The sequence below is a fragment of the Anas acuta genome, chromosome 5 (assembly GCF_963932015.1).
Source record: "Anas acuta chromosome 5, bAnaAcu1.1, whole genome shotgun sequence".
NCBI lineage: Eukaryota > Metazoa > Chordata > Aves > Anseriformes > Anatidae > Anas > Anas acuta.
The window spans coordinates 14387894-14532072 of NC_088983.1; the positions used below are offsets into that span (position 1 = coordinate 14387894).

The following is a 144179-nucleotide window of genomic DNA, read 5'->3' on the forward strand; positions in this document are numbered from 1 at the left end:
AAATGATTTATAAATGATTTTATTTCATCTTTGATTCTATACCAAGATTTTTCAGCATGTTTATTAGCACTAAAGCTGAACTGTAACTGCAGAACTGGAACACTGCAGAATTAGCCAATGATACTGCAACTAATAAAAATTCTAGAAGAAAATAACTTGAAAATAAATGTAGCTTTTAAAGTTTAGTGACCATTCTTAATCAAATACTTATTTGAAAAAATATTACCCAGAGTTGTCTTTAGACAGCAAAAATAAAGAGCAGTTGTGAAGGCACGCCATAATGAAAATAGATTACCCAGAATGATCATTTATAGTATTTTCTATATGTCAGTGTGGTGATATCTGAGACAGTTTGGGCAATGGTACATAATGTTATACCATAGAACCCTATAGAGACTACCTATGAAGATTGATTTACACCACCAACACCCCGTTTTGTTTTAGCAGGACTTAGCCTAGGCAAAGCACTGTGCTGTCCCAGTTTGCTCCTGCCTAGCTCCAGTGTGGATGTATCCTTAATATCAGATTTGTGATTGCTTCTAAATGTCACTACATATCGATAAAACAGAAATATACTTTACATGCACAATTTTTATCCTTTTCTCACCTGAATAGAGTGTTTCACCCTTACTTTCCTGATTCTATGCACCTTGTGGTTTCCTCTTTGGAACAATTTCATATAACATATATGTCAGTGAACAGATGGTTTGCTTGTGTAGTTGTGGTGGTTTTACCCAGCTGGGCAGCTGAGCTCCACCAGAGCTGCTCCCTGTCACTCCCCATCCTCAAAGGGAAAGAGAAAGAAAATATGATGGAAAAGGTTCGAGGGTTGACATACAGGCAGGAGATCACTCAACAATTATCATCACAGGCAAAACAGACTCAACATAGGGAGATTAATAGAATTTATTACCTATCACTAGTGGACTAGAATGTTGAGAAACTAAGAGCAAACTAGAAACACCTTACTGTCCTCCCCCTGAGTGGCACAGAGGAACAGAGAATGAGGGCTGTGGTCAGTCCCCAACACTTCACCTCTGCCACTCCTTCAGGGTCCCTCTCTGCCCCTGCTCCACGTAGGGTACCTCCCACTGGATGCCGTCCTTCCCAAACTGATCCTGTGTGGGCTGCCCACAAGCTGCAGCTTGATCCCACACAGCTCTGTAATACAGGGTCCATCCCTCAGGAGCAAACAGCTCCAGCACAGGTCCCCCACCGGCGGCGGCTCCTCCCAGACCCCCTGCTTCTGTGTGGGCTTCTCTCCACGGGTTGCAGCTCCAGCCTGGGGCCTGCTCCTGCGGGGACTCTCCATGGGCCACAGCCTCCTCCAGGTCACATCCACCTGCTCCACCAGGGGCTCCTCCATGGGCTGTAGTGTGGAGATCTGCTCCATGTGGGACCCATGGGCTGCAGGGGGACAACCTGCTCCACCAGGGGCCTCTCCACAGTCCACAGCGGAACTGCTGCTGCCTGCCTGGAGCACCCCCTGCCCTCCTGCTGCTCTGACCTTGGGGTCTGTAGGGCTGGTTCTCACACCTCACTCTCACAGCTGCTGTTGCACAGCAGGGTTTTTTTTTCTTTCTTACATCTACTCTAACAGAGGTCCAAACAATGCTGCTTATTGGCTTGGCTCTGGCCAGCGGTGGGTCCCTTTTGGAACCTGCTGGAGCTGGCTGTCATCTGACATGGGGCAGCTTCTGGGCTTTTGTTACAGAGGCCATCCCTGCAGCCCCCCTGCTATGAAAACCTTGCCATGTAAACCCAAAAGTAGTGAGGAAAACATACCTGTGTAGAAATGTCACTAACAATAATGGGAGTTTTACATGCAGACAAGGAGATCAGCAGGTCCCCTGACAGGGTCCTGGAACATCTGCCCATTTTAGAAATCTGAATTTCTTATTCAGAAATATTTCAGCAAATACCATATAGTTTAAATGCCTTTGAGCATATCTCTCTGCAGAATTCCACCGTTCTCTAAGAAAGTTATGCAAAGAAAAAATCTAGCACATTTTGTGCTTTCTTGGCAAATGAATGGGGAAAGTCCTGTCAGCAGTATGGTCTATGCATTGTGGAAAAGCTCAGTAGACATGCTGAGAGTACAGCAGTGGTTTGGGTTAAAATATATATTACTGCCTTGGATTACACACTTTTCTGTGTTTGTTTCCATTTGTCAACGTATCTACACTGAATTCTTTGTGGTTTTGGCACATTCCAAGGGAGCAGTTCTTCATCCCACTAATCTACAGAACTACTTCAGTTCTTTGACAATGAGAATTACAGAGCCTTTTACTCAAGTAAATCAGGCACATGAGCATTCATGTAGATGTAGTGCTTCTTAAAGAAGCTGGACTCTATAGGCTCAACCTCTTGCCACACGATTTTGATGCCCTTTAGTAGAGCCTCTCTTGGCTAATATCATGTAAAACAGTCTTTCATTCTGTTTGTCCCTAGAATCCCCGGTTTTCCACTTCACTCCCAAAATTTAGCTCAATGTGCAAGGTTACAAACTTGGTACCTTTTCTCCTCACTTGTCAGTGAGCACGAGGGCTCTTTTTGTTCTTGCTTTACCTTTCAATATGGCTGAAAAGAAGCTTCAGCAACACGCCCCTTTGCTCACAATAAGCAATTTACCAGCAAATGTAGATCCTCCCCTTGCTGAATATCCCAACTTCCACTGACTGTGCAGTCTACAGACACAGCAGTCCTGCCAGGAACGGAGAGGGCTTTTGTCTGTTTAGTCTGTGAGGCCTGATACCAGCTCTGGACTCCATGAGTGCCCAGATCTCCCTCTACTTTGCCTTTTATCCAGCAACTCTTTAGTCCTTTAAATAACAAAGCTCAGTCTGATTTTCACCTAATTCTGCTTTGTGCCTTTTTTAGACTTACATTTTAAAAAGTCTCTCCACCCCCATCTCTTGTAATCAATAGAATGGAATCAATATTTAAGGGTCAAGCCCTTTTCTTTTTCCTGTGGTTAAGCTTTTTCTAGCCTCGCATCTTAAATAAAACCTGTATTCCCAACCATCTGTAAAAAGGATAGGAGGAAGAAAGGCAGCTGATTAGTGTCTCTCTTCTAGGTCTTAGGGTAATGGCTGCTTTTACCTTTCTAGTTTAATTCAGCACATTTACAAAGCATTAAATCTGTCAGTATGGCATTAACTTCTATCATGTGCATATTAATAGGAATAATAATCAAAACATCAAGTGAGTTTGGGTGTTAAAACTGGTAATATTTTCTTTAAGTGCTGGTACACATTTGGCTTGGAAGGTGCTCAATATTGCAAAGAATTTTAAAACTAAGATTTATCTGCTATCTATATAGAAGTGTTTTGTGGTAAACCTGATCATTTGTACACCAGAGGGCATGACTTTGTCATTATGCTGATGTTTTCATGGAACACATTTGTAAAACACAATTTCTAACTTTTGTCACTTCCATTAAGAAGCATGTTGATTAAGTGGAATCAGCATGTAAGAAAATATTTAGCAGCTGTTCTCTTATTGCAAAATCATAAATATATTGAAAAATAATCACACAGATATTTTATGCCAATTAGCAAATACTTTTAATTAAAGCATGTTAAACATTACAGCATCATCTTAATATTACTGAAATTCAAATAGAATGTAAGGATGGTAGAATTAGAGGGGAAATTTTTCACTGATATATTAGAAAGGTTTTGTTAACAAACCAGCTGAATTGGTTCAGAAAGATTCCTATTTTGTATGATTTTTAACATTTTCCATCCATACATTTTATACTATTACAGTGCTATATATATATATAAAGCTGCTTTCCCTTTAAACAGCACAGGCGATGGGAAAACTACTGCATTACTAGAAATTATTTTCAGCTTTGGTGTTGCCAACATAGAACAGTTGTAAATCAAGAATATATTTTGAAATATCCTAAATCAGTTTTTACAAATCAGCTCTTGTAGTAACAGCTTTCAAAGAATAAAAGAATGCAGCCATGGGAATTCATATTTATGGCTGAGGGTAAGTAGGAATTAATGTATCTATTTCACTTATGTTGCAAAGTACTATTATTCAATGGCCCAAAATATTATCAATTTATTTGTATTCACTTTTTATTAGGAAAGACGTGCATAACCATGTAGGTTTCAATGATGTAGATAATAATAATCAGGAAAAGAAATACTCCCCGGTGAGGATGAAAGGAATGCATGCTACCTTCTCAGAGACTCAATACTATATCTTCAGGAAAAGTAGTGTACATACAAGAACACTGTCCTGGAACATACTAAAGGAGTTGACTGGCTTTGTCAACTTCAAAGTAAAAGCCTTTGCTATACCCTCTGCTCATATCTAGTCATTTTTGCCTTGCGCACACTACCTACACACCTAACACTTCACTGACAATGCTTGCCTTTCCCCACTACCCCCCAAACACAATGGAAAGTTAATTGAATGTTTTATGCTTTAGCAATATCAAAGAAATGAAAAGAACGTAGGTTTCAACTGTATTTCAATAATAAGTGCATTAATTTTTACCTTTTAACTGACACTTGTACTAATTTCCTTAAATGCTCTTTTTTACTCTTTTTTGATCTGTCTGGCTTTGTCGGGTCTGATGATGAGGGCTTACTTCAAATGCAAAAAGATTAGCTCTCTTTCCTTTAATAGCACAATTATAGCTTGTGTGATGTCTAAATCATGAAAGATATCAGGGACAGACTTCTAAAGTCGCATCAGTTTATTGCAAAAGTGGTAGTAATCATTTTAATATCAAAATTACTCTAATTTCCTAGTGGCATTTAGGAACTGTTGGGCACACATACACATACACACAAAGATTAGTAGCCATTTACTTCTAGTTTGACTTAGATAATTGTTATAAATAACACAATGAAATTAAAAGGCTCTGTGTTATATTTTCACCTCTACCCAGGTTCAGGCACTAGAAGAATATTGCCACATCAAAGCAAGAACCAAGAGATCCAGCTCAACATTTTTAGATATGCCAGAATCTACATTCCTTTTTCAGATTTAGTTAAATGTGGGACTTAGTACTAAACTCTAAAGAATGAATGTGCCTTCCCTAAAGACATGTAGTGTGTTTAATCCCATCAATGCTTAGTGCACTTTTTAAATCCTGGATTTAATATACTTTACCACAAGAGGGCAAGATGAAGTTACCCTTCCTCATACTGGATCACACCTAACTCCTCAATTATTACTATTAGTTATATTATGACATCAAGAAGAGTCCCTGTTCAAGATGAGGTTCTGCAAATGGTGAAGTGGAATACAAATCTAAGAGAGAAGGAAGAATTAGTTTATATTCCAAACTTACTTTTATTCACAGCATTCATGGAATGGTTATGGCTGGCCAAAATAAAGAGGAATGTCAGAGCTCAGACAAGGAAGCAGCTACCTTTTTCAAGAATATCCAAGAATACACCACTTCTGCATTAGAGATAAAGTTTTACAAACAATAACAACACCCCAAAACACCTACATAACATGTTGTATGCAAGAGGTGAAAATGGAAGACTAGCAGTCATCTTTTTCAAATATTTTAGGATATTATGTCTGCTAAACAGTAGTTTCAAAGGAAAATTTGATAGTTAAATCCAGGAGCAAAAATACAAATTGCTCTGGGAAGAGTGAGTACTAGCTTTGATAAAAATTTAAGTTCATAACAGATAAAGTGGAACAGTTTGACCCATTGTCAGTCTATTTTAAGATGAACATTTGTTAAATTCTAATGAAAAAATGTAGCACTTAAACTTTGGCAGAAGGACAATTAGTTTCTTTTTTTTTTTTCTTTTTTTTTCTTTTTTTTTTTTCTCCTGAATTGAATAAAATTGCATGGCACTGATTTTTACTTTAACTACAAGCAATAAATAAGAGCTGCAACAGAAGCTAACAGCTATTGGCCATATCTACATGGATATGTCATACAAGCAAAGTTCACTTCAATTTCAAGCACATAAAATTTATGTCTACACCATATAGCTTATCATGCATTAAGCCTGCTCACACAAGAGCCGATTTTCTAGTGTTAAGATCAACTTGCACCTTTTTGACGTGTAGGGCTATAATCAGCTCAGCCAATCAATGCTGTCTGCACCAAGAAGCAAGAAAAAATGCCTGAGCAGCTATTATACACCATCAGCTAACTCCTAACCACTTCAGGCAATTCAGACTGAGAACTTTTAAGTCAATTTACATTAAAACATATCCTTCCTGCCTGTAACGTGCTACGCACATTAGGATTATTTGTTTGTTTTGCATTCTCAGAAATTGCTGGTGAAGCACGGTGATTGGGGAAACACACTGTGCCTCCAGCAGGCACTTGAGAAAGTTTATAGGGCAAACAAGCTCCCAGTTTCCCTAGTCACAGTCAGTAGATTTACATGTTACTATAATGAGAAAGAACAATAAGCTGTCATTCATCAGCAGATACTATACAAGTCTGTCCATGAAGAGAAGATACTGGAAGTGGATAATCTTCGCATTCTTAGGCTCTGCTTTGAGTATGTTGACTTAGAGAAAAATAGCAGACAAAGACAGGAAGACCAAAAAGAAACAGCAGAGGTCTGGAAAACCTCTGGAAGCAAAGCTGATAGTTGGTATCATTTATGAGATTGAGCAAAGTAAATGAGGAAGGGGTTGTCTGCACAAGTTTCACTTCTGGGACTGACTTTTGCACAAACCCAGAATAATTAGAGGACGCACCAACTCAGGACTTTTTGCTCTGACACATCACATTGTGGAATGCATAATGTGGATCCATGTCTTGAACACTGGCCCATTATCCTATAAACACAAGCAATGAGATACTCAAGTTTTAAGCAAGCTGGACATCCAAAACAAAAATGGCATTTTGTTTTAAACTCTTCCTGTGATTAGCATCAATATTCCCATCCCAGCACAACAGGACAAAGGTAGGCAAAGGATGGTTACAAAAATATTAATAAAAAATTTTAAACTACTGAGATGTGCATGCTTGAGAAAAACATTTGAGATGAATGTTGTGTGCTGTTGTTTATTTGAATTTCGTTTTATCTTCTAAATACATTAAGTTCTATGTTTCTTACCATTTAAATATGATGAATGGGGGGAAAGTTTTGCTTTTATCATCTTAGTATAAAATAATAAAATTTAACAGAATATTTTCCTTTCATTTCATGAATTCATTATTATAGATGGAAAATAAAATTTTATTCTATCCAGCAATAAGATCGTCAAACTTATTGTCTTATTTAATGAAGTTAAGAGGAAATGAAGATAAACTTTGTTACAGAATTTCCAGAAAAATAAATTTTAAGGAAGAGACCAGAGCATAAATAAGACCCGAGATGAGAACTTTTTACTACAGCACACTCAGCTCTTTCTAGAATCTCCTGCACTGATTTATGGTAATTACAATGATGTATACGGTGAGAAGTCTCTTTTACCTTTAGCATGTCTATGTTTCGTCCTATATACCTCTGCCATTATGATCCAGTCTTCCTCTCCCTCTCTTGCCAAGCGTATTGAATTTCTATCTGTCTACATCATCTACAATTTCCTGCTGAATTAATTTCTTGTAGCCTACTCCTTGAACCTATTCAATCAGATTTTTAGTCTTTACTGCACTGAAACTTCACTTAAAGGGTTTTCTATTTTTCTCCTAGTCAAATTTCAGGGTCTGAATCTTCTTACATCTCCCTGGGACATCTCAACAGCTTTTCATATAACCAGCCATCTTTTCTCTATGAAATCTTTTCCTCAACACTTTATGTTAGTCTAACTTCTTGTGTTCTTCTTGCTCTCTAAATAACACCTTTTGATGTCTCACTGAGTGAGACATTCCTAATCTCTATTCACTACTGTCTGAGGTGACCTCCCACCCCCATCTAAAGCTGCCTTTTCTTACTAGCATGTCTTTTCCACAATGTGATATGTGTGAATAAGTAAGTATTTATTGTGTAGTAGCTATGAAGATAAGAAGAAATCAAAGCTATAGTAGATAAAGATGTTACAGCTGCCTTTAAAAAAATAAAATAAAATAAAATAATGAATGACCAAGTGAAAAAAGGTATGCATAAGGCTAAATTTGCCTCCTTCTAAGCTTCATAAATTCACATATGCTCCAGGGAGGAAGATAATGCAACCCTAATAGAGTCTTGTTGAACTTGGCCATTTAGATGGCTAACCCTTTTCTAACATGGTCTTTTTCTATATTAATAACTGTTCCAACTGATGTCTTTTCCTATTACAGTGATATTCTGTCAGCAGTTTGGGCCTCATGAAAAAGACCATGAGGCAGTGAGGCAAAGCAGTCTTGGCAAAATGGACAGCATGATATTTGGCAGGATTTAATGTTAATTCCTTACAAACATCTTCAAAGAGTGTTCTTAATTTAAGTCAAAGGCTAGAAGTAAACTCTTTTTCTCAGGCCTTATTTGGTAAAGGAGAAGAAGAAGAAGAAGAAGAAGAAGAAGAAGAAGAAGAAGAAGAAGAAGAAGAAGAAGAAGAAGAAGAAGAAGAAGAAGAAGAAGAAGAGTTGTCTACTGTAAAATGTCACTGTTTTTCCAAAAGAGAGGCTTTTTAAAAAAAAAAACAAAACAAAACAAAACAAAACAAAAAAAAAAAAAAAAAAAAAAAAAACAGCATACAGTGTGTGGAATTAATGTAGTTCACACAACAGGTCAAGTCTTGGTCTTATCATCTATATACATGATTTACCTTTTCTTTTTTTCTCATGTTTCTAAGATGGTTTTGCCCCCTTTGGATCAAAGAGCTCCTGCAGCAGATAAAAATAGATGAGATCCAATCACACAGCGATGGCACTGACTTTAGTCAGATTAAATACACGAAGAGTAGGTCTTTTTTTTTTTTAATTGCAAGTGGCTAATTCACTGATTGCTAAAAACTATTCATGAATAATTTATATCTTAAATATTAAACTACGTATGGGATGAGTTACTAGGGAGAGTAAGGAACCATAAGCCTACAACTCTTCTCTATAAAGTCTATGCTGAGCTTTAACCTGTGTATCATCTACTTCTTAGTTGTTTAAATGATTGATCTTAATGTGTGTAAATAGCTTAGTGACTTATAAAAAGTTATTAAGTTATTTATCAATTTTAAGAAGAAATGGCGATGTACAGAATAAATACAAAGAAAATAAAAACCTTTTAGGCCAAAATTGGAGCCTGTCATTTGTCATTGCTTCACTTATAGATTGTGATGACTTTGTTTCTCCATTCCAGCCCACTTAGGGCATTTTTAATGACCATAATATACTATATGTACTATGCATGTGTAAGTGTCTAGGAGGTAGTCTTCCTAATGAGCTTCTTCATCATAAAAACAAGTATAAACACAATGCTCAATTCAATTTATTTTATTTTTTATCAAGCACATCACAACCATTTACATGTTGGGGCTTAGAAGCATGTAGTAAGACATGAAAACCTTCGCCATTCCATTTTACAGGCAAAACATTAAGGCACAGAGAAATGAAAACTAGCAATTCATAAACAAGGGTGCCCAGTTTGAGACATTTGGAACCTGGCTGCTGAAGCTCTGAGAACTACAAAATTACAAAATTACTTTAAATGAAACTGCAAATTGTCACCTTCTGAAGGCCTAGCAAACAAGCTCCTCTCAAATTTACCAAGCAAGATCAGTAAGTTTTTTTTGAAAGCATCAGCCTAAAAAAACATGCTGGAGATCAGAGTTGTGTCTTACTCACTTCTTGGCTTTGTTTCCATACCCCTATATCTTTATTTTCTTTCTTTGGGTGGAACTGTAGCCTGAAGGTCAGTATTGCCCTGATGAAGTGGACAGTCCACATTCCTGACCTCTGCATGAGGCAGGTATGAAGTATCCTGCTATGGCAGCAAAGGATGCTACACAAACCACACAAACTGCATCCAGTGGAGGACACAATCCAATCTGGGTGATGGCGAATGTTAATCCCTGACACCCCAGCAGTGTGAGTTGTGGGTCTGTAGTCTAGCTTCCTGCAGGCCTACTGCTTTGTGTACCGTGTAACACCTGGGACACCGACTGGGACTGATCTAAGGGGAAGAGTGCCACCTACTGAACCACCAACACGAGCTATCAGTGCCTGCAATTCAGGAGAACGCTATTCCATTGAGAGCCTGGACACAGTCTGAAGCAAATTGTTTGCCACAAATTTGAGCAGGAAAACAAACATACACAATCAGATTGGAATGAAGTGAAAAAAAAATGTGCTGGATCATAGAGCAGATGTTGCTAAGTGTTACTAGGCAGTGCCGGAACACGCCTGTGACTGTCATGCGTATGTCAGCGTGCAAGAAAATAAAGTGTGTACTAAAGATAATGAATTATGATATTCACTCAACTAGAGAAAGACTAGACTGAGCTCTTCTCTCAACCATTTACCAGTAGGGTTGCTGAAGCCCACCAGAGAAGAGGATGCAGGGCTGGATCACATAAAAGCAAAGTGTAGAGCTTAAACAACTCCTGCTTTAAAAATATTTTATTTCCAGTATCCTTATGGGTGCTTTTATTTTAATCTTGAGATCCATCAGTCTGTCTACACAATTTCATAACTATTATGCACCTGCTTAGCCTGCACTGCTGAAATACTTCCACAGCTCATTCAGTAAGTCCTGTTTTATTTACAGCTACCATCAAAATCACCTGAAACTGACATTTTTCATGTAGAATCCATTATGTGGCAAAGTTCCATATTTATATCAACATCTAAAAATACATGACTTACTTGGAAAACATAGCTAGCTTACTTTTCAGTCATGCTCATCTTCTGAAGTAACGTGGAATTTAGATCTTCAGCAATATTCCAACCTCAAACACACACACACAAAAAAAAAAAAAAAAAAAAAAAAAAAAACAGAAGTGAAATAGTTAAACATTTTATTATTCATGTTGCATTCATAGTAAATTGTGTAATAGTTTTCATGTCTTAATTACTTAAATTTTATATTGAGCTATAGTGATATTATCTCTCTTTTTGTCTCCACACAATTGTATTTTATAATAGCTTTTATTAGGGCCTACATGAATGGAATTTAAAATGAACACATCATTTCTGTTACTTCTACAGTTGAGAAAAGAGAGCACTTTTCTGATATTTGGCGTGAAAAGTGCTTTCCTTTGTGTTTTATGACATATAGCAAATTGTATTAGTTAGGGACATATTTTGAGCAGGAAGGTAACCAAGAGGAGTACAGAACAGATCTGCCACTTTTGGTAACTACATCTCAGTCTGAAAGGGGCTGCAATGCCCAGCAAACAGTGGAGGAATATTTCCCTCCCCCCCCCCCCCCCCCCCCCCCCTCCAAAGGTTTGCTCTTGTTCTTACTGAAATAAAAGGCAAAATTTCCACTGACTTCCACGAAAGAAACACTGGAGTAGCAGATACACAGGCTAGTGCATGTTTATACAATCTGTCTACCTACCTCTGAAACTGAGGTCAGCTCCCCTGCCTCACAAACTCCACCTGCTCTGCCAGCAGCGCCTACCTCGATACCATCACAAATGCCTCCGCGGCCTCATGTTGCTCCTTGCATTTGGGGAGTCTCCTTGAAACCTGGCTGCTAAGCCATTTCCTTCACCTTTATGAAATCCTTCCTAAAGTCTCACTTCTGCCAACACACCTACACTCAATCTGTGTGTGGGATGTGTAAATAAATTTAAATAAACATTTGTTTTCAATTGTTAACAGAACTAGCAAGGCATGCACATCCGTGGCTTAGACACACAAACAAGATACCACAAGATATCAAGTTTCTGCTGAGCTGCAGGAGCTGCCTGCATGCTCAATATCCCCCCACAGCAATCGCAAGGTGAGGCAATCTCGCCTCACCCACCTGTGCTGGGGGCCGAGCCCACTCCAAGTGCCGGCTGCTTGTTGGAGGCTGAGGATGCACACGGGCAGCTACCACGCGTCAGCTGCTACATGGTAACTTTTTCCTGCACAACTTGCTCAATCAAACATATTGATACCCTGCCATTTCTCACAAGTACTTTTGGAACTGTAGAATAATCAATTGAAACATGTGAATAAATACATATTATGAAATCAAGGAATTTTATTTATTTATTTATTTATTTGGAAGTGGGTAGGGTAGGTCTAACTTGAATCTATAAGTCCTATTAAAAAGCAAATCAGCACATTGACTTTTGCTCATTCGTTTGTTATAATTCAACAAATGATATTTAAAAGCCTTTTTGCAAAAAATCTGGCAACACCAAAGTACAATAACAAACTGTACAGTTCTTAGGCCAATCGATGTCAGTGAGAAAAGGCATCATTCCAAAACACTGATGGATTTATTTTTTTAAATCTGAATTTCACTCGGCCCTTTGGAAATCTCTCCTAGTGAGCATCAGTCTTCCTATTCAAACTATGGGCCAGATTCTGCCTTCAGCTATCATGCCAGTAACAAAAGGAACAATTTAGCTTTTAATTTCTTCCCCTTCCTCCCCTCAAGACTTGTGAAATGTCACCCTATTCTTTCCATATCACACACCTCAACTCTTTGTAGAAATACCAGAATTTGCCTAACAGTCCCATTCAGTCTTGCTGTTTGCCGCCTTCCTTGCTGATATCTAAGAACATTTCCTCATCTTGAGCGTGTTTTTTTTTATTCTGAAGATTGGTTCCCTTGCTTTTTTTTTTTTCCTCTCTCTCTTTTTTTTTTTTTTTTTTTTTTTTTATTAACATGTCCACACTGTTACTAAACATAAAGGGTTTCTCAAGGAACCAATTTTACCACATTTGTTTGGGTGTTATATGGATGTTCGGAATAGAAATCAAGAGTACAAAAATAGATTTTCCTGATTTATGAGACATTCCTGTTTTCAATTCACCATCAGTATGTGCAGACACGATGCAGTCAAGAAATGAAGCATCTGGTTCTCCCACGTTTCATTTATGAACTTTAGCACCAGATGTAAATCATTCATAAAATCCCAAAGTGTTGGAAGAATCTCTTTCTTCATTTCAACAAACATATACTCCAAGTACTGTACCTAACACTTCACATCATTTGTTACAAATGATGGGATCTGAATTTTAATGACTTCCAGAAATAAATTTCAAGTAGGAAGAAAAGATGAAGGAAAACAGGTGAGTGTGGCATCTCTTGTTTCTGACCGTGAATTCTCTTTGAAACCAAAAGATGTCACTTTAAGTTATTACAAACAAAGTCTATACATGTTATTACCTGCATGCAGAATGTTTTGAAGAGAACAAATCTATTAGCTTATAACTGTTCTTCTCCCAAATCCTTTCCATTAGTGTCACATTCATGTCAGCAAATGCTGATTCAACATCAGATCTGAATTGCCTTCCTATTCTTATCCGCCAATCGCCCTTCCTCTCCTCCTTCAATCCCTCTTTCAGTCCCATTTGTTCAGAAAGCTCCTCTTGCCTTTCTCTCAACATCTGTAATCCCTTCCTCCTCCCTTCCCACTCCTTTGTCTCACTGTGTGCATTGAATTTCATAGGATAACTCACACTTTGGGAATTAAGCACCTGCCAAAATAATTACGGGATCGAGGCCTATTCTTTATGTCAAGGAAACCTGTCTTCTTCTCTGTGTAGAAGAGTCTTTTCAATGATTATGCATTAAACAACACTTTCAACAACAAATCAGTCTTTTCTGGCCCTTTTTTAATACTACATTTCTTACATATTAATTTAAGTGCAGAATTGTCAGGCGTGCATTTCATGCACCAAGATTACCTTATACCACAGAGAGCCGAGGATTGCAAAGTGCAAGGAAAAATATAACAAGAAGGCTCCCCTAAGGATCTCTTGCTGGAAAAAAAAAAAAAAAAAACTGTTCACGAGGGACCAGAGAGGTTAAAAGTATTCACGGAGTCGCAAACCCTCCTCAGCTCTGTGCTCCTTCCTACATACACGGCAGCCAACTGCTTTGCAGGCTGCCTTTCAGGGCAGCTCTCCTTGCTGTCCTCTCTCCCAGCCTGGAAAGGAATGGGTGTAATTGGCCCCAGAGTACAGATATCAGCAATAGAAATCTTATGGTACAATTCATATGCACCCAGTACTGGGAACGTAGTGGTTTGCTTTAAGCAGGCTGGGAACACAGCAGGGGCAGACCCATTGGCTGCAAATATCATGCAGAAATCACAGCTGCAACTACAGCCCACAGTTTATAGTACAAGCTGTGGATCCATTCCTTGGGTGCCCTAAGACCTTGGATGGAGAAGGATTCACAGAATCACAGAATTGTCTAGGTTGGAAGAGACCTCAAGATCATCAAGTCCAACCTCTGACCTAACACTAACAAGTCCTCCACTAAACCGTATCACTAAGTTCAACATCTAAACGTCTTTTAAAGACCTCCAGGGATGGTGACTCCACCACTATCCTGGGCAGCCCATCCCAATGCCTCACAACCCTCTCAGTAAAGAAGTTCTTCCTAACATCCAACCTAAAACACCCCTGGTGCAACTTAAGCCCATTCCCCCTCATCCTGTCACCAGACATGTAGGAGAATAGACCAACTCCCACCTCTCTACAGCTTCCTTTAATGTACTTATAAAGAGCGATAAGGTCACCCCTGAGCCTCCTTTTCTCCAGGCTGAACAAGCCCAGCTCCCTCAGCCGCTCCTCATAGGACTTGTTCTCCAGACCCCTTACCAGCTTTGTCACCCTTCTCTGGACTCTTTCAAGCACCTCCATGTCCTTCCTGTAGCAAGGGGCCCAAAACTGAACACAGTACTTGAGGTGTGGCCTCATCAGAGCCGAGGGGGACAATCACTTCCCTAGTCCTGCTGGCCACACTGCTTCTTATGCAAGCCAGGATGCTGTTGGCCTTCTTGGCCACCTGAGCACACTGCTCAGTCCTCCCAGTCTCTTGCAGCCTTGCCCTCCAGCAAAAGCACCAATTGTTCTGCACCTGCCCAGGGAGAGTTACAGCTCCAATTGAGTCCTTACCACTGTGAAAAAAATAAATAAATAAATAAATAAAAATAAAAGTAAAAAATCTCTTGTCTCACAAACCAAACTCGGTGACTTTTGAGGTGAAGCAGAGCAGGTTTTCAGCAGTGCAGACAGCAGCACTGCACAGTACAGTTTAAGGCACCAAATGGACAGCACTGTATCAAATCAAAACTTCAGGGGAGATTTATGTAGGCACAGGATAAATGCTGAAACTGAAACCTGGCCTGAATATGGGGAGTTAACATCTCCATTGCTGAGAAACGTGATATAGGTGCTTTAATGATGGCATGTGCTCAACATCCCAGCCTCCCACGTCACCCCAAAGACCATCACCAGGAACATAGCCAACACCCTGCTGAGACATGGGTTATGGAAGGCAGAGCATCTACAAAACACCAGCATCACCCCTCTGTGGTCACAGGTCCCCCAACTGGTGTTAAAAGGTGAGCTTGTCACATGGAATGGTTTCCTCTTTCCATAAGTAGTTCCCACTGATTTCAATGGACAATTTGTGATTCAAGATTCTGCTCAATGTCAATCGGACCATCAAATTTTGACTTCTCAGAGTCACTAGTGGCAAACAGTGAAAAAAAATGCATAATATATTATTAATATTTATTTATTTGGAATTGCATCTAAACATCAATGTGTTTCAAAAATAGGCAACACTATTACAACTTTGTCATTTTTTTCTTTTCTTTTTATCTTTTTATCTACACTGACAACCTTGTCAAATCCAAAAAATAAAAATAAAAATGTATTAGCAACAAAGCCAGTTCAGATAAATGACTAGTCATACCTGCTATTTGAGAAATCTTGGTTTTCTTTTATTTTATTCCCCACCCTCCCACCATGTCAAAGGCTGCAGCCCGAGCCTTTCAGAACTCTACAGGCACTACTTACAGTCTCATCACAGTCCCACAGTGCTTGGGTGGTCTCCCTCAAACTAACCAAGGCAGAAATACCACCTCCTTGATCCATAATGCACTCATCCATTTCCCGTGTCTGTTCAGACATCCTAGGCCAATGATTTATTTGCAGAGGTGAAGCTAGGAAAACCTCCCCCCTCCCAAACATATGCACACATACTTTTATAAAGTGGCTGAAATATTCAGTAACTTCCCAGAGGGGAACGGGTTTCCCCCCTCCCTCTCCTATATGTTTTATATGGTTTCCACTATTATTTGATAAATGTGTTATGACACACTATTTACCTCGGTCAGCAGCTCTGGGGAGCTTTGTACAGCTTTGCTCCCCACCTCTGCCACCCACGAGATATTTCACATATAAATCACATTTCCAGATTAAGACAATACAGTTTGGTACTGAGAAGGGAGAAGAGAGTTAGGATGAGATATGCTGGAGGAGGCTTTGGTTTCATCTCTCTCTTTCACTTCTGAGCCGTGAAGACCTGATTCTTAGCCTGTAACAGTGGCTCTGTCAACTCATTTTTTTTTTTCTTTTAAGTACAGGAAGACATTCTCTGTTCACTGCTATAACTCTCTGAGTTTGAGGTTCCCAGGGAAATGCTCAGACCACAGTCTTCAGCTCAAGCAGGAGCAAGTGTAAGGAGGCTTATCACACTGCACATATCCACAGTTACTGAAGTGATCTTTTCCAACCGAGGGCAGCAAGTGTGCCAGGATGTACAGTATGAAAGACATGGTGCAGACCTGTTCTGCTGAAAATAAGACTTACGTTTAAAGTGGATGACCAGAGTTTTGTGCAGAATTGCTCAATACTAGCTGACAGTCAGAAATTTGTGTGGAGGAGGAGTTTTCCTCCAAAGCACTTGCTAAATGACATTGCTGCAGCAACTACACATCAGAGGAAGAGTTGTAACAGGGAAGTATTTGGAATAACTATCATTTATTTTTATACAAATTGGATAAAAACATTCACAGGGAGCACCATTTGTAGGGTTTGCAGACACAGCGAGCAGTTTGGGAAGCATTCTGAAGTCAGTGCTGCAGATGTGTACTCACATACGTATGTGTCAGAATGGAGCAATACCAAACCTGATTAAGCCTGCTCTCTTGAAAATTACTGAAAATCAGAGTTTTCCTGGAATCACAGTCTGACTTTCCAAAAACAGAGACAACCAAAACCTCAAACGAAATTAGACCCAGGAGAAAAACAAGCCAGCTGTACCAACTGAAAGTGTTTCAGAGAACACCACTGTTCCAAAGACTGCATTGTTAATCCCACTGACACACAGCAGTATCCAAAGAAAAGGCAAGAGAACCCAGTCACAGTACTGTCAACTCCAAGTATTTAAAAAGAATGAATTAATAGTCTCTTCCTCTTCCCTATAAATGAATAAATAAAATAAATAAATAAATAAATAAATAGATAAAGAAAGACAGAGAGAGGCTGAGAGTCACAGAGATCTTGTGTATTTTCTTCTGTGTGTTTTTAAGTTAATTTAAAAAATAAATAAATAAATAGATGAATTATGGCAGAAGCATACTAGCATAAGATGAAGAATGTTTCCTCTCCTGTGAATTCAGGGTACCTGACACCCCAGTTAGGCTACTGGAAAAACATCTTTGGACTATGTCATGGATACCAGCACTCTCCTCACCACTTTCACACTCAGATAACCATGGTCCTCCCAACCCCAACAAACATGGGTACAACCTTTCTTCAGGGAGCATATGAGTGCTCATTACTTTTTCCCCTCCTCACATGCTTCTACAGAATCTTTAAGCCATTTCTACTCAATATTATTCCATAAGGTGTGAGAGGAGGTGTGAGATATCCTTTCTCATTGAGGTTCCCAGGGCAGGCTTCACATTTCAGGTAAGACAAGTCAGCCTGTAATGAAAAATAAAGTATAAGAGAACAGCACTGCGGTAACTTTTACTGTAGTTTTTATCCTTTAAAAATATTAAAATATTCATGAAAAAATATTGTTAAAGATTTTTTAAAAGGTTGTTTCATCAGAAGAACCCCCAATGTCTTATGTATTTATCCTATTTCCTGTCTTTCCACTGTCATAATAACCCCAGTTCACCTATCAGCTCTATTCTCCCCCCATCCTGTGTAACCCCCCAACAAGCAAATAATTTCTTGCTATAGTGAGTTTGGAACTGTAAGCAAGCTGTTTGGCTAGCCAGTACATGTCTGCTAATTGGTTACTGAGGGATAATTAGCATACACTGTTTTTTCTAGACACATGCTCATTTTCAGTAAACTTACAGGAAGTTAAATTTTGACTCCTCAATCAAGTTTGTCAAGATTGGGCCTTGTTTTCAATTGACTTTGGGGACGACAGACAGATAGTGTGGTTGCATCAACTCCTAAGGGAACTGAAGTAAAAATTGAAGTGTCTCTAGTACTACAAATTCACTACTACCTATTGGGCTACAGCTTGGTACATCCTCATTAGATAAAAAGGAGGGGAGCATGACCTGAGCATGCAGAAATTAGGTTGTAAATTAAACTACAGAAATTTTTTGAAACCAGGGGGAACTAAAAGGGTTTTACTAGGAAAAAAGGTGTTAACAAAATACCTAACATAGAGTCTTGTCAAACAAACAAGTTACTCTGTGCACAGCAGCAAAAATGAATCCTGTTTTACAGTGATATAAATGTATATATTAAATTTCCCTGTATTGTAGTAATATATATAGTAATTCGCTATATCCACAACCCTTTCTGCCAGCATACATCATCACCAGGTCTTCTGTGTCACACTGCAGAAAGTCTCTATTGCCACCTCATTCTTCCACAACCTCTCCCACATCCTTAAGGATCACCCAGCCTTGTGGCAGCCCCAGCTCCATCTGGGATGGGAGAGCAAGCAGGGTGTCCTGTGCTGGGCTGACCCACACAGCCACTGCTGAGGCAGCTGGTGAGGGAGTAAAAGACAAAGCCCTGCAAGATAAAAGAAACAACTCTTACAAAATGCATAAGAACTTCATATTTTTAACACCCCCTAGCACTCCGACAAATTTGATCGAGTGGCCAGTGCCTTACAAAGTTAGTGGGGAACAGAAGCTGACAGGTAAACATCATGATAGCACATGTCTCACTTCCTTGAAAAACAGGCTGAAAAGATGAGAAGGCTCACATTCACCTGATTGTAAATGATTTCCTGTCACTGGGCTGTGTTTCTGTGACCCTGGTCATTTAATATGCTTGCTTTTCCCTATGTTGTCTGATAGTGGCTTGGCAGCCACTCTCCCTATGACAATGACTCAATGTGCTGCTTTTCCTGTCTTATTCTATGAAACACATCATTTGATGTGACTAACACAACTCATTTTGATGAGTCACAGAGCCAGGAAATGTAAAGAAGATGTGGTTTTCTGAAGTGTGCAGTTCAAGCAAATGTTAGAAAAACAAAGTTTAAAAAATAATTCTTCACCTTAAAATTGTGCATATGAGATAGCTCCTATCTTCCTACATGGTACAAAGTCCCATTTCTATTGCTTGAAGTTATTAGTGTTAACATTCCTGGTAGCATGTCTGGTTAATCTAGGAGATGGGTGGAGAGAATACACGAAGGGACATTGTATTTGTCCATGTTACAAATTTGACACACAGTTTCCATCATTCTTAAGGAATCCTCGAAAAATTGAGCCTTGTTTTCTGATTTCTAATGTACAGTCTGTAACTGCTGCCTCTATTTCAGTCCACAGTTTAAGAAACCGATTTGCTAATTTGATGAGTCCAGTGAAAGAAAAAGAAAGTAAAAAAGAGAGAGACACTGAGTCTCTGAATCCAGTTCTTTCCATTTGCAGTCTAGACTATAGTCTATACCTACAAAACTATCCTTTCCTACAAGTAGTTATAAATGTTTTGCCTACCTACATAAGAAAGAAAACCAGTATGGATTTTCACATTTTTTCTTTAAGGATTCCTTATAACTGAGAAAGAAGATGGCCAAGAAAAGGAGATTGCCACAACCTTCCTTCTCCCTCTGACCTCAAGATACTGGAAACTCCTCCAAGAAGGAAAGGGAGGGGAGGGGAGATGAGGAGAACCAGAACGATAATGTTGCTCTTCTACACAGTTTTGTATTGTTTTACAAGAGTAAAGAAACACCCCTCTGCTACAGCTATTGCTTTACTGAGGATGTGGAGAGATGCTGTCTTTCCCTTTAGAATACAGGAAAGTTTCTTTGTCATCTCCCTTGACAGAGCCACCAGCTTGAAGAGCAGGAATGAAAGATGAGCTTTTTTCTTACCTCCCCTTTTGTCTCCCCAGAAGTTTGCTGTTTCCATCACCACACATCACAGGAGATACCTAGCATTAATAGTTCTACGATTTCTCCTCCTTCCTCCTTGCAGCAGCTAATGGCAAAGTAGAGAACACTGGTCAGGGAGCCCCTCACTACTCTCTGCAGAAGGGGAGTAGAAGCTCTGTGTAGCCAAGCAGAGAACATTTGGTCTGGACCTCGGCAAGAGGAAAGCTGACTTGGTTGGCAATTCTTTCAAGACTACAGGATGCCACAGTTGCAAACAGCCAGACCACAGTCAAGCAAAGGAGAAATACAGAGCACTGTCATTTCAGCCTTTTTCTTTTTAAAGGCAGAGACACAGTTGAACCAAGAAGCCATCACCTCCTCTCGAATTATGACCAAATGAATGCATTATAGAATATTTTTCTGAATAAAAATAATGTACTTATTTGAAAATAAAGCATGATTTTTTTTTAAGGAAATGGCAGAGAACAAAGTGCACAAGGCCAAACTTTCTAATAAATGAGATTTATTATGGGAAAAAAGTCCAATAATTGCATTTTCAGGGGAAAGGTCATTATTACTTAGAAGGAGGTTAATAGAACAATATTAATAGCTTTTTACAGGGCAAAAGAGATAGATGCAGTATTAATATGAATGAAAACAAGAATGAGGATGCTCCCTGTTACCAAAGTTTAGACTAAAAATACAGAAGGTCAAATTCATCTTTCGTATTCCCCAAAATAAAGAACTAGACATTATAAAATGTTATCAAGCCTTTTCATTCAGTGAGTTTAACAGAAAGTAGCAGAAATAAAGTGATCAAAAGTTTTAGCCTGAAGCCAACAATTAGAAGCACAGCTCAAGTTCTGTGTCTCTGGGAGACTCTAAGGGAAGATTGTTGAAGATAAAAGTCAACATGACTCCATCACTGAACTTTTACTAAAGGAATTGCAGTAATTCTGTCTATTTGGCCAATATTTTAGACTAATTTTCTAAAGTAATGGAAAATTGCCAGAGATAAAAATAATCTGCAGTATACATTAATAATAATGCCATATTACACATCCATAATGCTTTTCATGCAAAAGTCATAAAGTACTTTATAAACACTTAATTAAGCCTCCAAACACCCTGGGAATAGCTGATTTTTCTGAATCACTTACCAACTGGGGAAACTAAGGCACAGGCAATTTAAAGCAAACAATTTGCCTCAGGTTATGCAACAACGAAAACCAGTAACAAAGCAAGCATCTAGGAATGAAGAGGGCATGTGCAAAAAATGCTACCAAAACTAAATGTTTTTTCAAACAAAAGACATCTGCCATACTTTTCCAGTTTCAAGCACTTAGCAATCTTTTACAGACTTCTAAGAATCTTTTCCTTCACAACTATTTCTAGAGACATCAAGCAAAATACATTTTCTACCAATAAATAAATAGACAAACAAATGAACAGAGTATTTATTTAAGCAATTTTTGAATATGGTGCAAAAATACCTGTGCATCCTCATTGGCAAAAATAGCTAGAGATAAAAATAAAAGTCAGGAAGTTTGATTTTTAATCCCCAGCTTTGACCACTAACATCATTTTTCTGTTTTAGATAGTGTTGAGCGAGAAAGAAAAGAGAAATCCAAAGGTGATTATAAAGACAGTTATTAACAACTGTCATGCACACATGTAAACTACTAGCATGCTTTAACTAGAAGGCTAAGCAGGATCTGTCTAACTAGTAATTCCAGCCTGAATGCACTCAGCAGTACCGCACCAGGACTCACAATTATGTAAGTCTGCTATTAAAATGCAAGTTGGAATCAACTGTTAAATCTCCATAGTGACGAATACACTGAAAAGCTGTCCTACTTTAGAAGATTAAATTGACTTTATTTTTGGTTATTGTATCTAAACACTGTAACTTGCTGTATTGTACTCTCACTAATTTAGTTTTCCTTTACCAAGCACCCCAGACAAGAGAATTTGCTTGAAGTCTCAGTCAAGCTGGGAATCATATATATTTAGGACATCTTTTCAGAATACTGTAATTATGTGAGTATAAGTATTTGAAGTCAAAACTCATAATTGTGTGTGATGAGAGAAAACTGAGGAATCTTTTTGTTGAATGTTTTGGCTGTAACGAGAGCCGCCAACCCCACCAGTTTGAGGAAGTTTCAGAGCAGATGTCTGTATAGTGTTTGGGATGCAATTTCGTGATGGAGTTAAATGAAGAAAATTATTTAAGGGTTACAATACTTAAAAAATCCCAATGTGAAATTTAATTTTACTAGTAGTGCTGCATTGTATAATCATTTGAAGAAGAGATTACTTAATATAATGTAATGGGGGAGATTAATGTAAAAGATTAACTCTTCAGCCCTTACTCTTGTACTATGTTCTTTATATACTAATCAGGTAAAGAGATGGATAGTAGCATTTTAAAGGCTTCCTTTTCTGTGATCTATTTCTCTGAGTGAAAAGATGATGTCTAGCCTTTCTCACACTGAATTCATTGCTGTGGTCTATAGGAAAGGGCTTTTGGAAGAAAACCTTAATATAAGTCAAGGCAAATTAAATTGAGATACTGGAAAAGGCATAATGTGAACAGAAGAAAATATCATGTGAGAACACATAAGGGCTTAATTTTCCCATTACTAAGGCAAGACTAGGTGAAAGCTAATAAATCACAGCAGCACAGTACCACATGGAAATCAGCATCTCACCTAGGTGGAAGTCACAGCTGATGACTGCTGCAAAACAAAACCCAGGTACCCCTGTTATTAATGAGTACCCACTTACCACGTCTTTCACAAAGCATAGTAAGTCACTGTAAAGTAAGAACATTCAGAAGTTTTGGCTATTACAGTGCACACAATCTACAGAAAATCATACGGGCAACTCAGCTTCCTTAGCTGGTGGCAACAGAAGCAGCCAACTGAGAAGGACACAGAGATCTGGGTTCCCTACCCTGCTCTGCCACCTTGTCAGGAAATAACTACCCTCTAATTCCTCTAGATTCTGCCTAGAAATGTCTTTTTTTTTTTTTTTTTTTTTTTCCTGAGTGTAGGAAGGATTGATGACAGTCAAGTGCTTTAGAAAAAGGTTTCAGAATCACCCTAGTGCAGTTCAGAGCTTGGTGATGGAAGGTGGGGTTTTTTATTATTTATTTATATATATATATTTTTTTTTTCTGGAGCACGTTCACAGGTAGAGAAATCAGTCTTTTTTTTCTTTTTTTTTTTTTCAAAAAAAGATATTTCTAAAACATTCCACTACTCCTTCTTCCTAAAAGTGACTCTTGCACAGATAATATTGAAATCTACTTATGTTTCAGACATAAGTATTATATGATTTTGTTGGACAGAGAGATAGATAAAAAGGAACAATAGATTGCATTTTTTTATTTTTTTTTCTAAATTAAGCTATTTTAAGTCTTCTAATCTTAAAAAGCACTTACTCAATTTAATCACAATTTTCACAAAATACTCTAGTTGTCAGTAAGTCTTAACCCTAGCAACATGAATGCACAGGGATTTTTATGGGTTTGTCAGTGGTTTTTTTTTGGTTTTAACATTTTAATTTTTATTTATTATTGAGCTGCTGGAGGGAAAGAAAAGTCTTATAATGGGACTGTAGCTGAATGCTTAATTAGGAACAGTTTATCACCTCTTCAAATAAGCTGAAGAGTTACATAACCAGGCCTTGCAATTCCTACAGATAAAGACAGTTTAACTTGGTTTTCTATGGAAATAAGCTTTATGTAACTGTTTTGTCTGTCTCTCCATCTTTTTTTTTTTTTTCTCCCCTTTCCTTTCACTCCAACAAAAGACTGAACTATTAGCCAATTTGAACTTGAGGGCTAAAAATCTCAGAAATGATATTCCTACTGGTTTCACGAAGACAGCTGATGAGATAAGAGAGAAAGACCTAAATCAGTGCCCTAGTTTCCTCTAAAGGAAAACAGAGAAAGTTAACAGAAGTGAAAACTTGGTGTGAGATTATACTACTTGTAAAGCCTGAGCTGCAGAACAGATTGACTCCTTCAGATTTCATGAACCCTATTTCCTTTCATGGTCAAATCAATGGACAATTTGCCAGCCTGAGGCCAGCATCAGTTCATCACCACCTCCTGGGTCAGTCCAGATATACCCTGCCTGTGCTACAGGCTCAAAACAATGGCCATTAGGAAACACATGGCCACGACTACATTGAAGATGAATGATTTCTGTGGTTTTCTGTTTTTCTGATTACTAATACAGTCAACACTGTTTTGACTTTTCTTTTGGCTGAATGCAGTGATAATAGCTGGTGGAAAATGAACTATCCAGAAGTGCTCATGATCATCTACTTCAGCATAGGCTGAGGCAGAAACAGGTCAATGTTGAGAGCAATTTTGAAAATCAGAGCCCGGAATATTAATCCTTTGTTTATTCCCTAGACTAATGTCATTACAGGAAAACCTTCCTCATGCTGTAAAGCCAATTTACTCTGATGCTAAGAAATTCTGTGGTTCAGTCATAGTGCCATTGTCTACCTTTGATTTGGAAATTTCAATGAGAGAAAATTGCTCGAGACAACGAATCATAGTTATTTATGATGAATTCTTCTCTATTTTATGTTTATTGCATCTGTTTGAGATATACTTTAAATATAAGTTCAGACCAGAATTCCTAAATTTGCATAAATATTTGAAAATTGCTGGATTTTGAGAAAGCCTGAACACAATCCAAATTGCTCTTATCTTCACAGATCTAAAGCAAAAGCCAAAATTCTCATATTTTGGAAAAAAAACACATGAAGATTTTAATATGGTAGTCCATGTTCATACACAAAGTATCAAGAAAAATCTAGTCAACACTTTATTATAGTTTCAGTACTCTATTGAATGTCTCATTTCAGTATCATTATATCTCACTGTACTTGAGGGTGAATTTTCTCCCATATTTTTCACCTGGTTGGTCTGCACAGCCTGGGATGAAACTGCTCTAACGTGTGAAATACTCCTGGACTCATTCCTAAACCATCATGGACATACTGCCAAAGTGAGCCAGGGAAGCAAAACATTTGTTGTCCATAGGAGTGCTATAATATTATTTTTTCCTCTGTGTGCTTTTCTCAGTTCTGGTTCATTAATTCAGTACATTGTTATAGTATACTGGTCTACAACTGTAATTTTTCTATGCCTCCTTTCTGTGTCACAATGTTCACAACAGGCCTATCTTAATATTATTTCACACAGGACTGCACAGAGAGTTTATGAACATTTCATGGTGCTCAAAAACTAAACCCAGAGACCTCCACAACTATTTCCTTTGAGACAGACGTGAGGGGAAAGATGGTGAAGCTTGGGAGATGCCTTAAGACATATTTATTTTACAAATTGAAGGTACTAAAATTATCTTGATATAGGAAAACAAAAAACACACCACACATTTTGCCAAATGTAAATTAATTAGAAGAGAAATAAAGATACATTTATCTTAGCATAATGGTAAGATTGTACCAGTAATAATCAGGTATGAACTCAGAGCATAATGTTCAAGAATCAGTATAAAAGATAAATATAGTAAAAACAACATAAATGAACAGTCACTGAAATAGTCTCAAATAATGAAACATTTAGATAAATTATGAAGATGAATATAGTGCCTCATATATCTGTGTGTCAAAAAGAGTAGTAATATTTCTTGCATTAGTACAAAAATGAATAGTTTTGTCAAGTTTTTATCCTGATAAAGACTTTTTCTTATGGCTATAGAAATGTATTGAAGTATTTAAATCACCTGTCAAATATAAGCCTACTCGAGCACTGACACTTTAAAAATATAATGTGAAATCAGACATCATTTATATTTGCTAGGATTTTTCATGTTGTCTTATACAAATGGTGAAGCTAGACGCAGAAATAGTAGATTTTCAATTTTAACCTTTTTTCTCCCTAATTTCCAGAATGTAATTCTGCCCCCAGCTGGTTAAGACATAGCTGACATAGGAGACTGAAAGGGAGAGAATATTGAACCTATGAACTCTGCTTCTTCTCAGATGATGACTACAATTTGCATGCAAAGTATCAGCAGCTTTACTGTTCAGCACAGGTGCTAATAGATTCCAAGTTCTTTATGTAAGTATATACTGCACCCTCTTCATTACAGCACTAATAGCAGAAAGGTGAAACTGTTTTCAGGAAACAGAGTTCATTGATTACTCCTACAGAACATTACAATTAATGACATGGGTCTGTGGTAATTGCTAAACCTGTATCAGATCAACTGAAAAGAAGAAATTTAATACACACTCCCATCACCATTACATTTTAGAAAGTTGCATACATCTACTGTCTGGGATGGATTTTCACATGCCTATTTGTCTTCCTATTGCTCTTTTTCATCAGGTTCTAAGTCTGTCTTTTTGTGAACAGAACGTATGTACAGAAAAATTTATATGACTTTCACTCCTTTTTCAGGTATAATTGCAGCCCATCCTTATCTCCCAGGGAGGAAGAAAAACAAAGGAAAAAGAAAAGTAAGGCAATAGCAAAGCAGGGAGATAAGTTATTATTATTACCTTTTGAAACAAAAGCTTTCATTCACCCTTCAACCTCTTGCCACTATCTTCTATCATATTTCAGAACATCTTTTCTGATGCAGCAGAAGAATAGATTACAAATACCTTCAAATTCATCTAACTTACTTTCTATTCCATATATCACTTCTTCATATGCAGCTGTTTCTGTCACATCAGCAATCCACTACCTCAGTAACAGTCCTGGTGCATCCTCTCAGGTTCTTGGTATTAGTTTTCAACACTGTGAACTAGAGGGGTCAACGTCATGAGGCTTAGCCCCCATATTTAGGCTCTGTATATTCAAATAGATAGGACTGGCAAGAAAATATGGTGTAAGTGGAAACAAGACAAAAAGAAAGAAAATGGAAAAAGTTATGCTTGGGGAAAAAAAAAGAAAAAAAAAAGGAAGTCTAGATTTCAGCATCTAAGCTGCAGTGCAAAATACCAACAAAATGAAATGGTCCCTCTAGGAGAGCCCCACTGGATGATACAGAGTCTGGTAACTGCTGCTTTGCAGTTTCCTGCTGTCTCCAGAGGAGAGGACAGCCTCAAGAACATATGGTCTGCCTGAGACCTGCAGAAACTGAGAAGGCTGAACTGGACATTATGAAATTTCGCAAAGCATTATAGCAATATAAGTATTAAATGAATTTAGGAAGTTTACACCTCAGGAAGGTGGGATTATAAAGCAGAACAGCTGCTGAGGGAGCACATTACTAAAATAAGGGGATATGACAATTCAACCCATATCCCTTGACAAAAAATCTCTGGAACAGTTTTGGGAAGAGGAAAGAAAGAGGAGGAACATTTTTTGGAGGTGGGCAAGGCACAGGTCCAGTAGGTGCAAATAACAAACAATGCTGCAAACTCACCAGATTACTCCTTGGTGAAGTACTGACCACAAGCTGAGGATATCAAAATAGAAACATAAACACATGCCTGAAGTGGGAAGCAGCAGACCTAGTCAGCCACACCGTGAAATGACTGGGTATCATGAATTTATTAGAGGCAGGGTGGTATGACTTGGCTGGGTTTCATGCCTACTGGATGAGGTGTGGAACCCTGGTCAATATTTGCTAACTCTGAGAACACAATTACCCTATGCCCAATATACAAAGCTTTTGAAATCCTCCTATAATTGTTTTTAAAGGCTTAATTTCTTTTTAGAATTTCCCTAACAGCAACAGTACTGATTTGCAATTTTCTCCAGAAAATAAATAAATAAATAAATAAATAAATAAAACATGTTGCAGGTGAGTTTTTTCCTTGCATTCCATAGCAGCAGGAATTTCTTTGTTTTCCTCCACCTTTTGCTTGTCATATAGCAGCACTTATGAAAAGTGTTCAATTAAATGAGCACTGGAAAAACTATCCTCCCTCCATTGTCCTTTTTTAAAAATTATCTTCATTGCACATTTGCTTAGAAAGGATCAGGAGACAAAGCTAGGAGAGGGTCTGAGCACACCCTGAAGACACTCAGAACAAAACTCATGACAAACAGCCAGGCTATGAACTACTGTGTCTGCAGAGAAAAAATATTAATAATAATTTAAAAAAAAAAAAAAACAAACTTTCAGTCTGTCAGCAAAGATCCAATAAGAATAAAAGTGTTCTCCGTTATACATTAGCTCTTGTGTTGTGATTATCTTCTATGGGGCCAACTTCTTTGTTGATTCATGTGAATACACTGCACAGATCTACACTAATAGAAAATTTGGGCCATAGCATGACCTGAAGTTATAGTCCTCCATACTTGCTAAGAACATAAACCACAAAGGCCAGTAAAAGGAATGAGAGTGGCCAAGATAATCTGGCACACTTCCAGCCTGATTTTTATTTTCCTTTTAACCTTCTAATTTAAAGTATACCTCCGTATTATAATCCTAGTATCTCTGACTCCATAGCTCTCCTTTTCAAGGTTTGCTTGACCCCCCACCCCACCTCCACCAGAATTCTTTTAAAATATTCGCGTAATTTGTGGTCAAAACTAAACCCCAATTAGGTCCATCTGGGGAAAGTGGAAAAACCTGAACTCCATCTTGTTGTCTTGAACATCCTATGGTTGCATAATAACAAAATGCCTTTGTTCTCACAACTAAAGTATGCATCAAGAATCAAAGAAGCAAGAAAAAAAGGGAATGTTCCAAGCTATTACTGTAACAATCCAATTACAATGCCTATCAAACTTAACTTCACAGGTTATAGCTCCTAATTGCCTGACAAAAATTGACACTTCAGTCGCAACAGCATAATATAATCAGAGTCCAAATTAAATTTGATCGTGGGCAGAAAACGATGCTATCATTCGGCGGCATGGAAACAGGAGATCAACTAGCATGATATCAAGGATCAGAAATGAAAATTATTCATTAATGGCAATGGTTTTCTGATAATGGAAATGACACAGTTCAGACGGCTTCGTAAAAACACTATTAATTAAAAAGATGATAGACCTAACAAGGCATAGAAACCAGTGGAACCTTTCTCTGTGCTTGTTAAGGTGAAGGATGACAATGTTTAAGAACAGGAGTTTATGCACTTTTGTGAAAAGTATTCCGCTGATTCTGTAGCAAGTTTACTGGTTCTTGCTTAGTGAAGCATCTTTCTCTAGGGTGCTATGTTATAGGGACATAAAAAGTGTCTAAGGCCATAATATGGCATTGTAATAAGCATGAATACTACCAGCTATAAAACAGAAGGGTCCAATTCATAAAAAAAAATGCACATGGGATTTTTGCATACTCCCAAGAAAAAAGTGCAGAGAAAACTATTTTATTTCCCTGTGCAAGCAGCTCTGTCTCCATTTTACTTTGGAGAAATACAGAGGTGCTTTATGCCGAAGAAAGAGCACACCAGAAATTCACCCTCAAAAGAAGTTTTCCTGAGCAGGAAAAGTAAAGGCCAGTGTCTCGGATTGCTGAAGTTCAGACAACGCCTCTGTGTTCTTTACACAGACCTTCAGATATTACCACAAGGAAAAAAAAAATACTAATACAATGTCACAAACATTGCATTTGAAATAACCATCTCAAAGGTTGATGGCCCCACTATTGAAATCAGTGGGTGCCTTTGCCACAGCTGGAACAAATCAAACTGCAGTTGCCCAGTTTGGTGAAGAAAAGGTCTATTGGTTTGCTAACATTTTCCACAATCTCCTCCCATGCATTATGTCTGTGCACCACACCCTGCAGGATGGCTCATCGCCCAGCACTCAGAATGAAAACTACTCTCGAGGACCCTCACCTTCCTCAGTAGCTGAGAGAAGCAAACAGGCATTCCCTGCTGCAATTCCTTGTTCAACAGGCATCTGCTTTGGAAACACACCAGCAAAGGCCTCTGAGACTTCTTGCTGTGGGAGACTGAGGTTTCAAAAGCCTGAAAAATGAAGGACTTTTGTAAAGAACAGAAGGGAAGAGCAGGCAAAGTTAGATGCTTTCCTTGGGAAAGGATGACTCAGAGCAGATCCTCTTGACCCTAGAAAGAAAATAGTCAGTTTTAGCAAATCAGAGACCTGGGAAAAAAAATCTTATGTTCCTTAGACTATATAGCTGAGCCTCAATCAAATCCAAAATGCATCATCCAAAGCTGCCTCTAACCCTTCTTCACCTGATAAGTAACATCCTTGAAGATCACCTCACTTCCAAATACAATACAATACAATACAATAAAATATTTAATGCAAATCTGCTTGGAGCAGCTCTAAGAACAGAAAAGCATGCAAATAATGGATGTACTTTTCACTGTCCTTGATTATTTGATAGTCCTTGTACAAACACAATGCACAAAGCCTGACTGAATTGTCAACATTCTTTAAAAGAATAAAAATTCAGAAGAGTGATGATATTACCTAAAATGTATATCAGCATTGCATTGCACCGCACCGATAAGAGCTTTAGGGCAGGTCCTGCAGTTTCAGTGCATCTTTCTGGAATACTTTTTAGCCCTTTAAACATGATCATTTAAGACAGATGCAAGGAGTGTTGGAATTCAACATGCAGACAGCTCAGGAGGAGACAGTAATATATTAATGGAGAAAACAGCTACCCTATAACATCAGCCAACATGTTATTAAGCCATGTTGCAGCTACCACATGATTATCTCTTGGGTTTTGGTAACTTGACCTCATGAAAGGGTGTTTATAGATAGCTCCAGAAATTTTTTAATATATGGTATTGATAATATTTTAATGTGTTGGTCTGTGTTTTTTTTTTATTTTTGTTATTGTTTGTTTTTATTGAATAATAAAGGTTAGAAGCAGGAGAAATGTAAAACAAGGGAAGAAAAGAGACCAGAGTTTGTGTTAATGGTGGTTTTTGTTTGTTCGTCTGTTTTTAAATAACTACATTACATTGCCTATGATGTATTATAGGCTATAACGTAAATTTCTTTCTGATAAGAGAGCCCATGTTCAGCAGTGAAAGCAGGCATACTTATTAATCCCTGCAAGCCGTGTATTTAAAATAGAGGCAGACAAAAAAAAAAAATCCATTGTGACTATTAATCCTGCAGTGTAAGGTTATGGATTGAGTCATCTTATAGATAAATTCCCCCTCTAATTCCAGCAAATTAAATCCCAGGTATGTCCTTTAAGGAATCCAGGGTCAGATTCATACCCACTGAGTCTCACGTTTAGTGGGAATTTTCTGATGAAAAATTTTGGTTGAAAAAAAGTGTTCGCTCGTCAACTTGGCATGTTTTGTGGGAATCCTCCTCTGCTCAGGGATGGTGTTTCATGTATAAAAGAGAGTGAGAACATGTAGACTAACAAGTAGGTCAGTAGTCAGGATGTCCTGTGAACAAAAGGAATCCATGCTGTGTCTATGCAAAACTCTCGAAGAGGCCACATTGGTAATTCCAGATTACTGAGTCACTCCATTCTTACTCCCCTGCCTCTCTGCTCATCCCACACCTCTTTCCTGTGAAAATTCTGAGTGGTCCTGAGCTCATGCTACTGAGAGCTCAGTGTCTCCAGCGAAGCCATTTCCACCTTATCTCAGCTAACAGTGTTAAATCAAACCATTTGCCATTCATTAGTTCAATCCTGGCTACAGAATAATCACTGGACAAAGGAATTCACCTCTCTGCACCCTACAGGCATTTGAATCCCACAGCCTGCAAGGAGGAAACAGGCAGAAAACCCAGCTCAGGTAGGGCTGGCAGCACTCATGCAGTCTCACCTTGGATTTTAACTTTTGATGGGCACAACCTACAATTCTTTGGTTTTCCAGCAGTAGTCACTGAACCAGGAAATACACAGCATTAAGAGGAAAATAAATAATGAAATTAAGCTTAACAGGGTTGCTGGCCCCTTTTCAGATCCCCCATTCTAAAACTTGCAAGAATCACCATTAGGCACTTTGCCAGTTCTATTTCCCCGGTGGATTCAGGCTTATGCACCACTCAAGAGGAGTCTGTTAATGACTACAAAGATCCACAGCTGTTTACAGTTCAGACTCAGTGGTGGACCAGGCAATAAGCTTGATCCAACAATGAAGTTGTTGGACTCTCACAGCAAGAGGAGACATTGTGTCAACTATTTGCTTGCTCATAGCGTGAGTGACTACCAGGACAGCTTAGCGGGGCTGTAACAAACAGGGAAAGGGGTAGGTATGGATTGGAAGAAGCTGTGCAGGGCCTTGAAAATGAAAGAAGAAATGCATAAAGAAACCAGGCTCAAATAGCTCACAGAAGCACAAATGAAGCAGCATAAATAAGCCAGGGAATTTATTTCCCACACATGCAGAAAGACAAAAAAATGCATTCTGAAAAATATTTCAAAATATAACTATATTCATTTGTAGAAGTGTCCTGTGATATTATCTACTGCCATTTTTTTTGTTGTTGTTTATGTGTTGGTTGTTTTTGTTCGTTTGTTCTGTTTTTCTTGTTGTGTTTTTTTTGTGGGAAGCCTGGGGTTTTTCATGAATGAATAAATGAGAGCAACAGCTTCTCACAGTAGAGTCTGGTCTTTGGGAAATGACAGCTGAAGGACAGAAAGAATACCAAAAACCTGCAGACTGGTGGGAAGTATAAGAGAGGCTTACAGTAAGCTTCTTCTCATTTTTAGATACAGAACATAATGTTAACAAAAGATATGTAAGAAGGTATTTGAGGTAAAAAATAAAGAAAGTAGACATAAAAGGCAAGAATGATTCTATCAGGGGATACAATCTTTCAACATGGTAATGGTAACGTGGTTTGAGAGCATCCATTCTAGCCGTGCTCTGACCACAAGTTCAAAGTGTTTCATGACCAGGAACAGATGTAGGAATCTACTTTTTTTTTCTTCTCTCTCTTTTTTTTTTCTTTTTTTTTTTTTTTTTTTAATGTACTTTAAAAAGGATTCCTAGATATCAACATCATTTGGCATATCAGCAGCTCTGGAAAAAAAGACGTCAAAATCATTACAATTGATGAAATTAGGAAATTTGCTAAAGAGGCACCTTTGCCGAAGCTAGATTTTAAAGCATGACCTGACAACATGCACTGGTCCAAGTTCATTTCACTTAGAAGCAGTTCATTTATCATTAGGACAGCATTTTCAGTCTTTTCAGCTAAGATGGTTCCCAGAACTTCCACATCTGGTGCCAAAGGGTTGTTAGAAACTTATAGAAAGCATTAAGGACATGTCTGTGTGGGTGGGCAGCTGATCAAGCAATTTATTGATTAGCCATATAGTATTAAGTACAAAAATTCAAAGGGAAAGGATGAAACTATTTCTGGTAAGGTGAAACCCTCCATATTTACTGAGCAGTTTATCCACAACAGGAAATGCTTACTTGATTGCTTGATTGCAAAGTCAGGCAGGTCCTCAGCCCTACTGACTTCACTGGAGCTATGACAATTTAGCAACGGAAGATCTGTGCCCCCAGATAATTTGTTAATGCACTGGCGAGCTCTTACATTTACAAAAATAAAAATTAAAAATAAATAAATAAATAAATAAAACAGGACATCAGGAATTGCAAACATGAAAGACCTTTCATTTGGTCACTTTTCTCACATAGAGGATTTTCTAATAATACACAGTAATTCAAAAAGCAGGAAGAGTAGAAATGTGTAAACTTGCAAAGTTCTGTTTCAAACTGAACTTTTGTTTCTGACAAGTGTAAAGTGCATCTATAATATAAATTGGGGAGCAGAATACTTACAGAAAACAAACCTCATCCAAGGGCAGAATCGCACCGAAGCTTTCATCAACTCACTCTCTGTCCAAGCCTTTCAGCATTCCAGACTTACAGCACAACTTTAGAGTCAGAGCCTTGCCCAACTTTAGCTCTGAAAATTCCCTTGTCTCTACATTAAAGTCAAAATCAGATGCCCAAACTAGTGTTTGCCTCTGAACAGCCCTCTGAAAATGTACCACTCTATTCTATGCCATTGATGCTCAAAAGAACAATCACCAGAGAAGATAAAGGGGTTTCTATAATCATCCAGCTCTTCTAATTCAAGCTCATATCAGGAGGCGAAGAAATGTCATCGTGTGGCACCTGCTTACATATTTTCCAGAGTGACTGCAATCTAAATATTGGCATCCAATTAGAATGAGAACACTATACTGTGCCATAAGGCACGAGTTACCATGAGCTACTGGCCAAGATGGTTGTTATTAAGCAGCTGGATGTCAAGAATTAGAAGGCAAAAATTTGTACCATAAATGTACCACATTTCAGAGCCCAGCCCTCATGGACTGAAGCACTGCATGGCTACACAGCTTTGCTCAGTTCCCTCACCCTCATCTTCCATTCAATTTCTTCAAGGGTGCAGAAAACTCTTTCGGTATCAAGTAAGTGAGATCAAAGTAAATTCATAATATGCATGAACGGGCTCACTTTGTATAATATTAACAATGTAATTCCTGTCAGAAAAATGAAATTAAAATGTAAAAAAAAAAAAAAAAAAAAAAAAAAAAAAAAAAAAGTGATTAAAAGCAACAAAGCAGCAAGCAAAGAAAAAGATGTCTGGGCTTTGAGGGAAAGTTATAATAACAGACAAGAGGTTTTGTTATCCGACTCAGCCCTCTTTATAGCCCCTTGCTACAACAGCATCTTGGATTCTAGATACTATTCTCTATTGGTACCTAAGGGACTCAACCTGCAGATGGTCCCCATTTCAAATATGTTTTTTCTGTAGCCATTTAAGATACCAATTTATATTCCCTGAAAAAAGGGAAACTACATTTTTTGTAGGTTATTCTCTTATCTCAGACTTGGTACGAGTGAAGTGCAAGTCACAAATACTTGTGCTCTTTCCTCCTACTCATTTTTACCTGTATGTAACATAGTAGAAGCTGCTACTGAAGTGACTGCATGGCACTCTGTCAAGTTGTGGGATATCACATGATCTAACAAACCCTGCTAACAAATTAGATATGCTGTGATTCATCAATTAGGTAGAGAAATATTACTTTTTTTTTCATTTATTAAAAGAAAATAAATAGGTACTTCCCCAAAGCTAAGATATCATTCTGCAATGCATAGGAGTTTGCTGCTATCTGCAGGTAAAATATTCTATTACTGAGTAAAAATGTGAAAAGCAAGCCAAGCATTTAGCTTCTGTTTTTTAATTGCAGCTTCACACAATTCCATATAAAATGGAATTCCACAGGTCTAGGCAAGATGAATGAAAGTACAGATCCCTCACATGGGGCTGAGAGGAATGTTTTCTTCCATCTAATATGACAAACTGCAGTCACGCCACTCTTAGCATGTTTTGCTGCCAACATCTGCTGCTAACTGAGGCAGTCAGGCTTTCACACAGCCATCCAGGGCGACTGACGTTTTCTAGCTACTGCAGAAGCAAGGAACTCCTGGGACATAAGAGTGTCCTCTCAGTAGTCCTCAGATGTCCCCTGAGCTGTGACAGACTGCAAAATCAATGAGACATCAAGCTGGTTCCACAAATGCCAAAACTTTCAGGAAGACTGTAGACTTTATCAGGAAAGACAATGCAAAAGGGTTACAGAAAAGTTGTGATTTTGGCCCTCTGTTCACACAGCATGGCTAGAGAGACAGCCATCATACAGATCAGCTCTCAAACTCCTCTACTCCACTCTATTATATTGTATGGTAGCATTTTTTTGTTTGTTTGTTTTTGTTTTATTATTATTTATTTGTTTTATTTAGTTAGTTAGTTTCAGTTTATTCCATTACAGTGAAAAGAGGGATATCATTACTTAATTTCACTGACTTCAAAAGTCAGGAGGAGACAAAAGATTTTGCATCACCCTGTGAGAAACCTATGGCCATGAAAACTAATCTGCAACTGTTGCAAACAATTTGTGTGGTTTACAGTGCTTTACCTGTTAGGAAAAGTTTACCAGGAATACTAGCACAATTGCTTGGGAATACTAGGGATGACATACTTTGTCTTCTTGAGCCTGAAATAGATTAAGATTTGTTCCAAATGCAACAAGACAGCTTTGATTATTCTGTAGACTGAAAGACAGACATAACAGAAGTGGTTAAACAACACTTCATCAAGCAAGATCATACCAAAGGAGTCATTACAGGAAATATTGACCACAGGAAATGACATGTCCAACATTATTTCATCAAGGCATAGATAATCATCTTGTCATTTTGCTGTGCTGTGTTGCACTGCTATTGTACAGCTTGAGCTTGCGCTTGCTGTCAAACTCATCCCCAAGGGTCTGATCAAAAACTAAAGAGTCACCAGTGTTAAACCTTTCCTAGACCACCATTTTCTTTACTGTGGCCTAAATTTAAGAAAAGCTGACATAACTTTTGCTTTGTTTTCAAAGAAGAGTTTCAGTATGCACTGTTTTCAGCTTGTGGGTAAGAGGTGAGCACCAGAACCGCTTCACACAAAGAGAATACATAACACAATAGAAAGAAAATTACAAAATATCCAACACCAGAGATGCTCCTTTTAACCTTTAAGTGTAGTTGAAACCTAATGACTTGCTAATTATCAGGAGTTTAATGATGCCTTTAAGCAGAGGTTGTTCTACAGGGCACAACGTCCATGAACCTCTAGGATCTGGGGTTACCTTGTGACTTCAGCCTGCAGTGAATTCTCCTCTTCTACAAATCTGCTTCTAAGCAAGTTTTAACCTCTCCAGCCCCCCGATTGTTGCTACCAACAGGGAAGGAAACAATTTTGAACTCTGGCGTAGGCTGGGCTCCAGATGGCTGCCAGCTTTTTAAGCGCTGAGTTGACTAACCTTGCTCAAAGCAGGTCTATAGAACACAGTGCTTCAAATATCAGTGTCTGCTGGGATTGCATCTATATATGTGGAGTCCCACAGTTCCTATCACTGGCATAGTTGAATGAGTGAATCAGGAGCATGAAGGATAAAATTGAGGAAAATGCAGGAGACCTCTCTCTCCCTCTGATGTTGAATCAGCCCATTAAACAGCAGGGAGCAGCTGAGCATAGATTTTCGATGAGTTTGCTGACCACTTAAAGCAAATGAGTATAACCTGAGGCTGGGAAAGACCAAAGGGTTGACTTCCACGTGGAGATGAAAAGGACTGTGCTGAATTCAGCCTAGGTTGAAGAAATGGTTCAGGATGTACCGGATGAAGTCATTCATCCTCAGAGCCATTTTGTGTGAACAAAAAACGATTGGCAATGATGAAAATTCAATCAGTTTATTATGATATTTATAATTATTATCCTGGGCTGACAACAATAAAAGCACCAGCCAAACCATTCTGAAATGGAATCACTCACTTTCTCAGAATAAACTTTATGGGGACTGTTTGATGCTGTTTGCCTGGAGTCTGTCAGTCTGAACTGAGCCACAAATAAAGTCTTTTCAAATGTAAGGAAATAGCTCTGGGATATGTAATATCTGATGTAGAGAGAAAAGGCACCATCTTCATCCCTAGCCACAGGAAAGCCTGTTTTCTTTGGTTCTTGGCCCATATGAGAGTCAGTGCATGAAATATAAATTGCTGTTCAACATTTAAGCTTGGCAGAGCCAATTAATACTGCCTTCTCAACATGGGCTTAGAGGTTATTTCAATTAAATCCTCTGTACAAAAGTACACTGTATTTCTTGGTATTTCTGAGAGGCTGTCCTCAGTGGGTAGTTTAAGTTCTGCAGTGCATTCATCTCTCCTTTCGATTATAGCCTTCCTCTCCCTCCTGATATCCATGTCACCCTTCTGCAGGCCCACCAAACACTGCTGCCAAATAGATGGCCTGTTCAGATCTCTCAATCAGTTCCCATAAATCCATCACCTCATCTCATATTTTTGTCCTGCTCCTCTAGGCTCTTCTCTTCCATCTTTGCTCAAATAATGTGCTCTGTTTCTGTTCTGAGAACCTACAGACTTTCTGAAGGATGACTGATTACTGTTCCAACAAGAAGAAGAAAAATTTGTATGTAAAAAATTGAAGAAAGAGAGAGTATAGAGTCAAATGGGGGGCCATAAAACTGAAACATATTTTCTCTATATTTCTATAAGGATTTCTAAGGTCATGTTGATTCAACCAGCTCCTTGAGACAAGGAAAATTAGGACTTGGTACTCAGCCAAAACCAGAAAATCTTGAACCCAGTGTAAAGGACATCTTATTTTTTCCTTCTTCTAAGGGCTCGTTACTTCTGCATAGTCCATAGAACTCCTACCTATCCCAAATTTTCTCAAGTTTCCTGTTTAGTTGACTTACAAAGAGCAGAATAAATTATGTCCTTGTCCAGATGCTATCCTGGCTCTCAATTCCCTGCTGTCCTGCTGATTTCCACTATAATCTTGGACATACTGCCAATCAGCTCATGCTTCAAGTCTCCAGTAGTGTTATAGGGATGACAGTGCTTCCCAACCTCACAGATATTGTATGAGGAGCAACACATTCACTACTATGAGGTCCTAATGGCAGAAAGGAGAAAGGTGACAGGTCATGTGGAAGTACTGCAGAGAGAATAATTGCCTTCAGTACCTTGCACTACTGCAGTCAAAGTTTAACTATGGTAGGCACCCTCAGGTAAAAAAATAAAAAAAATATAAAAAAAAATAAAAAAATGTGGGATTCATCACACAATTTTAGATGTCAAGAACTGAGGCAATCCCATAGCCAGAGGAAAGAACCAGTGATTTTCCATGTGCAATTCACCTGGCCTCTTTGAGACATCTACTTCACACCTGTTTCTCTCCACTTACATCTCAGGGAGTCTGTTGACTTGAAAGGCCGGGAAATGGTGATTAGACTTAATAACTTGTATTTGGTTCCTTGGAGTAAGTGGGATGACAAAGCACAAAGAGTATATAACAGAATCTGCAGAATATATTTTGAAAATATATAACGAATATCAAGGGATAACAAGTATTTCATTCATCTCTTTTTTCCAATTGTTCACCTCACTCTTTAAGAGGGGTATTTAAGATCCCTCTTCTATCATATAAGCTGTGTCTCATTTATCTATTCATTTATCAGGAATACTAACTCTACGTGATAGCTGTCTACCTGCATAAAGATGTGTCTTACAACTATTATGGAGAACAAACAAGCTTTCTCCTGCAGAAACAAGCTTTCTCCTGCAGTCCTTCGGTGGTCTCCAGTTTGCTATGCACAACAGTAGCAATGTTCTTCAATGGTGAAACTAAGAAACAGAGGATCTTTCAACCTTTTATCTTAACTAAGATAAAAAAAAAGAAAAATAGAAAAAATAAAAGAAAGAAAAATAGACAGAAAAAATGGCCTCAAAACTTACTGCACAATAAATTTGAAATTATAATCCTTGATGCAGCTGGTATACAGAGGACACTAGGTTCCTAACTTCGTCAGTATGTGTTACTAAGCATCTCACAGTGAGATGAATCTAGCTTTCTTGAAGGCATTGTCGGACAGTTCACCAGACGATTTTGAGTCCTAAACGTAGAATGATTGGACTTTGCTTGTTCAAGTTGAGTTACATGGGGCTGTGTTTTTGAACTGCTTGTTTTTTGAATTGCTTTTCATTGTAGGAGGATCTTATTCCTTTGAACATGCAGGAAAGAGTTTAAGAAACATATTTTTGCAGCACTGCCTTCAATCTTTTTTGCAAGAAGAAATCACAATCAAATTAAGGACCTCCATCCAATCTTTTTGATGGTATTTCTGCACATCCACTTTGTAGAGCTGTAAGTGAACATACAAGTTTAAAGACAATGAGAATTCTAATTCTTTGTCTTTATTTTTCACTTATGTTGCCAATCTATTTCTCTCTTAAACCACATGAAGAACAAGTGTTACCATTGAAGATGCAAGCTTGGTGAAGTGTAGATATTGTGCCTTAAACAAAGATAACATTAATGAATTCACATTCAACCTTTTCAGCCCAGTGATAGAAAAAGATTTTCAGTCACTTTAGCCTGAGCTACATTTGCACTCAGGGTCACCTAAAGAAAAGGACAACACATTTGTCTTTATCCTCCTTGAGTTGTGCAACCACTCAGATAATCTATAGTGAGTTACAAAGTGAAATTAAATACCTTAAAATGCCATCTATCTGATCCCCAATTAAAACATAATCTTTTTAAAGCTGTCAATAGCTGCTGACCAGAATCAATAAGGGAAAGATTATGACTGGCACTTCTCCAGTGATCTGCAGTCAGACAGGAAATACATTGCTGTTGTCAGGTCAGCAGGAAAAGTGGAAAGCTGGACCCCAAGCAGAACTACACATAGTGTAGTTGAAATTCCCTGCAATTATACTGCTGGGCAGGGTTTGGTTTTGTTTATTTGTGTTTTTGGGTTTTTTTTGTTTGTTGGTGGTGTTTGTCTTGTTTGCTAGTTTGTTTTAACTAACAAGAGAAGGAATATAATATACATGAAGGTTTTAAAGAAATAACCCGAGGTCATAAAATTATGAATCTTTAGAAAAGTATTTAGAAAAGAACTTTCACTTTGATCCTCCTGTATATACACACTGATGTTCCTAAGTCAGATTCGGATAGTATCTTAAGAATTTGAGGCATACTTCATTTTAATTTGCATTTAAGAAAAACAAGCTTACATTTATCTAAGTAGATCCTGGATATTCCTTGTCATCGTTACAGGAGTTAAAGTTTTAGCTATCTAAATCTAGTGTTTGACATCAGTGACATGAATGATCCCTGGTACAATACGTAAGCTTAGGGTAAGAGGCCTAAATGACTTCTTTTCCTCCTGACCTACATTAGGATTGCTTTTATTTCTAGGCCAGATTGGAAAGTTCAGGATAAAAAACAGTTTCCCGGTGTGCAGAGGGCTTAGTAGCCTTTCTACCCACAAGCTGTTGCTTTCCTCTAGCCTTCCACAGTACAGATTGTGGCACAAATGCTCCAACCTGCCTGTGAAGTTAGAGCAGTCAGAGCAATACACTTATTGTACTGACAAAAAAATCACGAGAGCACTACCTCTAAAGAACATTCTTTCAACACAGTCCATAGCTTCTGTTAAATTGTTCAACAGTCCTTACATCTACATGCTGAAGAGTGGCTCATATATGTGAATTTTCCTCCTCTTGCTGCAAAAGCCATGAAGTAGGCTCTAGACCCAGAAGTTAAGGCTTCTGCAGTGATCCAAACTTACCTAGACCTTAGGAATGGTGAGCACAAGTACTTGCTCTGACAGAGTGTGAAACAATAAATCATTTCATCTCTATGCATCACTTCCCATCTGCAGAAAAGTGGGTGACAAATATTCCATGCCTCTGCTGATCTGGGGAGAAGCACAAAAATCATTCAAAATGTGGACTTGATAAGCACCTAAAATCAACAGAAGCAAAGCTGGGGTCTGAAACTGTTTATGTGAGAAAACACATAAGGGATTGTAGCACAAATGCTGAAACAGCACTTTTAGGTGCTGTTTGCATTTAAGTAGGTTAATGGAAGACATATCTGACTTTTTCCTTGTTATTCTTTGTTTAAACATAACCTTTTAAATGTCCAGTATTCTCAGAAAACTTTGTGATATTTTGCAAATAATTTGGGCAAGAAGATCTCTTTTCAAATAAGACCACTTATTCTAGTTACTTTCCCCAAATAACTTGTAAAGCACAAAATGGTATTTGTAGCTTCCTGATCACTGGAAAACTGACTCAGAAGCATGCATAACATCTCAAAATGCAATAGCAAACACGCCAGTATAAAATTTCTGAAATCTGAATTTCTGAATTCTGAAATTTTGTTCCTGTTCTTTTTAGATGTCCTTTTCTGGATCCCTGCAGATTTCCATATTACAACTCTTGGATATTGGTCACTTCTGTTGTTTCTTGGGTGGCATTACGATGCCACTGTTTTCTTCAGAGCATGATTTTTATGCCTTGCTTAAACAGCAGAGACAAGGTTTCGTATAAAATGACTTCACTGCATTGATATTTTGTAGTTCATCTCTACCTGTTAATGGCACAGAAAATGCTGCTGAAACCACACAGAACTCCGTCTGGTCAAGATTAGTTTCAAAAACCAATAAATACTACTCATAAAACACATGTAAATTGTCTAGTTACTGAAAAGTTGTCAGCACTCACGTTGCAGAACACGTGACACAACAGTCACTACCAAACTTTATCCACTCACCGCACCCCCACCCGGGAAAAAAAAAAAAAAAAAAAAAGGCATTGGTCCCTAATAAATTTAATAATCTTTTTATTTTCTGGGTTTTCTATTGCTTTCTATGCCAAACTTTGCATTCAAAAGTAATGATCCATCCTCAGAGAAAAAGAACACTTGCAACAGCTTCCAAAATCCTTTGTCTTTGCAAGACTGAAACATATGACAAATAATCACTGAAATCAAAATTATCCAAGGCCAAGCATCTAGGAAACAGACCCCTTCTTAAAAGAATAAAAATAGGTATTTCTCATTTTTCCTGATCGGGGAGAAGAGTGATAAGAAGTAAGACAATAACATTCCAAAATGGTTCAAAATACATTTTATGATTTATAACAATATAACGCTCATACCAGAAGGACAAAAACATCCAAAAAAAAAAAACACATTCCAGCACCTACATCCACAGTAAGTAAAGGAGTCTGGAGAGGAGAAAAATCAGGCTCAGAAAAAGCAAGAAAGTTACTTCCAGATTATTTTCAAAGTCTAAATTTAACCAGCCAGATTTGAAAATGCTGGCACATGCACAAAGGAAATTCTTGTCCTGTGTTTGAACATGGGCTGCCTTACTGCATGTTTCAAGCAGTATTTTAATGGTTCATCAATACATTATTAATTGTACCAAATAAAAACAAAGAAATCAGAGGAAAAAAAAAAAAAGCCAGCTGTAAACAGCTACAACCTCTTGTTCTCCCTAATCATTTAATTCCATATATCTATATTGAAATTTCACAGTATGCCTTAGCAGGGCATTGTCACAGCAAAACACTAGAATGCTGATATTGTGCTAGGTCAAGAGTTAAGTAAGTTCATTCCACCCCTGCTATTTTGTGTTTTAAAGCAGTCCTTACTCTAGGCAGAAGCTCTCTGTTATTATTACTTCTTGAATGATAAGAGCTGGGAATGACCTTCAAAAGAGATTTAAATGGCCTTATCCGAAAAACAGTCTGTGAACATCTATAAACTAATGTGCTGCCTTTACACCTCCTTTCTCAGACAGGAGGTGTAAAGGCAGCACATCAAAGTCAGCAAGAAACTTACAATAATGGATTTCAAAGTCAAAAATCTAATGCAAATCTAAGTATTTGCTTATAGACTCTTTGAAGTCTTGACAGATTAAGTTTAGAAGTATTTTCATAGATGGTATCTACATAATCTAACAGAGATGGTTTCAGGAACTGAGTAGATGTTTCCAGTAGATGTTTAGACTGTGGAACACCATTTTTCAATAACATTAATAAAGAATACATTTTTGTTTAATTTCTTTTAAGTTTATAGCACAATGCTGAGCAGTTATAAATGATATTCCTCATCTGTGGAAAGGTTTTTATCTCAATAGAAAAAAATGGCAGATGCATGGGATAAAGGAGTTCCATCTCTGTTATGCTTATATAATGTAATTGACTTTGTTAAAAGACATTTAGGTGTTGTTTGATTTACATCCTATGTCAGCTTAATACATCAACAATGTAAGGTTCCACTTGTTTAAATATTTCATTTTAAAAGGTGCAGTAAGCTCATAACTTCACCAACATCCACTCTTCCCTGACTAAAATGGATTCTCCAGTTTAATCTATTACAGCAGAAGTAAATGAAGACTTCACCCTTTCCCTTGACAGAGGAACTGAGGCTGTTGTATTGGTTATTACCATCAAAGTTGCACAAGGCACGTGTAAAAGTGTGACACTAACTACATGGTATTTTTCCTCTTAAAAATTGTGTAAAGTAAGACTTAAAATGTAAAAATAAAAATTAAAAAGTAATGTTTGTATTGTTTATTGAAGCCATTCTCTACTGCTACATTTATTAGCAGAATTTTTAAGTAACAAAAATAAAGAAAGTGTTTGTTCTTTTTCCAGGTTTGGTATGATTTATGTTTATTTGTTACCATATTATCAGAGCAATCTTTTTCAAATTAGATATACTTGCAGCTGTTGGAATTGCTTGGAATTGCTTGAAATGTGTTTGTATACCTAGTCTGCAGCAGAAAAACTGTTGTATGTTTAGTGAAATACCCAGATAGAATTTATTTTGCTGGTGCATTTTTTTGTTAGAGCTTTTGCAAGCAATATTAGAAACAACCAAATGAATAAATAACAATCTTAACCACCATAGCTTTCCAGGAAAACACTGGTAGAGACTTGTTTATACTATTTCTAAGATTTCAGAGGACCTCTGTACCCATGCTGTACCTTGAGGATACCTACTATAAATTATAAACCAGACATATATAATATTGGGCATATTTTTAAAAAATCTTTGCAACCTTAACTCTCAAAGAATTTTAGAAAGAGCAAATGCATCACCCCACCTTTCTGAACTTCAGTAAACTGAGGCTCTAAAACTATACATGATACACCAAATTATGTACAGACAACAGAGAGAAGCATACAACAACCTGGATATCCCACATTCTCTCTTGGTAGACACTTGTTGAACTTACAGGTAGGTGTGTAAAATTACACAAGACAGAACACTACAAACCCAAGTCCTCAGTCTCTCATATGCAGGCTATCAGAAAACATAGTGATGCTGCCTCCGAGCTTTAATTGGATTCTTTCCCACACACTCAGGAAAACGTGGCAGAGAAGAGGAACTGCAGTCTTTTGTGTGTCTCAAAATTGTGTTATAGAGTTACTTAACACCTGCAAAGGTTTGGAATTGTAAAGTGCCAAATATTATCAGATGTGGGCTTGAACAAAACCATCAGTTCTACACTATATACGCAGGAAGTTTGACTCCTTCATATAGCAAAGTATGCACAGCACTATTTTGAAACTGAAGTGAAGTTCAGATCTGACCTGGTTTCTGGACAGGCCATTCTCTAGTCTGAGGAATTAAACTACTTAAACAAGCTGCCACACTGCTTTGCCTTCCTGAATCACAAAATTATCTTGACTAAAATCCAGTCACACAGAGTGAACATACTGTGTTCATCAAGCTGCCTGTTTCTCTGAGTCCAAACCAGAACATACATGTATATGAAAATACTTGCTCTCTTTCTTTCTCAGTAGGTGTTTATAAGACAGCACTAGACTGAAACAGAGATCTGGGATTTTTACCTTTCACAGCCTGGGTAGCTGGGATAAGCCATTTCATATTTCCCTTCTCTAATTCTCTGTCTTAAATGGAAGTGACAACACCAGTTCTGCAGTTTTGCAATCCACAGACATTCTCCACAAAAGTTCATATGATTTCATTTTCCATTTTTGGTACACTGGCTCTTTTTTCCACTGGTGCTGAACTCCAGGTATTTGATGACTTCTGTGTTAGGTTACATGCATAGGACTGCACAAAGTGCACTAGCTAGACCCCACTTGCTTCCAGATACGTTACAGGTATTCAAAGGTTGACAGCAACCCCCTTCTCTTCCTGGGGATGATGTGAAACTGCAGGGTTACACAAGTGCCCTAAGCAGAGTCCCATTCACCTTTACAGTGGGGATGAGAGATTTAAACACCAAGTAATGTTTGGTACCACTGCCCTAGAGTGCTTGTTCTTTAATGAATTCATCCTTGGGAGCTATTTTTGGGGAAAAAGGAAAAAAAAAAAAAAAAAAAAAAAAAACTTTCTGCTTTATGCTTGTGTTTGTTTTACTTTTGAGGTGTGATCAAAGTAAGTCCTGACCGTGTAATCATTTAATGCATTTTGGCTGCAGTTTCAGCCTCCTTTGAAATTTATCCCTTTTCTCTTGCCTGTGACAGCCAAACTTTACCTCCAGGTAGTAAAGAAGGCTTACAAACTCTTTTATATCTCACATCTGCTTTCAGCCCATTAATCACCCAGACTGTAGACAGCTTCTCCCCTGTCTTATGTAGTGTGACTTTGTCTAGACTAGGAATTAAAGGGTGAATTTTAATATGGTCCAGCTAACATGTTAAATGTGGACCAGGCCATGTATCCTTTAACTCATGTTCAACCAGGCAAGTTGAATACTTAGGAAGAAATTATGCTTCGGCATGACAAGTTTAGAGTGTGCCAAAAGATGTTCTTTCTTATTTAAATTACAAGCAAAATCTTGGCCCGTACAAATTCAACATAAATTTGCTATTGACTTCTACTGACCCCGAATTTCCCCCATAACTTTAAAAATACATTAATCAGAACAAGTTGAGTAAGAGAGCTGACTTCTTACTACAGCTCTGATTTAGGATCTCAGAAGAATTACACTGTCTCCATATTTTGAGCAGCCCAACTCCTTTACCATGGTGACCCAACTTCCCAGCACTTTTGAATCAGAACTTCTAGCTACAGAAGATCAGAAGCAAAACAATAACCAGCCTAGCAAACATTGGTTCACAGCTGGTAGCCAAATTACCTTTTAAGATTAATTGCAGAAAGTCTACCAATTTATTCTCCTTACACTCCTGGCTGCTTATTTCCACCTTTCTCCAGATTTCCATTCAGTTTTGTAGTTTTCTCCACTGGTAGTCCTACAGTCAGTGGTTCATGCTTCTCCCCAGCTTCCAGAGCTCATTTTTGCATCCCACCCTGGTGTTTCCTCAGTTGCTATGAGTATTCTGTGCTCTCACTTGGAGTGCTGAAGCCTCTAGCAGAGGAGAGCTAATGAGAGAGGGAGGAAGTCGGTTGTGTTTTCCAAATCTATTAGTTCTTGGGCATACAAAGCACACATCTATTCACTACACTTTGAACAGAGAGATGGGAAAACCATTCATTTAGCAGTAAATGATGGAGTAAGGAAAATGGAAGAAAACTGTGATGCAGGAGACAGATTTTTGTGCAGAGTAACCTTTTAGGCCAAGAACAGGCAAAGCCCTAGAGTCAAAGACCCATGTCTAGACAGAGCCAGTGAGTCAGTACTGGGATATATTCCTGTTCTTGGAGTCTGGACTTTAAAAAGTGAATTAAGCATGATGGAGAACTGGTTCCCACCAGCTTTCACATCCAAAGAGAGATAAAGCTAGCATTGCCTCTGTTTTCTGATTTTGGAAGCATTTTGTTTTAAAGTATCCATTTGATTAATAAGCTTTGTATAAATGATTAATAAGCCATCAAAGTCTTTAATATCATTTTAACTTGGGTTTTGTTTACTCTCTATTTGCCATCTAAAAATGTTTATGCAATATTATGAGGCAATGCATATTTATCAACGACTGCAGGTTAATGGAGGATGATCAGGAAAGCAGAGAGAAAACATGATTTGCCTATTAAGTTGAATTAGGAGAATTTGGAGGAAAAATGCATGGTAACTGTTACACAACGTCTGCCAAACCTTAAATCATCATCTTATATCAATGCAGGGCCTTCTGTCCCAAACTACATTGCAAGCTATGAGAGAATCATTTCATATTACCTTCAAAACTCACCCACCTCGTGAGAGAAATATAGTAACTATGCAGCAGCCTAGCACAATATTTTGGCTACTAAAACAAACTAAAACACCAGATCAGAGTGAATCAACAGGCTGAACAATGGAAGGCAGAGTACCGCTAGCCAACTGGAACATAACCAAGACATGAGGTTATGTATTAGTATTGTTTTTCCCCTAAAACATTTTTTTTAAATTACACTATCTGTAATGTCCCCCAAATTGCCAAACTCTGAACGGAGGGGACTTAAGGAAAGTCAGTACAGGACAGCCACTTTACAAGCTAATAGTACATTCCTCCTCTCTTGCACTGTACATTTTCTTCCTGATCTCACAATTGCTGTGACATGACTGGGTAGACATACACCAGCAGCAACCAGGAATACATTATAAAGATGATATACCCTGCCAACTGGAGCTACACTCCCTCTTTTTTGTCGATTATTGATGGTGCATGTGTAATGAATTTCACAGAAGGTAATAACTGATCTCCAGAAGACAGGTCTGCATTCAAGAAAGTAACCATAAAGCTATATAGTTTCAAGGCCACATTAACAAGTTAAGTCTGAGCCATACCAGATTACCCAGCAGTGTCCATCATTTTATAAATTCTCCTTCATGCTAAATTAATGAAATTATCATCTTTCCATACAAGACCCTGATCTATGATGCCAACACAGACAACATGCAGGTGTTTTGACTACCTCTCATTACTGTTAAGCTATATCTCTAAAGGAACTTTCCTACAGTTTACATATGCCTGTCAAACCCTCATGGTCATACAGCTCCAGAAATCCAAACATCAATCTCTGAGATTTCACTAAGACTCTGTAGTGTCTCGACCTTGAACTTTGGCACAAGCATGCCCTTTCCTTCTCTGTTCCTTCTCATCCACTCAGAACACATGCATCAAATTAAAAAGGAATGGAACATTTCATTAGTTTCATTCAGTTCTGTGGCTTAGCAAATTTTATGTATGTGGCTGGGAGGATCAAGTATTAGCATATTCTGCAGTCTCAGTCTATACAGAAATCATAATTGTTCCATACACTCACATGGAAGTAAGGCTGCAAGTAATATATGAACACAGGAGATTTCAGGGAAGTGTTTACCTACAGCCAGCTCACCACCGAGCAAATGGGCCTCTGAAGTTTTGTTCTTAAAGTATTTAGTCTTTGGGCACATTTCACCATCATCATCTGTGCTAGTCATGCTTTGGACTTTTAACTACTGTGTTCCCATATAAAGTGCATAATCCAGTTTGAGAATAAAGGAACCCACACACTGTTCATCAAAAGAAATTCTGACATGTTGAACACACAGTTCCTTTACATTAATACAAGCAGGAAGCAAGCATTTTGTATGTTATAAAGAGATTATGTTCTGGAACTTAGAAGGTAATTACAGCAATTATAATGGACTTTAATGTAGTCAAAAGACCTGATAAGTGTCATCACTACAGCTACAGCCCTTTGTTTACAGCCTGAAAATGGGGACTACAGACAGAGATGGGAGACTTCAGTGTCAACTGGAATTACTTTGGATTTATCAGGGAGTAAAAGAACTCAGAATATGGTCCCACTGAACATCACTGGGAAACAACTCCGGGGAAAACAACAGAAAAGCATAATTCAATAATACAATACATTCTCATCAAATCAGATGCTAGCTCTTGTAGGAGAAAGACTAATGAATCATCAAATCAGCTCATTTTTACTTCTGCAAATATATATACATATATATTTGGCTAAACTTATACCTTTTTAATACATGTCCACCTCCACTGAGAGGGTGATGTATGGGCAGATATTTTTCAGAAATTTCTATTCCACAATGCAGTAGACAAAAGCTCAAAAACAACTTAAGAAACCATATAATTGGAGCACACTAATAACAAAAATACACTTCTTCATTGGGTTTGACTTACCTTAAGTTTTAAATCAAACTAAAGCAATCAAATTTTTAGAGTCTGATCAGCTGAGAAATAAGGATATTAAATATGATTAAATGTGATTGCATTTGAGTGTAAGGACTGTTCTTCCATTACTGCTTTGATTAAAAAAAGCAATCTGAGCTGTGAGGTAGAAAAGTTAAATGCAGCAGGAAAAAAGAAAAAGAGCTTGAAGTTTCTTTTCTTTTCTTTTCTTTTCTTTTTTTTTAATATATATTATTTCTTGTATGAGAAAATAGCATTATTTCAAGAATGCACTTTTGCAAAACTGAAAGCACATTGCCAAAGTTTCTGTAATTTAATATTCCTTCATGCTTTTTAATTATAGGAAATATGAAGATGAAAAAACAGAAGAATAAAAAGTTGTTCTTATGGGACGTCTGGGAACAAGAATAAGAGATACCTTTTCAAATGAAAAGTGGACTGGAAACCTTAGTTCTTAAGCTGGAATTTAATTGGTGCAATATTGGAGTTTAAAGAGTAATAAAGTTTTTGTCCTCAGGTTATGAGAAGAAAATTACCCATAACATTTTTTTGGATTATAATATCTTAGCTGCTTCACCAGTCTATCTTTTTCTGGTATTATCATCATTACTACTCTGATCATTTTCTGTGTTTCATACCTTCACCTCCAAGCATTTTGAATGGTGCTGAGAACCCCAGTGAACTTTTCAGATGTGAGGCGGAGATCAGCCACTGATCAAAATGCACTTGAACTGCAGAGTCTTCCGAGCTGTTTTCAGAAAGGCAAAATGTGTCTCTCCTTAGAGATGAGATAAATGGCAAAAACAGCACAGATCACTCGCTCTCACCTCCTAATTGAAAAGTTGGCTGCTGATCAAGAGCTGGCAGTGACCAGCTCAAGCCATCAGGATGCCAATATATGCTTCGACCTTATTCCTCCACCTCAGAAAAGATCAATCACAAATTAACGTTATATTAGGGAAAGCAAGGACTTTTATTGAAGAGGGAAATCTATAAAAATAGCATCTGATGAAATGATGAAAAACATGCTAGAGAGAAAACTAGCCTAGACTGTTAGTGGCACAGTCTGCTTACTCGGTACAAGTAAGATAATCTGGAATTTTAATCATATCTAAAACATGGTATCACAAAGCACTGCTATACAAAAGGTTCATTGTGGTTTGTTTCTGCAGCACAAGTTGCAATATGTTTTTTGGTAAAGACATTTATTCAATGTAAGTTTTAACAGCACAGTAACACTGTGTACTGTCATTTCTCCAGACCATCAAATGCAAGAAAAAAATCATAAAATATCCTAGTTTTATGATAAAATGGCATATTAGGACTCTGAAGACTTCTTTTTCTAAATATGTTTGAGTAGGTAAAAGCTCTGGGAACCATACAAATGTAGCATTAGTCTCTGCATCTTATTCCTTGCTCTTCTCTCATTTTAAAAATATTAAACACATGCTTCTGAACAGAGTGATGTAACAGTACAATTTGACTCCTGGACGTGGACCCGAGGTGGGTGTGCATGCCTGAATAGGCACTGTCTGTGTATCGATCCTCCCCAACGCACATGGAGTGCCTGCCTGCATCTGTACACCAGGCATACAAGCCTTCAAGACTCAGGGGAGTGACACAAAGAAAATATATTGGTGTAGTCCAAGGACTAATTTTCAGGCTTGGGAAAAGGAGCTCAAAAGTGTTTATATAATTAAGAACAGGGTTTACATACTTGAAAAGCCTTAGGGCCAGACTTCCGTATAAACGTTTGTGGCTCAGGTAAGCAGCTTCTAGAATGGATGTAGTCTCTCCAAACTTGACAGTCTTCTTTACCTTGGTAAGAGACACAAGGAAACCAAAGACAGCCCTTCTCCACTCATTCACACGTGTGCATACTCCAAGTTTCTGCCTTAAACAAAAAGACATCTAGGAAGGGATGATGAACAAAAAGAAATGTGCCAAAAAGAAATGTTGCAAACGGCGTTTTACAGGCTAGTATACTAAGGGCACTGCCTGACAAGCTCTGGTGATCCATGAAGTTATGATTTCTAACTGCCTACTGTCCTTACCAGGTAAAGCATCTATTCCCACTGTTTCATGGAGCCTCACACACTGCTTTAGATGAGTACACCAGACCAGGAGCTACAGTGGTTGTGGAGTAGGCACACCGCCCATTCCGTTGGTCTGATACAGCTCTGGGGACATTGTCAGTCCCCCCAGAAGGTAACACCAGAGCTCAAAGGTACAGAAAGAAGTCACTGAAGAAACACCTGAAGAGCTCAACAGGGGCAAAGAACACCAAGACAGACTCTGGCAGAACTAAGAACAGATACTCAGTTTTCTAATTGCAAATCAAGTATCCTATCAAAAATCCTCACCTTTCAGTACACGAATTAGAAGAAGAATGATGTATGGTGACATCCCCAAAGATTCAGCTATAATTCCTCAGGACCAGACAGAGTTTATGAGACAACAAGCAGTTTTCACAGTTCTAATGCTTAGAGTTAAGCCTAAACTCCTCCAAAATGAAGAAAGAAACCCCAATCAAGCAGCTCCCCTGGAAAACAAAACAAAACAAAACAAAAAATAAAAATGAAAACAAGGCACTCCAGGACACAAAAACAGATGGAGTATGCCAGCATTTGCTTCAGCAGAAAAAAAAAAAAAAAGTTTCTAATGGAGGCGCTGAAACAAGTTTAATTATAGAAGCATGAATGGCATCCCTATAATAAAACAAACTAAAAAGTCAACAGAACGTCCTTTCCCTTTATTAAAAGCTGAGTGCATTTGTTCTCTGATATACATGTAATGCTATGAAAGCTTACCTCCCTGTTACTAGTTCCTTTCACACTATCCTGGGTTATACAAAAAAATGCAAAGCTCAGAGGCACAGTGCTCTCATAAAACTGAAGAGCATTTATTTCTCATATTTAAGCCTTGGTTTGCCAGGACACCCTCAAAAGATAAACAATCTTGTTTTCATAAGGGCCTTGGTACAGCAGGAATTATATTCGTTCCAAATTTCAATGCCGTCATGCTAACATTTCCAGAATCAAGCAGAAAGTACTTCCCCACACATCAGTCTGAAAATGTGAGAGACGTCCTGGCTTAATGCTACTTTAGGAGATCAGAATTCATCTTTCAGTGAGTGTATCACTCTCTCAGTAGTATAACAGAATAAAATCATATCACCATTCTGTGCCTAGGGAAATAAAAAGGCATCACTTTTTTCAGCAAGCAGGTTACAATCTGAGTGAATTTTACTATTTAGCAAGAGCACAATGCAAAATCTGCTGAAATCAGTGAGATCCTTTCTACAGATTTCAGAGAGCTTTCAAACATGCCCTATGGTATGAAGATGTCTGTGAATAATTGGCCTGAGTTTGTTATCAAACACTGAAACACTTCATATGGAAAGTTGCCAAAGAGTTTTTTAATTCCAATTTTATAACAATTCACAATCTCTGAAGCTAAAGAAGTCTCGAAAACTTAAGGAAAATATCACTGAAATACCTCATTTTTATATAATTTTGTTGAGAAAAAGTATTTTGAACTATCTTATCAAAATAGATGAGGAATGTATAAGTTCTCTCCACTCTTGTTTCTACTCTCCAGTGAAGCATGTATACACCACAGATGTAGAGAAGACACTGGATCTTAGCCTCCAAATCGGGAAGCCACAAGCTGTATGAATCCCTGTAGTTGTGTGATTTTCCAGTTTCTGCAACATTTACACACTTCTGCCCAGCACCAGACTTTGCAGAACAAAGTCTGCCAGGCAGCCTACGGAGTTCATAAACCTCTGGATGGTTGTGATGGACTTAGCATTGCTCCAAATTTCTCCATAATTTACTCATTAAATTGGATAGATCTGATCCAGGACAGAACAGAAAAATAAGACATATGCTAGTATTTTTAGCTGCAACCAAATCTCTTTTCATTGTATTATCTATTTTCCCTACTTCTTCTTTAATATGAGCACAAACGTGTTTATTTCAAACCAAGTGTTTGAGAAATATCTCATCTAAAGCCCTTGCCAGACTTTAAAGCACCATCTCCATCAAGTACAGTCACTAAACATTTGTTTGTGGAGTACTGGTTACTGAATTAAGTTTAAGAATTAATCAACTTTAAGAATTAAGTAAGTTTAAGAATTAAGTACTGTTACTGAATTAAGTGCCACTCAGGATCAGAGCTACTTTGCACTTTTGGTTCTCTGTCCAAGAGCACAAAGTCTTATCTTCCAATGCTCACTAAGAAAATGCTGACCTGCAGATGAGGAAAGCAAGGCACATATTTGGGGCTTAAGAGGAGAGTTAGAAGTTGGCTGGTGGCAAACAGTAAGGTGAGTTGCCCCCATAGAAGCACAGGTGCCACTAACATCAGCTACTAGAAGAGCCCTGGCTCCATGCAGTGACCCTACCCTGTGCCAATAACCTTTTTGAGGGGACAGACATGGTCCCCAGCTCATTCCTGGTACCGTGCTGCCTAAAGCTTTGTGACCTTTCGTTCACCTTCAGCATCACTCCCATGGGCCAAAAATAATATGACCCTTAGCAGAACTATTTCTTCCTGATTAAGGCTGCAACACAAATGGACCAAAGCCAGGAAGTTTAAAATTAAACTGACACTTTGTCCTTTAATTCCAGCTGTCAAGGAGAAGAAGAAGAAAAAAGTAAATCAGCTTCACAGAACAAGTTCTCCAGACTTAAGTTTTAATGAAGTTTCTATGTCCTTTTTTTTTTTTTTTTTTAAATGTTTCATGCCCCAAGCCTATCATTATTCAGGAGGCTGAATTCTTTTTTTTTTTTTTTTTTTTCCCCCAACTACTTTGCTTTTTAAAGTGAAAATAAGAGAGTCAAAAGTCTTTAATGGAAAGTTCTCCAATGCATATTAATTATCCAAGAGACCAGAATGAGTGCTTTAGTTAAATACATATTTATAAAACTTTTTTAAATGAACCATGTTTACTAACAGACTAAAACTGCCCTAAAGATTCCCACTTCTGTCTGAGCAGGTAAAGATGCCTCTACAATCTTTAATTAAGATTATGTTATTTCAGTGATGGTGAAGAACAGCTCTTTTGATAGGAGTCCACAGTCTCGCCTTTGCCTCTCTTGCTCACAGAATCCACCGATAGATACCAGGAATCTGTCACTTTATGTAAAATGTACACATCCCAAGAGTCACTAAGAATGTTCCACACATAGAGCCCCTAATCTGTGAAGATTTAGGAGGAAAGCTCCTTTTCTCATCTGTCACAACATATCTGTACCTTTAGCTTTAAGTCTTTGACTCAGCACTGCAACTCCTACTGGTTTCAGTTCTTAGACTAATTTGCAATTTATAATCATATGCTTTCTATTCCCCAGGTTCTTCTCTGTGTAGGGGGCCAACCAGGGGATGGACGCACACACGCGCATTGACTCCAGCTAGTTATGTTGGAGGTGGAAGATGCTTGCAATCCAAGACTCAAACTAATCGTTCAGTCTCTGTCCTTCCTTTTTCTTCTACTCCCTCACTTTTCTGGGGGTCAAAATTTGGATCCAAAACATTCAGGTTATATCTATTGCTAATCTAAAGATTTACTGGTGAAGTACAAAATCATAGGCATGGCTTCTGATTGACCAAGTGGTATTTAATCCACATGCTTTCCATGATACCAGATGACGCAAGCATGGCACTGAGCATTAAAAAAAAATCTTGCCACTATAGAGAAACAATTTAGGTTTTTCTTTGCAAAGTTTGTATTGCAAATTCTACATAAAACCTCTTCTGGTTTTATTTCCACATTGAAACTCCAAACTACTAGAGGTTTTTGCATAACTTCAGATTTTGTTGTGAAGAGCTTACACAGCTCTAATCTGCACATGAAACATACTGACGTCAATGGCTGTTTTGTGCACGGATCAAGGGCACACTGTACAGTCAAGATCCCCCCTTCAGATAACCCAAAAGCAGGGTTTTGACCTTACAACTCAGCAGAGAAAGTTAGATGCCAGGTGAGATATAGGTGGCCTAAAAATATTCACCTTCAAACCACAAACCTTCGAAATATAGAATTACAAAAAAAAAAAAAAAAAAAGAAATCAAAAAAAAACCTTTTCACAGGGTTTATATCTATTTGATTTGTGCTATCATGCAATTTTTAATTTCCTATGAAAACCTGTTAAAGATATAAAGCAGATGAATTTAAAACAGGCTACCAACCTAGTTTCCATCTTATGCTACTGATGTAAGACTGCAAACAGTTGTGGCCACAGATTTCAAGAGTAAAATTTTGGGAGCAAGTGTTGCCCTTTAGGTAGTTTTGCACATGGCATATTCAAAACTACAGGCTCTGAAGGCATTTTGAGGCAGAACTTCACCCTGCAGTACCCACTTCTAGAGAGGGTGCTTCTCAAGTTTAAGGACAGAACAATGGGGAGAAGATGAGGATATTTTAAACCAGTATGCTTTATTCACTCTCAATTTACTTCTGCAGAGATAACACTTGCATGTACCTCTGAAGTTACAGGGTAGAAAATACTCAGTTCCACCTGACAGAACATACGGCCCTTTTCCCAGGGAATTTGCAAGACGTGGTAAAGAAATGCACTGTCTTCTTTGCCGTTAGAAAATGGGGACCTGCTGATGAGTTAATTTTAAACTGTCAACCCCAGCCAAAATCCAGGATTCAATCACATCTTTGGTGAAGGCAGGATTGAGGATACAGGCTTGGTGATTGCTCACAGATAGTCTCTACAATAAACCACAAGTTGAAAAGGAGAGGGGATCAACGTGGGCACAGACTTTGGAAGAAGTTATCTGAAAATTAACTTTGCTGTAGATTCTCTCTCCAGTTAACTAAGCCCATGATGGTCTTGTACAAAGCAGAACTGCTTCAGGGTTTTACTCACCAAACATTTTGGGAAAATATTTTGATAGTACTCTCATTTTAGGAAAAAATATAGTTGGGAATATTGGAATGGTCCAAAGGATCAGAAAATCCCCAACATGCTGTGCTTTCAAGGAAAGAACAAAAAATCTGCTGTGATTTTTATTAATTAATTATGAATTGGGCTTGCTTGTGGAGAAATTTTCTTATAACCTGGTCACTGTGCTGTTATTACAACCTTTCTTCCATCGTTATTGAGACTATTCTTCCCAAGTACAATTTTGAGGAGAGAATAACAAAAAAAAAAAGTAATAATAATAATAAAATAAAATTAAAAAAAATAGTGAGAGGGAAAAAACTTTTTCACTTCCAAAAAAAGTATGGGGAATTCAACATGATTAACAACAAGAATTTCCATCTAATATTTCGTGGTGTCATGATTTCTTGACCAAAATGACATGGACAAAATGCTTACTGTGTATTATACAATCTCATATGCAACCCAGAATCTGATCAGACTTGTAGGTTGCTTACCCTTTATTATAAAGGGTAACAAGGAGAGACAAGTTTAACATATGGAGCTATAGTTCATGTAGTTCTATCTTTAGTTTTTCAGTTTTGTGTAATGTAAATTATTTCCAGAGACTTTTATTTGTAAATTACTACTTTTTGTTTGTTTGTTTTTTTGTTGAGAGGGAGAGAGAGAGAGATCCGGCTGTGATGGATGATAACTTTTCCACACAAGGAGAATTAACCAGCAGAACATGTTATAATTGTTTCTTAGTCTTTGATCACCACCTTCAGTGCCACACACATCAAACTTTTGGTTTGCTTTGTTGCTTTGTAATAGTATTATTATTGCACAGGGTATGGAAGGTTATACAGAACTCTCCACAAAAATGTAATAAAATCTAAAACCAGCGTGGTGAATAGAAGATGTTGTATCACCATATCTAAGTACAAGGAACAGAGCTCAGGTTCTTTATTTTGCCTGAATTTTTATACTTATTTTTTTATTATTATTCTCAATTGTTAAACAGTAATATTCCCCTAATGTTTTGTTTTGTTATCATAATTCAAAAGTTCTTAGCAGCGTCTGAAGATTTTGAGGGTTGGTAAGATGAGAACAGGCACCAGAATGAAGACAGTATGTTAGGAGCATCAGAGTGATGCTGTTTCTGTAAATCCTACGTGATGCCAACCTATCTCTGACAGATCACCTTACTTAATTTTTCGCAATGAATAAAATCTGGGCTCAGCACAGAAAGCCATCTTCCCTAACCCATTTGTCAGGTAAGAAAATATTCATTTCACAGCGAAGTTAGCCTAGCCTTTCTTCCTCCTTCCATGTGCACACACACACACACAGAGCATGCTTCTCCTTAAGTGCACGCTTTACAAGCTTAGCAAAAAGCCCTACACAAACTGTACAGAACCGCATGTCCAAAGCATGCAATTTCTAAAGGGTCATGGTTCAGTCAACTGAAAACTGACATTTTCACCTGCAGAAATGCACTTTGCCAGTTATGGTTATTTCTGTAGCCTGAGCCAGCTTTCCACACTTAACCACTTTGCTTAGAAGGCTATTCATAAACAAAACGGCCACAAGGATTTTTGTTTCAATAAGCAGAAAGCTATTTCTCTCCCCACTTTCCTCAAAGTAGCTCAGATTTTACCTCTGACTCCCTCTGCAACACTTTTTGTTTGTTTGTTTTTAAACCATCTTAGTACAGAAAAAACTTGGCCCAAGAGGTGCCATTTTCAGAAACTTATGTATGACTAAAAAGGAACAGGGACTAAAAACAGAGGAACAGCGTTGGTATTTTGTTATCTGTGACTTGACCTGACTTGACAGATTTATATTTTAATGTGGATTTCCTCCCACCAGGGAGATTGTTATGCCCCATAAATCCAATATTCACAGAACTCCAGTATCAACTAGGACTGTAGGATGAAAAATACTAGTGACAAATACAGTTTGCCTAGGGTATCCAAAAGAGAAACTGAAATCTTCGCGTTGGAAGGAACCCAGCCATCCTCTCCACAAAAGCAAACAACTGTCTCTCCCCACCACAAACTCCCAGCAGCATCCGAGGCTAAAAGCATATTTAAAATTGACAGGGTTCAGAAATCTGGAAGCCACAGGTATGGGTTGTTATCCATGCTTCTGTGGTTAGCAGGCTATTACACCTCTGCAATAGCTTAAGACTGCCAGAATCAAATGCACTTGGGTTCTCCACTTCCTTGAAGATTTGAGCTTCAGTCTCTCTCTCAAGAGTGAGGTATAAAGAGATTACTAGCAGCAGCATCTCATACCTTCTCCTATCCAACCTTGTAAATCTGAAGCTGCCCTTGGTTAAAAAGCACTGATGTTAAATACTAACACTGCTTCTCTCCTTGTGTCTTTCTCACTCTTCGCTTTTCTTTGCAGATTTCAAGGTGATGACAAAAGAGAGAACAGTCTTAGCATTTGTTAATACCCACTTGACCCACAAAAGAAATTCACTAGCATTCGCAGCTTCTAATTTAAAAACCATTAGACCGTTCCGCTTGGCGGACCAGATCTAAATATTCTTAAAGGGGTGGTTTAATTTAATCATTACCTTAACAAGCCCCCTTTTAAAATGATGATCCGCCAAATTCAGGGGATTTGTTTTGGAATCTGATCCAATAACTGGCTTTGTACAAAGAGAAGCATAGCCGCATCTGATTTGGTTCAGAACGGGGTGATAATCATGAAAATTACTTTGCATATTTAATCACTGTGAAAACATGAGTACAAACTACTTTCTAGAGATTACCTTAAAAAAAAAAAAAAAAAAAAAAAAAACAACCTTCAGGCTTTGCAGCAAGCATGCCAAGTACTTTGATTTACAGAGAATTATTTGGATTTTATAGAAAGCTCAGTGTTTCAAAGACTTCAAGCTAGTCAGCCACTGGCAAAGAAAAATTTTAAATAGTAAAAGCAAAAAGTTTTATATTGGAATAAAAAATTATGTTGAGACCAATTGCCTTCCGCCTCTACCCCCGCCCCCAAGCCTATGCCACTTAACAATCTAGATTTGAAGAAACATATTACATAAAACCAGGGGTTCTCAGATCCTTTCAAGGGATCAGATACTCTCTAGGTCTGGTCTCGCATGATACCTGATTGCCAGGGCTGGATCAGAAGCTGAAAAGTTGGGGCTGCAAGAACCTCCACGCATTGGAAATTGGAGAGCTTGCTTCAGCACACCTCTCTAGTACCAGTATGCAGGGCTTAAGGGAGAAAAAAAAATAAAAAATACGATCAACAAACAACACACATGAGTGTCATCACCTTGTAGCTTCAGATTTTGATGTAGATCTCATAGTTAAGGTTCAGCTACATGTAGAGCATTTAGAGAGAAATGCCTACAGAGATTAATTCTTCTCACCCAGATCAGATAGATAAATAACAGTACAGAGGCTGGCAGTTAGCAAGGGGTGCAAAAAAGACACATACATATACAGGATTTGCAAAAATTTCTCCAAGCTGAAGCAACTGGATGCCAGGTGAGCATCCCATGGCACGTAAAACTAAATTTGCTGCTGACATAAACAGGTGCAGCTCCACAAAACCTATCCACGCTGCCTCTGCTCAACATTTGAAGTGAATTAGGGCCCTACCTTTATTGTCAGCTGTTCTGACATTGTTGCACTTGTGATACATCAATATTTAGCTAAATAAATAACCTAGCACCTGAGAGATACACCATAGGCAGAACAGCTGAGGGGTAACAGTCAGAGGCATCTCAGATTACGAAGCAAGCTGCACCAAATGTTTGGAGGAAGCTTCTTAGAGGTGTTTACCTATCAGTAGCTGTTGCACACATACAAAGCTCCTACAAAAGGGTACCTAAAGTTTGCTGTACAAGCTAGTGTAATATATACAGAAATATATATGTATCATACAGGCTGGTCTCCTATGGATGTACATTTCTATATATGTTACACACAAATATATGTACATAAATATGTATATACCTGTATCTTTTGCATACTTTTCATACAGAGTACTTATTCCTTGAAGCATTATATGTTCCACAGCTTCAGCAGTCTAGAGGTTAATGAACAGGCTTTTTCTCACATATGCACAGAACAGATAATTTTCTTTACTGTTCACGATAAGTTGAAGGAGCATTTGAGTGACAGACCAATTTGTCAATCAACCACAAAGTGTTGAGGAAGCTTCCTCTGCATAATTTTACACACACAGATCAAATGTGACCTCTGATTGTACAGTGGGTATGGACACTCAAGGTTATGAAGTCCAAAGGAGTCACACAAATAGGTTACCTCTTCTGAGTGCCTTGTCTTTCTAGGGTTATCTGTATGCTAAAATAATCATCGGATTTCAAGAGAAAGATGAAAAAATCCTTCTTTATTACTTTTAAGTATGTGCATGCATGTGGGGGGTGTATGTATAAATTTGTTGTGGAGCTTGAATGTCTGTGTTTTTATTTTATAGCCCAAATTATGTTTTAAGGTCTCAACACAGAGCCCCTGGTTCTGACATCTCATGCAGTTTTTCTTGAAAGCTATGTTTTAATAGCAGCTCCGTTCATTTAATGTTAGCCACTTCAGATGATTTCTTTGCTAAAACCTGAATTATGAAAATCGCTTGTCAATTACCCTGGGTAGCTGTGTAAAAGAATTATTGCACATTCACAGTGAAAAGAAAACTTTATTTTCACCACTTTCCAGTAAAAGCTAATTCAGAATAACTCCATTTAACAGTTATTTTATGCTGAAATACTGAATACCTCAGGGAGTCTTTTAGGGATTTTAAAGTCTCTTTATTTATAAATGATTCATGCTGCATTTTCAGAAAAACCTACAATTAGTGTGGGAAGCACAGAGACTCCTTTGGGAAAGGTAAAAAAAAAAAAAAAAAAAAAAAAAAAAAAAAACACAACAAAATATACATGCATTATATACAGCCTTTTTATCTATTGTTGTTTTGCAGTGGACTATAAAAAGAAAAGAACTGGAAAAAAATGGCTAGGAGATATTTTATCTAACCTTTTAAATATATGCCTCAGTTGACAGTATTTTGTGAAGTAGTTACCCTTATGATTTGTACAGCCCACAAAATTCTTTTAATGCAGGTTTCATTTTGGTTTGCACTTTCCAACCCCGGTTATAAATGAGCAAGCTAGCTAAGAGGAGAAGCTTTCTGTGGTAAAACAGAAGGACAAATCTTTCCTTCCACCAGCTGCTGGTGAGAGCAATGGTCACTAATGTTTCCATATTGTTGCCTGTTTGCTGCCTGGAGCAGTGCTGTAACTTAGAGGTCTTTTAAACATTTACACGGGCAGGCACCAGTGATCACACGGCCTCATTCAGCTTTATGGTGAGCTGTTCTGCTCCCTCACCCCAACCAGCAGATATACACTGCATTAGTTGCCAGCACTGCAGCAGCTTATGCACCCTCTGTCCCTGCCTGACAAGCAAGCAAAGGCAAGGAGCACTCGAGACCCCCAGCACTCCCCCTTACCCCACAGATCCAGCAGCTTTGCCCTGGTTGGAGCCACAGCACAGTTTGCAGCCAGTCTGCTGTACCCATCCAGTTAAACCCTGCTCTGTGTGCTGGTATTAGACCAGAGCCACAGCCTCTGTAAAAAGCCAGCATCACATTAAGGGTCGTGCTCTTGCATGTCTATATGCCTTAATAATATCATACTCAGGAGCATGTCAGAAAGCAGCAGAGTGGCACAAGGGCTGAAGGCTGGACACTTTACTATTTATGTAGTGACATACCTTTCCTCGGAATAAATAAATAAATAAATAAAATACTACTGGCTTCAGAGAGACAACAGCAACTTAAATTATTTTTTCCCCCCATCTCCATGCTGGCTTTGCACTGCTGTTGGCACAGATGACTAGACCTCAAATGCAACTTAAATTTCTCAGTGGTCAGATGGGTCACCAACAGATGGCAGCAGCATTTCCAGTGTGGCAATTGCAGTGAATGGGAACTGCAACCATCCAGACGTGCTCAACTGGCAGCCAGGGAGCCTCCCACGAGACATGCAAAGAAGTGGCAAGAATGTGTGGAGATAAAGCTGGTTACTCTGTCTCATTGACCAATGTATAAATGATGTAGGGTATGTTTTGGGTTTCTCTTTGGTTTTACTATTATTTATCTAAAAACAGAACATTTTATATTGATTGAATTAAACCTACAACTATGAAAGAACTGCTTCAGTCTTATTGGCTTGCATCCATCTCAATGCTTTTCCAGCCTACGACAGTAAGGATTGCTCTAAAGTAAGCAGAAATTCTTAATTTGCAGAATGAAGAATGTATACCAACAGGTGGAAGGCAAAAAGGAACTACTCAAATAAATGGGAACTCCAGCAAGAGGCTAGGTAGCGGACAAAGCAGAACACTGCCACCAAGATACTCGCTGCATGTCAGTCCACTAGAAAGAAAAATGGGGGACTCTTTAAGCATAACTATCGACTTCTTAACACACTGGTCTATATTTTTTAATTCTTCACAAAATCTCACATGACAGTGCTATATACTTCAAATTTTGGAGCTTATTCAGTATCAGTTTCAATGTAGTATCAATTGAAAAGCTACCCACAATTTCTTGTACACTGGGTTTGCTATACCATCAACCAAAGAGGAAAAACATGGGCCTTTCATTCTCTTTTGAGATGATAAAAACAGCCTATCTAGCTCTTCAAGTGTCATCCAAAAGTAATTGCTGTAATTACACCTTTCCAATTAAGAGTAAACCATCTGCAGAACTCTCCAGAACTGGGAAAACTGGAGAGTTGCACCGCCAGGAAAGGGAAGGAAAAGGAAAAAGAAGGAAAGGGAAAAGGAAGGAACAGATTTTGTTTTAAAAGAGTCTCTAAAATGAACACACTCTAGGTAGGTTTTCCTTGAGACATCCAACAACGGTGTGTGATTTCCTGAAAGGTGTGGACCTAAGAAACAGTATGATTTCTATAGCAGGAAGTTTGTTCCCTGCTCCATTTATGTTGTCACAGATCTGCTCCTAACTAAAGAGCAGAAATGCATCAAAATTTGTTTGGTTTTCAAGCCATGTAGATTTCTGGATCTCCTTATGGGAAAACTTCTGGAAAATAAGGAGCAGAGATCCTGAAAGTAGTGACAATTGAATTAGCAAAGTGAGATAAGGTAGAATTTTGCAAGCAGCTGCACTATTTCAGCATCCTGGTAAAGAATGAAGAGCCAAAACTTTAGAGTCGTTTCTCAAAACCATATTAAACATTCATAATTTGGAGCAACATCCTACATATTGCCAAAGCAAATTAAGCATTATTTATATGCGAGTCTGCCATGATCACGACCTCATATGCAATGAAGTGCAATCACTTAGATGAGCTATGGTTTTAGGTATCTCATGGCCCAATTCTCTTATATTCGTATGGATCCCCAAAATCTCATTACTTCTATTTAATACTGGTTCACTGTAGGCATATCAGCAAAAACTCAGTACTATACTAAGGGATGTAGAAGCAATGCTGAACTAATAACAAACTTTATGTTCCTTCTAGGAATAATGCCATCACAACTTCCACAACTACAAAAATTTAGGTGTAATTGTTTCATTCACATTTTCTTTCTTTTTTTTTCCCCCAAAGGGAAAAGCAAGATATGTTTTCTGAGCCAGCAATGTAACATAAGATGACAACATGAAATATTCAATAAAAAATAAAAAAAGTTATGCAACAAAATCCTCAGAAATATGTAACACTGAAGAAATAGTTCTGCTGTTTTGTTTCTTCTTTACAAATAGGAAGATGAGATGATTATGCAACAAACGTTGGCAATGGACACAAGCAGGTGGAATACCTGAAACTGCTTTTAGTCTTAAAAAATAATAATTATAATTAATTTCAATTTCACAATGGCGTCTAAAAATAAAAAGATTTTATTTCTGTTTCCCTACCTTACTTTTTCACTATCCATTAGAAATAATGCTTCAGCAATAAAATTACAAACCTTATACTGACAATGATCTACCCCTCTTTCAAGCTATAAACTGGTATTAAATCACAACATTTCCTCTTCTGAATAAGCATCATTGATAGAAAACCAATCACAATACTTTCATTGATTAAGATAATCCTGAAGTTTGATGCTGAGCAAATTCAAGAAGCTACCTGGATCAGCTGGTGGATACTCTGAACAAGGTGGGAAATGCTCAAGATCAAGTTGGCCAGGGCCAGTTAAAATTGAAGGTCAGTCATTCCTCCATCAGGAGATCCAGCCTGTCAGGAATTGCAGCAGAAAGTTTTATTTTAGAAAAAAAAAAAAAAAAAAATCCTTGCTGCAGAAGTGGCCTTCCAAGGAAGTCCATTTCAGAGGCCTTCAAGCTAACTTCAAAGTTTCCATAGATTTCAGGCCACAGGATTAATGCCCAAATCCAGCAAAGCATACGACTAACTTTAAGCTTGTATGTAATCTCAGTTAAGTCAATTAGGCTCCCTGTATGCTCAAAGGTAAGCAGATCCTGAAGTATTTTGCTGGTCTGGTGTGATTATCCCTCCTGACATGTAGACACAGCAACTGCTAACCAAGGTATTGTGGAAACCTGGCTTCTGCCTCCAACTCAGTAATGCATCTTTCTGGGGTACCTAATGCACATCATCTACAAGCCCCTGAGCCCTCTGAAGGGCTGAGTAAAGATTAAATAAGGAATAAATAAAGGGATGCTCCTTTCTGACTTTGTGTGTTGTAATACAGATGTTAGATGTGCAGCTGGATTCTTTGACAGGTAAGCAATACCCTGTAAAAAGCAAGATGAAATAAACTTTCAGTTATGACATTTTTTTCTGTGCAGAGCCATTTTTGGGGTAACCCATGTTACATTAACAATGTTCCTGTATGTGGTATGATCTTATTGACATGTAACTCATTAAGCTGCTTAATCTAAGTGTAAGTATATCACTGGTCAAGCTGCAAGAGCATTTCAGCCAGCTTGAGAGTGTCGGTAACCTAGAAATAGTATATTAAATCCTGAATGTCACAACCAAAACATTTCAAAATCCCCAGGAACATTTCTGCGAGCAGGCTATGATCTGCTGAAACTATATTCAGCATTCTAAAGGCCTTCTGTTGAGTTTCTCTATCATCTCCAGCTACTAGTAAATTACCAGAAATCCCAGCAAAGCTGTCCACACTTGCATCTGGCTGACCTAGAACAGCTTCTTTTGTTGGCCTGAAGGATGAACACAACGTGCAGTAGAAATGCCATTTCTCTGCACTATACTGCAGGCAGTGGAAGACCCCACCTGAAAACTGTGCAACATGTCCAGAGTAAATCATGTAAATCTGTCATGTAAATATGTGTTTATGGGGTTTTCAGAGCTGGGATCACTGCCATACAGACAGCTCACTATCATCTGAATATATATTTAAAGACTTTATAAAACAGAGAGCATTGACCTGAGCTGTTACACTATATCTCATCGCTGCTATGGCTTCCGTGCATTTTCCCTTTCCCTGGGCCCAAGCATAACCACACCAAGCCTTACAAATGATGCAGGTTTATAATCAGGACAAGGCTCCTTCTTGATGCAGAAGGACCCTTGCTTAGGAGAAAAGGCTACTGTATCTCCTGGAAAATACCAGCCTTTGACTGGCATTGTTTGCTTGCTGCAGGAAAGAAAAAAATAAAAATAAAAAAATCCCTTAGCACCCATGCACAGCAGCCAGACCTGGTTGGCCATCAAGGGCTGACACAGCACTGTTTTAACTCTGAGTTAGTCACCTCACTGCAAGTCCAGCAGGGAAACACACGTGCTTTTCTCTTCCAACCTACTTCTGCTGCTACTAACAGCAAACAAATGGAAAGGTATCTTGTTGCTGCACCGTTTTCCTTCCACCAATTATAGAAGACAACAAGTTACAAGGATTTCCCCACTCTCACTAGATTTAAACAGGCATTTGGAATTCTTAGTGAGTTTCCTTACCCTCCTGTGGAATCCCCTTTGCTTTTGTGTTAGTGAGGAGACTACATGGTTGTAGCCAAATTCATGTGCTCTAGTCTGGTTTTTGAAATGAAGAGAACAAAATCCCTCTTCCCTTACTTAATAAGGGAAAACATTAAAGCAGTAGTACTACACCCTGGCAACAGTGTCCACCACAGAGCAGGATGTTTTATTCAATCCTACTTCCTGATTTAAACTTGTTTTCAAATATAGACCCCATTCTTAGAGTTGAGTTCATCCTGAGATATCTGCTTTTATGCACTATGTGCTGGTATCTCAGAATTATCTGCTTTCTGCAGCTATCCCAACCTGATAATTAATATCCTGAATTCACAATAGGAGTTCTCTAGCTGAAATCATAGCTAGAAAAAGATGAGAAAACAGTATTATTTTTTTTTAACAAACAGCATGCAGCAATTCTCCAATGTCATATTCTATCATAGATTGTGACATAATGAAACATGACATGATGTAACCGTTAAGATGACCCAGCACAGTATAACCAAGCACAAAATGATTAATTTTGACTAAGCATGTCAGATTTTTTTTATTATTATTTTTCTTAAATCACACACTCCACTTTACTACTAACTGGTTAATTCTATTTAGATACCAGGTATATGCACATGATGTTTGTGCAGTATCACTAGCAACACCACATAAAGTTAAGCAAGAACACAGCTGTCATGTTCAAATGATGCGAAGGCTCCTTCTAAAGTAAGGCCTCAGTTCTGTGTTGGGAAATATTCAGGCAACTCTCTGCAGAGTAGAAAATCCAATGTTAAAAGATTTTAGGCACAATCGGGGCATAAAACGTGTTTGTGTTTCCCTGTGAACACATTTGTGGTGTAAACTGGAACTGTGCAGCAATTGCATTCTGGATTTAAAAAAAAAAAAAAAAAGGCATATTAAGAAGACAGCATGAAGCACAGAAAGGTAAGGAGGTAAGGACATGAATATTTTGTATGTCTGTCATGGCCTAATGTACTAAAGCACTTTTGGTATCAGTATAATGCATCAGCTCTGTACTCTGATGATTGTAAAGGTCAGTTATCCTGTATAACAGACCACAACATGAGCATTCTCCAATTTATTGCAAAAGCTGATATTATACATCTACCTTTCACGCCCTGTCGTGACTAATGGGGGAGATAAGTAGGTACAGGCATGCTCCTGGAAATATTAACACTGAGGCACAGTAGCAAGGGTTAAGGACAGAGAGTCAGGTTTAAGTTCCCCTCATTACCTTTCAGAAAACTATCATTTAATATTCAGGTAATTGTAACACAAGGATATGAGTCATGCCCTTGTGTTACAATTACCTTTAATATTAAATAATAGTTTTTGTAATGGTAATTTCCTTTGGGGATGTTTCATTCTAAATTAGGCAGTTCTGACTGATGTCTGTCTTTGCAGATATCTCTATCAGCCACTAAAACTCTCCTACAAGTACATGTCCATAATCTCCAGGAATTCCAGACCATGAATGTAGATCCATTGAAGTCATTGTCCTTTCTAATCTATTAACAGTTTGACTATTTGACTATTGCCATAACTATTATTTCCCTTTTGAAATCTACACAGAAGCATACATCCCTTGCTCTGCTGTGCTAAAACTCCATCTGCATCCCCCGCTGCCTGGTTACAGTAAAACGCATGACAGAATTGCACTGTGAGGTGGGCAGTAGAGGAAGTATAGAGTCTAACTTTTTTGATGTTTTAGTGCCTGAGTCGATTCTAGGAGTTGGACAAAAGTATTGAAAAGAACTTTAATTTGACTTTTAGAAAATATTTCCTATGTAGAACCATGCTGGTGTGAACAAAGAAATCACAGGGTTTTCAGTAAACCTAGCTGGTGCTTGTACTACAAGCAGGATTTCTCTAAAGTATCACAACCATGCAAATATTTGTATTTTAAAGTCATTTTCAGAAAAGCATCACTTAAAAGAGGAAACAAGACAGGCACTAAAAGAAACAAGATCCTACTGTTGATCAGTTATGAGAAGTATTGTCAATAAGGTTTCAATATCCCCTTGGAGGCTGTATAAATACTATGAACATCTTTTCATTTGAATGAAGACTTCTGGGCTCAAATAGGTATGATGAAAGCATAAACCTCTTTGGGAACACCATGGTTGCTAGGCTCCAAAGAAGGTATGAAGAGAATCAAATTCTGCTGATGCATGGGAGCTCTTTTGCCAGTGGCACGGAACAACGCTTGAGTACTGCAGTAACATCCTGGAAAAGAATTTGTACCATATTGCCCACGGCAATTTTGCAACAGAGCAAGAGAGGATAGTGCCAAGACTAGGTTGGATCCTGGCTGGTTTTACAAACCACCCATTGTTACCCCAAAATGATACCAAATGGGCAGAATTGTAGGGACTGCTGTCACTCTTGCTGTCATCCTTGTTGGTCCTCGCAACACTATCAAATAACTATTGCAGGAAGGGGCAATTCTAAATTCCCGGGGAATGTCCAGGCCAGCTCAGGCAGTTCTGATGGGGGACTAAAACCTCATGCAAAGTGCCTGTAAAATTCCTGAAAGCATCTCAACTTCTTGCAGATTTCGTGTTCTGATTAGTATCTGGGACTGAATGTCAAGCTTTCACCAGCAGAAGATATATATAGCAGGTATAAATTCTGTAGAAATTGGGTCTCATAAAGGAAATTCTATTTGAAATGACCATAACTTTAGTGTAGAAGCAGTTTAAAGAGCTCTGCATTTTTATCTCCAATATTGTTTGCCCTTGTCAATGACTGCTCAGCCACAGAGTTACTTTTCTTGTCTCTCTCTCAGAAGTTTGGAGCATAGCTAAGGGCTAGGTGAGACCATCTTCTCCATGTGGTTATTGCTTAAAAACCCCATATGATTCTACAGAAAGCAAGGAAGCTCTCTGCAGCCTCTCTACTACATTTGAGTAACACAGGTAATGAAATGTTGGTGCCTCAGATCATTAGTCAGGTAATTATGATTTTTGTTTGTTTGGGTATAATTAAAATTAGTCTCAGAAAGCATCCATTACAAGAAGAGGTCCTCACTGAGCAACCAACACACAGCAGTCCTCAACTAGTAAATAAAGAGCATCCGTTCTTATCCCCAGCTTAAGTAACTAACTAAATCACAGAATCACAGAATTGAGGGGGTTGGAAGGGACCTTGAAAGATCATTGGGTCTAACCCCCCTGCCAAAGCAGGTTCCTTAGAGCAGGCTGCCCAGGTATGGGCCTTAAATATCTCCAGAGAAGGAGACTCCACAACCAGCAAAAAAAAAAAAAAAAGTAAATAAAAAAAAAATAAAAAAAATAAAAAAAAAAAAGCAAAAAGCTCTCTAACCATTTCATATGCCTAGAGATTCCAAATCACAAGATAAAGGAGGGCAGCATCTCTCTCTCATTTAAACTAAATCACCTAGATAGGGGAAAAGAAGGGATCAACACTCTGTTCTGTGATTCATACCTACCCAGTGGTGTGCCTTAGACACACCACAATGCCACTCATCGGTATTTTAGAATGATTTGGGTTGGAAGGGACGTTAAAGACCACCCGGTTCCAACCCCCTGCCATGGGCAGGGACACCTCCCACCAGACCAGGTTGTCCAAAGCCCCTTGAGCACCTCCGGGGATGGGGCAAGATATTGGTAGTAACTTGTCTTTGCCTACTTAACAGCAAAACCTTTGTACAGATATGCACAGGTCCACTGAATGCAGCAGTTTTGTTCCCACTTACACACAGCACATTTTGTTTTTTTAGATGCAAACCACTCCATTTAAACAAATTTGTTTTCCTCAAGTGCCATCCTCTATGTATTTGTGGCAGAGAAACGGCAAGACTGCAAACACATTCATCTTTAATCTGATGAATGCTGCGCCACATGCTAAGATGTGTGTTTCAAGGTATATTGTCTGAGAGATCAGTTCTCAGAATTCATGGCGTGGGGGTTTACAAAAAGACAGATGTAGAAATGCTTACATGTTGTGACTGAAAGCTGATTGGCCAAGTACGTGGAATTATACAACTCTAAAATTGAGACTAGCATGGGCTTAATGATGCAAATTTCCATACATCAGTTTTAGAATCCTCACCAGTTTCCAGGAAACAATGTAACATAGCAAAATTAGGGGAAAACAAAGGGTTTCTCGGTTTATTAGGTGCATGATCCAAATCCTGTGAAATTCAGAGGCAATCTTTGCATAGAGAATAATGGACTTTGGAGTGGGCTCTGTGCTATAGAGTTATTCCTGGCTGTAGAAGCAAAAATGCCCCCAGCCACAAAGCTGCAAACACGTATTTTATATGCAAAAATACAATTCCTTGGTGAGAACTCTATACATTATGTTTATAGGTAAAAGTTAAATAATGCATCTATCTGTTACTATTGTTTTTTTTTATTAAGCAGAAGGGGATAAAATCAATATTTATATAAAAACGAATTTTTGGAGAAAAGGGAGAGGATGGGGGCAGGTGAATAAATATGTAAAATCACAACATGATATTAATGTTCAATTACAAAAACTTTACAGAAGTCTATTTATTTATTTATTTATTCTAATTCTAAATCCCTACCACTACACAACAATGTCACATTTTAATGTAATATCATGTCCAATGCATATTCATGAAATAAAAATCTTGGCAGTGGCACAAGAAAAGTGGGATGAAGTGTGTTTGGCGGAGTGCGTCACGTTTCCAGACCAGCGGATTTTTTGATTAAAGTCCCTTATCCGTTTTATCATGCATATCCACTCTCTGATTAAAGTGATCTGGAGCTGACACTCACAATGTCAGTATGCACTGAGACCCTTCACACAAAACATGGTTGGAATTTATATGCTTTAAAAAAAGGGGGGGAAGAGGCGGGGGGAGGAAGAGGAATAGACCAACCAAACCTGCTGCATTAAATTAAGTATATATGTATATATCTATACACTGAAAAAAAAGAAAACATATTTTGACTTGTTTCTTATAATCTTACATATTTCTTTTTAACATTGCCAGGATACTAATGCTGCACATTTTATTTCCATTTCAAAAAGTATCTGTGGTGCAAGATCTCTCTCTCTCTGTTACACTGGGCTTTCGATCAAAATGCCTCCACGCTGGGGTGAAAAACAGAGCTAAGGTCTCCCGCAGCCACAAATAAATAATGATTTTCTCCAGACTTACAAATGTCTTCCTTTTTCAAATTATGGTTAAACTTTGTTTAATTTCTTTATCATATCTTTATACTTCTAAACCACAGGTTATCTGATAGGAAAACTAATTCCACAGCAGCAAAAGTATGTGGATATTACAAGGGGACGTTTAACACAGACCCACAGATCTCTGTTCCAGGTTCCATCCCAGGTAGCTTCCAAGGATGTGTAGGTTATCTGAGGGTTTATTTTCAAGCCTCGAGACATTTAAGATGCAAATTATCTAAGGTATGTGTTATATGCTTGAAAATATAACCATTTTTCTGGCTCCCTGTGAGGGGTCTAACTCTCCTCAAATTTAAAAAGCTCCTGGTCAGGCTCTTCACCTTGACTGCAGAAGGTGATTAAGCATAAGCTCAACTTTAAGCATAAAATCATTAAATTTAAATACTTTAAGTTTTTGTATTATCTGTGAACAAAGGGACTTCAATAGGACCCTTAACAGAGCTTTTACTAATGTTAATTCTCTCTAGCAATACAAAACTCTTTTGCATTTCTAAATGCCAGGTACTAACCATGAAATACTTACAGAGTGGCACCATTGCTTTCAGAGGTGTCTCCCCATAGATCTCCCAGGTGCTTTTTAAAAAGCCTGACTTTAAACTGGCAGAATCTTCAATTCTGGATCTTTTGGAAACTTTCACGTATTAAGTTTTCATTAATCTGTATTTCCTTAATAGATTTAATTTATCCAATATAACTTTGAGTATTTAATAAATAACTTATGTAAAGTACAAACGCATCTGAAATTTCCTCTGGACTACCTCTTCATTTTACTATTTCATTATTTTGTGGGTTTTGTTATTGTTATTTGTTTTACTAGGAAAGCAACAAGCAACTGAAGCAGTGGCATGTTTAAGGCCAGCACTGTACCTCTTCTTGCTTTCTGCTCAGATATTTGTCTTAATGCCAAAGTTCAATCAATATGCTATTGCAATCCAGGGCTTTTTCTGAGCAGTTACTGCCAGTCATGCTGAACTGTTGCTATATTGCACCTTTGACAGACATTGAGCCAGAGTTAGTGAAGGACTGTCAAATTAATTTCATTGGTGAATTAAACTTCTCACTTCTTCATAAACTTTAATATAATAAATACAGTAAAAATCTATGGAAAAGGATATTCATTTCTTTGACTTGTTAGGGCAGTGGCTTGACGATAAACTTTCTGCATATGGCCCCCCAACATGAACTCTAAAACAGAAATGGAAGCGGGGAGTCTATGCTTATTCTTTCTCTTCATCAATAATCCATCCTCTCCGCATGACAATTCTGAAAGGAGAGTCAGAAACTGAGAATTAAAAAGGAAACACGTGGGAACTTTAGGAAAAGCCTTCTGGAAAAACACTACCAGGAATAAAGTGTGTTTTCATCAGCAGGAACATAAACTCAAACTGCTGGGCAGTTTCACAGCAAATAGCCCAGAAGCAGAGTTTCCATGCATCAGTGGTGCATACAGTCACAGTGGCAACTGAAATCAAGTAACCAGCATTTCTTTCCCTGTAAAATACACCCATTGCTGCCCCATATTTGCAGTGTGTATGGGGAAATTAACTACACACAGACATTTCTGTTAGACCCTTGAAAGGAGGTCGCTGCTAGGACAGACACCGTGGTTTGGGGCACAATGAAAAACATAATGATGACCTATGCAAAAGTGATACTACAATGAAGCAGCTCATTTACTAAATACTACTGCACTAGGGAGCTGCAGCTGTCCTCCAACACAGAGCATGCAAGAGTGCTTCATCGTGGGCTGTAAACTGCCCCGTACATTACTACATTACTTGCCTCTTCTGCCATTAAGGATAGTTTAGGAAATACATAATGACTTCAAACAGACACAACTGTAAACAAAGACCATGCTTTTGTGCCTCTGCTATCCATGATTGAAATCCTACAGAAATACTATAAAACACTTAATTAGGCATGGCATAATGACAACACTCCCCCCCCCCCCCCCCCCCCCCAAAAAAAAAAAAAAAAAAGTCCACACCTTTGAGTGGTCTGAAGTCTGATCTTGGTCATCTAAAAACTTCCTAACTCTGAAATGATTCCCTGCATTTTCAGACCAACTGCTTTGAAAGCACTAAGTAATGGAAGAGGTAGAAGGGCAGCACTCAAAAGACCAAAGCAAGTTTATATCACTGAGTATGGCTCCAAGGATTTACCTGGGCTTTACAGGTCCTGAGTCTTTCGCTGGCTCTGTACAAATAGGTGCACTTCATCCTGAAAGGGAACCTTGCATTTGCTTGACAGACTGCCACTTTGTGTTCAGCAGGTCAGTTATAAAGACAAATTAATGAGCATCTTCAACCTCATTTCACATAAAACTGTATGTTGTTAAATACGCACAAAAAGTTAATTGCTCACAGGTTCATGCCCATACTACTGATGTTTACTGGGGCACTGCTGAGGTGATACAAAAGGCTAGACTCCTCTCCCCTAACCTGAATGTTCCCTTTTGAGTCAGCCACACCAAGTTTTCCGGGTGGCCAGCGGAGAGCACTGAGCACTTGAAAGGATTTAGCTCATCTAGCCCTAAGCAGACACATCAGTTGAATCTCTCCCCCAGATTTTTATTTTTACTGTAGAAGGAGGACTAGCTCATGGGACTAGTTTAGGTGAAACAAAAGCCACTCCACACTTTGCTGCAGATGCCAAAGATAAATGAAAGGAGTCACTTAACCCTTACCAAATACTTTACCTTCTATACAGCACAATTAATGGCATTTAATTTTTAATCCAGGTACATATGCAGTTATTTCAGCCCCTTTTCATCATGCGCATATTTAGTCACTACTGTTAGCAGCACAACAGTCATCTCAGAATGAAAGAGAAATAAAACTACCAAATATATAACCCAGGCCCCAGCTTCTCTGAGAGGCAGTTGCAAAATCCTTCACTGACCCTTTATTATTCTCCATGGAAATGAAGAGATCTATTTGTATGTGGTGCCCAGCTGAGCACCATTTGTCCTGTATAAGGACACCGGAGGTAAGCATGGCCGAAATCAAAACTATACCTAAAATATTAAGAATTTGTTATATGCCACAAAACATGGCATATATGAAGTGCACAACTCACAACTTTTCAAGGAGCTGTTTACAACCACTTTGCAAGCCAAATACTATACCCAAACATTTGTAGACCTGTTCAGTTAACAAACGCATCTGAGGAATGGGGATTCTGCTCAGAATCCCCCCCCCCCCCCCTCCAACCCCTCTTCCCCAACAAAAAAAGCCAAATTAAAAAATAATAATAAAAATTACTGGGAAGAGATTAAGCATACAACTCCCAGTGACCACCATTAATCTACATGCCTTCTAACTCACACCCAAAATGGCTGCCTTGTCCCCACTTCTGATCCACAGCCGAGCAGAAGCAATGCTGTAGGATTTCCTATCACTTAATGTCTCATATTACAACTTCCTTACATCCAGCAGCCATACAGTACTAGTCAGTAGTACATGAGGCACTATGAATAATGAATAACTTACTACATTATAATTGCCAAAGTAAATGAATAAAGCACAATCTCTGTTCCAACGTCCTTGCTTTTAAATGTGTGTTTTCTTACTAGAGGGAGAAATGAAGATAAATGTTTGTGAAAGATGTAACAGCGAGAGCGTTGGGAAGAAAAAGGGGAACAACAAAAATCATAAATGCATACACATGTTTAATTACACAAGTGAGAAGAGCTACAAAATGGTGAGCCCAAATGCAAATCTGGGGGGCAGGGAAAAAAAAAAAAAAAAAAAAAAAAGCTAAATGATCAAGGTTTGAAAGAGTCCACAGAGGGGAAATTGTGGCCAGAAGGGCCTCCCTGCACCTGCGTGTGGGCAAGCGGATATTCTGATGCCAAGTGTTGTTTTGGGGCCTCCCATTAAAAGACCTGAGGCCACCACAGGCCCACCTGTGGATGTGTCTCAGGTTTCTGTTGAGGCATAACAATGGCTCAGACCACATAATAAAACGGCCTCAGGCATAAAAAGAAAACCCTTCTACTTTGTTCCCAGGTAGAATTCAGGAATGGTGAAACTCACCCTTGGGCTGATACCACCTCTCCTTTTGCAGGGGCTGAAGATGGGGGTGTTGAAGCCAAATCAAACTTTAGTGATTGGAGCATAACCTGCAGCTGCAAACTACCTGTGACAAGTAAAGAGGTGACCCCATGCCCTAATTAATTTGGCAGTGCTGTTCTTACTTATTTCAGTCCGTAGCCAAGCGGGATTTACTGGTATTCAAAGCATAGTTATTCCCTTCCACGGGACTGCGTGTAAATGCAAGTGGCACTGGAGCACACACTACTGTGTTTGTGACAGAGCGGATTGATTCAGCTTTAACTACTGACCACCTCTCTCTCTGTCACTCAGGTTTTTAATTCTGCTGTCTGCTCCACACATTAAGGATTGCAACAGACATATGCAACATACATACACAGCAGCTATACAGAGCAATGCCCGTGAGCAGGGCTGCCTCACCCACATAAAAGCAATATTCTGTACACTACAGTCTATGTAATAGATACATGTTAAGAATATAAATAAAACACAGTTTCCAGTTAATGGGATTTAGGGTTGGGGCTTTTTAACTTAACTCCTATGGTTTCCTTTTGAAACTTCCGCATATATTTTCTGTTTTTGAGGGGGGTTATAAATCCTGTTTTAATGTTTTGCTGTTTATGCAAATTTCCAAATATAAAGGCATATGGTGACAAAGTGGCACTAACTATCTGCTTTTCAGCACACATTCCTTTGCTATTACAAGAAAAGAAGGCCTGATGGAAAGGAAAGAAAAAAAAAAAAAAAGGAAAAAAAGCAGTGTACAAACTGACACTCTGCATTAGCATAGCATTGGTTCAGATTTCTTAGCTGTATTCTTGAACTCTGATTCACTAATAACTCTACTGGCTCCTGCAGGGCAACTGTAGATGCTCCTTCATGTTATAAGGTAGAGTGGGAGCTCAAGTTTGTAATTATAGTTTTAAACTGGGAGTGAAAAGGAGAAAAATAAAGGAGAACTTTTCTGAGTCAGAGGTTCCCCTCACTCTGGCAGCCTCACTGCGTGGGTTTCATGTATCCAGTTTGCATTTTGCCTGATAACGTAGCAGGCACATCACACTATTCTAAAACAGCAGGATTATTTTCTCCATTCTAATTGATGAACAGCTGTGCTGTAATAGACTACAAAGCACAGCATCACTGATCTCTCCTCAGGCCACCCTAGGAACTGAATACTCCACAGGGAACCAGAAAAGAATGAAAGTTTTTTGTTTTTGTTTTTGTTTTTTTTTAAAAAAAAAAAAAAGAGAGAGAGAGAGAGAGAAAAGAGACACCAAACATTTTAAAATATCCTCCCCTGGGTTATTACTATTATATGGTATCCCATTCAGCAATAATTAACTCCAATTTTCCCCACAGTAGCTCTGATATATGACCTAACCCTAAAACATTTGTACTTTATAAAATCTAAATATCAGAGTTTTTTAAAGTGAAATGCTGGAGTTCATAATTGTTTGTCACTGTGCATCAGTGTTCACAAAACTCAAGTCACTCCTGGGATGACATGTTCCCTAGAACTGCTCTTTGTCCCAAGAAGCCCACATTAGCCATTCATTAATCTGCTAGAATTCATTATCTTTCCCTTCATTCTACTTTATCAAAGTTATTACTATTATTACTTGCGTCACTATGGAATTGCAGCTCATCTCAATTTTTGCCTATTTTAGCATGCTAACACAGTATGCTAAAGTAAACTGATGTCAAAATATCCAGCTCATTCCATAATCTGATTTGGATTTTCAGCCAAAGGTTAACTGAGGGTGAGGGTCAGTTTCAGACTCACTGTAAATGATTCTTGCAGTACCTTCTTGAAAGGTTTTTATCCTGAACATTGGAAGCTTTGAGCATCATTGGAAATGCTTACTTTTTCAATGGTGGGGACAGCATATACTGATCAGTGTTCCTTATTATTATCTTGTGCTTCTAGAAATGGCCACTCCACTTGCACTCAAAATGAAATAGGAAATAATCAGCCTGATGTCTAAAAGATATGCTTCCCTTCCCTTAACAGGTTCAATGGAGGAAGATCACACTTGTGGTCCTCATTTAAGACCTTTTTTGCCTTTACTGTGTTTTCTGTAGGCATGAAAGTATAAGGAATAGTTAAATGGTGCTTCTTGTATCAGTGAACCAGTTCCAAAAGCACAGACTCCAGTTCAATCAAAATTAGTGACAAGAAAAAGCAATCTTCCGATTCTGCTCTGCAATGAAAAGGTTTTGTTCTTCTTATTTTGTGTTATTGGAAGTGATTTGCTGCACCTTTCCTATAGCTAAGCCTTGTGCTTATGTGTTCTTTTGTCTAGATAAGTGTTATCCTGTAAATGAACACAATAAGACTTCTGTTTACCTTAATGCTATTAAAAAAAAATAATAATAAAAATAAAAATAAAAAAATATCTCACAGATATAAGAAATCAATAACTATCCACAACAATTTACCAAGGATTCAGTCTGGGTAGAAAAATTCAAATTGCATTGATTTTTTTTTTACAAAAAAAAAAAAAAAAAAGCCAGTTGACAATAAGCTTCAACTAACAAAATGCCATGTGTACACAACTGGAAAGGATTCAGAAAGCCAGTTATTTAAAAACTGAGCTGCCAATTAAGACAGGTAAGATAGCTTTGAATACAAAATCAGGCCTTGGACACTTAGTTTCCGTGCCTTAGTTTCACCATTAACTGTAGGAGAGGACAGAACTTTAAAATTTGAAATCTCAGAGAGATTTCATTTAGCGCACATGCCACCACCCGTCAGCTGTTGTGCTCAGGAAGGGTTTTAATAACTGCTCGCCAGGACAAATGGGATGACAAGCTCATCTGGGGTATAATTTAAGGTGTTGATTTTAACTTAGCAAAGCCTTTAAAGACTGACTATTCAAAAAGCCACCCTTCTCACTTTTCTAACTGCTAACTTCTGCTAAAGGGCACAGGGTAAAAGTCCCCAGACTTAAAGGTCAGTTGTCTGCTAAATGAGAATCACCAGTGAAGAGATTGCTCACAGCTCCACTTGTCGGAAAGGCCTCAGGCTTCCAAGCAGGCTAAAAGATGCATTGGGTTTTTATAAGATTATGAATTATAATGGTTTGGAGGTTTTTTTGTTAATTTTTTTTTTCTTTTCTTTTTTTTGGGGGGAGTGGTGGTGGTGGCTGTTTTTCTGTGTGTGTTTTTTTTTTTGTTGTTGTTGTTGATGGTGATGTTTCGTTTTGTTTTTTATGTCAGCTTGTAAATTTGCTTGAGCTTATTAGCAGACATGTGGTCAGCTTGTTAATTGTTTTTATTTGCATTGTTAATTTAACATGATTTGTTCTTGCTCACAGAATAATGTGGTAAGCACATTTCAAAAGTGATTTGAGAAGAGTAAATAATAAAATGTGTGCTGTATGAGAGTAGAGCAAAGCACAAAACATTTCCCACATTCTTTCAAAATTCAGCTTCATTTCTATTTATTCAACCCATTTCTCAGCCCAGCTGCATGGAGAGTTCAAAATAAACACTGTACTCACCTTGCTGGGTCACGTCAAATTTCCTTTCCAGCAAGCACACAAGGTAACCTTTGAAGGTAAGCTTTGATAGCCCACCCAAAATTCTCGTGTTGCCTAAACAGAAAAAAAGAGCAAAGATGTTTGGTGGAAGACAATAATGCAGAAACCTGTTTCCTACATCTGGGCTTCTCCTTGGAAAACTTCCAGACTGGTTACATCAAGTGGCAGCAGTGGACTGGGCTGGACCTGACAGCTAGAGAAAAGAGCAGACTCAGCCAGGACACATCAGCGAAAGGACCACAGTAATGTGGTCAAGTGGCAGCAGCTGGCTGTCAAAAAGCAGAAATGACAACCCAGAAAGATCTGGGTGAAATATAGGAGGGGACTAATGTTGACCTCTTACCAAGAGTTATTTAACTCAGCTGAGGGGCATCAATGGGCTGGATTAGAACAGGAGACTGTGGTCCAGAACAAATCTGGTCAAATTTTGCCTTCAGCTATTCTGTCACCAGCTGTAGAAGAAGTGTTCCTGAGCATTTGCTAAAAATTGAAAGCCAGGGAGAGACTCATATACAGTCTTCATTACAGCAGAGTTTGATCAAGTTTATGAATGAGGTAGAGAAATCAGTTTAATTTTATTTTGTAGGTTTCCAGTAAGGGCCTCGGGGGCCTCCAACCTGCTGGCCCACAGCTAATAAACACACAGTGTGGCAACTGCCAGGCCACACATAGATTTGGTGGTTTCCCTTAATTTCATTTTAAAATTTAATTAGATGTGGTTTTCTCCCAAATACAAAGAAGCTGTTTTTCAAGTTCCCCAAACCTCCCACATGTCTTGGCTGGGCAGGGATAAACGACAAGGCTGAAGACAAATACTTTTGCTTTTAAATTTATAAATTCAGATGCCAAAACAAAATTTTGAATACAGACAATTCACCTGATTTATTTTCAAAGGGACCCCTGAGGTAGAGTCATGTCCACAGGTCTATTGCATTCAGTGGTTTCATGCTATTGTGTTGCATTGGGATCACAATGAAAGAAGGTTTTTTCTCTAATATATCCTGCTTTACAGCTTCATATTTCTACTAAAATTATAAATAAGGCACATACACTTCCTTAGAGAAGTCTTGCACATAAGAAAGAAAAAGGGAGAGATTTCTAAGAGAAGGGAGCCGACTCATGTCCTTGTAGTTATGTCCAATATTTTGACAGTGGTGTAGTAATTAACCTTGCAAGAGTACTGCTCTCTACTCAGTATCACTGCATTTCTGCTGTGACCACTATGAAGTGCTTTTTTGTGAAAGGAAAGAATGAATCTAAGTGGGAAAATTACTGGAACGAGAGAGGAGCTCTAATGGCAACCTTGGCATCCTGCAATTTCACACATTAAAATATATTTAAAAAAAAAATATCTACTACAGTGCTTGTTGTATAAGGCTAAGCTTTCTACTCTTCAAACTATTAATAAGGGCTTCCCATTGAGAAGACAAATACATGCTTGATGCATTTTTAATCCTGTGCCAATACATTTGACTAAAGCTGTTTGCTGTTTCAATGACAGGATTTAACTTGCCCTTCTGTATTCAACATTTCTGATTATTAATGACATTTAGAAAACACAGGCAGAGGCTGTAAAAGTTATATTCTGGTCAACGTTTTAAAAAGTGAAAAGATCAGAAATTAAAGGGCCAAATACTCATCACACAGTAAATTTAATCATTTAATAAAACAATTTTTAATCATTTAGTGGGTGTGATGGAATCACTACCGTAAGACGGAAAGGTATCATCTGGCCCACTGTTAGAGATTGCTGATGCAAAGTGAAGACAAAAAATTGCAGTCTTTTCAAATCACACGTAAATGTTACATAGAGTACAAGTCCAGTCGCCTTTTCAAGAAAATGTATTTCAAGACCCATCTTGGTCAGAACATATTCTTGTCTGTAACTTCTACTGTAAAGACATCCCACACTTAAATTAAATCAGAAATGAGTCAGAGGCCATTGTCAAAATGTAAACTATTTTTTTCTTCCCGAAGATCTCTGAAGATCGAAGCAGTTTCTATCCTAAATTTGCAAGGAACATTTTTCTGAAGAAAGAAGAAATGGTATTGGTATCTGTAATGAAACAACCAATACAGGGATCACATTGAGTTAATTTTTTACCACAAGAAATGGAAAAAGAACTCCTCTTTCCCACAGACTGATTATTATTTTGTTATTTAAGTGATAATGTAAAGCTAAGGTTAAAATGAAATTACATATGGTGATGATCTCCTAGTGACCTCCATTGTGCTGTTCCATTACTGCATATAGTAATAATACACTAACAAAATGCACACACTTACGATACTGTCAGGCACCAATGCAAATCAAACAGCACAGGAGGCACATTACTTTTGTTTTAACCATTAAAGGCTCAAAGAAATACAAGATGACAGCCAGAAGAAAGCAGGCTTGGATTTTCTAAAGGTACCCAGGAGTGGCACTGATTTGTGTTTTCTTTGGTATCCTTTTTAAAAGGCCTTTAGCTGTGCCCATATAATACATTCAAATCCTGACCTTTCTCAACACAATGAAGATACTCCGTATATCTTACCGTATAACACAGGGAATCAATACTGTATTTTACTAAATGTGAGTTAATTTTACCTAGGAAAGGAAATTACTGCTGTTAATACTAGAATTCTTTTTTTTTCCTCCTCCCAGTCAGTGAGTTTCAGGTTTGCCAAACCCTATCACTGTTTAAAAAAGGTTTTGAGAGATTTTAATAGCTAATAATAGGAGGAAACATAAAAGGACAAATCCAATTTAAGTGAAAGGGTTCCTGTGTAAGCATTACTTGTCAGTCTTTGGTCGTACTGTATAGGGACCAGCTACAGAGCAGTGGCAGCAAAGAAATATAAAGTCCAGATTTAATTCTGATACAGAGAAATACAATTTCAAAACCGGACGTCTTATCATAGGCATGTCCCATTGGAGAACTCATTTCCCTAGCAAAAGGCTGTCACTGCCATTATGTTGTACAAGGAACCAATTTACTACTACAGCTAAACAGGGTTACTGGTGCTGTTGGAACTTAAGCATTTGAAGTTATCGCTAGAAAAAAAATAGCATTTCAAATGTCAGTGAAATGGGAAGGTATAATTGAAAAGTATCAATCAGAGAAGCAAAAGGGTTTAGAAGGCTAAGACTGCAGTTTTAGTACTGCCTTCCCGCCCTCCCTGCCCCCCACTTCCTCTTTTTACTTCTTTAAGCTTCTTTCTCTATTTCCTTTTTCTCTTTCACATGCAAGTTCAGATTTAGTTCTGTAAAATAAAAGATTTTGCCTTGATACTTGTTCTGTGTCAGACATGAAATAAAATTTGATGGTTTTCTTCTACACTCTAGTGACCGTAATTTCACTGCACAAAACTCTCATCTTATCCTGTACCCAAAACTGCCTATCTGGAAGACACCAAAATGAATAAAACAAAGAATATTTTAATTTTGGTTGATTTCTTTGCCTTTTCCCCACCCTCTCCTTCTAAAACAAGTCCTATCTACACATTCACTTGAACTTCCATGCTTTTATGAGGTTTTTCCCCCCCGTCCCAAGTTGACCCTATACAGAGTTAGAGAGTGAACAAACCTTAGAGCTTTCAGAGCTTGAAAAGTTTGGAGAAATGACCTACAAACTGAGCTGAATTAATCTAGTGTCAGAGGATCCTGCTTGTGCTCCTACTGCTAACTTAAGTATGTCTGCCATACAGAACAGGAGCAGACTTTCTCAAACTGTCCCATGATTACCCGTTCTGTTTTGTTGTATTTTGTTCTGAATGAATGTGTGGAAAAAATCTAAAAATCAGAAGTCTAAAATTACGTAATCTACATTTTATAGGCAGAATGTCAAGCTTCCTTTCATTATTGTTTTCCTTTGCTGTGCATAGCAGATATCAGGGCCTTGAAAACCAGCTTTCATTCAAGTAATAATTAGCAAGACAGACTCAGTCAAGCTAAACTTGCTCGTGTTACCCCTTAAATAAGCTGTCAAATTGAATGTGTTATTTATCTGTCAAGCCAAACCTCACTGCCCAGGTCTCATGGACAAAGGTTGCCCTGCACTACCTCCTCTGCTTACTCACACTGATAGAGAAAGCAAATTTATCTGCTGCTTGCTGCACCTCTGTGAAAGCAAAACTGTGCGAGAAATTCCAGTTCACAATACAGGCCCTTCTTCACACCTTGAAACAGCTTTCACCAGCTAAAACAAAGGTGAGAAGGTGATGTCGGAAAGCTCTGTTGTGACAGTGTACAGTATAACAAGTATTTATTTCCAAGAAAAAAAAAAAAAAAAAAAACTTTACCCCCTTGTTTCACAGCAGGGAGACAAGATTTGTGAAAAGAGTAGGGGTGGAGGTTTGAAGTAATGAGGAACAGAGCCCCTGTATACAGCATCCAGCATCCTCCACTTTCCACAAGGTGTTCCTCTGTTAAGGAAAAACATGTACCCGGTATTTCTAATGGAGTTGTCCTTTTATTTTAAAATAGGAAAGGGAAAAGGGAAAACAGTGTAAAAGGTGGATTTATTTATTTATTTATTTATTTTACTTTTTTAAAAGTTTGGTTTCAGAAAAATTGTATTTAGGAATGGATCCAGGCTGTAGAAAGAGAAATTAGTGTCTTAGGGGTGTTCAGGATCTGGTTGGAAAGAGGCTGACAGTTTGATATGAGGCTGGAATAAAGGCACTCTGAAGAGAAAGTTGCACCTCTTCTTTAGAGTTTATTCAAACTTTTCTTATTTCAGAAGTAAGTTTACCTCACACAGAAGATCCTTTATCCACATTAGAGTGCAGATATATTCCTCCTCCACCACCTTTTTGATGAATTTCAAATTCAAATAACTTAACGGCTAACAGCCCGCAATTGTTCTTTATATTAATAGAAATACATGGTCTCTTTTGAAGTTCAGGTAGTAATTCAGTTCTTAAAATTCTTCCGCTGTTTATAAATGATTTGAGCGGGGATGTCATAGCTTTTGATGCATCATTACAGCCCGTGTTCAGCTACATTCTCTTATTCAACTGGAAGCAACTTTTATGTGCTTAGGAATCAAATTAAATGTTGTGCTAACTTAAACCACTGAGTTGTCAATTTCATTTTTTTTTGGACCACAGGTTCAAGGTATTAATTACATCATGTGTCCATCTTAGGAAATTAGTGAGAATGATTGTGAGACAACAGCTTTTTGACTTAAAAACATTTGAGGAAAAAAAATGCTAGAAGATATGCAGCTTTTAATATAATCCCTAGCTATTTAACACTCTTTAAATTTCAGTTCATTAAAACTAAAACAACAAATCAGTAGTGTGGGAAATTTTAGTAGGAAAAAAAAAAAAAAAAAAAGCTGAAATCCAAATATGATTTTAAATAATCAAAAAATATTAGGTAGAGGAAAAGCACATTTGCTTTGAGATGAGATGCAGCTCTACAATTGCTCGTTGAAGCTCCCCTCCACTACAGGTACTTGTGATGTGCTACCATATCCTGGAGTGCCTCGATTTTCCCACTGTAGTAATAAAGTAATTCCAAGTGAGTTAACTGAAATGAGTCACTGATACTAGAACTGGAGGGGAAGGGGAACTACTTATTTCATCGACTAACACTGGGTGAAACACTGCCATTCCTAGTCGGGCTGAGTGTGGAAATCTTAACTCCGGTTACTTTTCATGGGGACAAAGAGCTGTAGGTCGTTCAGATCCTCCTGTTCACAACCACCTTACCATGTAGACAACGAGGGGCAGCTACACTATGGCAGTGCAGCTTAAAAACAGGGCTCAAAAACATAAGCCAAACCCAGATTCTGTTTTTCAGAATGGTTTACGAGAAACCCAAAGCATGAAATATGTTCCCTGGGAGAATATGAATAATGAGTCAAAAAGAAAGGGAGATTAAGTAGGCTGTTTACCAACCATCTGCAAACAAAAAGAGGACCTAATTTATAAACAGTCATTTTCAAATGGTCCACCCAACTCTGAGCTTAGAATAGAGGTATTTCTTGAATACAGCATGCAGCCACTTGGTAAGGCAAAGCGTGTGTTTCTCTTATGATACTGTTACCCCTAAGAGACAGGATAGCAGTGCTACTTAAAGAATGTTTCTTTCCCTTTAAAGAAGAGAAAAGGTCTCCAGTAAGGGAATCTCACTTCATCTTATCAGCTCTCTAGCCATTTCTTGTCACCAGATGAATACAGGAGAGTCTACTCCAAAAGACAAAAAAAGAAATATGCATGCTTTAAATACAATAATTCATTTAAAAAAAAAAAAAAAAAAGATGCCTAGATTTTTTTTTTTTCCCCTAGGATAAAAGGAACCAGCTAGTTTTTAAGTCAAAACTGGAAGAGAGGGAAATTAAGGAAAAAAGCCAGAGGGGAAAAAAACAACAGGATTAATATTGATGCAGCTATGGCAAAAGCAAACAGACAGGCAGGGACAAGATTGCATCCAACCTCCAAAACACATGTAAAGTTGGAGCTAAAATGTCATATGCATATGCAATTTATATGCAAAAATCTTTTACATAAAGCTACTAACTGCCAAGTCTTCTTTCACAACTTTTTCGAGGCTTGAAGTAACTCTGGGATTTTATATTCTCCCTCCGTCACCTTACCGAAGGCACGACTGTCTGTGAAGAACACGGAAACTTTCTTAAGGCCATGGTATTAAATTCTTCCTTACATTGCTGGGCTGGTGGCTCAGCAGGAAGACCTATTTTTTGCCTGTGTTCAAGCAACTTCCCTGGCAGTTATTGCCTGCAACAGACTGTAGGGAAGTTGCCAACATTCAGAAGCTCTGATGATGTGAGCCAACCTTAGACTAATAATTTTTTTTATCTCAATATAAGTGGAAGAATTACATAAAAATAGACAATTTTTAACAGTATGGTATTCTGTTATGAGAGAAGGCTAAATAACACGAGTGCCATATGAACATCTTTCTCCTATCTACAGCACCTAACTTTAGCATAGTCCATATGTCTATTTGTCTGATAGCTGAACTTATTGAAATAACACGAGGTTACAAAAGAGAGTTCTAAAGCTCAGCACCTCCAAACCTTTTGAGGTGAAACACCTAGCAGCCCTAAATGGTACTTGCACGACCTTCAGCATTGAAACCAATTAGTGAGTGCACCGGAATATTTTGTGGAAAATCCAGACACATTTTGAAGAGTCCAGAAATCAAGATGAATAGTGTAGTCAGGCATTTATAGTCAGGCGTATCTTGATACATGGAAAGAGTTCTGCAATCAGCTCTTAAGAACCTGCAGGATGACAGCGTAGGCTGGAGAAACAAGCTCCGAGAAAACTCAGCCTGCGCACACAAGTGAGTCAGTGGCCAGCACTGGGCGATAGCGTATGGAGGAACTGGAGACAATTATTGAGTTTCCAAGTTATTTTAAATTCAGTCAGAGCACTTTCCTCCAGACAGGAAAGATGGGCAAAGCCACCAGAAGGAGACAAACAGACAACAGTTTTACAAACACTTTGCTTTCACTCCTCGTCTCCGTGGCTATTGTACATTGTCAGAATGCTTAGTGAGCGCACATGAGTGTTTCCAGAGCAGAGGCTCTGACATCTCTGCTCCCAGCAAACAGTTTAAATGTTGGCTTTAAATTCCTTAACAGATTCCAGGCCATCATCTTTTTTAATTAAATGCAAAAAAACTATGTTAATGCAACGTTAATGTTGAGATTGTCATTGGACAGATGTCAAGAAATTCAAAGTTATGGTTCCCACAGCAACCATAATTTAGCGACCCCCTCCCCCACTTCCCCAACCACCCTCCTGAAACATATTAGGCTCAAATTGTACGACAGGCACCAGACCGGGGGGGGAAGCTCTGAGAGGCAGAAATTGTGCACAGGACCCCCCGGAGCTGCTGCAGATGGGTGGACTTTGCCTCGGTCCTCCTTCTGGAGGACAGTGCACTGCTAGTGGCAGCACTGGGACAGAATGGCCCCTACCTGAAGAGAAGCCCAGCCCATCTGCTGCAGAGGGAACTTAATCCATCCCCTTCAGCTGTGTACCCACCAGCATCACCTGACCAAGCATACCCCAGCTGTACAGTGTAGTTACTAACATGACCTCTGTAGTCCATGCATGAGCATCAAGCCAAATGCTGAAAGGAACCAGCTCACGCTAGAGCATGGCCAGAAATGCAAACGTTATCTGCAGAGCCACCGCAGCCAATCCTGCACAACAGAGCTATCCTTTCTTCATCCCAGGACGTAGTGCACTTCATCTCCACAAATCAACTGAACACTGAAGCACAACATATAAAGGACAAAAAGAGTAACTGAAGAACATTTTTCACAGTACAGCTTTTCAGTCTCTGATCTCTCAGAGTGCATGTAAAGAAAACCTACACATTACTTCTAAATAGAAGACCTCAGGAACTTTAAATATAACCTAATACAGCATGAAAAATCATGAGCTTGGTACCAATACTGTTTTTACAGCATTTTATAATTTTCCTTCTATGCCATTCCAACTAACTCAAACTTCCAAATGTTAATAAAAATCCATTCAATGAGCTCATCACCTCTCTCTTGCTAATATTTCCGGGTGCTCCACAGGTCCTGACTGTCCTTTTCTTTCAAAGTGTCTAATTGGAGTTAACCTAATTAAGTAAGCCAAACAATTACCCTCAACGCATACTTTGAAGTGTGCTGCTTAACCTTCAGACCTGAAAAAGCAGCTATGTGCATGAAAGCATGTATGTTTTCTCCAACTTTACCAGTTTTCCTGCACCTCTTGCATTGAACCTTTCCAAGGTTACGGTATTAGTCTTTTACAGCTCCAGTAACTCTGGGCTGTTGTCATTTTGCACATAGCTTTTTGGAAGACCTGGAGTCTTTGAATGATTCTGCATTTAATCCCAAAACCACTGTTACATCAATGAAGCACTAAAATGGTTACTTCATCTTATGTAGCCAGGTCCCCATCTGAGTGGAAAGGACAAACTTCTAGGTAAAACACCATTAGGAAAAAAAAAATACTTTTACTGCTGATGTTGCCTGACCATATAAGCCAGTGTTAGAGTCAATCAGAATTTTGATGCATTATGCAATGCAGAAGGACCAATGGTCCTGGTGAAAAGGCTGAGGGACAGACTGCATTAACCTCTCCTTACAAATGTCACTCTCACTTAGCCACTGGCTCAGCCGTGCTCAGCTGGATGTAGACCTATTTTTTTGTTCATCAGGTGGAAGAGAAAACATGCTTGCAAGGAAGTGTAATAATTATTTACAAATGCTATCCTTGTGTCTTGTTGCACTGATTTTGCTAGCCTGGGGCTGTGGGAAGATTGCTCAGAGCTTTTGGTACTGGTCCTTTCCTTAGGAAGCAGTTGACCTGCATATGGAAAGGGAGGAAAAGGTGACAGAGAAAGAGGAGAAGGAAATCATAACCTGTAGGACATCCATCAACTGATTTAAGCCTATACATATGGCTGCAATTTTGCCTTTGAAAGATGAATCAAGTAATGCTGCCGACACTTACTCTTTCCTGTCAGACACTTCTTTTACTCTCAAGTCTGTCGATAGCTTAAAAGTTGCATTATATCTTCTCCAGTGTTAGTGCAGCAGTTTCCCATTTGATTTCATATTCAGTTCATATTTGTGGAAGCAGGAGGGGCTCTTTACTTTACTTGATAAATGGTAACATCTGGCTTTGTGATGGGCCATCACCAGCATGTTTAAAGAGCTGCTGACGCTTCAGGGAAAACTTGGTAAAACATTTCATTTAGAGGCAATTCTGGTTATTTATTCTATTTTCTGCATTCCTCGTCCGCCGCTTTGTGCTAGGGACATTTGCATGAAAACAGACTGCAGTTCCTGAAGAGTTCCTCTTCACATAACCTTTTTTCATCTGATGTCCTAATCACTAGCCATGTTTGTGTCACAGCAATCATATCCATGGCAACCACTTATGATGTCATATAAATTAGACCTTCTGCTATGGAAATGAATAGGGCATAATGGTACTGTGGGGCCAAACTCCACATTCCACTACAGCAGCATACATTTGTTAAAAGTCTGTAGCAGAAGACAGAATTGTGCTATTGCTGTTCTATAACCACACACAGGACCTGACCTTTTCTTTTGATTACCGGAATACAATGAGCTAAACATTCCTGAAAATCATAATATTTATATAGTTGTTTTAACCTGTCTCTGCAGACACGTTTAGCAATTGAAAAAAATGAATAGGCAGTTTCAAAATCACAGTTTTGCATTCTCAAAGGAGCTTCTTTCCTTGAAGTAGCAGCAGGTCAAATACAGCCAGAGGTGTAGATACTGTACAAACAAGGCTTTTCCAAAAAAAAAAAATAAATAAATAAAAAATTCTACTCTTACATGGATTCTTTAAGTTTTGTGGAGTTTCATGCTGAATATTTGTAAGCAAATAAATATTCCCTGTTCCTAAAGTAAGTGTTCAGTAGTTTAGCCATAGCCAAAAATCATAAATCAATAGTAGGAACACAGTACAGGGATGGAGACCTGGCCTAAGCTTTAAAATGGTGATTTATTTTACTGTGTTAAGAATGTTTTAGCGTTTAATTTCATACATAAAGTAAAGCGGAGCAAAGCTCTTCATCTCTATGATGTATTTCATCCATCAAAAAGGTGTGGAGCACAAATTATTCTGTTAGGTCACCTCCAGAGAACTTAAGTAGCAAAAGTCCACTTCCAAGGACTGCAGTAACATACACAGAGATACAAGGGGAGAAGAACTAAGGTGTTCTTCACTGTGGAAGAACTAAGATATGAACTTTTAGGTACTTCCCAGGAAATGCTGTAAGGATGGAAAAGTTGTTAACAAGTCCTGCATTCAGAGCACTCATTCCTCATCCTGTCATTGCACAGGCAACAGCCGCAGTGCAGGTGATGGTAGGTGCCATTCTTGTCTGACTCTTGCATATCACTCAGAGAAAGGAAACACAAATTCAACCATGGGAGACCACTCTTGTTGCCATTTTCCTGAAAGCAAACACTACTGCAGCTGAGCTTTGCCTGAAGTTTGATATATACTGCAGCTCTTTTCATCTCTGCTCCCAACTGCACCGTCTGGAAATGCTCACTTATGCACTTATATATGTTATTATAATGTGCAAAAACTTGGAATTGAAAAGAAGGTAAATAGTGTATCTTTATGCTATGTTACATTTTCTAGAAGTGCAATTGAAATATCAATCATTCCATTCTGGCTGCATTGATCGGTAATTTTCATTTTGTAATTTCAAATAAAGCTTCTCTCCACAGCAGCAACGGCAGCACTTTCCAGCCTATAACTTCAGTTCATTTTAACTTCATGGCTTAAAGATCTTCTCTTCCCATCATTCTTGCACATCCTTTAAGTAGTAATTCCACTTTTACAATTAGATTACTGGAATATACCAAATAAACGGGCACCTTTTCCTAGAGCCACAACATCTAACAAACAAGCAAATTTAGAACAAACAACAGCTTGGGCTCAGTCCCTAAACTCCCATTGGAGCTGTAGCTCCCCTGTTTAGAATGTGAACAGAGGAAGAGGGAGGGAGAGAGGAAGGGAAGAACTCCCTCTCTCTTTATGTGTGTGTATGTAAAGATACAGAGAGAGAGAGAGAGAGAGTTTTATAGAAATGAAAGGAAATTTTAAATAGACAGTACAAATGAGAGTGACTATTCAATTTACACTAGTTTTCAAGAAAGGGGACTTGTGAATGAATACAAATGTTAGAGAAATAAGACCAAAAGGAAAAAGGAAGGAAAAAAAAAAAAAAAGGAAAAAAAAAAAAAGAAAATACTTTAAGTGACTGAAATCAGAAATCAGCCGTGTTCAAATCCCATTTACCATGTAGCCCCAGGCAAGTCGCTTCTCTGTGTTCCTCAGTTTGCTCATCAGTAAAATGGGGATCATAACCACTCAACTCAACAGGCTGTTGCAATGAAATACAAGTTCATTGCTCTTTCAAAGGCTATGAGCTCTCCTAATAAAAGGCTCCTCTGAGATAGTAAGAATTCATTTTGGGAAATTATTAAAGTAGGAGTAAAACTCATTTTGATTAGATCTGTCCAACAGCTTTCTGTGAGAGCTGGTTTGTTTTGGTATAAAATTAATACAAAACTAACTAGAAGACCGACTGAAGGAGAGGAAGCAAGAGTGACATTGTCAGAATCAGTATTCTGTTTTTTAAGACGATTCCTATTGTATTCAAATACCATGTATCAAAATACTTCAGGCACATTAGAAACATTCAAAACAAAGAAGCTTCAGGAAAGCTTTACAAATGACAGTAAAGCTAAATTGAGAAACAGAGACAGTATCACCTAAAAGCGCCATGAATCTTGCATGAGAGGCCATGTTACTAAATTACTTATAACACATATGCAATATTTTAATTATTATTTATGTTACAACAGCACTTTCGGATGCAACTGTGATTCATTCCACACAAGGCTGGGTGCTGAACATAACTTACAGAGTCAAGAGAACTTTACTGAGGAGCCATATTTGAAGCATTCAAAGGGAAAGATACAGCAAGACACAGGGGGAGATGGAGCAACTTGTGCCATGTCACACCAGAGCAGAAGCCAGGCAATTTGGTACTCCAGCCCCTGTGGTTAGTTAGACAAATTCACACACCTTGTATTCTGACAACATTTGCACGCCCTCTTATACTCATGTTTGACAGATATTAACAAAATTTAAGTTCTGTTCTAAAAATACCTACCCCAAAAAAAAGAGTTACAAGCTATACATTTATGGAAAAAAAGCACAGTCCAAAAAGATATCATCAGCTTACATGTTTCGTAAGACCTCAATTAATACATGGACCATTGTGTTTTCACAAAGCAAATCCACATAAACACATGATAAATCTTGTCCTTAGAGGCCAGAGTTCAGCAGCTGATGACAGGAGAGACGACACGCCGTCTGGAAGGGTGGCAGTCACAGCAGAGATTTTAGAGCAAAATTTCCTCACTTAGGCAAGGGAGCACCAGAACCAAACATGAGTCCCACCCTCCTTTCTGGTTACTTTGGACACATCACTTCATGACACTCACCACTTCCTCCTCTGCATTTGAGACTGTGTCACCTACGCAGGATATTTCCTCAACAGCATCCATCTGGACCTCCCAGCATCAACCTTGATGCCATCACTACTACCATTCACTACTGGCATAATAAGGAGCACAGCAAGAATCATAGAATTGCTTGGGTTGGAAGGGACTTTAAGTTCATCTTGTCCCCACCCCATGGGCAGGGATGCCACCCACTAGGTTGCCCAGGCTGGCTTTAAACACCTCCAGGGATGGGGCACCCACAGCTTCTCAGAGGAACCTGTTCCAGTGCCTCACCACCCTCAAAGTAAAGAATTTCTTCCTAATGTCTAACCCAACTCTCCCCTCTTCTAGTTTAAAATCATTCCCCCTTGTGCTATCATTATCTGCCCAAGTAAAAAGCTGTTCTTCAAGTATTGAAAGGCTGCAATGAGGGATCTTCCCAGAGTCTTCTCTTCTCCAGGTTGAACATCCCCAGCTCTCTGAGCCTTTCTTCATAGGAAAGGTGCTCCAGACCTCTGATCATCTTTGTGGCCCTCCTTTGGACCCGCTCTAACATCCGCCCACATCCTTCTTGTGCTGGGGGCCCCAGACTTGGACGCAGCACTCTAGGTGGGGCCTCACAAGGGCAGAGCAGAGGGGGACAATCATCTCCCTCCACCTGCTGGCCACTCGTCTGTTGATGCAACCAAGGATGCAGCTGGCCTTCTGGGCTGCAAGCGTGCACTGTTGGCTCATGTTGAGCTTCTCACACATCTGAATCCCTAAGTGCTTCACTGCAAAGCTGTTCTCAATGCTATCTCAAGGCAGAGACAGACTCCCAGCCACTAATACTTGGATCAACCTGACCTCCGGTCACATTTGTACAGCCTCAGCCACTTACACTTTTGCCTTTCCAACCTACTTCAAGAAGTGATGCCCAGATTATTTTTCCTGCTTAGCAAGAAAGACTGCATACAAACAGCCTTACAAAATAAACTGCAGGAGTGACTATGAGGAAAAAATTTCTTACAGGGATCATTACTACATAAGAAAATGCTTTGGTCTCATTAACAGTGGCTGAAATAGGAATTTACAAGTTCTAGTATTCATCTTCCTGCAGGCTTACATGAAAAATGTTTGGCACATTTGATTAAAACCAGTTGACTGCATAGGTCACTTGCTGTGGCACATCAGGGAAGAGCAACCAGAACCCCGGCTTACAGGTGCTCTCCTCAGACTGTATGCAGCAGGCCTGAACAGAGAGGTACCACTCACTTTCATGATATCAAAAATGTCATAAAGATACAATAGCATTGTGATAGAAGGAAACAAGATTCCAGGACTGTCCATCTCTTCTTCTCCCATGGGCCTCCTATTACTCAGCAAGTCTATTGGTCTCCACAGGACCATCTCATGGTGGAGTTCAGCCATGATCAAGGCAGCAGCCTAAAATACACTGCAATTCTCTTTACACGATAGAGGACCTTTTACCCCACTACTCTCACCCAGAAGGCAGTGGCTCCATCCAACCTTAATCTCTATCTATTCTTCTCTTCCCTCCAAAAATTAAAGGTTGGACCTGGTGCTTAAGGACATGCTTTAGTGTACAACATTGGCAGGAGGGTGATGGTTGGACCAGATAATCTTGAAAGTCTTTTCCAAACTTAATGATTCTATGATTTTATGAACATTTTCTATTCCTCTTTTCATTTCTAAAGATACTGCTCAGCAGCAACAAAAGGAACTGCTTCAGACACTACCCAAGTCACATATGGCCCTGAGGCCAGCAAATGATGGCAGTGCAGCCTGTATTCACTGCAGCCAGGCTCAGAGGTTACAGAGGCAGCAGGAGTGCTGGGCAGGGGCTGCATGCTGCAGGCCACTCTGAGGGGCTCCCTGTGCCACCTGAAACCCCCAAACACAGGCCTAAACACCAGCAAGTACAATAAATAAATCAATAAAAATTTAAAGAACACCATCCAGTGTTCACCATTTAAAGAACATCAACCAGTAAGGAACTGCAATTTCCCATTTAAGTTTTCCTCAAAGTAATACCACTGTACTACTTAGAAATGCATGATTAGCAGACTTATAGGAGTTTAAACTATTGTAAGACAACAGGAATAAGAAGGAGGACCTTTGCAGGGCAGCAAGGGTTTCCTCACAGTCACGTAGTACAGGAGGAGGCCAGAAAAAGTAATTCAACTCCTTTTAAGGCATCCAGAGGAAAGTTTTAACCTTAATAGTCATACTGGCATCTCCTGCCTTGCCACCAGCATGAGGGATGAGGCCTGCAGGGCAGAAGAGCTGTCACTTTCCCTGTAGGCACAGCAGGGTAGCTGGGGGAGGCTGGCGGCTATTTTGTCCCCTCCTATGGCTGAGGGAGACAGGAACAGAGGGGCTGCCAGCTTGCCCCAGTGAGGCAAGGGTGAGGACAGTTTTTGTGGGCTGTAGTCACCAAGAACAGCTGTTCAAACACAGCATCCCCCCCACACACAGCCTGCTGCCCCTGCAAGCCATGCAACAGCGCCCTCTGATTGTGCTTGCTGGCTGCAGTGGCGTCTGTCCTCCGTTTTCACCAAGAAGCACCTGCTCCAGGTGCCATGTTCTGAGCACAGCCTTTCAACAGTCAATAGTGGATTACTGACATATTTTCTGGGATTTTCCTATTGCACAACGAACCCAGCTGGGTTTAAACAAAATCTCAAAACATCTGAGTGAGTTAGGAAAGCACTATTCATGCCCGTTAAAACTTTACCAAATCACTCCTGGTCACAGAAGATTCCAGCTGAGTGCTGAACTATCACGACTTTTTTTTTCTTTTCTTTTTTTTTTCTTACAAAATCTGCTTTAAAGGTGGGTAAATACAGTCAGTGGCTTGTATGAATCAGCTGGCTTCCCTCCTTATTTCGTGCAAAATTTCATTCAATTTGGCTTTCACTAGCAGCATCTGAATGACAAAATCTACCATTTCCCTCAGCTGAAACAAGAGTAAGTATTTTTTTACTTAACAAAGAAACCAGAGATGTGGAGAAGCTGAGTAGTTTTGTAGGCTACAGGACAATTTTACTGAAAGTACTTGAGAAAACCAGTTCCTCTGCAACCAGTAATTTAATGACAAGACTACATGTATTTGTCTTTTTTTTTCTTTTTTTTTTTTAAACTAACTTTAGCATAACTGAAATAATATATATTTCAGCAAACAAAACACACTTATAGCCATAAATGGGCCTTTTTTGTTCATTTTCCTGACACCCCCCCTCACACACGCACACACTTTGCATCTCTGCGGTGTCTGTCTGCAATGATTAAGTTGACAAATGAAGTTCTGACTACTAATTAAACTGAAAATAGCAGATACACTGTGACAGTGATCTCTCTCTCCCTCATACATCACCAGTAACAGCAATTGCGCATTGCTTTCACTGCTCAGCTATCTCCTAGCCCAGTGGCACACAGCACAGCAGCTGACCTGTGCCGATGAGCGTCTCCTCTTGCATATTAAGAGAGAAGAGAACAAAAGTTGAGATGTTTCAAGGCCTGGAATCATCACTGTGCCAGTGCAAGTACTGAGGAAACATCTACTTTAACTTGTCTTGCTTTAGCATGAGTCTACCTTCTTTAACTTGTCTAGCCTTAGAGTCTACCTTCTAGGACATACCACGTGGCCCTGGCAACAGGGGATTGATATAACACCGTGTATGGCTATATAGGTCTATTTTTCTCATGTCAGTCTCACAAAACCACTCCTGACTTCCCATGGATTCTACCAATGCCAAATTGGCAGAAAGAGGTCATGGGTATGAGGAGAATTAATTGCAGGAAATCCCTGTTATCCATTGAGAAAGCAGCGTAGGGGTCATTTGGGTTCCTGCAGCATAAGGAAGAAAAGATATGCCTGAGCTGCACTCATTCCTAGCTACACAAGCTAATTTTATGGTCTTTTCTGATGACTGTAGCCATTTCTCAGACTATCTTAAGTATTCTTCTCATTTTGTGATGTTTCCTTTCTTCTCCCTTACTGCAGTTTCTTTCACCTACATAAACAGCAGAAATTTGAAATCTTCTCTAAATGCTCTGATTTTAAAGAAATACGTGATGCATATGAAGTGTGAAAATTCTAATCCAAATCATCTATGAAGTTTATATCTGAAGGTAAATTTGTTCAATTGTTCTCATTGCACCTCCTGCTGTACTGTGGTGGGCTATAGATTGCCTTTAAATATGCTGTGCAGAAGGTAACTTTCATGGCCAAAACCCCACAAGTATTTAAATCAAAAGTGACAATCCGTGTATCTACCTATATAGATTATACACACTGACAAAAATACAAGGCCATTTTATGAGTGGTAAGAATACAATTTGTGTTTGTATCTGACTCAGTTGAAGTTTTACTTTTCCTTTTTTTTTTCCCCTCCTCCTTTCAGGCCAGTTCATTTGATTTCATTATTTAAATATTCTTTTAAAGAATTGTCTTTTGTGTCTCTTTTTTTTTTTAGTCACATTGAGCCACCCGTAGACACCTTTCCTCCTGAGACAAAATACTTAAATGTTTTCCAGTATTTCTGAAAGGAAGAAAATTATAGTCAGCCCAATACTGCTTTGATGTTAGTAAACTGACAACACCAACAACAATGACAGAATAAGAAGTTGCTACCAAAAAGGCTGACTATCTCTGGCTGGTTTTAACTTTTGTCTTACAGAAATTCCTTTTTATTTTGGATACAAGAAAATGTAAGGAGTACCCAGCTTATTTTTTTTAGAATACTATTCATGTTTGTCTCTAGCAGGTCCCATCTTACTGAAGCCTTAAGTGAAGCTTTGGAAGTATTTAGGCAATCATAACATATCAAGGTGGGGAGTGATACATAATCACTCTTGACTGGAAGCTCTTTAGGTTAACAACTTTTTTTTTTTTTTTTCGTCAGTTTTCAATCAGAGCCTCACACAATAGCTGTGGTGGCCACCCAAAGCACAACCACAACAGCCAACTTAATCCAAGCATCTTTAAAGAACACACCAACCTAAAGCCAGTTGCTGAACTGTTTGCCTATTCCTCCCCCTTCTTTTCAGTCTCACAAGAATGACAGACTCCCTTCACTCCAGAGAAACTTTTGCTGATACATGGGATGGAAAGTTGGCGAGACAGCCTGACCCATCCATGAAGGCTTAGAGAAGTGCCCGTGCTGTAAAATGCACCCAGTCTTCCTCACACCTCTTCCTAACCAATTTAGTTTGCCTCACTCCTACATGTAGAATTGTACTTTACCCTTTATTCACCCAATTTCAAGGTTATACTCAAACATGTACTGGAAGATAAAAGCTTTAAATAATGTACATTCTCTCATTGTCCTTTTCATTGAGATCACAGGTGCATGACCTCGTCCCCCAGCACAAAAAGCTGTCGTCATGGAAACAGATCGGGATGCCAACTTGACAACAACTGACATTCAAACCAGGAGGGACACCTCCTCTCCTGCCTCCCCCCACCAAAACAGCACATTTCAGCAGGGGCCAAATCTGCTGTATTCCTTCCTTGCCAGGGCTGGGATGCACTCAGCTGTGAGGAGGAGGTACGGTTGGCTCCAGCCCCACATGCCACATACTGCACCCCAAAAACTGCCTTGGGAAAATAGCATCCAACATTACAGCCTCATCAATTGACCTAAGAGTATCCTTTGCTTTCAATGCTTATTAAAACATGGTAGAGGAAAAGGAGAACACCTTTCTTAATGGTTAGAATACAGAATTTCATACCAGATCGCACACAGTGCCACAAAAGCATTCATTTTTTTTCCAGAGTATCAATGGATCATTGCTTTCCTGAAGGAAAATCTCTTCACCACTCCATATTTCAGTTTCCTGCCTGTAGAACTGGGATAACAATACCTATGGCAAGCCTCAGATAAAGAGCTTTTAGTAATCAGTATTGTAATCCATTTTCTTCTTATTCTATTTCCAGCTGTATCAATACATTGTGGTAATTATTCACCATCTAGCTCTTCTAATTGAGTAATAAATAGTCCAGGAAGCAGGAGATACACTTCTAGGCAAGCGTGCTGAAAAAGTAGAAGCATGTTCCAGAGAGAAACAAACTCGAGGGAAAGGTCTCATTTATTTTTATTTTGTCCCTCAGGAGATTTAATTGGAAAGAACTATACAGTTAAAATTCACCTGCACTCTTTGCCTCCACCATACCAAATGACTGAAGAATAACTGAAATTGTGATACACAACTTTAAAAGAAAAAAATAGATATTCGGGGGCACATGTATATCTGTATACAGACATAAAAATAAATACATACATATCAGTGTGGCTGGGGGAAGGGAAACAAAATATACACAACAGCATTTGCTTTCCTGTAGGCTTGTGCATATTCTCGTGCTTGAATGCTGTCTTGTGATCTCTACATAACCTTTGAAACACAAGTGCATATTTCACCCTTGCAGACTAGCACTACCATTTTTTTGTCATTCCAATTTCATTTCCAGTGCGGTGTGGACTGCGGGCTCAGCAGTCACTGGAGTCTGAAGTGACTCTTGGGACCTCCTCACTGTTCTATATGCAAATGGCCCTGCACCTGGGCAGCCGAGCGGGCTTGCCGACAGTTTAGTTATGCAAATCTGATTGATCGAGAGCATATTGCAGAAGAACACACGCAGGCCTGAGACACTGGCAGCTATATTTCACTGGCTAAATTCCCGAAGAAAAAAAAAAAAAATTAAATGCCAAGCATTTTGATGCATATTCCTTTCAACCCCTGAAGTGCGGTAGCATTTATTTCAGTATGTTTTCAACACTTTGCTTAAATGTTGTTAATGCAATTTCTTGTGCTATTGCTGAATTCACAGAAGGGCTTGTTTTCTGTGGTTAAAACAACAACAATAAAAATAAAATAAAACAAAAAGAATCAACAATAACAAACAAAAAAAGAGCTACTATGATGTCACAACACAATAGGTCTGTCAGTTTATTTGAAATAATTCTCCAGGCAAATGGAGTAAATGTGGTGTTAAAATATAATTAGGTCCTACAGTACAGAGGAGTGCAAAGAAACTGATGTACTAGCGCAACTTGCTCAGACTTTATTCTTTCTGTAACAAAAGGTAAAACAAACAGAGGGAATGTAGATTACATACTGTCACCCAATGTCGAAAGCACTTCTTTCTATTTACCAAACACACTGTATAAAAAGGCAGAGAAGAAAAAGAAGAAAGAAGACAGAGGATAAAAGAATCATCTGGGATCGGCTTAAAATAATAAATTCATTTTTATTTAACCAAAAAGAAGAAAATAAAAGGAAAAAGATAACCCACCTATGTGTGAGCTTGTGGAAATCTCTAATATGGAACATGCTTCAGGCATCAAGTTAATCTTGGTTTATTGCATACAACTGATTTATCTTCATTTATAAATGAGTGGTGAGCGCTGGTTCTAATATTTGCATTTCTTGTAGTTGTGTTTGTGTACTTTAATGCCTTGGGGAGCCATTTATGGCGTTGAAATAACATTTTATTTTTTTCTTCATTTTTTCAAACCTCAAGTACAGACTGTTTCAATGTTTGGACAGTGGCAAAGCCACTGGGAAGAGACATGAAATTGGCCTTTCGAAATCACTTATGTTGTCTTTTCCAAGTCACTTTTTGATGAGGTTTTTAACAACAGTGTGATCAGTGTGAATTTGGGATACAAAATAATTTCTTATTGTTTTGAGGTTGGGATTATTGTTTGTTGCTTTTGTTTGCTTGTTTTGTGTGCTTAAAACTGTCTCTCCACAGGCAAGTGAGATATCTGGGGCTGGTATGATAGCTAAGGATCTACAGTTCCACAGATCCCAAAACAGGGGAGAGAGAAACTGTCTGGGATGGTGTGCATAAACTGACTAGTGCAGCAGAGTCCAATCTCAGTTGGAGCCATGAAGCATTCCGTAATACAAATTGTTATAACAGACCACAAGACAAACACATATTGCTCTGGTCCTACAGAATACGAATTCACAGAATCTCCTGCAATAAAATATATTTCCATCATGAATCAGTGCACAAAGTTCCATACTGGAGAACATTTTTACATAAACAGCAATTAAAATATGTATCATCAGACTTAACTCAGAAGGAAAAAGTATTTGATTTTTAATCTCGGTGTTAAATTTGTCATAATCTCAAGAGGATTGTGCACAGAATAAAATTTCTCAGTAACAGAAGATTGTCCAAAGCCACGCTTAAAAATCCCTAGGGAAATACAGTTAAAATTTCTAGAAAGAAGACGAAGTTATCTAAGGGACTTGAAAAGCAAAGCAACCCTGCTGTAGCAATGTTCTAGCACAACTTATTGAATAGAAAACACTTCCCTGCACGTTAAGTTGTATTGCCTTTGGCACAGATTCTTCAGCTGTAAATTTGTCCAAGGAATGACATACAGTACACATCAGAGAAGTAATGAAGGAAAGAGGTTTAGATGGGCACTTTGCAGCTGACGGGGAGCCGTTATTGAGCCTTGTCTGCTGTATTTAGCAAAAGGAAAAAAAAAAATACAGAGAGAACATCTTTGTCTGTCCCCAACCTCTGCTACCCTTTCTTTTAAGCATAAATAAATAAATAAATGAAATAAAAAAATAGCCATCTGACAAGCAAAGCCTAGCCAGAGGGTCAAAAATGAAGATCCTGGGAAAGGTCAAGTTTAATCTCTACCCACGATGCCCTAGTGCATCCCTCACAACAGCTGACTAACAAAAGGGGCTCAGCACTGTGACTGACAGAATTCTTAATTGTATCCACTCATTCATGACAATTTGATTAAAATATTACGCCAAAGTCTCACCCCCTGTTTGCTTCGATCCTCCAAATCTAATTTTGAATTTTCAGAAAGGAGATTACCTCCACAAGCATGACTGGGATGCTATTAACTTCTACTTAATCTTTATTACTGATGTGAATTTAACATATGTATGGCTTCGTCTCGCTCCTGTTGTTTTCTCTCTAAAGTAACGTCTAGGCAATATACAAGTGGCGGACATTAATTTTCACTTTGATATTCTGTCATATGAAAGCTCATACTTTCATATGAAAACTTAAAGATGTACTGTCTTAATACTATCCTACAATTAGACTGCATTAAATATAATAATAATAAAACCCCCGCATACTAGCTCCCTTCAGCCACCACCAAAGAAAAGAACAAAAACCTGCTGAATAGACTTGAAAGTATTATAACTTTTCAGTGTTATCTTCAGCTGTAGCCTCTTCATTATAGGAGCTGCTCCACGGCCTGACAAGAACCGGTGAATTCTAGTCAGGGTCGATAATGCAATAGTGAAGAAGTCAAGCAATTAGTTAAAATTTCTAATCAATTTGGATTATTCCCAAATTTAGGAAACTAGTAATTGAATATGGTCATTGTTACCTTTGACCTTATTGTCAAAAGATATGATTTCATTTTCAAACATGTTTATTACCCTGCCCCTTTTTCCCCCACAAGTAACACAGAGCAAATTAATCACCAGCTGCATTTGTGTTCACAAGAGTATTCACAAACATATTGGACATGAAACATGACTAATAAAGTGGATTGGGTTGGAAAAAAATCCATTAAAAATGTTATTTTATTCCCTTCCCTCTCCTTCAGAGAAAGGGAAGGAAAATAAAAAATTAAAAAAAAAAAAAAAAAAGTCTTTTGACTCCTGTTTTGCAAAATCTTTTTCATCATTTTTGTCCAGGTCTACTAATTGTTATTGTAAAAAGAGAAGTAGTAATAAATTAATCTTCCTAAATTCAGACTCAGTGACTTCCTAATTTGCCTGTCTAACTGCTGCTTCCATCAGCAGGAGAGCTTTTGGATTTGTTTCAAACATGGGGGTAAGCCATCACCAGTAGCCATTTAACGTGTATACCAGATACAAGGAATTGCAGAAGTACACCTGAAGTAGTCACACTGAGAATGTGAACCCCTCTGGCCCATCCCAGAGAAATCCCTACTTCCATAATTTTCATTTGTTGTTGTCTCACCATGCTTTCAATAGGATCAATAAAGGATCATGTAAAAGCAAGCTAAATACCCGAGAGATCTGCCAAGCCTGCCCCCAAGGAGAATGCTCCTCCCTGCCTCCGACTCTCACAATCTGTTTAACTCTCAACACGACAGCGCAGCAGAGTAGAACCCTTCAAGGCATCCCAGTACCATCAGTAGGACTGGGGTAGCACATCCAGCACACTGTCAACAGCTTTGCTACCCTCCTTTGACTCAGGGAAGGGCGAATGAAAACTTCAGAGGTGACAGAGAGCTCTGCTTGTCCTTTGCAAATGAGCAGTAGAAGACCTTCTGCACGTCCAACGAGCAGGTCAAAAAGCCAGACTGTGTTGTTAGATGTACAGGAAAGGAAAATGTACATGCGTTTCATTCTCCAAGGACACAGTGTTTTCTGGGAGCTCTCCAGATAACGAGACCAGCAGCTGAGCAACAAAACTGCATCGCAAGGACAGGCTATGCAGGACAGCTCCAACAGTAGCTTTGTTTGTTTAATGTTATATTACTTTGCTTATACACAGATATCACTAGAGGTTCCTTTTTCTTTTGCCAGTTTTTTCACAATTGCAAAGCTCCATCAGTTTTATTAGCTGGCTGTCTCAGCTTCCAGTAAGTCACCGCTGGGAAGATCTATACTAGTTGTGCAGGCAGAGGCACACACTGCTGCTGGGGACACAGGGATCTCTCCCATGTCCCATAAGCAGAGGTACACTTGGCACAGTAAATGACACCAACAGACACTCCTGCTCGCTTCAACTCGCTCTCCAAGAAAATGGATCCCCAGCCTCCCATCACAGCTTCCCCCACAACACGTAAAAGTTTACAGTTGCACGAGCAAGCACAGCTCTTCCTCAGTTGCTGCAGGACCAGTGTCAGGAACCAAATTTAGCTCCTAGGTGTGGACAAGTGCTGCTGTGCCAGGACAGGGTGATAAATGCAGCAAGCCCATTTCTGACACTGTCACTGTCAAGAATTCAGATGTGGGGGAAAAAAAAAGAGACCTACTGTCACTGACAGAAGGGAATGTCATTACATGGAGCCCTGATGGGGCACCACATGTACCCCTCAGGACTCCCAGACCAACAATCCCTTAAATAATAAAATTAAGTCCCTTGTAGGGTTTTATCCCCATTTTGACACAGGTGGTTGTGTCCTCTACATGCATCATAAAAACTACTTGATATTAAGGGGAGAGGGAGGAGGGCAGACACTGACAGCACACCAAACTGTTTCTCCATGGAAGGTGGTCACATTGGTGTTACCTGCTATCAAACTAGAAGCTACTTCCAACCACTCCAGTCCAGTGAATGCCAAATACGTGTTCCCCACATCTCCTGAGACATTTCTCTTGGCAGCTGTAGCCAGAGTGTCATAAGATCTGGTTCTTGCCCCATGCCTGCCTTCCTTCCATCTCCAGGAAGCAGAATGGAGATTTTTTCCTTGCTGTATTTTTACTTCTAATTTCCAAAGCCTGGGGAGCACTAGAGGACTCGTGGCATCGCGGCTACAGAAACCCAGATAAATGCTCAGCCGTGCTGAGCCTCGCTGCAGCCAGCGACCACATTTAGTACTTTGCTTGCTCCAACATGCCTAAACTCGCCCCAAAGCTGTCTGTGCCCAAAGCAAATGGTGAGAGGAGCAATAGTCAAAAGGCTAATGGGAATATAAATAAACAAAGAAAGGATAGCATCTTGAATACAGTTACAGCTTAAAGAAAGAGGCAGAGCACACTCCCACATGGAGGGCCCTCCACAGAATTGGGATAAGAGCTGAATATGCCGCGGTTTTAAAGTTTCCATACAAATATCTCTAGATGTCATCAGGACTTCTGAAAACTTGTTTTCACCACTGTATACACAGATAAATTGCACTCATTGCCCAAACTGGAGGAGAGCATCAGCTCTCTCTTTCCATATTTAGAGGCCTAGTTACATGCCCCTGTAGGAAGGCTCCCAGGTGTTAACTCATACAGAGTTTAGTGGGAAAAAGAAACTAAGAAAAACACACACCCCACATCACCACTCCATGTGTATCTCTTTGTCTGTTCCTGGAGCAGAGGCAGGACTTTTGTCAAGAGTTTCTGACTGCTTGATGCATAATACTAAGCAGCCATAACATTTTTAAATCTTAACTGGGAGTTTTCAGTGTATTACTCCAGTATGCAAAGAACTGAAATCAGACCAGGGGAAGGAGAACAGGAGACCCACAATTACTCCACACCCCAAAACAAATCGGGCAGCTACTTAAGAATTCAGCCATCGTTTAATAAAACCAGCCTGCTTTCTGTTCAGCATATGCCAAACGGTTTACTGTCATTTTCAGGAGATTTTTTTTTTTTTTTTTTTTTTTTTGCCAGTTCACAACTGCCTTCTATTGTCAGTGCTGTGAATAGCCAACAACGATTTAAAGTAGTGGGCTCCTATCAGCATTGTTCTCTTGTTCAGAAGCACAGAGAACAAGAATACATCTATGTTTTCCATACAGTGTGGAAAAATGTAATTCTCTGTTTAGTGTCATATCAACAACTCTTGTCCCAATTCACTGCCATGGGCAATGAATGACAGACTGAGCTGTCCATTCTGACAATGTGACCAAGATATCTGTGGTCGAGCCTGCTATATATCATTTTTCCCCTCCCCAAAAAATGTTGCTGGAGAAATCTCCTATTTTGATTCCTTTATTTGTTCCTTTATCTACATACAAAATACAGATAAAAATGAAATTGAGTTCATTAAACAAGCTGCAAATAATGCCTTGATAGCACAGGAAACGTTACATTCCCTCGCACTGCAGCATGTGCTCTCAATGGAGTACGGATTTCTTTATAATACTAATAAAAAATAGCTGTAGTCCCCTTCTTTCAACAAAGGCTTCCCCCCACCCAAGCAATTCTGCAGAATATATCTTATTCTCCGGTATAAAAAGGAGCCTTTTCCTCCTTTATAGGTAGCAGGCACATCACAGTTAACAATATGTAGCTGAAGGGCGATTAACTCCTGGTACCATAGGCCTGGAACTGGCAATAAAGAGGTAGCTTGGAGCTGTGCACTGAAAACAGCATTTATTCAAGGGAAGGGGAGAAATGAAACAAAACTTTGACAATGTTAGAAAAGAGGAAGAAAAAATAGGTTAAGGCAGCTATAGCACAGCAATGATTTACATGCCGTTAACGTGCATTGGCTGCATGTTGCGTTCAGGACAATATTTAAATAAAAGCCTTGTCAGCCTACGTATTAACACACTGAATTTATGTTGCCTGCAAGCTAAAGAGCAGCTTCTTACTTTAAGATATACAGGTATCATAATGTGTCAAGAGCATTTTTGGTGGAATATTCTACCTTAAGAATAGCTTGCTGGGTTTGTTCCTGTTTATTTTTGTTTTGCCATTGATTTTTGAGTGTTTTCATTTGCTCTTAAGTTCTTGATGTTGCCAGTAATTTGTTCTTTCTATCACTTTGGATTTAAAACCTCCCCCATAGAGGGAGGAAAAAAAAAAAAAAAAAAAAAAGATAAAGGAAAGTGGAGGTTTCAGCAGAGCAGGGAACTGGTGTTCATGGAGTAGGGGGTATTAGTGCTGCAGTCTTGTTGTGGCACAAGAGTTTTCCTATCATGCAATGGTTAACTTCATATGAGCCCTGGGCAGGTGCTGGGGAGAACAGAGACAACAGTGTCTCTGTCTCTGAACAGGTCTTTTGACACTCTGCCAGCATCAGTGTCATCTCTGTGTTGATCTTCCTTTGCTTCTTACATGGCCCTCCCAAAACTATCTGAGCTGCCAGGTAATGTTGGTCATAGGGGGATCCTAGCAGCTGGCTGTTTTGTGACAAATGACACAGAATCAACAATAGTACATGACCTTTATGGATTCTGGCTGTCTCTTAGAAGTATGTGAAATATTCACAACGAAATACAAAACCTACTTGAAATTCAAGTTGCTCCTCAGACAATTACTGTGGAACCAAAACACCTAACTGCCCTGTATTGGTAAGATATTTATATTTCTAGTGTCCCCATAAAGTTCTCTGCCTTGTGCATCATTACAGAAAATAACAAGTCAGAGTTATTTCAAGTATAAGGCCTACCCTAGTTGACTGCCTGAAGTACAGGTGAATGACAGTGAAAAAATAATCCCACTGGTAGCAATATGATCTGGAGGCACAGCCTTGAAGCTGAGGTGTGAAACCCTCCAGATTCAGCCAAAATAAGCCACTCTAGTGGAAGAAAAAAAAAAAGAAAAAAAAAAAAAAAAGCATAGAATTCAGGCATTAGTTTAGAAAAGCAACAACAGCATTTGCTACAAACTTCTGAACAAAGCACACTGAATCAACAATATAAGTAAATCATAACATCCTCTCCTGCCTCCCAGAGCAAAAACGCTAATCATGTTAGGTCCCTCTGAACATCTGTCATCCTCCACAGTGTACGGAAAAGGGTGAGTTTTAGATCAACAGCCTCAAAATCTGTCAGATCAAGTATAAGGAAGTCAGTGTCTTCTTTCATATGTCATGTCCCCTTCCAATTTAATTGAGGGCTGGCTTCCCTGCCCAAATTCCTTAGACTATCATTTAGCATCACACTCAGAGAATAAAGCTCCGGGCACTAAAAGGCTGTTGTAGAGAAATTAACAATCCCCCTGGGTTTAAGGCCTCCCCACGCACCTTAATACATCTGGCAGGATAACATGGAAGATGACAATAGAGCTGAAGTTCCATATTGGGGATTTATAATTCAGTGAGACCATATCCTAGCTTATATAACTTGATAAAATAACACTACAGAAAGTGGAGATTATTGTCCAGAGAGAGGTGGATTTTTATTATTTTTATTATTATTATTATTATTATTATTATTATTATTATTATTATTATTATTATTATTATTTAAAGACATAATAAGCAGTGTGAAAAAATAAAAATAAAAACTGTAATGGATAGTTGCAAGAACAAACACTTTCATCATCTCTGATGGCTGGGAGGTGACTCGGACTGCAGTCCGGGGGTTTCACCTACTCTCTCATTTCCCCTTCTTCCAGGGATTAGTAAAATATCAGAGACTACACCCTTGCTTTCATCACCAAAAAATTTCATCACAATACAAGTAACATACTTCTGCAAAACTCTCCCAGAGATCTGAGATGGTTATCTTATTTAATACGCTATCTAGGCAAGCTCAACACTGTAGCCAGTATCTATTCTGCTTTCAATAACCATTTTGCTGCTTTGCTTCCAAAAGGATTTTGCAGAGGGAATAAGAAATACATAGTTTTTTGGTTTTGTTTTTGTTTGTTTGTTTGTTCGTTTTCTAAAATACCTTGCTCTCCTTCACATAACCTGTGTTTATATTGGCCTGTCAGCTGCAGTGCAGGCCTGAGAGCACTTTGAATGCAACGTTGTCTTCTCATCACAGTGCTAAAATATCAGCAGCTCCTGCAATCACAAACATTTACCCCCTCGACCACAGTAAGGGCTTTCATCCCAAATGAAGTTCAGTCTATTTGACACTGGCTACTAGGTGCTTGAACAAAGGTTAAAACCTTGTGCTAGAACGGCAATCTTTTCTGCAACAGAAAGCACTGACCTCTGAGGTTAAAACTTATATTGTTTAATTCCTTTCTAATTGTATTATTTTCTTTCTTTATAAAAGAGGGATTGTTTTACCATGTGCAGAATGCCAAGAACTTACCATAGCTGATCAGGTGCTACCCACAGGCCTCTGTTTTTCCCACTATAAAAGGGAAAACAGTCCACCACATTTACTTTCATTTTTTCCTCCACCAATTCCACAAAGTTTAAAGAACAACAAACAAACAAACAAACAAACAAACAAACAAACAAAAACACCAAGACAAAAACACCCACACTACACATTACTGGTGAAATACATGCAACTGCTTGAGAGTTCCTCACACCATCAGAAAGTGTATTCTTAAAAGAACAGAGTACAGGTTACAGGTTCAAAGTATACAAGAAATAGTTCAGACAACATGGCCTGGTGAGACCACATTGTTAAAAAGTTGGTAGCTTAAAAGACTTCAGAAAAGAAGCCCCAAAGCCTGGAAACCCTGCATTACTGCCAGAGATGAGAGGTGCTGAGTACTTAGTTTATCAAGAAGGATAATAGTGAGCTTCGGTCAGAGTGTGGTTATGTAAATAGGAAAGACTGCTGATAGTGAAAGAACCCTACATCTTTCACTATAATATATATATGCTATATGTATAGCATATATGTGTATACATATATATATATATATATACAGAGAGAGAGAGAGAGAGAGAGATAATATATAGATATATATCAGATCCTGTGCAGAACCTGTGGCTAGATGGATAAATTCAAAGTCAAAATAACATTTTGAAAGCAATTAAATTTTGAGACATCTTGCCACAGGGCAGGGAGATTCTCTCATTGCCTATAATCCTTAAATCAAGATTATCCAGCCAGCTTTGCTAAAAGATACTCCTTGACTCAGGAATCACCCAAGGAAGTTCTGTGACCACTGCTGCCTATGTGTGAGGTTAGATTAAGTTGTCACAACAGCCCCTCAGAGCCTTACATTCTTTAAGAAGTTCAGAATTATCACAGAAACCTTTTTACTGTTGTTTTTTGTTCCCCACCTCAAACAATGCATGTGAGAGAACAACACAACATGCTGTTCTGAGAGTTGCCAAAAACTATTGTCAGGTCACAAAATCTATGAAAAGGGGTGAGGTCAGTATGAGTTTGTGTAGATAAGGAGACCTCTAGAGTAAAACACAAGAGTTAAGGAAACTATTTTCAGGCAAAGATGCAAGAGCATATGACATTAGTACACAAACACAAAGTCCACACTGATTATAATGTGATCTGATTTAAAATATTCCTTGAGGTGAGGTTTTAATAATACTTAAAATGGCTTGACAGCTCCCTGTCATGGTATGTCCATGTTAGTAAGTTGTAAAACAACTGCCTCGCTCATAAAACAATCCAATGGAAAAACACATGGTGGACAAAACCAAGGACAATGGCAGAAATCAGTGCTGAGCCTCAGTTTATTTATGCATTGAGATGGACCTTGTAAGAACCGCCATTAGCTTTGATGGTCACATCTTCAAGCTACTCATCCTCACCCTGCTGAAACACGAAGAAATAAATACCAGGCAAATGGAGGCTAGGCATGGAGGCAACACAGAGGAACATCACTAGGACAAATTTCCCAAGTTGCTCTCGGAGCTGAACACCAGAGCTGCAGTAAGTGAGAGACAAGATGATGATCCGTGAAAACCTTCTGTCATGGTGTCAGGCGAATGCCATGGGATCATTTCATGCCTGCATTCCAGCCGGTGTTCAGGATTTTCCCCACCCTTCTCTAAAGCAAATTCAGGGTTCTAAGATTAACTTGACATTCTCCTTGCTGATATATTATTTATGCTCCCTTATCTGATCTTATTTTGCTGCTAATCCCCTACAGTTTCTCTTCCAGGAACTTCATCATAGTCACGGATTGATTTTTTTGTCTTCTGCAATTCACTTCTCCATTCTTCTGTTGATTCTGTTGTTTCACACACTTCCCATCTCATTACTATACTTCCCAGTCTTCAGTTTTCCTGCTTGCGCTTGAGCTTTGCATTGTACTTAAAACTGATTTTGCTTTCATCATCTTTTCTTAGGACCATTGCAATGTTCTCTAAATCTTTGTACTTTTCCAGCTTGATGTTTTCAAAAAATCTGACATTAGGCAGTCTTGTATTTTCCCTGTCAAACTGGCCCAGCTTCATAAGATTTTATTAAACGCAGCCTAGCCAGTCAGAACAAAAGCATGACCTTGCTCCTTCTGTTATCTCTGCTAGTTACTTGTTCATCTGAATATAAGAATGTACATAATTCACTGTATTAGTAGTAGTCCCTCGATCTGTTTCTTTTCTAAACTTTCTCTAACATCTATTCTGATGGGTTGGTGTAATGCTTGAGATCCTGTAATGGGCTTGGCCTCAGAGTTTTCCTTGAAGGTGCAATATTTAGCATTGGTGCCTCCTCTTGTTCACAAAGTGTTTTATAAAACAGAATCTGAAAAGCATCCATGGACCTTATGCATTATCCCATTTTGAAATGCACAGACTGCAGTATCGCATTGATTGACCTCATGACAGTTTGAATGAGTCCTCCGTACTACTATTCAGGGAGAATCCCCTGAATTGCCAAAAACAGATGAAGAATCATTTAAGGATTCACAGTGAACAGAGCATGTAATTGTCCCCCTCATATTACTGTTCAAGTTTTGTCTTTTGTCTTGAAACTTGGAGCAAGTTTCAAGTACCATTGTCCTTGATGCTCCACAGAGATACAGCACACGACTCCCTCGTGTGATTGAAGGAGAACTGGAAGCCAGTAGAAATCTAAGCCCTTTTGAAATTCTGTCCTAAATAAACAAGAGAACTCCTGAGTGCTTTGCTGACTGCAGAACAATACCCCCTCAGCGCAGTACAATGTCTCAAGCTCTGGGATGCTTCTTTCCTTCCCACTTCCCAGGATGTTACAGAGCACAGTGTTGGATACCGGTGAGAACCAGGGAGAATAGGAGTGGCCTGTAGTATTCATATGGCCAGTGACTCCCAGTAACAATACCAGAGAAAAGAGAACTTTGAGATGATAAAAGCTTAGCTTAGGAAGAAAAACTTTCTGCACATAGAACAGGCAAACTACTAACTTTTAAAGGTCAGCAACAAAAAAAAAAGACAATAAAGGGATAAAACTAGGAAGATGGATGCAAGTCTTCAGTAACAAGTGGACTGGCATGACCCTGGCAACACCGAGCTCCCTACAGTAGCTCTCCCTCCATCATCTTGAATATCGCTTATTTTAATAATGCATCTCCTGATGAGAGTAAAGCTAATGTAGCATGAAGACAAGGATGGAATAGAAGGCATCTTATTTGTCAATACCCTGTCACTGTCACCCTGCTTTGGTAGCTGGATGCAATATGAATGGCAGCCTGATTTGCAGAAGCACCATGCACCAGCATGTCTCTTCTTCATCAGGAAGCGCAGGATATCCGAACTACTGAAAATAAGATTACTTTTTTCCCCTTCCCAAACTTGTACATTTGTGGTGAATAACTTGATCCATTTGAGACAAGCTTAAGAACATACTAGAATGAAAGGTTTAAAAGTTTATGTATTAATGTGTCCAGTTCTCATGATTCTATCATTACACTTATATTGTTGAGTGCAGCTCATGCTAGTACCTCCTCTTCCTTCCTTCCTTTTTTTTTTTTTTAAAGTAAAACCTCCCCAGTTGTAAAGAAGAGTTAGAAAATAGAGCCTTCCCGTAGAGCTCAAACAAAAGACAACAGATAGGACAATATTTTGCTTCATGTCTTCAGAGAAAAGGGATTTGATTCATGATTTTTGAAAAATCTGAGGTCAGGAACAATTTGCAGATCGTTTTTACTAAACCATAAAGTAATAATAATGATCTTAGACAAAAGTTATCCTGTTGCTGCTACTGAAGAGAGATTTACCTCTATTACCCAGGGATTACCAATTTAATAGTCTTTAATAACCTGCAATTGTCAGACAACCATGTTGTATTCCATCACTTCAACAACAGCACAAAAGTGCCAAAACCATTTGCATTTTTCAGTCAGTGAAATAGATGGCAAGACCAGAAGGAGCTTTATCTCACAGTAGCTCTGGTGCTTTACAATTGTCTTAAATATTTCAACAAAGAGATACCTCAGTATATTTCCCTGGCTACCAATGAGTTTCCAAAGGTCAATAACTTCAGTTTCAAACACAGAGTGATCTCTAAAGCTCTTCTTGCAGTTGAGAGATTAAGGCAGACTCTTATAAACATATTTATGAAGTAAGAGCAAGGGACTTCAGCCTGGCAGTTTGGAATGTAACACCATTCTGTATCTATATTATTTTCAGGATTAGAAACCATTAATTCCTTAAATTGTGCTGTGGAGCATAAGTGGCAACAGCTGCAGCTATCTGTTTGCTGTCTTTCCACATGGGCTATTTTCTGTGCAAGATATGCATGAAGAACATGAATAAATGGGGTGCTACCTCTTTAGACAGGTCTTGGCAAAATAAAATAAAAAACTAAAAAGCATGAACCATGTTTGCCTTAAAACGATGAACTTAGGTGTTAATAAAAATGGCATCTTAAGGCAAGTCCTTACACACTTCCTGTTTCTGTAATCCATTCTTCTCGCATGCACAAACTAATAAAATGCCTCTTCTTATTATGTCACTACTGTACATGAAACATTTCATGCATAAAATATTAATCCCAGACACAGGTCTCTGAGAGAATGATTGTACTGGCTAAAGGAAGAGACAGAGGTTTCTGAATATAGCTCCAATAATGCTTTTCAATCCCAAAGTAAAACTGCAACTATATTCAAGCCACTGGCTTTTCTGCAACACAAGTCTTGTGTGGTTTAAAGATGTGGACAAACTGACCTAGAGAATCAGACAGATCATGTGTCCCATTTACATTTGGTCTATAGAGACAAAAGTAAGAACTTGGTTCTGGGTTTTCTTTGTCCTCTACTTTTGACAAAACTTAACTTTTTAAAAGAACTTATTTCTAGACAAATCTGGAGAAAGTAACAGTTTTGACTCCTCCCTGCAAGGAAGAAAAAAAAATAAATAAATTAAATGAACCTAACCTCTAAACCTTTGTAAGAGTTTTATTGTTGCGAATTGTCACTGTGTATTTCACAAGTTAAGAATACCACAATGTTAGTAAGCCACCTCATTACATATTTGAGGGAGTATCTCAATACAGATATTTTAATTAGGAGAATAAGGCGTGTCTGATCTTCCATTCCTTCTCACTAGCATTACGGACTGCATGTGAACTGTACCCCATGCCAGCACCCCGCTGCCCCTTCTGTATCAATCAGGAGCCTGACAGGTGCATGCTACTTTTCTCCCATGGTCCTAATTTCTTTGACAACTTTACAATAAACAAAGTGAATATATATATATATTTTTTTTATTTTTCCTGACATAATTTCCTGACAGAACTAGCTGACATTTAACAGCAATGGGATAATTCCAGCTCCTTCAGTTTAGTCCTACACTCAGATCTACTGTTTGTGAAAGAATTCATGAAAGTCTTCTGCCTTCCACAGCAAGACCGTCCTCCAGAATTAGTTATGTAGTGCTTTATCCAGACCACTTCTAAATGTCTTCCCTACTGGAACCTCATTTTCTTTTCTCACAAGACTATTTGACAGTTTAAGGGGCTTGAAAACTCATATAAAGAAGGGTTTTCAAAGAAGTAGTCCATCTGCTGCCAATGGGTTAGCTCACTTGAGTAAAGGGTTGTAGCATTAAGCATAATCGAGTTCAACACCAGAAGATGTTTTTCAATAGGTATAACTTTGCTAACCTGCAATCATTCCTGATAATCCCTCTTTGGAGTATGCCAGGCAATTTTTCCTCTTTTCTCATTGCCTACAGTCTCCAAATCCTTCTGGATATTTATTTTACTCTTTCTTCTTTAGGACTGATTCTCTCCATCTTCCCCTTTCCATCTCTATTATTCTCTGTCTATTGACCTCAGAGGTGATACACTACAGTCCCAGGATGGTTTGTGGTGTAGTGGTTGTGGTCTCACCCTCTGGACTGTGAAGTGGTGCTTTGCACACACAGGCCACAAAAGACCACATAATAAATAGAAATTAAAGGCTGCTCTGCAATACAAATAAACTTACATTGAGAAGAGGCATGTGCTGCTGCTGGAATAGAAACGACCACTTGTGCATGTGATTTCTTTGGTATTGGGTGGGAACAATGTCCAATTATAGGCTTTTCTTACAAAATAAATTAGAACTTCAATGGGGATATCAACTAATTATCTCCTAGGAAAAGGGCTTTAATTTGATGTTAATAGGGCTAAAGGAATATTTACCTCTGTCATTTATATATGAAATGGTGCTATAAGCCCTTCAGTATCAAAACGCTGAAAGTGCTTAAATAGTAGTCACGGTCCCATACAGTAACCTTGCTACCTTTTCCCACTTGGAATGATATACGGAAAATTGCCAAAGCTGCACCGCAGGATTAATTACAGACTCGTCATGAAATTCTAAAACCACAATACTTAGGCAGCTAAGCAAGAGCAGCTCTCTAATAGATTTAATCAACTGCTGGGTAAACGCTCAGACTGTGGTAAGAGATGTGACGTAAAAAGAGAGATCAATGAATGTGAATAGACTACAGTGCCATTCACCAGGCTTTTTTCTTGACCATGTGTTTTTTCAACGATATTCTAAACAGTGTTCAAACAACTGAAAATTAAATATTAAAAATTAAAAATATATATTTTGAAGCGATAGAGGTAATGCTTACTTAATATTAAAGACTGAAAGCAAATAGTTTCTGAACCTACTAGAGGTGATCTTCCTTGCCAGGAGGACTCCTGCCAGGAAATATAAAGGTAACTTATCTGAGGGCTTTGTAACTGTGAGATACTATAAATGTCATTTCCTACCGTTGGCAACAGGATACCAGTTAGCTCTCAGAACAGGGAATGCCCTTTCCTAAATTTGTTTTAATATCTAAGGCTATTACTTTGGGCTCTCGCATAGTACATTATTTTACAGCAAACACAACAAGTGCACTAGGACAGCCAAGCTCTCTTATAACCAATTAAAAATAAATAGCACCTGAACAAACTGGCTGTCAATTAGCAAGTAGTTGGTTGCTTTAATAATCACATCACAGAAAGGGTATCCACGGAAATTCAATCAATCCAAAATGAGCCGTATCCCAAAGGCCAGGCAGATACAGACAGAAGAGTTCTGGAGCACGGGAAGGGTATTTTTCCCCCCTCTCAACACCCACTTCCCTCCCTCAAGAAAGGGAGATAGAACCAGGCCATTTTCCCCTCTAACATGCTAAAGCTTTCAAATAGCTCCCAGGCATTTTTAGAAGCAGTTGTACAGTGTTTGCTTGCCACTTCCAATTAAACATGGTACAGCAATCTGATGTCACTGGCATCTACTAATAGGAAGAGTTTATTTAAGAGAGTGTTCAAACTCCAAACAAAGAACTATTCATAGAGGTCTGCATTTTCTGGATAAACACTGAAGCAGTTTATAAAGGCAAGAACATGGAATACAATACAAAGCACTACCTCATTTCTTTTTGAACTGTCCCAACATTTGGTGAATCCATATAATTCACCACTTCGGGCCAAAATGCCTGACTTGTGGGGTTCTGTAAAATTTTAGCTTTTTGCATCTCCTTAGAAGCATAGGTAAATGCAGAAAGAAAAACTGTTTAAAAAACTAACTTAAACCTAATATGATGGAAAACTGTTAGAAGTCTTTGAGCCTACAGTAGGTTAAAGCACCACTGCATTTGTCCAAGTTCCTTGGATAAATAGAAGTTTTTCTGGTTAGCCACTCTCTCAATTAAAAACTGTGTTTTTGACTGCTTCTGTATGCAAAGGACCGAGAAGAACAAAAGCTGACAAAATACCTTTTTCTTGGGCCTCTCAGAATGAGACAAAATGATGGAATTAGCAGCTGCAAGATGGTAAAAGAGCAGAAGTGGGTAAGAGAGAGGACAGCGAGAAATTCAAGGGCTGATTGAGAACCTAGAAGGGAAGGAGACAAGTGGTAGAAAGGGAATGGAAAGGCTTGATAACTAGAAACGAGCAATTAGGGAAAAGGGTTCTCAAAAGTCTGTTTTTTAAACCAAGAATGCAATTAACTCTATCCATGAGAGATTTGACCTCCAGTTCCATACAAACACGTTAAGTACCTTCAGATAGTCATCGGACTCAAGTACAGATACTTCAACAGAGTTGTTACTTTAACTAGGTATTCATCACGTCTATCCACAAAGTTTGGCCCCAGTACCACATGCCTTAATCTATTGCAAGTCAAAGCAGTGCAGTCCAAAGTACTCCAGGATTAACTGAACAGCAACATTATGAAGACCAAATGGCAAAGCAGATCTCAAAGATCTCTTGATCTTTTGGTTACCACACCTGAGCTCAGCCCCAAATAAAGGGCCTGATGATCTCCTGCCTTTTCCAAATAGCACATCCAATAATTTAAAGAATTGCAGACCAAAAATTACTTTCAATATTGCACATGCACAAGGAATATAAAATATTTGCATGAAAAGAAGCGATAAAATAAAGTCTAGTAATCTCATTTATATAAAAAGGGATGAAATACTACTCTCAGCTGTACTCAGAAGACATAGGATTATCTTGACAACAAAGTTGCATCTCCCCATGTACACCATTTGTTTACTTTTTTATAAATAACTCAGACTAAAAGGGGGGGAAATCAATCTCACTTTTATTGATTGTGCCTGCTTCTAATTGGGTTCCCTGCCTGTTTTTCACACATGAAGATACAGCAATGTTTGAGCAACAAACAATGCAGAGAAATGCTGCTTCTTTAAAATTAAGATTCCCTCAGACTTTTTTTTTTTTTTTTTTTTTTTTAATGTCATGAAAGCTTTTCTATTGCTGCCAGGCTTTATACATCGTTGATTTACAAAACCTCAGTTTTGATATTAGATTGACTTGACAGTGTCTCACATAATGAGTAAATTTTAAAAGGCAACAATAAATTATACTCCTGGCATGCAGACCCAAGCTTGACTAGAACATGGGAGGAGATAGGTGCCTTCTTTTCACATACTTGTGGCCTCTTGGGGTGTTCCACACATGGTTCTACTCAAAAGTGCCAGCCTATGCAAACTGCTCAACTGCATGCAGCTGCTGTCTTTTAGAACTTTTAGATCTAGCGAGGACCAGAAAACAGCTCACTTTTGGTCTTGGATCCAGAGTTAGGCCTGAAGTATTCTTTCTGGGCACTGGACAAGTCATTTAATTTAGGAAAGTGATCCAATCTGATGAAAGGCTACAGGAGACAATAGAAAGCCAGAATCCAAGAACACATCTACAAAGTGTTTATCTGGAATCTCTTTTTCTTTAAAAATAAAATAAAATAAAATAAAATAAAATAAAATAAAGTAAAGTCTCAAAGCTGTGGCCTCAGCCTCTTTCAGATAAAGCTCATTTCCTAGCAATTTGCTTCCCCTTTAAGACACTCAAGAATTGTTTTTCGTTTTTTTCCTCAATTCTTTCATCACTATTTCCAACTCCTAAATTTTAAATATCAATTTATTCTAGTATTTCCCCAAATACATTATTAAGGACTAAAGAATGACAATAAAAGATAAGTTATGTAAGCCTAGACAAAGAGATTTCTATGTATGATGGGACTACACAGACTCAGAAGAAAAAAAAAAAAAAAAAAAAAAAGAGAGAAAGAAAACCAAGAAAAAATTAGGTACTAAAAAGACTTACAACAGCTTCTCCAAAGGCATTCATGGACGATACAATACAACATATGTGTGCTGCAAGTCCACAAGGAGCTACGTACTGCATTGCATAAAATACAGTTGCCCTAGGAATATGGCCTAACCCTGTTGTGCCTCCAAGGGACAACATTCCTGAGGTTCCTGCTGCTTCTGTACACATCCAGAACAAGCTCGGAGACACCAGGAACACCCACACACTTTACAGCTGTATGGTCAGAAAATCAGAACTCTAATTGTGACTGATATTTTCTGCCATTCCCTATACGCAAGTATGCATTAATTTTTTATTTATTTATTTATTTTAATATTACCTCGACTATTAGGCATACATTTTTCCATGGCAGAAACAGAAAGCCAAGATCCAGCTCCTTACCTTGATTATAGCTTTCACAATACTTTGTCCACATCCATGTCCAGTCAATCCATACTCTAACTCTGAATTAGGCAAGAAGCTGAAACATAGTTAAAACTACTTTTTCCTTCTTTCTACCAAATCCCTACAGCAAGCCCACACAGCCCTGAGCACTAGCATCACACAAAATGAAGCTCAGCTGTGAGCCCAATGTATGGCACTGACTGGGTCATCACACACCCGAACTGGAGCTGCAGTGTGAATCAGAGCAGCTGCAGTTCAGTGGTGAAATAATTGAAAATATAAAAATGAAACAGTTAGCCTCTTGAAAAAAAAAAAAGAAAGAAAGAAAAAAAAAAGTTTCTGAATGTTTTATATTACAAAAGCTTTTGTATTTTTGTCTTTATCCTGTTGTGTATTTTCTGAGATGGAAACTCAGTTTTTCATCAGCTTTGATTCCTAGATACTTCCTTACAATGAACAAACTCAACAAAATTAAGCTCAAACAGAGAATATTTTGCATTAAAATGTCTTGTCTCTATCAGCTGCATCAGAATGCTTGTCCCAGTTTTTTCTTTGAGTTTGTGTTACTTCTTTTTTGGATAACTCTCAATCTTCCTTCTCTCCAAAGATTAACACATCTCCTGTGAAATGATAGTATCCCAAAGGAGACAATTTAATTACCTGCAATTCTGCTTTCTTTGAGATTTCATTACACAAGCTCATCTTTTTTACTCACAGCTTCTCCAAACTTGGACAGAAATGTTTAAGCACATAGTTTTAGTCCTGTTGTTTTGATTCTAGAACTGATTTGGGGGAAGGAAGGTGTCTGTTCAGCTGCCTTTGTTTTAGCATTAATTGTAGATAATCTACAATGTGAAAAACTCTCATAATTTATCACAGTTTCTGCCTGTGGCATTTCACTTTAGCCCAAGGATAAATCTTTCTAACTCTGGCAAATGTCAGGAATGCTCCTGTGATACAGGTGATCCTCCAATAATAAAAATCAACAGCTAAAAGCAGACTTTATTGTAGATATTCATTATAATACTTACAGCCAGTTATAAATTTTCATCTCATTCCTATTTAACAAAGGCTATATATTACTATCCTCTATATCACTGTGACCAAAACCAGAAGAACATCTTGAATTATGATATGCTATATACATAATCATTTTTACAGTAAAGCTAAATGCGGAAGTTAGCATATTGAAATCATATGTAAAACAGTCAAGTGGGTGCTAATATTTTTATATCATGACAAGGATTTGTACCACAGCAAAGACAAAAGAAAGTTAAGGTCTTTAATCATACTTAGGTCATTAAATACAAGAATGCAGCAGTCAATGAACTAAACATCTGTAAAAATGCCCCAGTGCTCTGTAACATATCTCACCCATGCCAGAATCGGAGCCATTGTCCTGACAGTCTCCTGACAGACACCTACAGCATGGTCTTTTCAGTTCCCCAGGTCACTCAAGGTGATTTTGTTGAAGTATAGACAGTTTTCCAAAGTATAAACTTTGTCTCTTGTCTGGACAATGCTGAACAAAGCTTCTGCACACAAGAACATTACGAGATCATATAGCATACACATATGCAATGTTGGACTAATTAACTCAGGAAATTAATACTTCTCACCTTCCATGTATCTCAGTGCATTTCTCTTTATTTTTTGCTACTCTTTTTGCTGGGCAAAGATGTAATTAATTTAGAGTTTCCTGAAAATCACATTAGAATAGCTGAACTAACATGTTTCTTTAAGTTTTCTGCCCTCTACAAGCAAACAAAAAGGATCCAAAGGTTTCCACGAAAAAGAGCGAACCATTCCCAAATGTGTTTCACAGGACAATCACCAATCATGTTAAGCACTGTCCTGAAACCCAAGCAGGAATTACGTGTTATTTTGTTTCCCATTTTACGTTCCTTATAAAACACTGCCTTTGTCTCAGCATCAATGAAACTGTTATTTACAGTTGCAGCTCTGTTGATTTCTCTCATGGCAATGTCAAACAGTTTATATACGAGAGGAGTAGCTGAGCCCACTACTTTGTCACCAATGTGCACTTTTTCAAGAACAGAGACTGCTAAAACAAAGCTTTGCATAGAAAAGCTTTCTTTGATTTTTGTCATCTTTGAGCCAGTGCTTAACCATCATCACATTTTTAGATGTGTCACTGGATACTTCTGAAGAAAGGAAATCAACTGCGTTCCCCCCGTTGTTGTGTGTGCAATGTGTTGACTCCAGTCTGGAAAACCACACTGCCAGAACAACTCCAAAGGGAGTATGCAAATCCTTTTTAGTAACACTATTCACCATGAAACATCAAAACACTATCAGGATACATCTGGGAGATGAACAATAATTTTGTTCTGGTCAGGCTAATCTCTCGTCTTTAGTATAAAATCACAGCTACACAAGTGAGATGAGAAATAGAGTACGTAACAAGCAAAATGCTTGAACTTGAATGAAGACTTTCAGAAATGTCTACATTCTGCCACTGAAATCACCATTAACAGACACACAGATTGCAGGAAAATTTGTTCTTTTTCCCATAATGTTATATATCAGACAGCCAAAGTTTATATCAATGTTAATTTTAGAAGCACGGCTTCTACACTTACTCTTTCACAGGAAAAGGAAAAAAAAAAAAAAGAAAGAAAAAAAAAAAAAAAGGCACAAGGACACTGAATTCAGAAATCTTCCAAATTCCGGAGTTACATCAAAAATTAGAGAAACTGATAATTCCATAAAGGGATCAATTTTTCGTTGTGATCAAATATATTATGGAAATGTACTTTAAAATGGAGTAGGGTTAAAATTTGAAATGTACTTAAGGATGTCAAATAACTTAACTTGCAAATGAAGATCCATGATCATTGCACAAAGCACATTGAATCTTGTGAGAATTCAGCCACAAGATTTACTTCTTTGCACATCTGTTTAAGCGTGTTTCCAGGTTTGGTTTATCTTTTTCTCTGAGCTATGAGTCTGATGTATGAAGTATATACGGACACAAAGTACAGATTCACTTCCCTCACCAGAACAGACCTCTTAGCATGGCATCAAGGAAGTCACCTGTTCTAAAAACGGCCAGTGACTCATGTGGCATTTCTTGAGTGTAACTTTCAGAAAACATTCATTTCATTCAGAAATACAGGTGAGGTCTCTAGCATCTGGGAGGGAGACCAGAGAGCAGCTCCTACAGAAGAGGGAAGGAAGAAAGTCCTCGGTGCCTCAAGCCAGGCCCTCCAAACCCAGCAGCTGTTCTGAGGCCTTCAATCTCCTTCCCATTCTCCTCCCCATTCTCCTCAATCTATAAAATGGAGACAAGAACATTTCTCTCCTGCCCAGGGACTGTGTGGATAAATACATTTATGTTTGTGAGGCACTTAGATAAGATAGCTAAGGGAGCTATGTAAGTTGATAGATTCCTTGATCTTAAGGAACTGTACTCTTGAAAGAAACAGCTTGACTGAGTTATAAATGTCCATATTATTCACAATATGAAACTGCCAAAAGATAAAAAACATTCTAATGATATTTGAGAGCAGGAACTCCCCTTCCCCCCCATACTTTGAGGACTCTGTCCCTTTGGAGATGGTATGCCTTTCAGTGAGGAGGATTCCCTATTGTTTTCTTCCCTGTTCTTTATAATGTAAATGTAACCTCATTTATTTATTTATTTTGTCTCCCAGGCCCCTTTTCATCTGGCAAGACGGCGGGAGAGGGGGGTGGAGGGAAAAGGAGCTGAAGGAGGGGGGCTATTTAATAATGTCCTATTAATCGCAGTGCACTATCAGCAGGCTTTAACCCTGTTCCAATTCTTTGATTGCTTTTTAGGGATTAGAGCAAACGTCATTGTTATCCATTGCATTGCAAATGGGTAAATTTGAGTGATATGTACACAAAATATAGATAGGCAGATAGTGCATCGATACATGCGCAGAGTATATACATGCATTTATATAGCTTGTACACACACACACACACACACACATATAAATATAAGCTACGTCTCCCTGTATGCCATACGAGAAAAATCAAATCAAGGCACGGAGAAACTGAAAAAAACCTACATGTATCATTCACCTGATTTCAATTGTGACTCCCTTTGAACCTCGGCCAAATCATTTTGTACATTAAAAATTGGTCAGGGATGATAAGATTCCATTTTCATGGTTGGTAATGCAGAACCGGTGAAAGAATACAATTACAGACCCCTGAGTAAACTCTGCGAATGTCAACTTGATGTAAATGATCAAGTGTCGACAAAGGGCTGGCGGGAGGGGGGGCAGGCAGAGATGGAGGGGAAAGAGAGAAGGAGAGGGAGAGGCAGAAAGAGAGGCTTCAACTTCTTCACCCAGTGATGTGCCAGCGCCCTCCCGGGCCCAGCCTTTTGGGACCCGACCTTTCTGTGCCAGCACAGTGCCCAAACCTCCCAGCGCTGCCACTGCCGCTGCCCTGGGCCTGCCCCTCCTGGCTGTGACAGTGACCTGCCCCTGCCTCCCGCAGGCCACCGAAAGCAGGCACAAAGAACTGCTGCCAAACAATAGCGCACCTCCCATAAATCCTGCCGGAGCCCAAAAGCCAGGGTGTGTGCACCCAGGGGCTGACAGACCCCGACCCCGCACACAGGGGCTGTGCGACTGCAGGTGTGAGAGCCCCCAGTGTCACCCCCAAGCACCCCCAGCTCCCTCCCCGCCTCAGCCCCGCCGTTGCCCAGGCCCTGAGCAGCCCCACTCACTCCTGTCTGCCTTCCCTGCAAGCACCAAGTCGATGCCATAGCAACTTCTTCCCTTTTTATTTTTGCAGTGAGCTGACATGGGAATCTGAGGCAGGATGCTGCGACCCAGTGGGCACGCAAAGCTCAGGGAGTGACGAGGCAGAGGTCCTTGCCACTGAGGGGAGATCAGGGGCCAGAGAGTTCCCAGGGCTTGGTCTGCACATCCCTTCCACCAGGGATGTGGGTCAGCACCTCTCTTACAGGCAGGGAAACTGAGGCACGGGGCAGTGAAGGGGCTTCACTGTGTTCCCAAAACAAGTCGTGAGCTGAGGACCGAGTGCAGGGGCCTGGTTCCTCCAGCTCTGTCCTGACCACCAGCCCACGTGGCCTCCTGGTTCACAGCCAAGTCATGGCCACATCACACCCAGCCCCACGTTTCAGTGAGGAGAAGAAGACTGGCAGAGGAGAGCGTGTTCAAAAGCCTCTTGCCGTTCAGGAGCTGAAAATAAGAGCGATATTTCCATTTAGTTTAGAATTATCACCTGAACTGATTAAAGCAGTTATCAACTTCAGTCGTTCTTTACATGTCGTTTTTGTTTCAGATTTCCAATGTTTTTCATGTGCGCACCGCATAAATTATTGAAACATTATTTTATTTATCCATCCCCCTGTGACAGAAATAGGTTCTCTGAAAGCAAATCTTGCCCTAATCAGTTTTGTTTGTCTTGCTTTCTCTCCTCAATATTGCCACAGCTTTTAGGTTAGCAAACAAGTAGCACTGCTTTGCTTTTGTGGAGAACAAAAAGCACTGTGGGCTGATAAAGACAGGGTGCTAAATTAAAGGTTATTCCAAAATACATCATTGGTGGCTAGGAAACAATAGGCTTGTAAAACTTTTAGCAAACTGGGTAGGAAAGGAGGATGATATGCTGAAGTTTGGCAGGATGGAGCTCGTGTAGACTCCAGCAGCTCTGCCTCCCATTGAGCCCTAGCCTCAGCACAAAACTTGCCTCGTTCCCAACTGCCTCCAGAATTGGCCATCAAGGATACGAGACAGTGAAATAAGCAAGCCCCAAGATGCCAATATATGGGCTGAGGTTTATATCTTATATAAAAATGGTATAATAGGATTGTCCATTCCTAGCCTGTGCTCAGTTCTTTTTACACACTAATACAGCAACAAAACCTGATCACCCTACCAGAGCACTGCCACAGAGGCGCTCATTTAAAATGGTGCCTTTTTTTTCCTCCTTTTGAGCACCGTGTGTGCCGTCCCAATTATAAATGCAATAAAATTAAGCAACGGTATGCATGTGATGTGCGGCTAAAAGCAAGTCACATAATCAAGTTTGCTGTAAATGTGAGGCAACTCGTTTAGTTGGTAAGGGGTTTAAACTCTAGCTAACTACCTGTACTTTAAAATTAGCTCTGCTCGAAATATCTGGAGCTGTATTATTAAAGCGCCGAGTGACGTTTGGAATGTTAGCAGGACTGTTCTGGTTTTGAAGCACAGTTTCAAATAAAATGAATTTTAAACAGTTCAAAACGTTGCAATTTCTCACCTGCACATATGGCTTACGACAAATTTGAATACTGAGTGTTATCTGAATCTTAAACTCTGAACCAGTGTACACAAATACAGTTAGGGGGGTTGGGCACTGCAGTCGAATCTATTTGCTTCTCAGGCTAAAATTACTTGAATAGTTATTATTTTTCTTCCTTTCCCTTCCTTGATTATACATCCTGTATTTTATTCATGGTTCCCCTAAATGACACAAAATTACCTATTGAATTTTTCCCCCAACATCACAAATAAACTGGACTGAACCTATTAACAGGGGAGTTAAGGCGATGTATATCATCCTTTTGACAAACTTTACTGCATCTTTGCAGTTCATTACAGAAATGTAAATATAGTTTGTCTTTACTGAAAGTAAGAAAATGAAAGCATTTTTTGCATGTCCTACTCACATTTTGAGAAAGATCTCAGGTAATATGGATTAGATCTACCTAGCATGATTATAAAAGTCAGTATAATCTATTTCAGCAAATGCAGAAATGGCCAGTTTTTTCTAACATTGCTAAAGCACTGAAGAAATTCTAGATTTGACATAAAAAAGTCGCAGCTCTAATATTAGATTTAAATAGTGCAAATTACAGCACATGTTAAATAACTATTCCCTTGAGTATTTATAGCTTTAGGTTCTGAACTTGCTGTCTTGCATATTTTTCACACAGACATTTTAAAAAGTTTTCAGTCCCTTCACTGATATCTAATCGTTAATAATTATTAACATATATTTATTGTCGTCACACTGAAGATGATTTACAACTATTGTTTAGTTAATACATGGGGTAGAAGGTTTTATTTTGTTAAGACACTTTTATGAAAAATGCAATTTTTTCAACTAAGCAGTTTCTTTTGGTGATTCATATCCAGACTTCTCATTTTTTTATTTTTTTCAGAATACCCATGCTTAATTTGGAAAGCAATAAATAAATAAATAAATTTGCCGATAGTAAAAACAAAATTCTTAATGAGAAAACATATCATCCCAGTCTGATTTGCCAATTCCATTTTACTACAGATTGATAACTGGTTGAAATCTTTTTTATTTGAAAAATTGAGACACATTTTTAGGGAACACTAATATTTAATGGAGGCGAACAGCACAACTAGCGACACAAACAAAAAAGTAATCAACATTTCCAAAACTAACCCTGCAGAACTTATTCTGAACGGGGTAGCCTGCCTTCTGCAGGTTATAATTTGTTGTTTTGCAAGGCACACACAGCTCCAGACCCAGTAGCTGGCCACAGCTGACAGGACAGGGGAGCGAAGCCCGGCTGTAGGCGCTGTGTCCAAGCCTTGGCCACCTGGACTCAGCATCCTTTTCCAGTTCAATTTCAGGAAAATCACTTCACAGACTTGGTAATGATATTTAAGAGATGTTTTTTGTTTGTCCCTTTCACATTCTAAACCACATAGCTAAAAAGGTATTTGACTTGTTTTCAGTCTGCTGTGTGTATTTAAGCAAGAATCTTTATTGATCCTTGCCTCAGTTTACTTACTTCTACAGGAGAAGGGAAATTATTTGTGTACTCATCCTAGAGTGGGAGTGAGCACTTCCTATGGCTAAAAGAATAGCAAGTGAAACCAGCAGGCAGTAATTGCATACACAAAAGCAAACAAGATGCAGTTCCTCCTGGTTAAAGCTTTAGGAAGCCGGGAATAATGTACAAGGTCTTGTTTCTTTGGGGTAAGACTATCTGAAATGTTGCCACTGGCTCAAGAATACTCTGGCTTTAGGCAGGTTATAACAGATTTCAGATTTATTATGGCAATGAAAAATCTTATTTTTCCACTTATTCACATTCCCATTTGAGAATGAGCTTTTAAAATCTAATTTAACTAATGAATTAGTAATTCTTCAATAGTTTCAGATAATAGTGAAAATTTTCCTAAAGAAAAAAAAGTATTGTTACAGCTACAGAACTTCCCTTATGCATCAACATTTTTCAGCAGCATTTATCAATATCCTGCTGTACTAAATACACAACTTTCTACTCTTCATGTTGTAAGGACAAGTTTCTCTAGCTGCCTGTGTTTGGGGAGCATTTTGATGCACACCTCTCCAGAGGTGAATAAAGGAGCAACGTGATAGAGATTAAATGGATGGGTTACACATACTGCTGATCTCTTTTATCAAGAATAGTGGAGTCAGATTTAATTTTAAGTGGGAAATCATTCTTTAAATTTTTATATATGAACGGTGTATAGATATTTGTTTTTCCAGGCAAAATACCCACCACTAGTAAGAAAACCTGGTAGACGAGTAGCAGATGAGGCGCCTGGAAGCATACAGAGGCCCTTTCCCACCACCCAGCTGCCCCGGGGTTTGTCTACGCACTTGTATGAACCCCTCAAAAGCAGAAACATGAACAGAACAATCTCTGTCACCTCTCAAATACAGGGAATATATAAAGGGAATATAATGCATTTAACTTCCTCAAAGGCTGGCTTATTTGGAACACCTATAGTGAGCTACACAGTGAAGTATTTGTAACAGTCAAACACAGAGGCTTAAGGTGTTGGGAAAAGAAATGGTCCATGAAAGAATGGTCTACAGTTAAATCCCTAAACCAGGCTCACCTCACAGCCAATTCTGAAAACAGATTTCAGGTCAAGAAATAGTGGGGAACAAGTTTAAGTGAATGTCAAACCCGCTAACCTTTCTCCACAAGTAGAGGAAAAGTAATTCATAAAATCAGGAAAGTATTCCAGCAATTTGGGTACAAGATAAAGAGAAGCAGGTCAGCGAGTGCCCTGGAGCACTGGATCCCTGACGGCCCCAGTGCCTGATGACTGTCTCACTTCTGGCTCTGTTTTGGACCCCCAGCTCACTTTCCAGGAAGGAACCATGGCCTGGCCCTTAGGCTAATCCCCATCCTGAACCACTCCCAAAGGGATAAGACTATCCCAAGTTTGGCTTTCTCCGTCACTGGAAGCCCTCCAAAACCATCCCAGGAAGTTTTATGCCTCAAAAGCCTCGTCATACCATTTAGCCGTACCCAAGCACGCAGAGACTTCTCCTTACTAGTTCACTGCTGTCTTCTGAAGATGTCTGAGAGAACAAAATCATAACCTCTCTCACCAGGGCTGAAGGTCGGTCCATACACATGCCAGTGCCTCCTCTCCTGACCAGGACATCCTGGACTTTTCCTTTTTGTGAAGGAAGGCAGAGGTTAACCTCTACTGCAGCTGCTGAAACAACCATGACCTATAGTTCAGAGCAGAAGCTCGCCGCTGATGTAAGGTGTCTGAGTCTGGCTTTAAATTACTGTCTGATCATGTAGGACTATTGGTTCTATGTCCTCACTCAAGAATTAACTAATTTTTTATTTTTTTAATTCTTTTTTCTTGAGTCACCCTTGCTCATCCAGTAGTGTTGCCATACACCCAAACTGGTGTGTGTGCTAGTTCAATGGATGTGCTATTGCTACTAAAAGGGAAAGGGCATTTCCCAGCCAGGCTCTGCTCCTTCAAATCTATTTGATTTTTTTTTTGGTTCAAAACAGCCTTCAGGTGTCAGTGCAAAACCAGTCTTTTCTGTATAGCTCATTGGCAAAAACTGAGCAAAATATGGTTGGAAGGAACTCTGGTGGTGATTTCTAAGTGATTTTGATTAAATTTAGTGTAGTCATGTGGTTGCTGTTGCATTTTTTTCCATGGATAATTATGGAGTCTGCTCATTTTATGAGATGTATTTTTAAGAGTTTATCAGTGGCTTGGGATGAGTGCTCTTTTGTTTAGTGATGTATAAATTTGAATAATAATAAATAACAAAGTGAAGGAGAATGAGGGAAGGAAAGAGACTGAAGTCTGGGAAGATGCCTCGCTATGAATGTCTGCTGTGTTTGATCACAGCATAGACGATGCAGCAATGGGCATTACAGAAAGCCCCAATATAAATCGGATTAGATAAATATTAATTGTTGTGTACTAACTGTGCACTTTACTGGGGCACATCAACGTTTTCAGTCAAAGGCTCATGTAATTAGCGTGCACTTAATGATCAGTCTTTACACCGTTGTAATGTTTTGTCATGCAGACACCAAAAACCAGGCTGTGACATGTTACAGCAGTACACAGCTTCCCTTCAGCTCTCCCAGTGCTGCGCTGCATCAGCCCCACACATGGGGCACCCCAACCTACAGACCCCTCCAGACCGAGAGTCCCCAGCCAAAGCAGAATGTAGGAATAGCATCTCAGTAAGACCACAACAGCTAAACTTTGCATTTTGCACACCACATTGCAGCACTACTCCTCATACTTCACAGCTGGACAGTACACATTCTGTCCTGGCAGTGGTAATCATGTGCTATTCACGGTGTCAAGAAACTTCATGACATTTTTGGCATTTGACTTCATGACATTACTGGCAGCATAACCAAGGCACTGCCAGGGTTTTGCGCTGGCATTTTTAAAAAAGACGGAGAAAGGACTTCTGTCTCACACAGAAAAAAAATAATATATATATATATATTAAAAAAAAATGGTTCCTAATCAGAATCATACATTTGCCACAAAGTTAAACTGGGATGGAAATTTCAGGTTAACCGTTGCTATTTAAATAACATTAATTTGGACAATTCCGATTAATTAAAAAACTTGTTGATCATACAAAAAATCAAAGCTAAGAAGGCATGTATGAATGAAAAAGGTCTGAGTGGATTACTTCCTACCTGTAAGCATCTACCTGTTAGCAACCATTAACATTAAAATGCCATCAAACCAAGGCATTCCCATGGAAAGCCCTCATTTTGACAAAGCCACATTTTCCAGTAATATATAATGTAGGAAGATTTTCTCATAATTAATACAAAGCAACAACAAGGTGTTGTCTAGTAGGTTATTGTGGTACATTTGCAATGAGTTATTGCTTATGAGTTACGACAATACGAGGCAAAGTGTTTTGCAACTGTGTTGTAGTAGCACAACACCATCAAGTTACTCAGCAGTGGGCACGTATGTCAGGCATTTATTCTGGTTTTGTTATGGACTTGTGCTGTGGGTCCGCATTTGGCACCAGAGGAGTGCGAGTTGTGTATGGGTGCTGCCGCCTGCGTTTCACTGTGGTGCTGTGGCTGTAGGTGCCCTTGGTGGTGTGGGGCGCGCATACAGCTGTGGCCAGCTGTGCCGGCACCACAGGGCCCACGCAGCTGGCGCCTGAGCGCAGCCCACTTCCTCTTTAATGTATAAACATGCAACATGCCACCATGCTTTGTGCCTGTGCTGAACCGTTCTAATATATGTTATGACAGCGCTGCTTTGTGCTCAGTATTATTGCTGTTTGCTCTCTACTGTAGGCATGAATTTTAGCTGTGTGATTACGCTATAATATCACTGTGCTCTGCGCTGCCCAGTTGTGCCAGGCTTACATCGTGTGCTGTGTATTATAATAATGTTCGAAGCAGCAAACAGCGGCTTTCGGCACTTTGCAGCGCTGCTGTAGTGGTGCGAGGCGGTGTCAGAGCTGCGTGAGGTGCGCTGCCAGGCTGGGCGATGGTAGCACAGAGGGCTCCGCGCCTGCCTTATGGGGACGTGCAGAATTAATCTTATGTAATCTGCACTTTGTGGTCGGTTTGCGTTAGTGCTGTGTGCTCTCCGCTGCCTGATTGTGGGGTATTAATGTCAAAATCCTCCGTGATCTACTGCCATGTGGTTGTGGTGTAGCCTCCGATAAAATCGTGGCTCGGTTTCTTAATAATGCAGAATTTTAAGAGACAACAAAATGTATAGGAATTGTTCTCTATTAAAAATGCAGCATAATTGTATAATTACAGTATTTGCATCATGCTAAACAGATTGGCTGGGTTATTTCAGATTCTTTAAAGTCGGGATGGCATCAGGCCTACAGTATTTCTAAACTGTTTTGCCCGTCTGCAGTTGTATAATGAAACACCACAAATTTTACCCAGCAATACTTGTGCTTTTCTAAGTGCTGCATTATGAGCATAAAATTACCAAACGTACTGAACACACTTACCAACACTGAACTAAAATCCCTTATCTCTCACCCACAAATTAAGTCTCCACAGATCCTTTTCTGCAATGCTGAAGTAATAAATACATATACATTTATTTCCACAACCATTTTAAGAAATTAGAAGGAAACCCACACAGTAGTTTAGCAGTTAATTTACAACAGTACAGCCTCTTGAGTAAGTATGTAAAACAAACACACATCATTTATTTCCCTCATTTGAAATCCCTGCTCCCCGACACACAGACAGACAGACTCATACACACAGATCACTACAGCCCAAATTGGACATCAGAGAAGAAACTAGGACTTCTTTGCTATCATCCGTGATTGCCCTGAGGGTTGAGGAGTGGCCAATTTACAGCATGAATATAGTCTGGGGATACATGAATCATGAATCATGTTTGATGTATGGAAAGGCACAGTCATTCTGAAAGGCTGCAAATGCAGTCATCTGCTTTTTAAGTGAAAAAACATGCTTGCAAAACAACAACAACAACAAAAACGGAGAGATGAAATACCTGGGAAATATTATTTAAAAGACACCATCTTTGCTTTTTTTTTTTTTTAATTGGGTTGGAAGGGGTTACTTCATTATGCAGCAAATTAGAAAATTCATAATTTATCATTGCACCCAGTCGAAATGCCACCCAACTGAGTCGCACCCCTGTGAAAACCATCACATAGTAACAAACTGTCAAAGCCTGCTGCAGCCGACGGGCAAAATTAATATGCAAATGTATGCAAGAAATTAAAAAGCAGAATTACCCAGGCAAATGAGGTAGCTATACTTGAATTGTTAGAATTATGAATAATTACTGCGAATTTTCTGCTCCTAATATAACTTGTTTTTTGATAAACAAAGACTTAATTATCGAGATGCGCTGGAGAATTTCCGTGGCGCTCATTAATCTTGCAAAAAAAACAAGTCCCTGGTGCCCAAACCGTAATGAAGAGCGCGTGCCCTGAATCTTCAGAAAGATCAGAGGCACCAGGGTGCCAGGGCTGGAGAAAAAAAATGACAGTGCCAATGTCCCCTCCTGTACCCTGGAGTGTCATAACGTCTTCCACTAACTATCAAAGGGACTTATTTATGCCAGCAGCTGAGCTATAAGTCCAATTTACGATGCCTTAAGCAGTGGTGAAATGATCTGTTGATGTGCTATGGAAATGCCATCTTGCAGTAGCTCGATTTGGTCCCAGTGATACCAACACGATGAGGACCCTCCGCTCCTCTGCTAATGGATGCAGCATGACAGACCATAATACACAAGAGGGACAATCTTTTAGGACCAGTCTCAATGGTCCTCCATTAATCTTGGTTCTGCAGCGCTGTGGTGTCCATGGGAACAAGGGCATTATCATAAGCACTGGTTTTAAATGTTCCCATTAGGGATTGCAATACAGAGGAGAGATGCATGGGGTGAGGGGGTTAGGGGAGACAGTCCACTATTAGTTTACATTTTTTTTTATGACCTGGATTCAAACCATAATGGGTGGCTCAGAGAATTTTCTCTTCCTAAATAAGATAAAGAAAACAACAAAGAAGGAAGCAGCTAAGTGTACAGTGCGCTGCTGCATGTTCGTCTTCTCTGTTTTTACAGCTAGAAAATCAGCTTGGCCCTGGTGGGCTGAGATAATTTACCATGAGAAAGCAAAGGGAAAATAACCCCAGGTACTCTCAGCACAGACCAAATCGAACCCGCTGTGAGCTTATTATTACTTAAAAACTGGCATCTAAGTGGAAATGACTGACTCTCTGTCATTATCCCTATTACCACCATGATAAACCCAAGCAGATGATAAGGCAAAATTACAAAACATCAGTTCTGGAGCTCGGAGGCTACTTCAGAAGCTCAAGGCAGACTGCATTTTCAAATGCTTCCTTCTCTGCATTCAAGTCCCCAAATTTCCTGACGCCTTGACAGAACCATTTCACTGCATAGGCAAATTGTCACCTTTTAAACCAGGGCATCTGTCATTTTTATACAAGGCTCTACCACTCAGTCATTCTCACTCTTAATCCTCCAATTTCTCTACACACACAGAGCGCCTACAGTACCGTAACGTTTGAAATTTTGCTCACAGTCTGCATTACACTCAGAAAGGGGAAGGGTGGGGGGACAACAACCTCGTAACTGGTGGAAAGAAGACCCCTCGTGATTGCTGGGCTTTTTTAATCAGCAGGGGGAACAGCTTGCCTTGGGATGAACTCTCCCCTTGGGTGATACTCTGGAGTGAGAACAGGGGAGCAAATGGAAAGTGTAACCAAAGGATCACAGAATGGCTGAGGTGGGAAGGGACATCTGGAGGCCACCTGTTCCAACCCCTGCTCAAGCAGGGCCACCCAGAGCAGGTTGCCTAGGACCATGTCCAGGTGGCTTTTGGAGATCTCTGAGCCAGGAGACTCCACAGCCTCTCTGGGCAGCCTGTGCCAGTGCTCAGCCACCCACACAACACAGAAGCACTTCCTGGGGTTCAGAGGAAACCTCCTGTGTGCCCATTTGTGCCCATTGCCTCTTGTCCTGGCTCTGGGCACCACTGAAAAGAGGCTGGCTTCGTCCTCTTTGCACCTTCCCTTCAGATATTTGTATACATGGATGAGATCCCCCCGAATCTACTTTTCTTCTCATCTCCAGGCTGGACAGGCCCATGTCGCTCTGCCTCTCCTCAGAGGGCTGGGCCTGTTCAGCCCAGAGGTGAGTTAGCTGTTGCCTTACAGGCCCCCCACAGCACTGACCTGCCACACAAACAGACCTGTACACAACACCACAGAAGCACTGCTTGCTCCGTCCCACTCTGCTCTTCCTTCTGTGGGATCTCCCACTCTCCCCTCACCCAAGAGGGCTGAGGCCCCAGCGCCTCTCCCTTCACATTATCACAGCCAGGAGGAAGGTGTTTCCCTCACATATCACTTCTGCCTCTCTCCCCAGGCTATTCCCACAGTTTGGACACATCCTGCACCGAGGGGTGACACACACCTTGGCACAGAGCTCCACCAGCTCTGTTCTCCAGTAACTTTTCCCTGGTACAGCAGAGCTGGAGGGGACCCAAAAAGCAAAGTGGTGGTGAGGTCTGGCTTAGCAGGTTGATAGACCCACTTCATCAGTTGTCTAGTAAAATGGGTTTGTTGTAAAAGTAGTAGTTATTGTGTATAACATGGCTCCTTACCTCCCTGCTGCTCAGCAAGAAGGATGCATGCTGAAGTTCTTACCAGGATAAGCTTTCCTTTTCCTCCTCTGGACGGGGGAGTCTAATTATCCAGCCTTGCTATTGCCAAGGCAAGTTTCATACAAAATGTACACTGGTTACCAGAGAAACCTGTGCGCAGTGGTTTCACAGCCCTCTTAATGACTGTTACCACCTTGGGCTGAGTCATGCGCCTGCTCCCCAGATCCCACGGCCTGCGAGTGCGGTGCCACCAAGGCAGCTGCCTCCATCTGAAATCTCCATCTATTTCCGAGCATGGGCTACGCAGGATTGTGCGCACTTGTTGACACTAAAACCTACTTCTCATCTAATGGCCACAGTGTCAGTCTAAACATTTTATGGTGATGAAACCTCAGGAGGGATGATCCTGCTGATGGCATGAGCTTGTGAAAAATCCTCAAAGAAACACAATTTCCTTCAAGACGGGTTTCTTGTTTCACAAGAACACTTCAGTACAAATCACCGAGTCTTTCCTCCGCCTCCTTCATGTGCATGCATTTAATCATTTACAGCAGAAAAAGATGAGGTTTGAAATTAAATTTCTTTTTATCTTAGCAAAGGGTTGGGGAAACCCACACAAAAACCACTGAGGGTGTTGGGAGATCCAATTTACCTGTCCAAGAAGTTAGGAAGCAGCTCCAGGAAAGAAAAACAATTTGCACATCGCAGAGTACTTGTGACAACGTGAAAATATCCCTCACTACACACTTCATCCAGATGCTGCAGGGGAATGGTGCTGGAGCTTGGAGAATGGGATGACCAACAGCTACTAAAATGAGGAACAGAATGAATCCTAGTTCAGTCTCCACCCAGGCCTAATAATGCTTTGCATTTGCAATTGTTTATTAATTTTAGCCAAATTTTGTACAACAGATAATGACATGCAGAAAGGCTTACTACTTCATTCAGAGTCACTGTCACGACAAAGTTTTGGTCCTTTATTAGAGGCTCGAGCCTCAGGCTGACTCCGTCCCAGGCATCAGTCCAAAGGGGAAGAGATCCACGTGTGCAAGACAGAAATAATTATCTGTAGCCAAAGACTGTGTGGTTTACGTTCTTCATGATCACTCTTTGCTCTTAGTAAACTGGATTCAGGATATGAGTATATCCTCTGTAAAGCCCTGGGACACCCCTTGCAAAGAGAATTTCTCTTTCCTGTAATTACCACATCGAGGCAACACACTCAGAGAAATATCTTCATATATATGTATGTGTGTACATATATGAATGTATGTATATTACTGACAGAAATGGATGCATAACTGAGGGGGGGGGGTGGGCATGGAAGGTAGAAGAGGGCTTACAAGAATGCCAGTGTCATTTGTAAGGGATTGCAATGGCACCTGTATAAAAAGTCAGATGAATTCCTGTTCTCTTTCCAGCAGAAGAGACTGAAGTCATGAGAAATCAAGCATAGATTTCAGTCCACGTGAACTTGTCACCACTTTGTTTTATGCAACGCCCAGTCTCTCTCAAAGAAATATAAATGTTTTCAATCCAGGTCACTGGATGCTACCATGCTACCATGGCAAAAGAGAACACACCCCATATGCACCTTTCTGACAAAACAGTTGTTCAGCCTGCTACAGAAATCCCAAAGGGGGCTAACAATTTACTGAATTTATATAACAAATAGTTTTTGGGTAGAAGAGCTATGCTTCTAGTGTCAAATTGTCAGCTTGAGGATCTGTGCAGCACTGAAAAGGGGGAAAAAAAGACGCTTAGATTATTCCTAGTGACCCACATACCGCAAAACATCTGCTGACAACATGGTTGGCTTCCTGCCCAAGTTCAACTAGGAGCTGTCTCCAGCTGATCATCTTTGCCCTCACCATAATCAGGAGAGTCCACGGCAAGCAAAGGCGACACATAGTCAGGGACACATAAAGGAATTTGACCAACCGAATAAGCACAAACTTGGATAAACATGCACATACCTCAGACATAAACCTGACCTTAAAAAAAAAAAAAAAAAAAGTGCTACCATCAAATACAAGCCTTTCTTAAGATTCTTTGGGTTAGAAATAAGAACTCACTGCTGTTTAGCATGATCCTTTGTGTTTGCAAAACTCAGGTTATTCAAAATTTTAGGTCTTAGAGATATATGTGCACAATATGATTAGACAAAGCACTGGAAACAAATAAAAAGCCCTAAGAAATACCTTTTGTACTGCCACATTCACCATTGTATTAAGTACAGTATTATCCTGTTTATAGAGACAGAAACAATATTTCTAGACGCATTTGTGTTCCATCCTTCTTTTTACATCTGAAATGGTGTTACCCTGTCATGCAAACACATTGATGCAACTTGACTGTCAACCTCCCCTTTCATTGTTTGTGGTTATTACTTTTTTATTATTTTTATTCAAATCAGTAATTGCTCCCAACTTCCAAGTTTCTCATGATTTCTTTGTTCTTGCCTTTAGGTACTCAATCTCCTTTTTAAATGCACCTGACTGCTTAGAACACAGCCATAATCATACTTGATATTGTTCAAATTAATAGTCACTCATTTGTGATCATAAGTTTTTTTGCATCTTGTATTACAGACGTAAGAGACCTTGCCACACAATTCAGAAAGCTGTACAGAAATCTCTTATTTCAGTGTAACCAACAGAGAGTACTTGTTATTCTGTTGTATTCTTTATTAGTATCAGTATGATTATTTTTTTCTGTTCAGTAAAGGCCAAAGGATACCATTATTTATTTGAGGGGAGGGGAAAGCACTCATCCACCTCTCATTAGGTTCTCTTCTGGGCCAACAGTAAGCCTTGAAGATTCACCTGAAATTCTTGAACAGACAGCTGCCGTACTTGGGTGAGGGCTTGTTACACACAAACTGTTTGGATGATTTAAAATACAAGTATATAGAAATGTAGCAGAAAGATGTAACAGCAAGCGACAGAAAACATGATCCCTTAGGTGCTGTAGCTAGAGGCTTAGTGACAGATGATGTTGCAAAATGGCTTCAGGATGGGATATTTATAAAATTGCTTTACGAGAATTTTACACTGCTAATCACAAAGCTTTAATAATAAGTCTTCCTCTATTAATTGAAATCTACTAGCTCGCATTTTCAGACATTGCCTTTGTTAAATCATGTTAGAAACTTCTAATATTCCTTTTCCATTTCTAACCCTGACTTTGCATGTGACAGTTTCAGGATTGCCTTAGCCCTTCTGAATATACTAGACACAGCACCCCTCATTTGATTAATTCTAATAATTTTTAGTCATTATTACTTTTTAACGTATATTGGTACTGCAGATTAAATATTATTTATAGCTTTAATTTGTGTCCTGTTTGGATTGTACAATCACAAGGCTAACTTGGCCATCATTATTATCATATTGTTTTATACTGCTCCTAAAATTAAAATCCATTCTTGTCTTTAAATGTTTTATTGTACTTGTCTTTCTTGTTTTGCGTTGCATAGTCCATGATTAATTCTGTTAGCCAAGTGCATATGGCCTGCTTGGCTATCATCCATTATCTTCATCATTGTTGCCTCAAAATGAGCACTTTATTATTACCTTTTTCATCTTTCCAATTACCAGATGTGCTTTCGCATTCCCATACTTTTCCTACTAGACTGAGATCTACATTTAGAGTAAAAGTCCCAGCTCATTAGTTATTGAAGACAAAATGAATTTTCCCGGGCTAAATACAGAAAATCTGAGGGTCAGTTCCAGTATTAGAGAACTGGGCAACTTTTGAGAAACAGAATTAAGTGGCTGCATGTTTCTCTAGAAGAAAAGCTTCTTTTTTTTTTTCCTTTTTTTTTTTCCTTTTTTTTTCTTTTTTTTTTTTTTTGTCAAAAAATGGTACAGGAGTTTAGAAGAAGATCAGATTTAGATAAAAGGAAAATTCCCACTGTAAATCCTGTAACTACATTTGATCCAAGTATCCTTCAGGAGTCTCAAAAGTCTTAGCTAAGCTGAGGTTTTCCCTTTACCTGCCTATCCTGTAACTTATTTGCTGGATTGGACCCCTTCCCCCTCCGCCACCCCAAAAAAAGAAAAAAAAAAAAAAAAGAAAAAAAAAAGACCGTGAAAAAAATAGTGTTAAACATCTACGCAGGACTGACAGCATAATCTCTCACTGTGGAAAACCTCTTTCAGGGTTTCCATCCTAATTTTTCAGGTTCAGGTGACACAGTGTGCCAACACCCAAACATTTCTCTGACTGAATTCAAACTCCCAACCAAGCAATGTTCACTTAGCCCCAAGGTTAGCTGAGCTAAATACGACATACAGTGAAAAACCTTGCCAAAGAAAGGAAAACATCTTTTTACTCTGTTTCATTCATATACTTTTAAAGAAAAATGCCTACTAACCTGTCCGCCTAACACCATCTCAGTCCACTCCAGTATTATTTCCTGCAGTGTTTTCACAGGGCTATTAATTTTGTTTATTGATATTTTACAGTCTCATTATTGAGTTTAAAAAAAAAAATCACTAGAGAAATATTTCATAAAGCCACAAATTCTTCTTATGATAGATATTTCTAAATGTCCATGAATTCTTTCTATATTCTATTAAAGGTCCTTTGATTAAAAAAGAAATAAGGGAATCTCCTCTCTCTCTCTAAAACCTTTGAACTCTGTCTGTTTCCAGGCAAGAACCTACTTATTGCCCCACAAAGCAACAATGGAACTAGACCTGTGCATCACCTGGGGATACATAAGGGAAATGTTATATGATAAATAAGGGAAGAAGCTGGCAGACAAAACATGCTAGCTTCTGTCTTCTGACCTAAGTGTGCTGCTTTGGGCATTTTAGAAAAATCTGTTAATAATCACTGTGAAGGAAGAAGCAAACTTTACAACAAGAAAAAAATCACATAAAGGGGAGGGAGAATGTAGGCTGAAATGTTCAGAAGCGACTAGGGTGACAAACTTTAAACCTCCCACAACACTCTGATTTTCAAGAGACAGGTATCTATTTCCCAAAGGTCAGGTAGATCAGAAATTGCAAGCAGAGCACCAAAAATGGAAGTCCTCTGGATCACTAGTTACCTTTGAAACCCTTGTATAGTCCAGGAAAGGTCACAGGAACTGAGGAAGTGCTGTCACTTCTAGAAATAACTTGCAAGGCCCTGTAGTACCCTGGCACTTAGACCAGGCTTTTCAAAGTATTTTTTGGAACTGAACTGTTCAAGTGACTCTTATAATTAGCTCTTCTTGTGCTGACCACAGCCTCTGAAAACCAGGTACTTTTAAATTGTCCCTTTTTGAGTATCTCAGAATTGAGACTCCCTTCTTCCCCCAAAGAAAAAGGTTTGCTCCTCCGGCAAATTCTGGTCCTTGATCTCTCTAGATCTGATGTTTATACCTTTATGCCTCTCTATAGCCTCTTACTCCAGGCATAGTGACATTTACTTCAACAGAGCTCTGCCCAAGTGTTATGCTGTACTGACATATCCAGACTTGGTTCTTCTGTGCCTGCAGAAGTAAAAGATGTCCCATATGTATCGAGATGACAGGGCAATGTGTTGAGAACTTTTACATATGAAGTGTCTTAAGATATCAGATCAAAAGAAATTGTAGAAGTGATAAATGTCATTTATACACTGGCAGATTAATATCACGGCAATGTCTGGGTTTTCATCTAAACATCAGCAGGAAAAGTTTGACAAGTCTGGGATAGTATCGCATGGCTATTTCTCTCATTTGGGCTGATATTTGCTTGATCTATTCATCTTAATAAGTTTGCTCTGAGCAGAAGAGCAACTCTGTGTCTTGCCTCCTGGCAAAAGACACACAAAATACCTTTTTGAACTCAGTGAACAGTTTGCATTCTTCTGCAGGAATTCAGAAACTTGCTATTGCTAAAATATCCTCCCTGGCTTTTGGTACTGTGGTTGTATTAGGAATGGCAGATTGTCTTTAGTAGTCCTTTGTTCTAAAGTTTTAGTAACAAAGTGTCTGGATACAAAACTTTGTCATATTATGTTTTGAAGGTTTTGCAGCGGCAGAAAGTGGTGTGCGTCTATGAGCATTTATAATGGAGAAAAGCTAAGTGATAAAGTGCACCTTTAACATAATGACAGTAATTCAGTCTCAGACAGTGAATGCTATTATACCCTCTTTTAAAGACTAAAATCAGTCAATTGAAATGACAATTATGATAATCCTCATGTAATGAAGATTATTTTGAAACAAAAATCTTTTTTGGTGTGCGTGCTTGTTAATATGTGTATATTTACTGTACCTAAGTACGTTCGTGCCGTTCTGCTTGGCTGGGAATTCTACACAAATACACAAGTATTTTCTATCCATTCCACTGGTTTCAGTTGTTATTTGTCATAACTTGATTTCTGGAAGAAAAAAAAAATAAAGGAAAGAAAGAAACAAGCTGTATGTATGTTTTGGCAAATACTCTGAGTATACAGCTTGAAGAATTAGGCAACCTTATAAAAGTGGTTAGCTTGGTCAGTCTTCGCATATGACATAACTCCTCCCCAGAGATTTCAGTGCATTTACCCTGTGTTTTGTCATAACTTTCTAAAGGAAGCTCCTGTGAGCTTCCAACAAATCGCATGGATAGCTCACAGCGAGCGATAGTTCCAGCAAACATTATTCTAAGGAGGAGCCAGTCTGTGATAGGTGGCTTGTCACAAACACCTGAGCTGGAAGAGGACATACTGATCATCTGAACTTAGTTGGCTAGGATTTTTAGAGATACCTAAGGGAGTGTCTAGGCACATGATCCTACAAAAAATCCTACCAAAATTGTAATTTTTCTTGTGTTCCTTTGAAAAATTTTTTCTGTTGTAACAAATCAAGGCACTCACAAACATCGTACAGCAGAAGTAAAATGTCACAAAAGCCACAACAAAGACACACAAATACAGGAAGTTCAGATGAAAAAGAAGATAAGAAAAAGATTTGTTGGGGCAAAGGGGACGATAAATAAGTAATAAGTACAAGATGACTGACCATAGGCAACTTGGTCCATGGTCTGACATAAACGTTACAGAAAGCTTCTGCACTATGAGACATTTCTGACATAAAATGAAATAAAGATTAGTATTAAGACTGCAAACACATTGGAGAGCTATAGGAACATTTTAGTCTAACAAGGAAGGTGCCTCAAAATGTAGCTATGCATTCTGCATATTACTGGCTGCTTTGGTTGTTTCAGCTTTAAAATTGCCATAATGATACTCCCCACCCAGCCCAGGAAAATGCTTTTTAGGAAAATGATATGTAAATATTGCCAAATGTTTTTCATTTATGTTTTTGTACCTTCTATTGCTTGGTTGATTTCAAAGTAGAAAACTAATGATAAACCTTACAGAAAATTCCCAAGGGGTTCCCTTAGGCCAGGTGGTAGTTTACCTGTAATGTTTAGCAATCATATACGATGCAGTACCTCTTTTTTTGAGGCATGGTAATTAAGACCAAGTGAATTTATATTTATTTTGCTTGCAGAGCTTTCTTAATGTGAACTACCCTAGAAGTGGGCTTCAGATGGTTATTTCTTCTTAGACCTGACCTAGTTCTAATAATTTGCCATTCAAAAGATGCAGAACTTAGATCTTTGCAGGAAGTTGTTACAATTCACTGTGAACAGTGGCCTAAAAGGGTTGCTGTATGCAGTCAAATACATTGGCACAGTGGGGAAATGTGATCTTTTCTAAGGCTATTATTCTAATCATTTCATCTAGTCCCTTGTCCAAATATAATATGCACTGGCACAAAGTTAATTTAATTTTTTTAAATCCCTGCAACAGTACAAAAAAAATAAATAAATAATATGACAAAGCAGGGTGTCAAACGTGCTTTTAGGAAAGTCCTTCATTGCCTTTTAATTGTACAGTGCAATTGTGTCAGTGGTCTAGATGACATTGCTCTGCTGCCTGTTTTGTAGCTGGAAGGCCAAATGCAGTAGCTGGCATTCAACTTTCAATATGTCTTATTACTGAGTAGTTTCACATGTACACATTTCAGTCATGAATAGCTGATTGTACCCTTCTGCACACGCTTGTTTCTTGGGTTTTTAAGGTTTCTGAGCCCTGATCTGCCAGCAAACTTCCTCCTGGCTCTGCATGAGTCCCCTGTACAGAGGAGCCTAATGCAGCAGAGAGGACTTCAGCTGAAAAGCTTGCCAGGGTGCCTTCTCAGGCTTGTATCCGCTACAGCACAACAGCCCCAGGACTTGCTAATGAAATTGCTGGGCAGGTTTTAAAAGTGGTGTCTAAATCTTAGAGGCCAACAGTGGCCTTGCCTTATGTCAGCGATCACACAAGAGAATTCAACTCTGCTGTTCTCCCCCTCCCTCCATTGTTCATGTGGAAAAGAACAAAGTATGGTTCTTTTTGCCACTGCAGAAAATCACATTATACCTGAAGGCCTGAGATGAGAGAACCATAGGAGCAGACTGAATCACTTCTCTTTTTCCATCCTTAGCTCGTGACTAATGCTAAAACTGAGAACCTGATGCTGAAACACACATGTGCTGAGCACTTTCGTGGGAGTTAGGCACTAAAAGTCATCCAGGCCCCATGTACTTTACCAACATTTCGTCTTCAGGACCCCACAAAAATGTTAATTAAGCCTCACAACATTCCTGAGAGGTATCCCTACCCATTTTGTCCTGAAGGGAAAAGTGAGGGAGATAATTAGAGCCTTGTAATGAAGTAACGCCTGATGACCTGGAGCCCAATCTGCTATCTGGGTCAATGGACAGATTATGTCCTTGGACTGACTAATTGTAGGTGCCTAATTGTATTAACACACAAAAGCAGCAATTCATGGCAAAGAAATTACCACCCCCAGCAGTCCTTCCCTCTGGGTGAATTACGTCACCTCAGGGCTCTGATTCACGATCCCTGACAGATTTAGCTGTGGCAACTAAAGAAAGTATTGCCTCTACAGCTGCTTATGCTGTCACAGCTAAATCTGAACACCCCTCCTCAGAAATGAGACAGCAAATATTCTCCCTTATTAAGGATAAAATACAGCACCGCATGTTCTTATCTTGGAAAAACATTGTAAGCCCAGGACTGAAAATGGAGCCTATCTTACCTTCAGCATGTGCAGGAAGACAGAATGAGTCACTGCCTGTTCTGCCTCAGTTTCTCTATTTATATCTGCTATAAAGTTCTACCCCTGTTTCATACTCTTAAATGTTGTCATTGTCAACATTATGAAGAAATTGTTAGAATAGGACTCTAATGAGCAACTAAGAGAGCTAAGTGTTCAACTCCATCTCAGTCTGGTGGACTGAACACTAGCTGATCACACACAGCTGCTTTGAAATTCCAGCCTTGAAGTCAGTAGCTTTTTTTGAAAAAAAGCAAGCATCACTGTCTTGCTTAAGACTTACTACTGCTCTAGCTGGTCTAAATGATTTCAACTGAAATAATTGGATTGCAACTTAGGGATTCTATCAGACCTGGCTTCTTTGGTGATATTTTTGCCAAAAAGAAAGCTAGTTTCTCAATGAAAAAGCTCAAATAGTTCCACAGCAAATGCACGAAGATGTAAATTTTCAGGAAAAGAGAATGCTCTGAAATTAAATTCTGCAGAAACGTGCATTTTGATTTTTTGAATTGGTGTGTAGCGTATAGAAAGACTGCAATTGCCTGAAGCACCAAACAGTTCTCATCAACAACTAAACACATTCTCCTATATGGAAGAAAAATGTTCCATTATTATACACCTAATGTTGAGGGGAAAAAAAAATCTTTTCAGCCTCAAGTGTTTAGGACTTAGCTTCCTAACTACATGTCCCCTCCCTTCTGCATTAATGCTGTCCCAGCAGCTGATGTGTATTTTACTGACTTTGAAACAATGTTTAAGGATGCTCCAAAGGAAAAAAAAAAAAAATCTCAAATGATACAAACTGGAAACTACAAAATTCCACATACTGGAATTCAGAGCAATTGGATTTTCATCAGGAATGCATGCTTTCCCTCCCTCTATTACTGGCAATCCTAAGTATTAAAAAAAAAAAAAAAAAAAAACTATGCGAAAATTTAGACGAGCACTGCATTCTGTAGTTCTGAGATTTAACAGAATAACACGATGAATTTCAGAAGCATCAGTATAAACATGAATGCAGATTGCTGGGGCTTGTATGCAGCTATATCCATCCTTCAAACTTTTTTTTTAACCTACCTTGTGGCTAATGACCTCAGGTGGGAATATGAGAGTACTGCATTTAAAAAGCTGGAAACTTACACGCAGAAGTCAAATATAGGCTTTTCACACTTATATATGCTCTGAAGAGACAGACCAAAATCAGGAATTTAATCAGAACCCCTTCAATATATTTTCACTAGAGTTGGACTCGGCAAAACAATTGTTTTTTTTTATTTTTTATTTTTTATTTTCCATCACAGGAGTCTGAGAAAACTAAAAAACAGTATTGGACACTACTTTCTAAAACTCTGCAGAGACAGAGCATTTTGTGATTGACCTGTACTCTTAAAGAGAGGGCTCTGCTTAATTGTTCAGCTTGACACCACAGCCCTGAAGGAGATGACCGGAGACTGCTCCACATGCGCTGCTCTAACAGCATCTCTCATCCAAAGCGCTGGCGATCACACCTGCCTCAGGGGGCCCCAGAGCCTCTAAAGAACACCAGCTCCTACCTGCAGGCTCAAGGCCAGCATCTATTAACAACTGACTTCACCTGCTTTTCTTCTAATAAACTTTACAAAGCCAAGAAGCTGTGGTTTTCAGATTGCTATGAAAACAGCTGGCTTTTAGGCATTGGGAAATAACTCCCTGATTGAGAATCACCATTCAAGACAGCAAATTGATATTGTATTAAAAATAGTAATAAAAGCCACT

At 38.9% G+C, this 144179-nt stretch overlaps 4 long non-coding RNA genes across 5 annotated transcripts; 1 reads left to right on the forward strand and 3 right to left on the reverse strand.

Annotated features, from left to right (window-relative positions):
- Positions 1 to 5295: 5295 nt before the first annotated feature.
- On the reverse strand, positions 5296 to 11781 carry LOC137856917 (uncharacterized). Its single transcript, XR_011096874.1, has 4 exons — positions 11430 to 11781; positions 10733 to 10815; positions 8701 to 8758; positions 5296 to 6786 (listed from the first exon to the last, which is right to left on the reverse strand). It is a non-coding gene; the product is annotated as an uncharacterized lncRNA (long non-coding RNA).
- Positions 6783 to 8688, forward strand: LOC137856918 (uncharacterized). Its single transcript, XR_011096875.1, has 3 exons — positions 6783 to 6914; positions 7274 to 7388; positions 8411 to 8688. It is a non-coding gene; the product is annotated as an uncharacterized lncRNA (long non-coding RNA).
- A 5013-nt stretch (positions 11782 to 16794) lies between the features above and the next one.
- Positions 16795 to 72666, reverse strand: LOC137856920 (uncharacterized). 2 transcript variants are annotated; one of them, XR_011096878.1, is made up of 6 exons: positions 72085 to 72666; positions 59512 to 59622; positions 41216 to 41344; positions 36878 to 39781; positions 29928 to 30065; positions 16795 to 17761 (listed from the first exon to the last, which is right to left on the reverse strand). It is a non-coding gene; the product is annotated as an uncharacterized lncRNA (long non-coding RNA). The 2 variants fall into 2 exon arrangements; XR_011096877.1 differs by lacking the exon at positions 72085 to 72666 and adding an exon at positions 59849 to 59973.
- Positions 72667 to 72676: 10 nt separating this feature from the next.
- On the reverse strand, positions 72677 to 118070 carry LOC137856919 (uncharacterized). The gene is made up of 3 exons (XR_011096876.1): positions 117908 to 118070; positions 79120 to 79212; positions 72677 to 72824 (listed from the first exon to the last, which is right to left on the reverse strand). It is a non-coding gene; the product is annotated as an uncharacterized lncRNA (long non-coding RNA).
- Positions 118071 to 144179: the final 26109 nt, after the last annotated feature.